The following is a 144,179-nucleotide window of genomic DNA, read 5'->3' on the forward strand; positions in this document are numbered from 1 at the left end:
CTCTTCCTCAAGCTTCTCTAAATTCCACCGATTCATCTGACACCTTTTCTTCAGGTTTTTAAACCCCAATCTACATTTCATTATCACCAAATTATGGTCGCTATCAATGTCTGCTCCAGGGTAAGTTTTGCAGTCAACGAGTTGATTTCTAAATCTTTGCTTAACCATGATATAATCTATCTGATACCTTGCAGTATCGCCTGGCTTTTTCCAAGTGTATATTCTTCTAGTGTATATTACATACATTATCTATATTGGATAGGGAAATAATAATATGTGTTTCATTTTTTTTGTCTTTTTCCTAATTCTTTCACCAGTAGGTGTTTTGGATAAATTATAAGAATTTTAGAGCAGTAAATTATTTTGAAACAATGCTATATGAAAATTATACGATCATGATATAATAATAAATAATATTCCTAAAACTTATGATGGTTATATATTATAGACGGAAAAAACAACTAATAATCACCTTCGTCGACTTTAAAAGGGCCTATGATTGTATACACCGACCATCCATGCTGAATATTCTGAGAAACCTGGGCCTTCACCCTAAACTCGTAAACATGATAAAATTAACTTTAACCGATACCCAGTCCAGAGTAAAATTCAGAGGTGAACTCTCTCGACCCTTCTACATAAAAACTGGATTGAGGCAAGGAGACGGCCTCTCACCACTCCTTTTTAACTGCGCCCTCGAATTTGTCATGAGAAAATGGTATGAAATAAATCCCAAAAATATAAAAATGGGTACTAGGAAAAACTCCATCGCACTAAATCGCCTAGGATTTGCAGATGACCTCGCTCTTTTAGCAAATAATATTCAAGAAGCCAAAACGCAAATCATGAGCCTTCAAAACCTAGCACAAAAGATAGGGCTTCATATCTCTTTCGAAAAAACTGAACTAATGGCCATAGATCCTCTGGTAATAGAGCACATTATGGTAAACAATCAGAAAATTAAAATAGTAAAACAATTTAAATATCTAGGGGAAATAATAACTTACTTATAATTTAAATGAAAAAGTGACATGCCAAAACAGGACAAATAAAATGATTAAATCCCAAAAATTAACTCGGTCAACATATAACAAAAAATGCCTTTCCGCTAAAACAAAACTTAAACGTTATAAAACTGTAGTTCAGCCAGAAGTCACCTACGGAAGCGAGACCCTTTTCAAAATCACTCAGAAAAACCGAATCGATAAAATTCTGAAAATAGAGAGGAGAATTGTCAGAACGTGTATCGATAAAAAACACCAAAAGGAAGACCGATGGTGGATTGTGCCAAATGAGGTGGTGTATCGAGAAATAGAGCCTGTTACTGATACTATGCGGAAAAAGAGAATCTCTTTCTTTGGTCATCTCATAAGGACACCGGAAACAAGACCGTCAAGAAATATAATTGAAAAGCTGTGGTTCCAAAAGCTAGAAGTAGGATGGATCAAAGAAATTAGAGAAGATATGAAAGAATTGGGAATTTCCCAGACCGACCTACAGAATAAAACTGGAAAAGTTACAAAGCTAAAAGACAAAAGCATTAGATTTAGACAAACGACAAAATACAACGAAGAGGGTGTTTACGGATGAAGAAAAGAAAGCAAGATCTGAACGGATGAAGAAATACTGGGCAGTTCGGAAGAGTAAAATAACACGCTTTTCTCAGAAAAGATCCAACTAAAATTGACTTAAATGGTCTCATGTTGGCCGTAAAAGCATAATAATAATAAATAACAAATAAAACTTGAAAAGTAATTTATAAAGAGTCGCGTTACATTATACTCCTTTTGATGTGCTTCTAGATGTGCTATAACAATCTGATAGGTTTACAAAATCCAATCAACAGCGTGATAAATATTAAGTAATATTTTCAAGGTTTCAATGATAATTTATATACTGTAATATTTTCAAAATTATTACACAGTAACGCTAGTAAAATTATTCCAGTTGATATCATGTCCAGTTATTTTATTTTCTTTGGGAGAAAATGAAAACTGGTATTTTAATGTAGTGTGACTCACTTGCAAAGATATTAACAATTAAAAAGATTACATGACCGCAATTTTGAAATGGATTGAGAGATTACATTTATTATTTTTGTAAATTTAAAATTGGAAGTACTGTAGCCGTACACAAACCATGATTTTGTTATGATTACCTATACCTGATAAATAAATTTTTATGTTAAAAATAGAAAATGGATAGCCTGTAAACTAAGCGTGTTTGGACTTATGCTGGTATAAAGTTTTTTCGTTTTTATAAACACTCTGTATACTACCTGTATTTAGTACTGAATCAAATAAGAGAAGTATGAAAACTAATATTCATCAACACACTCCATATATGAAAAATATATTAAACTTCTCGAATTCAGGAACTACATTCTCCACACATACAGTAAAGTTTAAATCTGTGTGGGGATTTTGTAAATTGGAAAACAGAATTCAGTACATTATACATTTAAAGTAAGAGTTTCAAGAGGAGACGGCATTAAATAGAGATAATAAGTTGAGAGATAAGGCAATAAATAGAGATAATAAGTTGTCTTCTACCTCCATAATCTTTTCTCCTCCTATTTTCACATTCAGCGGTGCATCTTTGTTATTTCTACTACATTTCATTACTTTTGTTTTGTTCTTGTTTATTTTCACGCGATAGTTCTTGCGTAGGACTTCATCTATGCCGTTCATTGTTTCTTGTAAATCCTTTTTACTCTCGGCTAGAATTACTATATCATCAGCAAATCGTAGCATCTTTATCTTTTCACCTTGTACTGTTACTCCGAATCTAAATTGTACTTTAACATCATTAACTGGTAGTTCCATGTAAAGATTAAAAAGTAACGGAGATAAGGAACACCCTTGTCGGACTCCCTTTCTTATTACGGCTTCTTTCTTATGTTCTTCAATTATTACTGTTGCTGTTTGGTTCTTGTACATGTTAGCAATTGTTCTTCTATCTCTGTATTTGAACCCTAATTTTTTTATACTAATGAATCTGAAAAAAATGCCGTTAAAATAAAGAAAAACTCGCTCGACTATTTTTTGTTATTCTAGGTAGATGTGTACAATCAGGAGTAGTCTGTTTTTTTTTTTTAATAATTTTTATCTTGCAGTATAAAAACCAATTACATATTTTAGGGTAATATTGTTTTAGGTATAACTATGTATGGATTATGATTTTAAATACTCATCAAGAAAGCACTGATAAAACTATAGTAAAAGTAACGGAGAAAGTGATTATGATGGATAATGAAAAATGTTATTAAAAAGATATTTGCACAAACTTAAACTTTATAACTAACAAACTGTTAAAATATATCATCAAATAAAAATATCAATATTATGTCGAATATTTTGCAGGTTTAACTGTACATCTTTTTCTTTTTCCTGTTTAGCCTCCGGTAACTACCGTTTAGATAATTCTTCAGAGGATGAATGAGGATGATATGCGTGAGTGTAAACGAAGTGTAGTCTTGTACATTCTCAGTTCGACCATTCCTGAGATGTGTGGTTAATTGAAACCCAACCACCAAAGAACACCGGTATCCACGATCTAGTATTCAAATCCATGTAAAAATATGGACCACTAGACCTAGGTGGGTTTAACTGTACATCTAATTATCATGTAACACGCAGGCGCGCAGAGAGATAGACACACACACATATACACAGTTATTTCTTAACGATAAATATTTTTTTTAAAAACAAACTTTTTATTTTATTATACGTATAAAAAAATTATTGCAATATAAATATTCTTCCAGAATTATATTATATTAGCCAATGTTAAGTGTAAATGCTAACAGTGATTTTTTAATTAAAACTGAATAAAATAACATACGTAACAAAGACTTCAACCAGGAATACATACCACTAATAATGCTTACATATGCTACATACTGAATCCTAACGTGTGTGTGTGTGTGTGTGTGTGTGCGCGCGCGCGTGTATGTAAAATTTTACATAAAAGGATATTGATAACATTTTAAAAATTACTTCTGCAGGAATATTGATAGTTATGCCCCAAAAGGGTTTGTATCTTATTTTTGATATATTTACGTACAAAAAATTTTTTAAATTGTTAAACAATGGGTTTCTTTTAAAACGAAATTGCTCTAAAAACTAGAAAATATTTGTAATTTGTAAAAATTTTCAACATTAGTAAAAATTTTGCGCTCACAAAATATTACTTAGTTTTATCATTTTAATTTACGTTCGTTCGCATTTTTACCTTTATTAATCCTCGCAGAACACCTATTCCAATTCTTCAGTAAAATTTTATGAGCCGCAATGGATTTTTTTTTTACAAATATTGAAAATTACTTTGATTATATTACAGTTACTGAAAAATTATTTCCTACTTTTTAGAGAAATTTTTTTAAAAGAATACCATTTTTTAAATTTATTTATTTTTACTTTTTGGTCTCCCGCCTTCGCTTGTTCGTTCAAATGCTATCGATTCGTTCACATCGGTTTATAATTTTTTCTCATTCTTTCTTACTCTAGTAGCGGGCGCGTAATAAATAAAATAAAAACTCAACTTTCGCCCGCTAAAAATCAACTCGTCAAATCTCGCCCGTTTTGCCTTTTCGCTTTCATTCGCTCGCTATTCATCTGAACGAATGAAAGCGAAAAGGCGAAAAGCTTTTCTCCGACCGTATTTTACGGTGTGTTGCAGTTTTTTTTTTTTGTTTTGTACTCTAGTTTCATCTTTTGTTCCGATGAGAATCTACACTACACGAAGAAAAATGATTTTGTTATAGTAACAGAATTCATTTGCTTACGACAAAAAATCGGTTTGTCGTCGTAACAAAATCAGATAACTTACAGTAAAAAATCAGTAACGACAGTTGATAGTAACAAATCCATTTTCTAATCGTAACAAAATCGTTTCGTTGCCACAACACACCCTTAGTTACCGAAACATATGATTTGTTACTCGTAAGTAAACAAATAAATATGTTTTTTACAAATGTTCGACGTGTTTGTTTTAGAACGATATTAAATATGGTATATTATATTATCATTCGTGCCAAACGTGTATGATTTTTTTTAATAGTTTTCTTATGTTCGAAATCCTGTTTAGATGACACACGTGAAATGCAAAACACGTGTTTTGCATACGCGTGAAATTTCATCTTGATTGGATAACGGGAAGTTTATCAGATTTCAGTTACTAAATTTCATCTAAATAGGATTTCGAACATAAGAAAACTATTAAAAAAAATAACTGTAATTGAGCGTTATTTCTACTCTTCTTTCGTACGGGTAAAAATGTACTTTGCACGATTCATAGCGTTATCCGACAAACACCACAAGAAAATGACCAATTTTCTTTAATCTAAACGCTGAAATTGCATACAGAATTACAGTTCTTCTCTCTGGAATATATATATATATATACGTTGTTTCTACATGAGCATAAAGCAAGCGACTTTATTTGAAAACTGAAGGTGTTTGAATCTAAAGGGCAAGTCTAAAGGAATGTACGCCGAACATTCAAAGGTATATTTACCGATAATCCAAATAGTATCGCAAAAGATAGAGAGAGACCTTTTTTTGTAGAAAATTTAATTTCAAAAACTGTAAATGGTGTCAGAATTCGATCGATCAACGGTTTGACCGTAGTAAATTTAAATATAGGAAAGGAACATAATCCGGTTGTTACCGCAAGCAATTTAAACGATTACCGTCATGAAACGATGGAATATTTCGTTACGGTAATAGTCGTAAATTCTTTTCGGTTATAAAACCTATGTTAGTACAAAATTTCACCTCAATCGGTCGTGTAGATTTTGCGTGAAAGAATAACAGCCTCATAAAAATTATTATATATTTACACAGATTGTATCACAAAGTTTTCCCGGGCCCTTTCATAACCTTTTCTACATCCCTTTTAAAATTTTCTAGCCTACCAACCTTTTTTAAGCTTCTAACATTCCACGCTACGACTCGTAGAATGTTATTTTTTAATTTTCTGGTGACCCCTTCCTTAGTAGTCCCCACCCGGAGATCCGAACGGGGGAAAAAGCCAGGCGATACTGCAAGGTATCAGATAGATTATATCATGGTTAAGCAAAGATTTAGAAATCAACTCGTTGACTGCAAAACTTACCCTGGAGCAGACATTGATAGCGACCATAATTTGGTGATAATGAAATGTAGATTGGGGTTTAAAAACCTGAAGAAAAGGTGTCAGATGAATCGGTCGAATTTAGAGAAGCTTGAGGAAGAGGAGGTAAAGAAGATTTTTGAGGAGGACATCGCAAGAGGTCTGAGTAAAAAAGATAAGGTAGAAAATGTAGAAGAAGAATGGGAGAATGTTAAAAAGGAAATTCTTAAATCAGCAGAAGCAAACTTAGGCGGAATAAAGAGAACCGGTAGAAAACCTTGGGTTTCAGACGATATATTGCAGCTGATGGATGAACGTAGAAAATATAAGAATGCTAGTGATGAAGAAAGTAAAAAGGAACTATCGGCAATTAAGAAATGCTATAAACAGGAAGTGCAAACTGGCAAAAGATGAGTGGATTAAAGAAAAGTGTTCAGAAGTGGAAAGAGAAATGAACATTGGTAAAATAAACGGAGCATACAGGAAAGTTAAGGAAAATTTTGGGGTACATAAATTAAAATCTAATAATGTGTTAAACAAAGATGGTACACCGATATATAATATGAAAGGTAAAGTCGATAGATGGGTGGAATATATTGAAGAGTTATACGGAGGAAATGAATTAGAAAATGGTGTTATAGAGGAAGAAGAGGAAGTTGAGGAGGATGAAATGGGAGAAACAATACTGAGATCTGAATTTAAGAGAGCATTAAAAGATTTAAATGGCAGAAAGGCTCCTGGAATAGACGGAGTACCTGTAGAATTACTGCGGAGTGCAGGTGAGTTAGCGATTGATAGATTATACAAACTGGTGTGTAATATTTATGAAAAAGGGGAATTTCCGTCAGACTTCAAAAAAAGTGTTATAGTCATAATACCAAAGAAAGCAGGGGCAGATAAATGTGAAGAATACAGAACAATTAGTTTAACTAGTCATGCATCAAAAATCTTAACTAGAATTCTATACAGAAGAATTGAGAGGAGAGTGGAAGAAGGGTTAATGGAAGACCAATTTGGTTTCAGGAAAAGTATAGGGACAAGGGAAGCAATTTTAGGCCTCAGATTAATAGTAGAAGGAAGATTAAAGGAAAACAAACCAACATACTTGGCATTTATAGACCTAGAAAAGGCATTCAATAACATAGACTGGAATAAAATGTTCAACATTTTAAAAAAATTAGGGTTCAAATACAGAGATAGAAGAACAATTGCTAACATGTACGGGAACCAAACAGCAACAGTAATAATTGAAGAACATAAGAAAGAAGCCTTAATAAGAAAGGAAGTCCAACAAGGATGTTCCCTATCTCTGTTACTTTTTAATCTTTACATGCATCTAGCAGTTAATGATGTTAAAGAACAATTTAGATTCGGAGTAACAGTACAAGGTGAAAAGATAAAGATGCTACGATTTGCTGATGATATAGTAATTCTAGCCGAGAATAAAAAGGATTTAGAAGAAACAATGAACGACATAGATGAAGTCCTACTCAAGAACTATCGCATGAAAATAAACAAGAAGAAAACAAAAGTAATGAAATGTAGTAGAAATAACAAAGATGGACCGCTGAATGTGAAAATAGGAGGAGAAAAGATTATGGAGGTAGAAGAATTTTGTTATTTGGGAAGTAGAATTACTAAAGATGGACGAAGCAGGAGCGATATAAAATGCTGAATAGCACAAGTGAAACGAGCCTTCAGTAAGAAATATAATTTGTTTACATCAAAAATTAATTTAAATGTCAGGAAAAAATTTTTGGGAGCATATGTTTGGAGTGTCGCTTTATATGGAAGTGAAACTTGGACGATCGGAGTATCTGAGAAGAAAAGATTAGAAGCTTTTGAAATGTGGTGCTATAGGAGAATGTTAAAAATCAGATGGGTGGATAAAGTGACAAATGAAGAGGTATTGCGACAAATAGATGAAGAAAGAAGCATTTGGAAAAATATAGTTAAAAGAAGAGACAGACTTATAGGCCACATACTAAGGCATCCTGGAATAGTCGCTTTAATATTGGAAGGACAGGTAGAAGGAAAAAATTGTGTAGGCAGGCCACGTTTGGAATATGTAAAACAAATTGTTAGGGATGTAGGATGTAGAGGGTATACTGAAATGAAACGACTAGCACTAGATAGGGAATCTTGAAGAGCTGCATCAAACCAGTCAAATGACTGAAGACAAAAAAAAAAAAAATTCTCCAGCCGGCTTTTACGTTGCGTTGCAGTTTTTTGTTTTGTACTCTTTAGTTTCATCTTTTTATTCCCGCGAGAATCTTTACTATCTTCACACGAAGAAAAATGATTATGTTAAAATAACGAATGACGGGATGACGTATGATTTTGTGATATTAACAGAATTAATTTACTTACGATAATAACAAATCGGTTTTTCCTCGTAACAAAATCAGATATTTCCAGTAACGATATCATCACGTTCTCCTGCACCTTTCATAACCTTTTCTAGTCGTGAAAATAATGGAAAAATTTCATAGAAAAATATGTCCTAAAACGCTTCGTTTGCGATTTACGACTAGTGAAAGAGCCGTGAAAAGGTGGTTTTCCTTTGTTCGATTCGACTTGCTATACAGTTTTGTTCAGAATTAAATTCTCTACAAGTTTTGTTTAAAAGTTTTACATGATTATTACTCGTTTAACAAAGTTATTGTACGTCTAACATAAAAAAAAAAAAACAGGGTTTTTACCCCAATTTATTGAATTTCACACCAGATTTCTTTATAACTACTGCAGATACGTTTCTGGGACCTATTTTATTTTATTTTTTAAGTCGAAAACCAAACAAAACAATTTTGTCCCGTAATTAACGTTTTACAAATTTCAGTACGGCATAATTTCACCGGCGTTCATAATAATGTGACATTATTTTAATTTTTTTTTTTTTTTTTGTCTTCAGTCATTTGACTGGTTTGATGCAGCTCTCCAAGATTCCCTATCTAGTGCTAGTCGTTTCATTTCAGTATACCCTCTACATCCTACATCCCCAACAATTTGTTTTACATACTCCAAACGTGGCCTGCCTACACAATTTTTCCCTTCTACCTGTCCTTCCAATATTAAAGCGACTATTCCAGGATGCCTTAGTATGTGGCCTATAAGTCTGTCTCTTCTTTTAACTATATTTTTCCAAACGCTTCTTTCTTCATCTATTTGCCGCAATACCTCTTCATTTGTCACTTTATCCACCCATCTGATTTTTAACATTCTCCTATAGCACCGCATTTCAAAAGCTTCTAATCTTTTCTTCTCAGATACTCCGATCGTCCAAGTTTCACTTCCATATAAAGCGACACTCCAAACATACACTTCCAAAAATCTTTTCCTGAGATTTAAATTAATTTTTGATGTAAACAAATTATATTTCTTACTGAAGGCTCGTTTAGCTTGTGCTATTCGGCATTTTATATCGCTCCTGCTTCGTCCATCTTTAGTAATTTTACTTCCCAAATAACAAAATTCTTCTACCTCCATAATCTTTTCTCCTCCTATTTTCACATTCAGCGGTCCATCTTTGTTATTTCTACTACATTTCATTACTTTTGTTTTGTTCTTATTTATTTTCATGCGATAGTTCTTGCGTAGGACTTCATCTATGCCGTTCATTGTTTCTTCTAAATCCTTTTTACTCTCGGCTAGAATTACTATATCATCAGCAAATCGTAGCATCTTTATCTTTTCACCTTGTACTGTTACTCCGAATCTAAATTGTTCTTTAACATCATTAACTGCTAGTTCCATGTAAAGATTAAAAAGTAACGGAGATAGGGAACATCCTTGTCGGACTCCCTTTCTTATTAGGGCTTCTTTCTTATGTTCTTCAATTGTTATTGTTGCTGTTTGGTTCCTGTACATGTTAGCAATTGTTCTTCTATCTCTGTATTTGAACCCTAATTTTTTTTAAATGCTGAACATTTTATTCCAATCTACGTTATCGAAAGCCTTTTCTAGGTCTATAAACGCCAAGTATGTTGGTTTGTTTTTCTTTAATCTTCCTTCTACTATTAATCTGAGGCCTAAAATGCTTCCCTTGTCCCTATACTTTTCCTGAAACCAAATCTGTCTTCTCCTAACACTTCTTCCACTCTCCTCTCAATTCTTCTGTATAAAATTCTAGTTAAGATTTTTGATGCATGACTAGTTAAACTAATTGTTCTGTATCCTTCACATTTATCTGCCCCTGCTTTCTTTGGTATCATAACTATAACACTTTTTTTGAAGTCTGACGGAAATTCCCCTTTTTCATAAATATTACACACCAGTTTGTATAATCTATCAATCGCTTCCTCACCTGCACTGTGCAGTAATTCTACAGGTATTCCGTCTATTCCAGGAGCCTTTCTGCCATTTAAATCTTTTAATGCTCTCTTAAATTCATTATTTTAATATAAAATATATTTTTATTTTAATGAAATAATTCATTTTATGTCCTAAAATGAAGCGTTTTAAGACATATGTTTATGACGGATTTTTTTTCATTATCTTCGCGAGTAGAATAGGTTGTGAAAGTCCTGGGAGAAATTCGTGATACACTTTGCGTATGTAATAAATAATTGTATATGTATTACGTAATATATTACCAGGAAGATAAAAATTTAATCGAAATTCAGTGAGATTCAATCGTATCGATTCTTTTTTCTATAACCGATGAACGATTCACCGTAGAAGCTCACAAAGAATTTATTACAAAGGAATGTGAAAATGGAAATTTTAAGCGTACGCTAAATGTTACGCCTGACCGGTATTCGAATCCCGGGAGCTCTAGATGAAATTCCGAGACGCTACCCCTCCGCTACGGTGATCAGAGGAGTGGTAGCTTAATTTATTATATCAGTTGGTTTTCTAAAAACTGGGTTCAAATTTTTAACGGTTTTTTAATTTAATTTTTTTTTAATATTAGTATATTTTTTTAAAATAAAAATTTCTTTAGCTACGTAACTTTTGATAATAAATAAAAATATTTATATATAAAATGAATTTTAAATTACGTTTAACAGTTTATTTTAATAATTTATTTTATTATTTTACACGTTTAAATAGATGTTGAGTGTATATGTGAGGGTGCGCGCACGCGTTGTATATTGATAAAATAAAACTTCAACACCGTTACGTTAATCTATATTTCACAAGTTAAGCGGTCGAGTTTCATACGCCGAAGATCGCCGATTGTACGCGGAGATTTACGAACGCGTACACAATAACTCAGTCCATCAGTCGCTTATAGTTGATGGACAATAAACGAGTTTTAAACTTACGTATAATTAATGCGTGTTGCTTTATTTATGCAAACTTATCGTTTTTATTTTAACATTTTGGTATGTATTTTTTACATATTTTATTTGTTTTATCTAACACATATTTATTAAAACATAAGATGTTAATTAAAAAAATTCAATACGTATATATTTAATTTTTAAACGGTCACACTTATGTTTCGCTTTTTAATTATATAGTTAATATTAGTGTATTAACCTTTATGTATTATATTATAAAAAAATCTCTCTCTCTCTCTCTCTCTCTCTCTCTCTCTCTCTCTCTCTCTCTCTCTCTCTCTCTCTCTCACTCTCACTCGCTCTATCTCTCTCTCTCTCTCTCTCTCTCTCAATCTCTCTCTCTCTCTCTCTCTCTCTCTCTCTCTCTCTCTCTCTCTCTCTCTATCTATAAATATATATATATATATATTTATTTATTTATTTGGTTATCTTATAACAGAATATGGATATTGTCGTTTTCGTTATCTTCAACTAATCATCCACGTTATCTACGAACGTTCCTTCAAATTTTTTCTCTCGTTTTGTCTTCATAATATAACAAACATATTATAATACGGGAAAAATTGAGGTCGGGGAAATAATTGCTCACAATTACCAAATTATATATTATTAAACTAAAGTAATTTCACAACTTACATAGAAAAAATTCGCCTGTAGGGTCGGCATACTGGTGTATCCATGTGGCTTAACGCACCAGGTACGGAGTCGACCGGGCGATCGATTTATTAAATATTATTCATTTATCTAATTCTACCACTCACCTGTGACGTCAGAACATAGCAGTAAATTAGATAAATTTTTGCGGTAAGGATGGGATTTTAAAAAAGTTTTTTTTTGTAAATATTGTTACAATTTTTTAATCGTTAAAAAAATTTGCCTAAGTAAAATATGACGTTAGGCGAAATCTCGAGATTGAGGGTAACCTAGCTATACAGTCTCTCATCTTCTTGACCTTTTAAGTTGAAAATTTAACGGCGCGTGCTGCCTCATATGAAGAAGTAATCAGACCAAGTTTGGTCTACATCGTTTCAGTAGTTCTGGAGATATAAGGTGATTTATATGCCGACACCGAACGCATGTTTATACGAACATTAACATCCGGTAAATTTCCATTCGATTTTTCGGGTTCCTTAGGCGTCAAAATGTCAAGATCCGGTGAAAACCGCATATGCCGAAATAGGACCGATTTAAATACATTCCCTTCTAGAGCTGTAAAGCTATTTAGACGGGAAAGTTAAAGCTAATTTAGTAACTCTCCTTTGCGTTTGTACTGTTAAATATCGTGTGACGTATAATAAATTAACTATTCTAATTAAAAAGTTGCGCTTATAGATTTATTTATAGGAAAATTTCTCTATTTATGAAAAAGATACAAAATTTAAATTTAACTATATCTGTTCCTGTATATTTTACGTTCAGATTTAATAATAACTTTGGTAATTATATAAGTTATGAACTCCCCTCTGTTTTTGATGAAATTTGGATTATACTTTTCGTAAAACAAAGTTATTCGTTACTATTAAAATTACTCGTCGGAACGCTTTCCATCGAGTTAGTTGCGTAACTCTTCCAAGTTACGCAGCACCCTTACCGAAATTTTGAAATATTACAAGTGTAATATACTTTATTTTGGAACTAAATAAATCGGTTTCGATGAAATTAAATTCACTTAAGGTTAAATTAATTTAGGTTTAGCTTAAGATGTAGGTTTTGATAAACGTACGATATGCATTATTTGCGGAGTAAAATGCTTGGTTTAAATGAAATTTAATCGAGTTTAGTTAGGTTAATCAAGGTTAATGTTAGGTTTACGAGTAAGTCGATTGAATTTCCCGTAGTTTAACGGATTAATTCACACTTCTGGTTAAATCGACTAAGTAAATCTAATCGTATTCTTAACTAAATTTATACGAAACAAAATTTTAGTCGGCAATTAATGTAGTTACCGTGAAAGATCGATATCTGACAAATATGAATTTTCTCCGGTGAATAACGTCACGTACCAAATACGTCGGTGAAAGATTGAAATATTTGCTTATTCGGACGTTCCCTGAATTCGGGACAACATAGATAATCCCTGGGGATGGGGGTCGAAACATTAACTAGAAATTAAAAATAAAATCGGTCCATACCAGTGTCTAGAGTAAACAGATTACGAGAAATCCTCGTAAAACAAGTAAATTTAAATTTTCTCCAGACATAACCTACATTTGATAATCTCGTCTAATTAACGTTAAATTTACAAATTAAGAATGTTATTCTCCAACATCGGAGGCGATTAATCAATTCACCGCATTTATAAATAAATCAAATCAAATTTTCAACATTTTATATACCGGGAGGACCTATCAGGATATACAGATTATTTTACACGAATGGATGAATAACGGATGTAAATGATCGTCAGATGGTTTGCTCTTCGTTCACTCTTTTTATAAAAATGTTTTTATTCAACATTCACCATCAGAGTGCGCCCTGATAGCGGTGAATCTGTTTAATCGGCTCCAATGTTAGAGAATAACATTTATAATTTGTATATTCAATTTAAAATTCAAATCTATTCCGATAATACTTTTACAAATATATTCACGATGTTCCATTATCTGGAATAAACTAAAGCAACAAAAAGCTGCATTTTTTTTATTCTTCGGAACAACCTTTAGGTATTTCTTCAGAGGATGAGATGAATGACAAATTTTGTAGCGCGTGAAAATTCCACGTTTGACCGGGATTCGAACCCGGGTCCTCCGGATGAAAGACCGAGACGCTATCACTCGCACCACAGAGGACCGCAAAAAAGCTCCGTTGCCAAAGGTAATTCTATCCTATTTAAACGGCATATAGTTTCGGGGAAATTTATACCTTTTTAACCGGATCCGAACTTTGGTATAAAAATCGTAAATATCTCGACAACGGCTCGTCCTACAGCTCTCGAACCCCCCAGGTATAATTTTTTTTTTGTTTAACCTCCGGGTCCGCAGTCAAGTAATTCATACCGCAAGGATGAGATGAATGTTTTGTAGCGTGTGTGAAAAATGCCTGACCGGGATTCGAACCCAGTAACTCCAGGTGAAAGGGCGAGACGTTACCACTCGCGCCACGGAGGCCGCTCAGGTATAGGTCTATCCGCTCCCGTTGGTATCCGACGATCGATAATATTTTCAATTCACCCCGGGGTGCCGTTCGGAAATCGGTGAGGGGTTGCGATGGGGTGCCACCGTAATATTTCGGCAACGTATCGGGGACACCGTTGTTCGACCGGATCTTAGTTATCCGGAAATTAAATCGTTTAGCCCTACGTTTTGATCGCACTCACCCCCGCCGTAAAACGTACCGATACGATCTTTTGCTAAATACGCTCAAACCTGTGCGCAAGCGCAGCTATAAAGTATAAACTTATGAAGATGAAATATAGAAAATAAGATATATATTAAAAAAAAATCTTTTTAAAATACCGCTATTAAATTAAATACACTAAACGTTATTTTTTTTTTTTTGTCTTCAGTCATTTGACTGGTTTGATGCAGCTCTCCAAGATTCCCTATCTAGTGCTAGTCGTTTCATTTCAGTATACCCTCTACATCCTACATCCCCAACAATTTGTTTTACATACTCCAACGTGGCCTGCCTACACAATTTTTTCCTTCTACCTGTCCTTCCAATATTAAAGCGACTATTCCAGGATGCCTTAGTATGTGGCCTATAAGTCTGTCTCTTCTTTTAACTATATTTTTCCAAATGCTTCTTTCTTTCTACATCTATTTGCCGCAATACCTCTTCATTTGTCACTTTATCCACCCATCTGATTTTTAACATTCTCCTATAGCACCGCATTTCAAAAGCTTCTAACCTTTTCTTCTCAGATACTCCGATTGTCCAAGTTTCACTTCCATATAAAGCGACTCCAAACATACACTTTCAAAAATCTTTTCCTGACATTTAAATTAATTTTTGATGTAAACAAATTATATTTCTTACTGAAGGCTCGTTTCGCTTGTGCTATTCGGCATTTTATATCGCTCCTGCTTCGTCCATCTTTAGTAATTCTACTTCCCAAATAACAAAATTCTTCTACCTCCATAATATTTTCTCCTCCTATTTTCACATTCAGCTGTCCATCTTTGTTATTTCTACTACATTTCATTACTTTTGTTTTGTTTTTGTTTATTTTCATGCGATAGTTCTTGCGTAGGACTTCATCCATGCCGTTCATTGTTTCTTCTAAATCCTTTTTACTCTCGGCTAGAATTACTATATCATCAGCAAATCGTAGCATCTTTATCTTTTCACCTTGTACTGTTACTCCGAATCTAAATTGTTCTTTAACATCATTAACTGCTAGTTCCATGTAAAGATTAAAAACTAACGGAGATAGGGAACATCCTTGTCGGACTCCCTTTCTTATTATGGCTTCTTTCTTATGTTCTTCAATTATTACTGTTGCTGTTTGGTTCCCGTACATGTTAGCAATTGTTCTTCTATCTCTGTATTTGAACCCTAATTTTTTTAAAATGTTGAACATTTTATTCCAGTCTATGTTATTGAATGCCTTTTCTAGGTCTATAAATGCCAAGTATGTTGGTTTGTTTTCCTTTAATCTTCCTTCTACTATTAATCTGAGGCCTAAAATTGCTTCCCTTGTCCCTATACTTTTCCTGAAACCAAATTGGTCTTCTCCTAACACTTCTTCCACTCTCCTCTCAATTCTTCTGTATAGAATTCTAGTTAAGATTTTTGATGCATGACTAGTTAAACTAATTGTTCTGTATCCTTCACATTTATCTGCCCCTGCTTTCTTTGGTATCATAACTATAACACTTTTTTTGAAGTCTGACGGAAATTCCCCTTTTTCGTAAATGTTACACACCGGTTTTTATAATATATCTATCGCTTCCTCACCTGCACTGTGCAGTTATTCTACAGGTATTTCGTCTATCCCAGGAGCCTTTCTACCATTCAAATCTTTTAATGCTCTCTTAAATTCAGATCTCAGTATTTTTTCTCCCCTTTCATCCTCTTCGATTTCCTCTTCTTCCTCTATAACACCAGTTTCTAATTCATTTCCTCCATATACATGTTCAATATATTCCACCCACCTATCGACCTTTCCTTTCGTATTATAAATCTTTTTTCCCTCTCTTTAGACAATCAGTGTATCGCTCAGAATAAATACTTTTCTATTTACAACCTATTAAATTGAATTGCTTTTCTTTATTTGTACGAATATAATTTCAAAAAATGTTATTACAAACATTTTTCTGGGAATTTTTTTTCGGAACTTCTTTTATACAGTAAATAATTGGAAAATAAATTTGAAAAAAATTTCATAAGACATACGCAGTAAATTTAACGTAAAACAAGGGTTTTACGTTAAATTTACATCAATTTTCTTATGTAAAAAAAGAAAACGTTCTTACACCTCGAACGGCATTCTCCGCCTTTAAACAAAGTATTTGTTTAATAATTAACTCGGATAAATACGGGTCATCAAAAAAGGTTGCGGCAATAAAGAGAATCACTTCTCCCTACGTAACTGAGATAAACTATCGATCGGAATTGCAAAACAAGCGGAATGTCAAGTTTTTTTTTTTTTATACGTGATCGGTCGTGACCTTGAGCGATGCGCACAATCACTGATCTCGTTGAATAGAAAATCCATGTATTGGAATTAGTAAAATTTGAAGCTATACTTTCAAAAATCTTTTCCTGAAGTTGAAATTAATTTTTGATGTAAACAAATTATATTTCTGATTGAAGGATTGTTTCGCTTTTGCTATTCGGCATTTTATATCGCTCCTGCTTCGTCCATCTTTAGTAATTTTACTTCCCAAATAACAAAATTCTTCTACCTCCATAATCTTTTCTCCTCCTATTTTCACTTCAGCGGTCCATCTTTGTTATTTCTACCACATACTGTCACTGCATTGAATGTGAACATTGCCTGATGAATTTGAGATGGTTCAATGTCAAATTCAAATAGCTTGATTTGTGCTTTGCCTTTTTGCACTGTTAAAACCCCCTCAAGAGTATCAAAGATAATTCTTTTAGAACAACCACCATTTTTTTCTAGTCCAGATTACCATTTATAGCTGCAATATACGCAAAAACTAAAGAAATTATGTAAGTATCCAAAAATGTTAAATATTAAATGGAACTGAAAAACTTGTTCAAAGGCTGTTAGATGAAAACATGCACCTGGCCTGACAGATCTCATTGGTCTTTAATACTTGTCATTAGTAATGTATCTGTAATCTAACTTGAGCTGCTGTTCTAAAACTGACCTTAGAACGTGTATTGTATGTAAGTAAATAGGTTACCTCCTTCCACCCGCTTCTGTTAAACAATAACAAAAACACATTTCCCTTAATGGTCTGTCAGTTAACGTTGTACAGTGGAACTTTATAATTGTTTACTTTTCACCCAAAACAGTCTGTCTACTACCTGTAACATCTAAGTTTTGTTTAACTGAATTTTTGAAAAAATTGTGTTCTTTTTCTGGAGTAAATGATTCAATTATATTTTTTTAATTAACTTGCAAAACATGAATGATGAACTGATCATGTATCGTTTATTGGTGTTTTGCTAGACAAATTATACCTTTTCTTTCAGTTTTCACTTTAAAAAAAAATCATTAAAGGTTTTGAGATTGTTTATTTTTTTCAACTATTACACAGACAATATATATATGACTTTATATCACTTTTCCAATTATATATATATATATATATATATATAGGGGATAAAACTAATCCGGAAAACTACAGAGGCATATCTCTCCTGGATTACACATACAAAATCCTGTCGAGAATCATATACAACCGATGCAAAGACCAACTTGAACTGGAACTTGGGGAATACCAAGGGGGATTTAGGCCATGGAGAGGTTGCCCGGAGCAAATAATATCCCTAAAACTTATGATGGACTTATATAAAAGACGGAAAAAACAACTAATAATCACCTTCGTCGACTTTAAAAGGGCCTATGATTGTATACACCGACCATCCATGCTGAATATTCTGAGAAACCTGGGCCTTCACCCTAAACTCGTAAACATGATAAAATTAACTTTAACCGATACCCAGTCCAGAGTGAAATTCAGAGGTGAACTCTCTCAACCCTTCTACATAAAAACTGGATCGAGGCAAGGAGACGGCCTCTCACCACTCCTTTTTAACTGCGCCCTTGAATTTGTCATGAGAAAATGGTATGAAATAAATCCCAAAAATATAAAAACGGGCACTAAGAAAAACTCCATCGCACTAAATCGCCTAGGATTTCCAGATGACCTCGCTCTTTTAGCAAATAATATTCAAGAAGCCAAAACACAAATCATGAGCCTTCAAAACCTAGCACAAAAGATAGGGCTTCATATCTCTTTCGAAAAAACTGAACTGATGGCCATAGATCATCTGGTAATAGAGCGCATTACGGTAAACAATCAGAAAATTAAAATAGTAAAACAATTTAAATATCTAGGGGAAATAATAACTTATAATTTAAATGAAAAAGTGACATGGTAAAACAGGACAAATAAAATGATTAAATCCCAAAAATTAACTTTGTCAACATATAACAAAAAATGCCTTTCTGCTAAAACAAAACTTAAACATTATAAAACCGTAGTACAGCCAGAAGTCACCTACGGAAGCGAGACCCTTTTCAAAATCACTCAGAAAAACCGAATCGATAAAATTCTGAAAATAGAGAGGAGAATTGTCAGAACGTGTATCAATAAAAAACACCAAAAAGAAGGCCGATGGTGGATTGTGCCAAATGAGGTGGTGTATCGAGAAATAGAGCCTGTTACTGATACTATGCGGAAAAAAAGAATCTCTTTCTTCGGTCATCTCATAAGGACACCGGAAACAAGACCGTCAAGAAATATCATTGAAAAGCTCTGGTTCCAGAAGCTAGAAGTAGGATGGATCAAAGAAATTAGAGAAGATATGAAAGAATTGGGAATTTCCCTGACCGACCTACAGAATAAAACTGGAAAAATTACAAAGCTAAAAGATAAAAGCATTAGATTTAAACAAAAGACAGACAAACGACAAAATACAACGAAGAGGGTGTTTACGGATGAAGAAAAGAAAGCAAGATCTGAACGGATGAAGAAATACTGGGCAGCTCGAAAGAGTAAAATAACACGCTTTTCTCAGAAAAGATCCAACTAAAATTGACTTAAGTGGTCCCATGTTGGCCGTAAAAGCATAATAATAATAATATATATATATATATATATATAATTGGAAAAGTGAAATATATATTCAAGATTTAAAGAATCAGTAGAAATCCTTATATAGGAGTTAAAAAACCGCAACTGTTTTATTTTGTTTGTTAGAAGTGGAATCTGTTTAATTTAAATATATTTGTTTAAATGAAATATTGGTAAAAAATCTGTTAATAACAGTATCAGTATCACTCACTTATCTTATACTTACTCTATTTAATATTTATGTGCTTGTATTTGATGGCAAACATTAATTTAAATGTCAGGAAAAGATTTTTGAAAGTGTATGTTTGGAGTGTCGCTTTATATGGAAGTGAAACTTGGACGATCGGAGTATCTGAGAAGAAAAGGTTAGAAGCTTTTGAAATGCGGTGCTATAGGAGAATGTTAAAAATCAGATGGGTGGATAAAGTGACAAATGAAGAGGTATTGCGGCAAATAGATGAAGAAAGAAGCATTTGGAAAAATATAGTTAAAAGAAGAGACAGACTTATAGGCCACATACTAAGGCATCCTGGAATAGTCGCTTTAATTTTGGAAGGACAGGTAGAAGGGAAAAATTGTGTAGGCAGGCCACGTTTGGAATATGTAAAACAAATTGTTAGGGGGGGTATACCGAAATGGAACGAATAGCACTAGATAGGGAATCTTGGAGAGCTGCATCAAACCAGTCAAATGACTGAAGACAAAAAAAAAAAAATTTATATTACCAAGCAATATGATCTTTGTCCTCTTACAATGGTGCTGTTTATGTGAAACTACCCAGACTATTTTGGGGTTGACGCACATATTACATCCTGCACAGCTATAGTTTTGTACATACAGCCCACAATTCAAATGCTTTATTGTCAATTATAGTTTTTCTTTTGTGTTTTTTCCTTCATGTATTTATTTCAGATAGAAAGTTTTATAATGTATTTAAAATGTATGATTAATATGTAGTACAGTAATAGTATTTTGAATTTCAAAGATATATATGGAACGTAAATAAAACTTGTAAACACAGTTGCTGAACTATTATTTTTATAATTATAGGTTTTTTCACATCTCTATCATTTGGAAAATAATTTATTTAATAACTACAACAAATATAGTTTTTCCTGTAAAAATAATTAAAAGTAATTGTAAAACAGAGAATTTAGTTATATACTGGAATTACAGTATAGCTACCTTGCTTAGCTAACTTATTAAATTGAGTTACAATATTACAAGAACCTTATCTTAAAAAAATGTATAAACTTTATATCAAAATACAAAACATACCGGTGAAGAGCAAAAATAAAAAACAGTGAATTCTTGCTCATAATTCATTTTCAGTAAATCAGTATATCAATAATATATTCGATATATTAATAGTTGAAACTCTATTGCTGAAAAATTTAGTTGACTACAATGTTCAGCATTTTAAGATGTACTGCTTTGCAGTTTTTTAAAATTTGTAATTGTAAATCCTGCATCTATGTCTTCCAGTCCCATGTGTGTTTCATTAACAAGTGGAAGAGTGATGCACTCATAAAGTGACTGACCCAGATTTCCTTTTCCCTTCTACTTGATGCATAAAGCTAAAAGTGTGAGGTCGATTACACGTAAATGTAGCAAATACTTATTGCTAGTTCAAAGAATACATGTATGATGTATCTTTGAACAATATACAACAGTACATTTCCAATATTGACAATCTCGAATTTAAAATCTAAAAACATTAAAAATGGGTATTATAACAATTAAACATATTGCTTATTTTATTATGTGTAAGCGGCTAATGAAGGCTGGGACCAAGCATCTCCCAAGATAAGGAGATCCCCTTTCACAAATGCCAACAGCTTTATGGAAGGTGGAGGAGCGATAGAAGGCAGGGCACCCTCTTGCCTTTGGAGTGTGAAACCATTCCTAAAGGTGGATGAAATCAAAAGTTTAACAGCATAGGGTGCGGAAGGCAGGGGGAAACCAGTTCATTAAAGACTTTTGTGGTATCCAGTTCCATTGGATTGCGCTTTAAGTATGGGAGTTCCTGAGAAGAAATTGTCCAGAATGGAGGATGATGCTCAGGACTGAGAGAAGTGGAAAGCATCTAATTGAAACCTGTCATAAGACAGATCCACAAGAGAAAGAGAGAGATTATAACATTAATTTCATTGAAGAGAATACAGAATTAACATGGCTCTTAGCTGGTAGTTTATATTTTTAATTTAGAATGAAAATTACTGTAATAAGAGTACTTTCAGGATGCATTGACTTTGTATTAGCTTATGTCTGTAGTTGTTGTAATTGATGTTTCCCGCATGTTTATCTGACCAAGAAGGGTTTATTATAACATAAGTAATCTTTATAGACAATATTTTAAAAGAATAATTAATAACGAATCAGTTTTCAGTCCTAGACTCTGTGTCTAGTGTTTGCCAAAGGTTTACAGACAGTATAATGTTTTTAATAATACATTCATCTTTCTCTTCAGTACACACTATCCACTAAAGGTTTCCAAAGACTCAAAAGTTAAGAAAAATAATTGGGATGAAAAATGTACGCTGAGTATGTTATATCTTAAATTTATCATGAACTTAAACTGTCTAAAAATACTATGATATTCATACAAAATAATAAAATATTCTGTTTGTTGGTAACGATTCTAAGAGTGTTTGAATTGTAATTAGTGAGATTAAGAAACCAAGGGTGCAAACAATATCTACATTCATAATCATATATTATTCAATTATTTCCAATTGAATATTAATATTTTGTCAATGTAGCTGCTAACAGCATTGAAATCGTAATACCTGAATAAAAAGTCTACATGTAAATTTTAATAATATTCCATTAGTGTAAAAGATAAAGTCATGGCAGCAAGATCTTATGTTCATAGTGAAATAATATTTTTATTTTATTTAAAGCATTATATTGATTTGATTGTTCTTTTGTATAAGGATATAATGAATTCCTAATTTTTAAGCAGTTTAGTTCTATCAGCTCTTAAGATATTGTATATATAAAAAAAAATTATCAACCAATATTTGTTTTGCAAGTTTTTTCAAGATACTAGAAAAAATAGGGTACTTAAGTATCGCCACTGCAGTTACAGCTTTATTTAAAAACAAAGTAGTCAATCGGATTTCAGTGGAAAATGGGCTGATATAGAGTTTAACATAGATTCAAAACAGTCTCTTTATTAATTTATAAATATAATTTAACACTCGCTAACCTTGACTTTTGTTTTTCTTTTCCCTGTTTAGCCTCCAGTAACTACCGTTTAAATAATTCTTATGAGGATGATATGTATGAGTGTGAATGAAGTGTAGTCTTGTACATTCTCAGTTCGACCATACCTGAGATGTGTGGTTAATTGAAACCCAACCACCAAAGAACACCGGTATCCACGATCTAGTATTCAAATCCATGTAAAACTAACTGGCTTTACTAAAAAAAGCGTTCAAATACTTGAACGCTGTAACTCTCGATTTCCAAATCAGCTGATTTGGGAAGACGCGTTAACCACTAGACCAACCCGGTGGGCTCGCTAACCTTGACTAATTAACAGGAGTGTTTTGATTATTTAAATAAAAAATAATTGCAATAATTACTGAATTTATTAAATAAAAACTCAAAAAATTATGGTGTTAATTAGTCAAGGTTAGCGAGCGTAGGTTAAGTTTGGTTAAATTATATTTATAAAATAAATAAATATAAATAACCATTTATTAACATTAATAGAGACTGGTCATTTTCCACCGAAATCCAATTGACTACTTTGTTTTTAAATAATTCAGTGGCGTTAATATGTTTTTTTTTGTCTTCAGTCATTTGACTGGTTTGATGCAGCTCTCCAAGATTCCCTATCTAGTGCTAGTCGTTTCATTTCAGTATACCCCCCTCCTCCGTTAATACGTAAGTACCAAAAATAGTTTGTAATCTAATTAGCTTTTGGGAGGATGTGGGAGAATTGTAAATCCAGCCCTACATAGTTTGGTTTTACACCCAAAAAATCTTCAGATTTTTAGATAAACTAATTGTTCAACTTAAAAGATAACAGCCAGTGATGGTTTGTTTCTTGGATTACATTAAAGTATATGATTTGATGCACAAACATACATTTATTAAAAAATGAAAAAAATTGTTACACATGTAGCTGGCATGCTGTGTTTGGTCAAATGTCAGATATTTGTAGATATTCATCATAAACCTCTAAATAGTGCAGTTCAGAGTGTTTGAATGATAGTAAGAAATAAATTTTAACAGGGACTTTAGAATTAGAATAGACATTAGGAGTTTCATTAGAAGAAATACTAGAATTCAATTTTATTTAAGGTAAAAGTTATAAAAATTTCTACTTAGTCTGACTCAGCTTTTACTTTAAATTGCACTCCATAAGTTGACAATGGTAGTGCTGTGTATTTTTGATGATTGAAGATTAGTAAAGAGTACAGAAAGTACTAGAGATTGGAAGATGTATCAGTAGAGGTGCGTAAAACTATACAAACTATATTGCGTATACCAATCACTCTTTAAATAACACAAAAGATGCTAAAGAGAGTTGAGGAAGGAAGTTATTACAGAAAATGTTAGATAGGGGATACATTGTAAAGGGATTACATTTAAAGAAGAATCATAGAAGTAAGTAAAAACGGACGATATGTTGACATAATAAGAGGAAGAAGTTACATTCAGTTGAAGAAAGATGCACTCAGCGATTGAGATAAATGGTATCTATCAACTGGAGAGCCAGTTGGTGCCTACAAACTGCCCTCCATTATAATATATTAATGATATAAATTTCACCCCTAAAATCTCAGTTTCCAAGACTATGAATTCAGGAAATATTATTATTATCTTTTATGACCGCATAGGATCACTTTAGTCACTCCATTACCCAAGTCTCTTTGATAGGTTTGGGCCTTGCGGTCCTCCCAGTACTTTTCCATATCTTCCAATCTTTGTGCCCTTTCTAGAGTTGAAAGCAAACATTTGTTGTAAGTTTTTCTTGTGAGTGTGATGCAAGTATTTTTGTTCTTAAGTTTCTTTTTTAATTTTATAATATCTGTGGTGTCTTCTGGTGTAAGACCAATTTCTTTCAGATCCTTTCTTATTTCTCTATTCATCTGCATCCTGTCTTGGTGTTTTTCAAGTTGAGATTGTACTGTACTAGCTGTTTCAGAAGTATTTAATTTTGTATCCTCATGATATCTTCAAAGAATGTTAATCATGTTGGTTTTTGGGACATAAATTCTGTCTTTTCAAATGATATCTTGAGACCAATTTTATTTACAATGTTTTGAAGTTCTAATATCTTGGCAAAACCAAGACAATTTGTTTTGATTTTTACTTTTGCAGGCATTTTTTAAGTCATTTCCTCATCATTTCTATCATTTCTAGAGCACAGTTGAATAACAGTGGTGAGAACGTATTGCCTTGGCGCAGTCCTGTTTTCATCTCAAATGGTTCCAAAAGCGCGCCTCTGAATTTTATCTTTGACTTAGTGTTTGTGAGGGTCAGTTTTACATGTTTACTAATTTTGTATGTAGTGCGATGTGTCTTAGAATTTTTAGTAGGGATTCTCTGTGAATGCAGTCATAAGCTTTCTTGAAATCTACAAATGTTATCACCATGTCTCTGTTTCTAGTTTTACAAAACATATATTATTTTTATACAGAGTGTTTGAAAAGTTGCTCTGCAGTATGCTTTAGAATTATGTGGTGAATTATGCTCTTTTGACTTTAGGTTGGTTGCCCCATGGGTTTGTTGGGTATTGCTCAGTAATAGAAAAAGACATCAGTTGTTGAGTTGTGATTGAACGTGCTTCGTTTGTTGGAATCATTTATTGCAAGAAATGTAATGGTTCTTTTGGTAGAGGTCATATTTTTCTTGTCGAATACACCTTTCATAAAGGCACAAGTTTTCTGAAAAATTTCAGGCGACAGGCTCTGTTAAGATGCTGATCAAAGTTGAAGATCACTTAAATTAAACAAACAGAAGATGCTTGATATATCGGATGCTATGGTTGAAATTCTACCAAAGTCAATGTGTAAGTTATCACAGCAGCAAGATATCAGACTTGCTACCGCACATAAAACTGTAAGAAAAGAACTGAAACTTTCCCCTTACAAAGTAATGTTTGTTCAAGAACTGAAACCTACAGATCGAGCAAAAGAATAAATTGTTTCAATGGTTTAAACGTTTTATCAACCAAACTTCCATAGGTATCCTCAACATTAGATTACAACATTACATCTGGGAAGGTATATATTAATTCACAAATTACATGATTTTAGGTGACAACTGACTCCATCAATTAGATGGATCAGTGTGAGTAGAACACGCATTGTGGATCCAATATTCTTTGAAAATTCAGTTAATAATGATCGTTAGATGAGTTGCAGGATTTATCGAGTAAGGTGGTGTCTCACTGAGTTCTGGTTTGGGTATATCAATTTTTTCTATTGGTTTGTACAATGGACAATTGTGATTTGGTTTCTGATATGATTTTCTTACGTCTTCTGAGATTTGGTGATTGGACAGTTTTTTAATCTTGAGTTTTTATTATTTAATATTAGTAATAAGGGCTGTATTTGCTTCTTGCCATCCCTTTGGGAGGCCTCCTGTTTACAAGTAGAATATATTTAATCTGTTCTTATAATTGGTGCATTGTTTTTGTTATTAATAGGTATGGTGTATGTTATCTTTAGTTGATAGCATTGTGATGGCTATTGTTTATATTAATTTTGATAGCACTGACTATTATAACTTTACATGGTGTTAAGGTTGCCCTGACACAAAGTGTATGAAGGCTGAGAATCTTTATTAGAGATCTTGGATCTTGATTCCCATACGACTAAGGAGGATGTAGTGAGGGAGACTGCAGAGATGGAAGGGAAAGTGGTGCAGACCCTTAAGTTGAGACCTGCCTACTCGGGAACGCAGATGGCTACATTGAAAATTAACAAGAGGGTGGTGGAGAGGGTGGGGCACCTGTGAGTTGGATGGTGATGTGCAGGGTAGCACTAGATAAGGAGCTAGAAAGGTGCTTCTGTTGTTGGGACCGGGGCCGTAAGGCCTCTAAGTGCCAGGGTCCTGATAGAACCAAATGTTGTTTTAACTGTGGAAAAGATGGACATTTCTGCAACCTGCAAAAAGTGTGATGTGGAAAGCCATAGGTATGAAAGCCCACTATGTAGACAATAAAAATCTTGCAATTAAATACTAACAGGTCTGGGCAAGCCCATGACTTGTTATGGGCTATGGGAAAGGAAATTGGTGGAGACTTGCTGATGGTCTCGGAACCCAATAGAAGAAGAGTGCCAAATGCTAGATGGTTTACAAATCTCGTAGGAGTGGTTGCCATGGTTGAAAGTAGGAGTCATACAACCAGCAGTAGTGGTGGCAGATGATTTTTTTGGGCTGCAGTGGCTGGATGGTACCTGTTCAGCTGTTATGTTCTTCAAACATACCGTTAGAGGAATTCTCTTTGTTTTTGGAGGAGCTGGCTCCTGAGGTTAGAAGGATAAGAAGCCCAATAATAATAGATGATTTTAATACCACGAGTCAGGTGCTGGAGTTGCTAACGAACGGGGAAGGCAGCCTGCTGAATCGATGGCCTCCCTGAGAATGGTGTGTATGAATTTGGGGTAAATACATTCCACAGGAGAGGAATGGGGTCAGTTCTGGACCTGACATTTGTTAGTGAGTCGCAGGTTGGTCTTACTCAATCGCGACTTTTGGAGAGTGAGACGCTCAGTGACCACAGCTGTATTGAAGTGATTGCTGGGCATCCTCGACGTGAATTATTAGAGAATATACGGTCCACAAGGGACAAGATGAATCAGGAAGGGTCCTGGATAATGAGGAGCTATCAAATACCTGTCCTGAGGAAGGTGGAGAATTAGGATAAGACCAAATTAGAAGAGGTGCATCAGACTATAGTGGAAGCCTGTAGAGAGGTCCTTGAAAACAGTCGGAACCGGTCAAGGCCATTGATAGATCCAAGAAGGAGAAGTGGCAGCGATAAGTTGAACGAGAACGTGTATCGTATAGTCATGGGCAGGTTTGGGAGGGCTTTGCCTAGATTGCCCAGGGCTCAATTGGGGGAAACCCTTCTAGAATTGTTTCTCCAGGATGGTAGTTGGAGGCGCCGGGAGATTGTTGCTGAGGAGATTCCTCGGTTTACGGCAGAAGAGTTAGAATATGCGTTCACTAAGCTCAGGCCGCATGAAAGTATGGGCCCTGATGGATTCACGGCCAAAGCCATGAAAGTGATTGTGGAGGCATCCCCTATGTCACTATTGGAACCATTTAATCAGGCCATATGTAGGGAGAGTATCCCAATGACGTGGAATGCGGCCTGATTGGTTCTGGTTTCGAAGGAGGGAGGGCTTCAGGCCAATTTACCTAATTAATACGTTGAGGAAGTTGTTTGAGTCCCTCCTTACCAGGAGACTGGAAATGGAGTTGGTGCAGCGGGTTGTGCTGTTCTGAAGACAGTATGGCTTCAGGAAGGGACAGTCCACTATTGGCAGAATTAAGTGTTATAGAAATGGTCAATTATGCTGCAAAGGAGCCGAGACACACTAGGAAGATACCTTTAGTAATCTTAGTCGACACTAGGAATGCATTCAATAGCATTAAGTGGAATGCTATTTTAGATAGTCTGATCTGACCGACAAGAAGATTCCTCCCTATCTGGTCAGGATGTTCCAGGTATACCTGAGAGGTAGGGAGATGAGAATTACTACAGAAGAAGGAGAAGAGGTCGTCACGGCCATGGAAAGAGGGGTGCCCCATGAGTCAGTTTTGGGCCTCTTGTTATGCAATATGCCTTACGACGGCCTTTTAGGGGTTAATTGCCTCCTGGGTTGAGTTAACGGCTTATGCTGATGACCTTGCGGTGGTGGTGACAGGAAGAAATGTCCAAGAGGTTCGGACTCGTGCGAATGAAACACTGCAATGTGTCGTACAATGGATGAAGGACAGGAGATTGGAAGTCTCGGCTCGCAAGACAATTATGATTCCAATTGCAGGAAGGAGAAAGACCCCTCAATTTTCATTTGAGCTTAAAGGTACGGAGGTGGCCTTATCGAGGAAAGCCAAATACCTTGGTGTCTGGTTGAGCTCTTGGAGAGGTTTCTCGACCCATGTGAAGGAATTAGTAAGAAAGGCCGAACGGGTGACCTTGGCGGTTTGCAGGCTGATGGCAAATGTCGGGGGAGCCCAAAATCTCCAAGCAGCAGGTTATTGCTGCCACAGTCATTTCTCGATGTTGTATGCAGCCCCGGTATCATCAAAGACCCTTGGGGTCACAAGAAACCGAATGAGATGGACACGACTTATAGATGGCTAATGATACGAGTGGCGCAGGTGTACCGCAATATTTCGCTTGAGGCAGTGCTGGGGATAGCCGGGATGCCTCCACTGAATTTGTTTGCAGAGGAAAGGCGAAATTGGTATCAGGGAACGGAGAGAGCTGTGGCTAGGACTGCCCTGTTAGCATACTAGGTGGAACGATGCGTCAACTAGTCACTGGAAGTATAAGTTAATCCCATGTATTAGAACCTGTTGTGAAGGAAGCACGGGGAGACGAACTTTTGGATGGTCCAATGGTTATCGGGCCATGGATCATTCAATAAGTTCCTGTACGCCAGGAAGGGAAGCACGACCCGGGATGTCAATATTATGGTCTCCCAGAAGACATCGAACACACTTTCTTGGAGTGCTCAAGGTGGGCGGCGATGCAGCCTGTTAGTGGACAAACCTCCCTAGAGGAAGTGATGGAAAGGATGCCTAATTCTGATGATGAATGAAACAGGTGTTGTACATGGTTCCTACCAAGATAAATGAGGAAGAGCATTAGAGGATAGTATATTGCTGGTGAGTGATGATGTGGGCCAGCTCCTGTGGTTGGGCAGCAGGGGTTCAACTGAATAGTCACTGCTGGGTGTCCTCAGGGGATGCCTGAAGCTGTGGCTCGCAGGCTACACAGGTGTGACCATTGATATGCATGATGGTGATGTAAATTTTATTACGTGGTTCTATCATCACAGCGTTGGGAGGGAGTGGCGTTTTAGTGGGTCCACCATGCATTGTGTTTTAGTGAACCCCACACGCCCAGTATGTACAGGCTACTGGTATTTGGTTGAGGCAAATCTTACGACGTAAAACCTACGACGTAATCTTCAGACGTAAAACAAAAAAAAAAAATGGTGATCCTTATTGTGCTGTTATAACAAACACTATTAGTCAGTTAGGAAAGTGGAAATCATTCACGGTTGGTTCCAATAAGATGGTGCCACAGCACTGACTTTTTCAAAATACCTTTGGTGAATGATTCATTTTGAGAGGTTTGTGACTTGCACAGTTGCCCAATCTGACTCCCTTAGTTTACTTTCTATGGGGGGAGTCAATGAAATAAGCAGAGTATCGCAACAGGCCCTGCACGATTGATGAGATAATAACGGCATATGTACGAGACATTCTAGTACATCAGCTGGTTAAAGTGTTTGAAAACAAATTGAAACCTGTGCAGTGTTGTATTGATGAGGTCATTTTCAATACCTTTTATAAACTACTTCAGTTATTGTAATATCTGTTTCTATAAAATAATGAAATTAAAAAAAATTTAAAGTAATAATTAAGAAAGTTTTGTCGTTGCACTGTCATAATTCCAGTGTACAACAACTTTCCGAACGTTCTATATTCAATTTATATGTAAAGAATAGCATACAGGAAAGTTAAGCAGAATTTTGTGGTACATAAGTTAAAATCTAATGTGTTAAATAAAGATGGTTCACTGATTTATGAAAGAAAAGGTTGATAGGTGGGTAGAATATATTGTGGAGATTTATACGGAGGAAATAAATTATAAACTGGTGTTATAGAGGAAGAAGAGGATGAAAAGGGAGTTACAATATTAAGGTCTGAATTTAATAGAGCATTAAAGAATTTGAATGGGAGAAAGGCTTCTGGGATAGACAGGATACCTGCAGAATTACTGTGCAGTGCAGGGGTGGAAGTGATAGGTATATATACAAGCTGGTGTGTAATATTTAAGAAAAAGGGGAAATTCAGTCAGACTTCAGAGAGACATTATTGTCATGATACCAAAGAAAGCAGGAGCAGATAAATGTGAAGAATACAGAGCAGTTAGCTTAACTACTCGTGCATCAAAAATTTTAACTAGAATTCTGTATAGAAGAATTGAGTGGAAAGTGGAAGAAATGTTAGGAAAACACCAATTTGGTTTCAGGAAAAGTATAGGGACTAGAGAAGCAATTTTTGCACTCAGATTAATATTAGAAGGAAGATTAACGAGAAACAAACCAACGTACATGGCATTTATAGACTTAAAAAAGGCATTTGATAGTATAAACTGAAATAAAATGTTCAGCATTTTAACAAAATCAGGATTCAAGTATAGAGATAGAAAAACAATTGCTAACATTTACAAGAATAAACTGCATCAGTAATAATCGAAGAGCATATGAAAGAAGGAGTAATAAAAAAGGGAGTCCGACAAGAATGTTCCCTATCCCTGTTACTTTTTAATCTTTACATAGAACTAGCAAGCAGTTAATGATGTTAAAGAACAGTTTAGATCTGGAATAACAGTGAAAGGTGAAAAGAAAAAGATGTTATGATTTGCTGATGGTGTAGTAATTCTAGCTGAGAGTAAAACAGATTTAGAAGAGACAATGAATGGCATTGTCCTACAAGAACTACCACATGAAAATAAACAAGAGTGAAACGAAAGTAATGAAATGTAGTAGAAATAAAGTAGATGGACCACTGAATATAAAATCAGGATGAGAAAAGACTATGGAAGTAGTCGAATTTTGTTATTTGGAATGTAGAATTACTAAAGATGGACAAAAAAAAAGCAGGAGCAATAATATATAATGCCGAATAGCACATGTGAGAAATATGCACATATTTCTCAGTCAGAAATATAATTTATTTACATCAAAAATTAATTTATACATCAGAAAAACATTTTTGGAAGTATATGTTTGCTCCAAACATATACTATGAAGCTATGCTCCATAGCTTTATATGGAATTGAAACTTGAGCATTTGGAGTATATGAGAAAAAAAGATTAGAAGCTTTTGAAATGTGGTGCTATAGGAGAATGTTAAAAAAATCAGAAGGGTGGATAAAGTGACAAATGAAGAGGTGTTGCAGGAAATTGATGAAAGAAGCATTTGGAAAAATATAGCTACAAGAAGAGACAGACTTATAGAACACATCTTAAGACATCCTGGAATAGTCACTTCGATATAGGAGGTACAGGTAGATGGGAAAAATTGTGCAGGTAGGCAACATTTGAAATATGTAAAACAAATTGTTAGGGCTGTAGGGGGTATACTGAAATGAAATTACTGGTACTAGATAGATAGGGAATCTTGGAGAACTGCAACAAACCAGTCAAATACTGAAGAGAAAAAAATGTAGTCTTTTCAAACCCTTTCAAGAATTAGGAGATGGTCCTCCACATCAAAATAAAGAAAAAAACTATATCAGATATTATTTAATAAAAAATATCTTTAGAAAAAAATCATACCTGTACAATTAGTGAATATAGAGTATGGCCTCCTTTATTCTTAATTACTTAATGTACACAATTTGGCATCGATTCAACAAGTGTACTATTTTTTATTTATGCACATTTTGTTATTTCCTCATCATGAAACCATAGTGATATTATTGCTTTAATGAGGTCAATTTTTTTAAGTACAATTCATTTTTGACAGTTGTTTTTTGACTATTGCCCAAAAATGTTCAATTGGTTTTAAGGCCTGGCCACAGAAACACTTTATTGTTTTTTTGTTTTGGAAAAAATTTTATTTTTCTGGCAGCCTAGCATGGCACCAAATTGCCTTGTGGGAATTTGTTTAGAAGTTGTGACACAATCCTTTCCTTCAGAATCTTGATGTAGCCATCAGTCTTCAACATAAGATCTGCTGGAAGTAATGAACTAGGGGGCTTCAAATGTGAAACAACCCCAAAACATTTTTTCCAGAGATGTGTAACTAACTGTTGGATATAGGCCAATGATATATTTTAATCTGATACTTTTCTAACAGATGGAAACCTTTGCCTCTGAACATAAAACCTTGACTTGTTGGAAAACATAACATTTTTCCAGTCTTCTTTGGTTTAGTTGGCATCTACTTTGACCCACAAGTCTTTTTTTGCACATTGCTGGTGTTAAAAGCTGCTTTTTAGCTGGTTTCACAAGTAGCATGTAAAAATACCATGCTTGACCAGGATTCGAACTTGGGACTTCCAGATGAAAGCCCGAGCATATATATATATATATATGACATACATACACACACACACACACACACACACACACACACACACACACACACACACACACATTATATATGGTAGGCATTTGGTATATATGTGGTAAATTGTAGTTAATAACTTTTTAAACCCAAAAAAGTCATTAAAAGAAAATTGAATAGAAAGTACAATACATCAAAATCAAAAATTTTGTATTATACCTGTCTAAAAGTGAGCTATATCATTATATGGTCAGTCAGTCTGGTCAGCTCCTTTTTTTTCTAAATATATCTTGGAGGGGACTTAATCTTGTAGATTCTCAGTTAGGGAAGTATTATGATAAATATGGAAATAGAATAGATAATGCAAGGTTAGTATTTCACTTCTACAGATAACTGCAATTAAATGTCTGGGAAAAATTAATTTTAGTCATTTTGTATTACTACATATTACTGAGTATATTGTATTCATTTATAACTTTAAGGCGTAACATAACTTTATGTAGCATGTCGAAATTAATCTCATTTTATTAATTCTAGCTGTAATAATTATACTAACAGGACATTATTAAAGTATGCTAGTATGTTAAATACATACTAGTATGTAGCTAGTAACTAGTAGTAGCTAGTATGTTAAATAAATACCAAAGAACAGTTTTCCCTCACATAATTATTATAAGAATAAAAAACTGGAATTTTCAGGAAAAAGCAAAGATCTTTGTTTAAAATACCTGACTTGCCATTAAATTATTTAACTTTTCATATGAGTAAGTAAAATTCAGCTTATATAATGTTCTTTTGATTTCTTTAATATTTTTTTTTTTTAATTGTAACTGAATTACTTAGTTGTTTTACAATATGTAAAAGGGTTTTAGAACTTTTGACATTGCCTTCACTTAACAAATTTGAAAAATTACATCTTTTAATTTAAAATATGTAATTTTTTAAATTAAGTTTCAATTAAAGCTTTTTAATGAGTTAGCATGCAATAAAAATTTACTTTAATTATTAGAAAATTAGAAGCATTTATAAAAAGTATAATTATAAAGACCCGAGATACATATGTATATCTCTCATGATATAACATGTGTTATATCACGTTTTATAATGGCCAGTTTTTTTTTTTTTTTTTTTTTTTTTTAATTAAACACGATCATATAGGAAGGAAACTAAGCACAGTAAATTTTTAATTAAATTCAAAGATCTGGTTTTACGTGATCGTACAATGTCATGTACAAAATTCCTCACACGGATATGTTTAAATTTAGCGGTTCAAGCGAGGAAAATTTTGGGAAAAAGTAGGTTTTTAATACTGCAGCAGGGCAAAGTAAAGCAGCTTTTTTAAGCTCAAAAAAATGACTATAATTTATTTAAAGTATTGATTGTTTTGTGTATTATTAGAAGTATAAAATTTACTTTTTTTAATTTACAAAAGGCTAAAAGAAATATTGTGTAATAAGACTACAATATCATGTAGGCTGACAACCGCGTGATATCAGTTGTTGAAATTTCTGTAGATGAGTGAAGTGCGAGGTTAGTATTCCACTATTTAAGTGATGTTTATTTTTTAATGTCAATATTTTTTCGTTTTGTGTTACTTTTTTCCCAGTGTTAAAAATGCATAGGTATTGATGTAATTGTATTTTATTTCTATTTATATGAAATTGAATGTGTAATTGTGTAACTTGTAGGCTAGGTTTTAATGGATTTAATAAAAAATAATCCGTGTTAATTTCTTTTGATATAAGGAAAATTTTTTTTACTTTAAAATCTACTCTTTGAGGTTGGTGAAGGTATACTTTTTATACTTCATTCTGGCTACTTACGTGTTTATTTCTTTTCTGTAGACATTAGGCTACCCATTTTGACATTTGGTGTCACAGTATCAAAAATACATCCGTTAATATAACCAGATAGTATGGTATAATTGTTTAACATATATTATTATCATTTTTCTTAGTAATTGTTTATTTCTATAACGAGCAATTTTCAGCAGTTGCATGCTGTGTTTTGTTATATCAAATAACAACGTATTAAACTCAATTTAACGATTTTATAGTTAAGTTCAGTTGAAACTTTTATGTTGTAATTGTGTTTTGTTTTTTTAGAACGCCCTAAAAATTTTTATCCATTAATTTTTTTTTTACTTGTTTAATTTTATCTACTCCAAGAAAAACTATTATCATGTTACACTATTATATATTGCTAAACCATGCATGTATATTACTCATTGTAAATTATTAATAATTATTTGTAGATGCATTTACTTTTATAATACTTAAATTCAGTAATTGAATAATATGTGTTGTAAGCAGATTATTTTATTATCTTTGTTAGGCATTTTCAGACTACTTATAAATAAATCCTTGCACAGTTGTAATTGTTAGCTAAGTACATGTTAAGTTGCTATGAAGTCGTATATTGTGTACAGAATGTAAAGATATTTATTATGATTTTAGGTTATGTGTATTTTGGTTTGATGTAGATAGTGTTCTAAAAATGATGTATGATTCTAAAAATGCTTGTGAATTAGCAGCTACTGATTTTGCTAGTAAAAGAGAGTACAACCAAATTCTCAATCATTGGCTTGTTTGTTATATTCCCAATCATTTGCTTGTCTTATGATACTGACTTAAAATGTAGACTTATACAAAGTACTTTGTTGTTTTGTTATTTCTAGAACCTTTGCTGCATTGGTGGTGTGTGTATATATGTAAAAAAATAAATTTTAGTTTACGTACTGAATTTTTATTTTTTAAAAGTATTTTATGAATTTGTTTTCTTTGCTGTAAAGAGTCAGTGTGAGAAAAAGTAGTTTGTTAGTTGGATAGCTTCTGTTCAAAATTTTTATAGTTTCCACTTGATCAATTTTACTGTAGAAAGTTAAGTAATTTATCTTGATACTAACGTTGCTAAATGTGCTGTATATTTTCTTCCCCATTTATATGTTTGAATATACTGAACATTTATTTATTCATTCAGAACATTTACTCTATTGCATTAATTTTGTAACAAGAATTTCTCATTTTTTATAATGCAAATAGCTATACAATTATTTAATAATGCATATTATATGGCGATGGTTGTAGATCTTAATATGGCAACAGTATATCTAAATGAATGAAAAAGACAATGGAAATATATATTTTTTTCATTATTATATACATATTCTTGAAAATGGCTATGCAAATTTTAAGAGTGATTTGTTGCTTGTTTGACCACCTACCAAAACGTAAGGAATGCATGTACATAATACACAAAATTTCATATAAATATTGGTTCAGTTTTTTTCCAGTAATAGCTGCTAAAAGATTTAGTTGTCAGTTACAGATACAATTTGTGTATTTATGTGTAATTTCACTAGTTGTGGTAATAGAACTTGGTATTAAAATTGTTTATATTAAATTAAAAATTAGATTCCAAAGTTATATTATCAACAATTTTTACTTTTATTTTATAAAACTAAAAGTTCAGTTTTTTAAGGAAAAAAGTATTTATCAGCCAAGTGTACAAGTTATTTTCCTGGTATTATTTTAATAATTTGAAATGTATTAATAATTTTAAAAAATCTAGAGAGTATTTTATAGTGGAATGTTAATTTTATACATTTTAGATATCTTTAATTTTTTTTATCAATATAATTTATAGTAATTTGTGGTTAAATACTCATTTATTCATTCATTTGAAAATTTCAATGACAATTTGAAGATTCAAACCAAAGAACACTTGTTTAACAGTTAATTTCATTCATATTACAACAGCATATTCATTTTTTGAAAATTTATGTATTCCAAAGATTGTTTATATTAATTATGTAATAATTTTAGCATGTTATTTCAATTTTCAAATGAAGAGTTCGCAGATATTGATTCAGTTTTTTTTTTTTTTAAATTAAAATTCCCAGACTGCAGCAAGTGAATATGAGCAAACATTTTTAAATAAAATAGTTCCTAATCATATAACATTTTATTAGCCTGAGCAAAAGAGTATTATTCTATTAATACAGCACGTTTATCAACTCAGCACTAGGAAAATTTCACTTAAAACAAGTATATATTGAGAGAGTACAAGTACACTGCAATGAGAGAAGTAATCATGGGGGATTACTTTCATGAAAGCAGTACTTTACAAAGCATATTTTAATTAAAGACTTGTAACATAATTTTTTTTCCTAAACAACTAACATTATTAATACAGTTTCATTTGATATTTTATGCATTTGTATGTTTTAAACCATTTTTGCATTTAACGAATTTTATTTATTCAAAATATAAAAAAAAAGAAGTTTTACGATAGATGTTTATTCAATTTCATAAAGTTTGCTTCATAATTATGGAGATATAGCTTTGAGGGTTAAATTTCAACATTTTTTAGTCAAATTACTGAGCTCCTACATTTTTATCATAATTAGATGTGCAGAATTAGTTTACATATAGTAGAAATTTGGAAAATAAATTTTGGCAGCTGAAACTGAAAAACAAAATGTTTTCAGAGCTATTTGTTTTAACTTGTATGAATGATTTTTGAATTTTGTTATTTACATGTGGGGCAGTGTTTTTCTTGTTTACAAGGTGTAATTAAAGTTTTTTTCAATTTTGATTTTGTATGGTAATTTTCTGTCTTAGAGTTTTATACATGCTACTGCTCACTTTGCTTGCTCCAAAAAGTAATTTTAAAAAATCTGTCGCAATAGTATCCAGTTAGTATATTAATATACTAATATATTAAGTGTATTAATCCATATTTGTGCATGTATGTTTGGTGTCGATGCTTTACATTAAATATATTATCTGAATTTGAAGCTATCATTCTTTTAAAAAATCATTTTTAATCTTCATCGATATACTTTTACACAAAGCTATTAAAAATTTTCATAGATAATAATAATATAATATGATTCATTTAAATTCAGAAGTATGATTTTAGGTGTAAGTTGGTTTATTGACTTAAAATAAAAAAAAGTCAAGTGGTGGTATTAAAATGAATAAGTACCACAAATGTTAATATTTGAATGAAGCTAAGCGTGTAATAATATTTAGATATTCATTTCAGGAATACTAATGATATACGTTTATCATCTTTGAAGTTTAGTTTGTTGAATTACTAATTGCAATAATAGTAGAGTTTTATTCCCAATGCAGGTTTTTTTATTTACTTTACCCATAATTTATTCATATTTCCACATATAGGATCCTTACCTAAAATTAATAATAGTAAATAATGGAATTTAATAAAAAAATACAAAAATTAAAAACAGATTTAGTATCAGTTTTTAAAAATGTCAAATTTCACGGAGCTATTGATCTGTTCTTTTGTCATTAGTTAATGGTTGTGTTACTGATTTCATCATACTGATTAGCTAATTGAATGGACAAAAATAATTATGAACTGTTTATTCACTAATTTTGTTATAGGATTGGTCATTTATTATTGATAAAATTAATATAACATTTGATTATTGTGAACCGATTCAGTCTAATAAATACTGTAATTATTTAAGATTTATATATATGGAAGTATGAAATAATATTTAATTAATTAATTCAAAAAAGTAAATACTTAAAACATTTTATTGACTGAAGATGCAAAGTACATAAGAAACTACTTTTGTTGTTGCTTAGGTGATTTCTAGTAGGCTCCTTCTTGTGGTTTACATTAATGTAATATAATGATTCATTATAATATTAGGGTCAAATTCTTTGAAGTTTAGTTTGCTGAAGTATTGCTCTCTTACAGCATTTTTCCTCAGCTTCCTTAAAGTCCATCTCCCTCACAGTAGAAGTTAGTTGTCTGAGGGATACGGTCTTATCTCATTCTTTCAAGTTTCAAGTTCTTCTGTAGATGTTATTTTATCACGGGTACCTAGTCATTGCTTCATCTGCCTTAATATCGTCGGACTTCTCAAGTCCTGCATCTTAAGCAGTATTTAACCCTTTTTCGACTGAATCAGGAAACCTCTACGCTGAATTAGGAAACTAAGCTTCTGACTAAAGATTACAACAAAAAATAACCGACTGTATAAATAAATGTGAAAATAATATATTAATAATATTAGTTTTATTCAGTATGAAACAATATAGAAAAGTAGTACTTATGCCTCGGTGCTTTATCAACATTTAATGTAATCATTATGTTATAAAGCTTAATTTGAGTTTCATGTCTAGTTTTATTGCCAAAACATTTTTTGCTTCATGCATGTTGTGATAACTGCTTATCTTTTCTAATAACACCGACCATGTTCCTCTGTATCCTGTCAAATATATATTACTTATGCACTGTCTCTTTGTATAATTTAAGCTAGTTTAACATTTATATTTGTTTTTATATTAATCTGAACATCTTGTCAGCAAACTCAAAATCCTCATTCACGATAGAGTAAACAATGAATTAAATATCTGACAGTCATTAAATAATAACAGACAATGTTTGAATGAGAAACCTGTTTGACTATTTGAGCTGTATGTGTGGAGATCAGCAACATTGTATGATCTGTGTTCTGCATCGAGTGGTTGATGGGGTCTGCATGTATTCTGTTCATTTTCAATACTTGTTTATTATTTGAAAGCATAAAATCAGCTGTTGTTTTTTGATGAATGATTGATTTGTACAGAATGAATTGTAAGAATAATTTGAGTTTTTAACATGAATAGACAAAATTTACAAATTTTTGAAACGAAGCGCATTCTAAATGCACATTAATGTTATCAAAAGAGATTAGAAATACAGTATGTAGAAAATAATTTTAAATGTGTATGGCGCCACTATGAAAGAAAATAGGACAGAAATACACTAGTATTGGTGAAATGGTAAGATTGTACATTATGTATTGCTATTTAAGAGATGTGCTTGTTTGGGTAGTATGAAAAGTGCTTAACGAAGCGTACAAAGTTTCAAAATTACTTATGTATTTTGAATAGATTGTTCATTTTGATTGTAAGCATGAGAGATTTCAAGCCTGTTTGCTATTGTTATTAATCTTAGACTTATTTTACTGGTTTATCCCGTTTTGTATACATACATTTTTAGTATGTGTGGTTTAGCTATTATTTAAATGTAGGTTAGGTATGTTGTAGTTTTATTAAGATAGTTTTTTAAAATAGTAGTTGTTGCAGTAAAACCATAATATTTATAAGTTACCAGTACTGTTACAATTTTTGGTAAAAATTGCATAGAAATTCAACACTGTGGAACGTAGGGAATGAAATAAAGTTTTCCCATTGCTTCTTTATTCAACTAAGTTTAATGTAGCATATCTACATAATAAGCTCCACAAAATGAATAACATTCAGCCCTAAAAATAACAGAACAATGACATTTCGATTTAAAACAAAATGGTATTCCAATTAAACTGTGCCTGAATAGATCATAATATATTTGGTTGTACTTTTATTGTAAGAAATATATATTAATTATTGATATGTGTTTAGTTTAATTGGTTATACGTGCTTTCTTTCAGTATACTTTCCTTGTTAAGCAGTTGACTGGATATGAGAAATAGTTTATTAGGAGTATATATTCCTCTACTTGAATAATGTCTTCTGAGCCACATCCTGCGTCAGGATTTTATCAGCTTAGTATTACTAGTAAGTGTTATAATTCTTATTAGTCCATTTCTTAAACTGTTTTTGGTGAGATACTGTATCATTATCTTACCACAAATTAAATTGTTTTTGATGATTTAAAAAATTGTTTTTCAGTTTCAAATTAGATTAAATCTAATCTGAATTTTTAATGCTTTTATGTTTGGTGATTATTGTTTGTTAATTTATGTTTAAACTTTAATTACTAATGGTGAATGTAACTTACTAATATCCACCCTCTTCCAGATCTAAAATATATATTCTTTTTTATTAACTTCTTACATTATTTGTGCTTAAAAAAATTAAATTATTTCCCTTTTTTAATTTTTTTTTTTTATCAGCTAGTTTGTGATATATGAAAACGTTCTAATGTGTGGAACTTGCTCATCAATGAAAAGGCTTCAGTAGTTATTTCTACAAGGCAGAAAAAGTTTTTTTTTGTTTAGTAGTGTTTTGTGATAGCTAATAGTTTTACAGATTTGTATTTATTGTGAAAGCCGTGACATTTTATGATTCAGTAGCATTGATTGTAACTGTTGCCTCAACATATTGCAAGTCCAAGTACAGTTCAGCAGTTGGTCACATTCAGTCTCAGGCTGAACATATCTGTCCACCATTAATGTTGCCTGCATTGTGATGAAAGCATGAAAAAGAGACTTGTAAAGTTTACAATGATTTGGTGCTTTGTTTGCAGATGTGCTACTTTGTAAATTATGCAACAGTATAGTAATAAATTTGAAACAATAGAAAGTCTTGAAGCCACGTTGAAATCTAGACAGCCATGAGTGGCTGGTAATGAAGATTTGTACTTTAGAATTAATTGCTTACTTTCTTAAGTCCTTTTAAATTGATATGGAAGCACCTTTTTAACTAATGTATCCCAAAGTAGCATGCAGTGAATGTTGTAGGATCTAAAATCCATGGCTTATTCAAAATTTCCTAACTTATTGATGTTGATCAACACATTATGTTTTGTGATCTTGCAATCTGTAAAAAATAGATACAAATTTCTGATAGACTGCTCAGTGGATAGATGTAGTATGATAAATGTAATAAATGTGATAATCATAGTAACTGCCAACAGGAATCCATTGCTTGTAAAAAAAAGTAGTATGGGGTAAGGTTCTGGAGAGCCCCAACCACCATGCATACAGGAATCTGAACCCTCTGGAAACCCTTCATTAAAGATCAGATCCTAGCAAAAAAATATGCCCATAAACATAAACTCATTACTGAAAACTGGGAAACTAAAAAATCTAATTGATTTTAATAACACAAAACATTTTAACAACAGCGCTTAAAGAAACGAAGTATTTGAATAATGACAATTTCGAATCTGAGAATTTAGGATCTATATAAAGGTAAACGGTAAGTTGATGAAGAACATACCTTACTTAGAAATGGCTTCTCTGGTAAACTGTACAATCAAATTCAGTCGTAGACTTTAAATTGCCATCAGAAAGACTCTCTGTTCTGACTCTAAAGTGTGCTAACGAGACATACACAATTCATCAATGCACACAGTCCTATAAATGAGAACAATTGGAGCAATGTACCAGAAGTGGAAGAATTTTGGAACTTGTTAGAAGCGGAAATGGAACAGGTCCCCCGAACAGTATTAAGATTCTCGTAAGTGATTTCAATGCACTAATTGTAACAGATAGACGAAAAGAGAAAGAAATATGCAGTTATACGCACATAAAAGAACCAATAAAAATAGTAAAAGACTAATCTCTTTATGCCAGTGTGAAGATCTCAAAATTATGACAACATATTTTAAATGATTTCCTAGGAAGATGAAAATGTGGTGGTCTCTGTGTGAAAGGCTTTCTGAATTCCAAATAGATCATTTAGCCATCATGAAAAGGAGCATCATTATCTCATCACAATCAAAACAAGGTTTTTACTCCCAACATAAGAGAAAGGTGACGTGAGGCAGAATCCAAAGAATAAATTGTTACCACATATATGCCTAATTATAATCGGCGGGTGAACACTGTAGCAATGATGTGAGCCCACAGTAAACGTACGTGCTGATACAAGCATCACTCCTACCTGCAGTTCTCCCACCATAGCGGCACTGCAGCCCTAGTGAGTCATCGTCGACCACCACCTGGAGAAGACCAAGTAGAAGATGGAAGAAGACAGAAGTTCCCTGGCCGCTTCAACGTGGGACCTGCCGGCAGACGCAAACATCCGTGCTGGAGCAGCAGGCCTGGCCAGCCCACCAAGGGAGCCGCTGGACGTGGACTCTGCCTTCCCACTCCAGCTCCAGCTCGCCGGGCTTCAATCGCCCTGGCTGGCAGAATAAGCAGCAGGAGCTGATCTGGCATGGAATCAATCGGGAAGAACCGCCTTGGCCATGCCAGCAAAGGACGACCGACACCGACCCAACACTGCATGGCTCTGGGGGCCCACATTGTAGTGGGACCCAACTGCCACTGAGGGAAAGCCCGGTCGGACTTCAATGAATGAGCTACAACCCCTTGACTTCACCGGAGACCAGCTTCTAGACCCAACAGCTCTCTCAGAGCTAACCCAAAAAACGGCCCTTTTCAGAGCCACCACAAGGTGGATTTATGAGCCGTTGAAGCCATTTGACGATAACAGCCCTTTTCAGGACTACCATAAGGTTAGCAACTACAACAAGCTATCGAAGTCAATAAATGACAAAAATGGCCACCATAAGGTTAGTAAGTACCACGTGCCATTGAAGCCGTGACAAGATAATCAGAAATTATATGATAACAGAGAGGAATTCCATGAACAATTTGAGAACCTTAAAACACAAATCTGGCAAGAAATTATGTTAAAATGTGTTGAAGCAGCACAAGCTGTAGCATATTCATTGAAGAAGAAGAAGAAACATATTTGGTGGAATAAGCTTTGTGATGATGCTGTAGCAGAAAGATTATGTCTGAGGAAATATTGGTGTGCAAATAAAACTGAAGTAAACCTTGAGAACCTCCAGCAGCAAAGGAAAGCAACTTGCAAAATGTTAAGAACAGTGTTAAAGGATTTTGAGATGGTACTTTTAGACAAGATAAACAAAGAGTTTCAAAAGAATAACATAAAAAATATTACAAATTATTTAAGCAATAGTTGACAAAATACACACCTCCAAGTCTTTGCTTTTGCAGGGAGAATGGGGAACTTATGACCAACCAACAATAGGAAAAATTATGAAATTTGGCAAAATATTTTGAGGGCTTGCTCAGTTGTAAGGAAACAAAGGAGTGATTCGCAGAAATATTATTAGAACATCAACACCTGAACTCTGTGTCACTGATTCTAGGAGAAATTAAGCAGAGTATTAAACATCTGAAAAATAAATAAAATAAAGCTTGTGGAGAAGATTCTCATGGCTGAAATGGAAGAATGTAGATAAAAATACTGATCGCACATTTAAAAAGATTATCATGGGAATATGGGAGGAGGAATTACCAGAGGAATAGAAGGTTGCTTTAATTCATGTTGGTAACTATCATGGAATTTCACTGTTACCTTTTACATACAAGATCCTCTCAAAAGCTCAAAAGCCTTACTCACTAGACTTGAAAAACAAATGGACCTTTGCTTAGGAAATTTCAATGGGGTTTAGGAAAAGTAGGTATCTTCTACCAAACAAATTTTTAACCTGAAATCTGTAATTAGAAGATATAATGTTACAGGAAAAAATATAGTGATGGTCTTTATGGATTTTATGAAGGCGTATGATCACATTGGCAAAAAATAATTGTTACAACATATTCAGAGAATCTGATGCAGATGAGTAATCATTGAACCGTGTAAGGCTAACACTGACGGGAACAATATCAAAAATTAAGTTCAAAGGAGAAATCTTGCGGTCATTTAGCATTCAGACAGATATAAGGCAAGGAGATGACCTACCCCTACTTCTTTTCAGTGTGGTTTTGGAAAGGGCCATTAGGGAATGGAGGAAAATCTGCAAGAAAAGAAAATTAGAAAAGTTGAGATCAGGATATGCTAAAGAAAATCTGAACATAGATTGTATCACATTTGCCTTCCAGTTGTAAAGAAAAAACAGCGGAGGAACTATTGAACACATCATGATGAAGATAGCTGAAAAGGTCTAAGGATATCAATCGTACATGACAGAGTACATGACCAACAATAGGCATTCACCAAATTGAATTACCAAGGTTTGGAAGAATTAGGAAGACTGAGAAATTCAACTAATTTGGAGAAATAATACAATCAAATGGGTTAGATAGAGAGGCAATTAAGGCTAGAGTAAATAAACTGCAGAAGGCTTACGCCTTTAAAAAAAATTTATACAATAAAAAAGAGGATATTGAGGATGGGAAAGATTTGACTTTACGCTATAGTAGTAGTTAGGTTTGAAGTACTGTATACTACAGAGTGTGTAACTCTAAACTGAGGAGAGATTAATAAATTGGAAGTACTTAGACAGGTAATTGGACCGTAGAAAACTGATGAGTGTTGGAGGTTATGGAAGAATAAACAACTACCTCCATGTATACAGACTCACAGATGCCATTTGAAAAAGAAGATTGGCCTTCTATGTGCACTTGGCTAGAATGGATGAAAACAGGTTGACAAAGAGGATTTTTGAGAAGAGTGATAGAGCCAAAACAAACAGTAAGTGCCTTCACACAGGTGAAAGAAGATCTCATGATTACAGGGATAACCAATGTAAGGGACAGAGATACATTTACGAAGAAAATCCAAATTGGTGAATGTTCTCAGAAAGGAACCAGAGAGTGCAGCAGTAAAGAGATGGTTGCAAGAAAGGAAGGAACAATATAGTTTGAAAATGAAGAATACTTGGAAGAAAAGGAAATCATCCTGACATTAACTATTAAACATGGTCCTACAGTGGCAGGTGACAAGAAAAAAAAACTAAAAAAATGAATCTCTGTCATTTATTTGTCAAGCTAAATCATTCATTATATGGAATTATTATTTATTTTTTTTAAATATTGCTTAAGTCAGTGTTTCTCAACCTGTGCTGCCCCCCCCCCCCCTGGGTATGATGACACTAAATCAGGGGTGCAGCATATCGAAAAGGAAATATTAAAAAATTTATTAATTTACTGAAATAAAAGCAAGCAAAACAAAATACATTCTGACATAATAAATAATAAGTACACATTTACACTATTAATAGGATAAATCAAATAAATTTACACTATAATACATATGTACACTATAAATAGGATTGTATCAGCACTCCACAATGTATTAATAACTAACTTATCAATACTTAATTAAAAACAAGTTTAATAATTATTAGTGACTCCCGTGGGCCTGTCTTGCAGAGCAAAGTTTTTCGAAGGAAGGTTTAATATTAGAAATAGACATTCCTGAGTTCTTTTTCTATATTTAGCCGAGCACTATATTTTTTCTTCAAAGCAGCCACTGCAGAAAATCCATCCCTCATCATCCACCCTTGCCTAAAATCCCAAGAGTGATTTATTACTAAATTGTGTTTTGATTTTCCCACTTGCTGTGAAGTCTATGAAGATTTCTTCTTTGGCAGTTGAGAGCCCTACAGGAGTATTTTAAAATGGATCCCTAGCCCGCTCATAACTTGCTACCAAGTTGTGTCAGCAAGAAAATACTTTTTAAAATTCTTTGCCAGCATGGCTAAATGATTTTAAAAGGTTATAAAAACTATTTTCACCTGTTATTCTTCAGCCTTGTAAGTTTTAACACATTGATCCACATTTGCAAACATTTCTAGGTTTTTTGCTCTAAATTTCTGTTCCACAATTCCAATTTTTTTACAAAAAAAACATTCTTAATCACTCTTATCCAACATGTGTGTATTTGGTCCCTTGAATATGTCGACCAAGTAGCTCAATTCCATCACAACTAAACCATCTCGAAACCTTCTGGTCGGTTTTCCTCTTCTAGAAAAATGACAATTTCATCTCTTTAATTCAGAAACACATAGCAAAAATTTCCCAATTGATAATCATCTTACCTCACAACAAAATAGTAATGCTGAATGTACTGCACTCATGAAAAGATTTTTGATTTTAGGGGTCTTAATTTTTAACTGCCATTACAACACAATATAACTGTCATTAACACAATATTCATACCAGGACTCATTTCTTTGGAAGCCAGAGCTTCTTAATGTGTCCAGAAACACTGTGGAGATTCTTCTTTCACAACTGCTTGTATACTTTGTAATCTTCCAGACATTGAACAAGCATTATCGGTGCTATTATATTTCGACACAATTTTTCCACTCTGTGTTTGCCTCATTTACAAAATCATTTAAGATAGCAAATGTTGCTTTGAGTACTGATGGTTTGCAGAAAAGTAGTTCTTCTACTGCTGACATACCATCACAAAAATCAAACACAGACAATGAAATAATTATCTTTACTGATATCTGTTGCCTCAATAAGCTGAATTGAAAACAATTTGTCATGAAACTTCAAGAAAAGCTGATGCTGTACATATTTAGTTATATCACCAATTTGATAGAGGCATGGACTGCAATTTTTTGGCAAAATTATTGCCAAAAATACTTTGCAGCCGGCAAAATAAGCTCTTCACCAGTGATGTGAGGTTTTTTACATCTGGCTACTTTATATGAAACTTTGTAAGAGGCAAGTAAAGCTTTTTCATTCTCAAAGTTTTTTTTCTAAAAATGATGTTTTTTTTCATATGATATTAATTTTAATTTGAAGAATTCTCAGGTTTTCTTAACGTACTCATTATGAAGCGTTTTCAAATGTTGTTTAAGTTTATTAGGATTCATGCTGTCTGCTGCCATAATTTTTGAGCAAAGAACACACAGGGGCGTTTCTTCTTCATTTACTTTAGTACTGGTAAACCCAAAATTTAAGTATTCTTGATTTTATTTTTGGAACTACACTCGTCTGTACCCTTGATGCTTCATTATTGTCTATTGTTATTACTTAAAAATTTATCCATTATTATTACTTAAAAATTTAACCATGAGTCTGTATAAATCACTACCATGAATATTTAATACTGTGAATTGCAATTAACATGCAAATTACAACATACGTATTCACAACAGATTTGACAACAAGAGAAGGATCGACTCACCTGAGGCTGGCTGGAATTGAATAAGGTGCAGCATTTATACAAGTTTGTGCAGACGTTCCGGAATGTTCAAGATAAATCAGAACTTCTCAGAGAGCAACAGAAAGGTCTTCGATTCTGATTTTGTCAGTGCAGCAAATCTGTATTGCCAAATATCAATAAACTTACTTTTTTTGATAATTCGTAAGGTTTATAGTCATAGTAATTTGCAGTCATAGTGTAGCTTTACTGTCAATATTCAAAATAGATTATTACTGTATACATTGTTATTGTATGAGAGAGGGGACACAATGAAAATTATGATTGAAAATTGAGTTGCAAATACTGAAAGGTTGAGAAACGCTGGAAGTTGTGTAATCTAGTCTTCACTTCCTATCTATGAAGTTTATTATTGTACATGTTTTATATGTTAATATAGTTTAATATGTTAATGCAATTAATGTGTTAATTTCTTAAAATACAGTTTAAATATGTTAAAATGTAAAGCAGTGTTTTATTTGTTAATACAGTATAATTACTGGAATTAGGTAGTGCCTGAATGTTATGAGGTAGTTTTCAATGATTATGTTATTGTGTATTAAACTTTAGTGCAAGAATTGGAAAAGAGTTTACCTAACTAACTTGCAGATGGGTTGCAAGTTAGTAATTATTATTTTGTTAGTGGTATATTTTATAAAAAAAAAATATTTTCTTAAATTAATTTTTTGTTTTAAATATTTTTGATTGTAATCTTTAAATTTTAATAAATAGTTTTTTAATAATTATTAATTGTATTATCATACCATCGGGCCATGTTTGATAAAATTATAGTTATTTTTAAATGTATTTCTGTAATGTATTTAAACTGCTATAATAACATTTTCTGGACGAAATGATTCCGGAACCGATTTAAACTTTCTCCATACTTAAAATCTCAATTAAAAAAATCGGTTTGCGCCTCCACGTTGGTTCGTCTGAATAACCAGTTAGAAACGTGGAGATTTCTACTGGTGAACTAAATCGGAATCACCTCTCTGGATCACATCCAGAGTTGTAACTCGGGAATTTATTCCCACCCAAGGCTGACTTGCCTTTGGAAGTCAAATATGGAGGGTCTTTTAAGAAAAAATCCACCGTCTGGTAAATACCAGAGAAGGCTGCACTCGGATCCAGTGGGCAGCTGCTTAAAAGATAACAATGAATCGGAGCGTTTGGAAACACCCAAAAACAACACAACTTCAAAATTGAGGATAAGACACAAGCAAATAAACTACATTGCCACTCACAACATTAATTCTCTAACTCAACCCGGCAAACTAAAAACTCTTAACAGACATAATGGACAAACAAAATATCCTAATCGCAGGACTTCAAGAAATGAGAAACACCGATCGAGAGCCGTTTGAATCTCAGGGTTACAGAATTTACAAAGGAATCCCCGGGAAACGTGTGATGAAGAATTGCCCACAGTTCGGAACAGGATTTGCAGTCAATCTTAAAATAATTGACTCGGTCGTAGAATTTAAGTCTTACTCCCCCAGGATTTCAACCTTAACCCTAAAATCAGCCGATAAATTCTACACCATAATAAATGTCCATGCTCCCACCAATGACAAAAACAATCTTAAAAAAGATAGAGAAGAGATGGACAAATTCTGGGAACTTCTTGACCAAACTGCAAACAACATAAATAAGACCCACACGAAGATTTTAATAGGGGACTTTAATGCCCAACTTGGTAAAGAACGAAGATATCGTGATATTATCGGAAAATGGCCTGCCCAAAAGAAAACTAACAAGAACGGCCAAAGACTTGTCGAATTTTGCAGAAACCATAATATGATCTCAAAATCCACCTATTTTATGAGAAAACCAAACAAATTGAAGACTTGGAAACACCCAGATTGGAAAAAAGGAGAATGGCAACTGGATCATGTTTGCATGGACCGGAATTATCACAAGGAGATTTATAATGTAAAAGTCTTGAGAGGAACAGATACTGGATCGGACCGTTACTTAATTAAAGTTAAAATAAAATTCACCCCGCATAAAAAGAAAAAATCCCAACCTAAAAACAAAAGAGCTTATGATCCACATAAATTAATAAACAATGCCATCTTTGAAGAAACAACAAAAAAAATCAAATTAACTAATAATTTAAAAGAACTGACATCCCGACTGAAAGAAATAGCTGAAGAACTAGCCCCTATAAACCCAAGAAAAAAACACCAATGGTGGAATGAAGAATGTGACAAAGCAGTCAAAGACCGACACCGGGCTTGGATCAACCACCAAACCCAGAAAACTGAAGAATCTAACCATGAATTCACCAAACAAAGGAAAATAACTCAGAAAATTATAAGAGGAACCAAACGACAAGCCCAAAAAAACTTGATTCAGCAAATAGAAGATAGTTCCAAGAAAACTAATTTCCGAGACTATTATAAAATTTTTGGTTGACTCTTCAAAGATATGAACCACCCACCCTTATGCTGAGAGGAAAAAAAGGAAATATGGCCCACACCAATAAAGAAAATGCTGAAATTTTGGCAGAAACCTTCAATAGACTCCTCAACTGTGACGACCCCCCAGAGCTTTTTGAGATTGACACTGAAACTCCAGTTAAAACTTCACCAGTAAATATCAACCCGCCAACAATTCAAGAAGTTCTCGCAGCCTTAAATGAAATAAAAAACTACAAAGCAAGCGGAGAAGACCAGCTTTTCGCAGAACTCTGGAAACACTCATCAGTTTATTCAGTCAAAACTTCCCTACATCTATGCCTCGTGAAAATATGGAACGAAGAAAAACTTCCAGAACACTGGACCACAGCCTTCATCCATCCATTACATAAAAAAGGGGATAAAACTAATCCTGAAAACTACAGAGGCATATCTCTCCTGGATTGCACATACAAAATCCTGTCGAGAATCATATACAACCGATGCAAAGACCAACTTGAACTGGAACTTGGGGAATACCAAGGGGGATTTAGGCCATGGAGAGGTTGCCCGGAGCAAATAATATCCCTAAAACTTATTTATGATGGACTTATATAAAAGACGGAAAAAACAACTAATAATCACCTTCGTCGACTTTAAAAGGGCCTATGATTGTATACACCGACCATCCATGCTGAATATTCTGAGAAACCTGGGCCTTCACCCTAAACTCGTAAACATGATAAAATTAACTTTAACCGATACCCAGTCCAGAGTGAAATTCAGAGGTGAACTCTCTCAACCCTTCTACATAAAAACTGGATTGAGGCAAGGAGACGGCCTCTCACCACTCCTTTTTAACTGCGCCCTCGAATTTGTCATGAGAAAATGGTATGAAATAAATCCCAAAAATATAAAAATGGGTACTAAGAAAAATTCCATCGCACTAAATTGCCTAGGATTTGCAGATGAACTCGCTCTTTTAGCAAATAATATTCAAGAAGCCAAAACACAAATCATGAGCCTTCAAAACGTAGCACAAAAGATAGGGCTTCATATCTCTTTCGAAAAAACTGAACTGATGGCCATAGATCCTCTGGTAATAGAGCGCATTACGGTAAACGATCAGAAATTTAAAATAGTAAAACAATTTAAATATCTAGGGGAAATAATAACTTATAATTTAAATGAAAAAGTGACATGGCAAAACAGGACAAATAAAATGATTAAATCCCAAAAATTAACTCGGTCAACATATAACAAAAAATGCCTTTCTGCTAAAACAAAACTTAAACATTATAAAACTGTAGTACAGCCAGAAGTCACCTACGGAAGCGAGACCCTTTTCAAAATCACTCGGAAAAACCGAATTGAAAAAATTCTGAAAATAGAGAGGAGAATTGTCAGAACGTGTATCGATAAAAAACACCAAAAAGACGGCCGATGGTGGATTGTGCCAAATGAGGTGGTGTATCGAGAAATAGAGCCTGTTACTGATACTATGCAGAAAAAAAGAATCTCTTTCTTCGGTCATCTCATAAGGACACCGGAAACAAGACCGTCAAGAAATATCATTGAAAAGCTCTGGTTCCAAAAGCTAGAAGTAGAATGGATCAAAGAAATTAGAGAAGATATGAAAGAATTGGGAATTTCCCTGACCGACCTACAGAATAAAACTGGAAAAATTACAAAGCTAAAAGATAAAAGCATTAGATTTAAACAAAAGACAGACAAACGACAAAATACAACGAAGAGGGTGTTTACGGATGAAGAAAAGAAAGCAAGATCTGAACGGATGAAGAAATACTGGGCAGCTCGAAAGAGTAAAATAACACGCTTTTCTCAGAAAAGATCCAACTAAAATTGACTAAGTGGTCCCATGTTGGCCGTAAAAGCATAATAGTAATAATAATAATAAATTAATCATTTGCAATACGTAGTGTGCATAATATTTTGTTTTTATTTATTTATTTTTTAGTTAATTATTTTTCATGCACTTTTATTTCCTTTTCTGTTTTTCCTTTCCTTTATCATTATTTTTCCAAATTTCATATTTTTCACGATAGAGCAAGTCACCTATGATAGAGAGAGAAGAATGTGTGTCAAAATGAGGCTCAGTGTTCTCCTATTTACTCTTCTGTTTATATTCTTATGTAAGAAATTTTGAGGATATCATTGTAAAAGAATTATATCTAGCATGCTGATTGTACTGTTAACTTCCTTTTTTTAAGTAAGCTTTATTTTATTTTTTCCAGTGTTAACTTTTTTTGTGTTTATTTATATTTAGAAAAATTATAAAACTATTGTAGAGAAAATGTAACTTTTTTTTATTTGTTAAAAACAATCATTAGAGTTGCCAAGTCATTCCTCAGTAGACATTATTCAAATATATTAATACAAACACTTGATCAGATAGTGTTGATATTGAAATATTTCTGTTTAATTTGGACTTTTTAACGTCTCCATTGTTTTCCTTTCAAGATTTAGAATAATTTAAAATTAACCAATAACTTTAGGGTTTATTTAGATTTGCACATTATTTAAATAACCCCTAAGGATTTATTTAAGTTCTTAAAATTCTGGAGTATTAAAAGATTGACATTGTATGTGTTCTTTAATGTAGTTACATAGCTTCAATTTGAATATTCTAAAAATATAAAAAATTTAACTTCTTCTTAATCTGTTTTGATTCAGTTATAATTATTTTATATTCTTATGATACAGTTTTAAATGTTTAAACTAGATAAAAATATTTTTATTAAATAACCTGATTTTATAACAAATATAATGTAAAATACTAGGAGCGTTCAGGTCGATCTGGGATTATTAATTTGTAATAAATGTGTAGTAACTATCACTTATGATAGTAAAAAATTTTTTTATTTCTCATTGTAATTTGCTGCTACATTTATCCCAGCGTTTCACTAGTGCATGGATACCCGCAGTGTAGAAAGATTTGTTGTTACTTCAAAAACCAAAATAGGACTGACTGTTTCACCTCATAATTGCTGTTGAAATGTTGGCCTCCCAGGAACGATTTCAAGGGCTCGAACAGGTGAAATTGTTAGAGAAAGATCGTTAGAGATGCATCTTTGTGCATCTCATACAAGGAGAAAAAAACAGTCTGTCATAATTTAACTCATTAAAAATACTGATAAAAGAATTAGTTGTTGTCTAATAATTTCTGAACTTCAAAAAAATTTTGAAAAGAACTGTCAGATCATGACAGACAAGTTGGGTTTCTGTAGGTCTGTGCAAGGTGGATGTCAAAACAATTGAGTAAGTTCATAAAACTCAAAGCATAGTCGGTATTTTCACATTCCCTAACTACTAACAGGGTGATGAACATCTCAAGAAACTTGTGACTGAGGATTGGAGATGGCTCAAATTCATTTAATACATTGACAAAGGAAAAATACAAAAAGTGAATGCATATTTCATCTATCTCGCAATCAAAACAAAGAACCTCAAGGAGGCACTATCGAACCGATTAGTGTAGTGACTGCAATTTTGCTGTCAATACATGGAACCTGTAATTACACAAGATAAGAAGGTTATTGTGAAATATTGAAGGAGCTTTGGAAATCATTCCAAAACTAACAGCATAATGAAAGATGTTATTCTGCATGAAATTTGCAGTTCTGTGCTGCATGTAACTCAGACTTTATTCAGCGGTTCACAAAGGAGATAGGAGGAAACGTATATTTGGCACCTAGTGACATTATTTGACCATTTAAAACTTGTTACGACCTCATGATTGAGGTTTGACAGATATAACAGATCTCAAATGTCAAGGTAGCCTGAGAGTAGAGATCTTCAACAAGGGTTTGTAAAAGCTGGTGCAACGGTACATTAAGTTTTAATGCGAGTAATAACCACATGGAAAAGTATTGTAGGTTATCTATGTGTATAGTAAAATGTTTTTCTTTTTTTAAGTACTGAAGCATTATCCCATCATACCTTAGATACACTGAATCTGTCTGATCACTTAGGTTGCTCCCTACTTATAGCTAACAGTTATACTAATAGCCTTTCTCCTTCTGGGGATGTACCATATTGTATGAATCTACAGGGAAAGGAATTTCAAATTGTGGTTTTAAAATTTATAAAAGCATTCCAACAGTGCAGGTAAATATATCAAACAAAACACTCTTTATAACCGGCCTTGTTCTTGAAGTTTATAGTGTTTGAAAGGTAGGTAAATTTTTTGTTGAGTAGTAATGTAGGTAGTTTTATAAATGTTTTTGATTAAATACTTAACTGGTGTAAAAGTTTCTCCTTTCAGGAAAAGTCATTAACTTTTTCAAGTGAATTTTGTCTCACTTTGATATCATGTAATATAAACTACTGAATTGTGAAACTTTTGAAAATTGGTGGTTTTAAAGAATGTCCTTTGGAAATTTATAAAATCAATCTTTTTTATGCCAGTAATTTTTTGATTTTAAATCATAGTATTGTTAGTTTATTAAATAGATTGATAACAAATATTATTGCGGAAAATTTGTTGTTCTTCATTTTCATGATTCAGAACAAACACTGTTTATGATAACTGTAGGTATGACAATAAATTTGAAATTCATGAGATGGGATATTTCCTATAGCGTTATATCATTGTTTAGTAGAAAACCATTTTTTTCTGATTCTTGAGTCTTAATATTAATGACCATTAGGTTGCTAGTCGGTAACTAAAAACCAATATGTTTCAAATTATCCTAATAAACACATTTTGTTATTTTTATTACATAATTAGGAAAATCCATATTTAAATAAAAAGAAACCAAGTTAAATTTTAAGTGCAAAAAGATGGGTTGGATACTAGGAATTCAGAAATTTTATTAAATAATAATAATGTAAATAGAATAATTTTAAAACTCTTTTGGATTAAAGGATTTAGATACAGTTGTAAGAACTGCCAGCAACATTAATCTTGACAATAAACATTGTTTTAAAACAAAGTTGAGAGATACATTGCTGATTCAAATAACAAAGAGGTTTGCTACATTATTGTTTTGCAACAAGCACAGATATTCACCAAAATTTTCTTGTACACCTATTGTACTAGATAAGACAGGTTAACACAGTTTAGATTGACAAACCATTTGGCCCTAAATCTGTTACATAATAATAAACAAAAAGACTGAAGTATAATCATGTTTGTCAGAAACATGATGCTTGTATTTTTTTAACTTATATTTAATTATCTTTTTTATGTTGAATGAAGTTATAGTTTTTTTGATTTAGGTTTGTAGCGGCGGGGGCTGCCTCATTCATGTTATTTTATTTTATTCCACTTTACTGAAAACTTGTCTTTACTGGTTGTAAAATATGCTTTAAAAAAATTAAATAGGAGTACTGGGGTTAGCATCCATTTGCAGACTGCAGGTGAAGAACTTTTAATGTGCTGGTGAGAGTTGGTAGACAGTTAGGATGGTGCATCATCATGACAGTAGACAGATAATTTATAGCATTGACTAATTTAGATATGAATATAAATAAATTATAGAGAATATTTCAGTCCTTTCATTGTACTTTTGTAAGCCAGTACTTGAAAGTTTCCCTTGGCCTACCTATTGAATCTTTTTGTGTATATATATATATATATAATTGATTTCTTGAGACTTTGGTTGCACACAGTTCAAGTTACAGGTTCATATTGCAATTGTAAGCAAGCAAGTTCATATGGTCATGCTTGGTGATTCAGAAATTTCCAAAAAGTTTACATAAACAAGCCTAGCTTTGTTCATTTATAGCCAATACAATGTCAGAATCCTAAAATTGCACCTGGTACTCTTTTTATCATAACTAGTAGTCACGATTTTAAAGTATTTTTGATCATAATTATTTGTAGTATTTTGCATTTTTTTTGTAACATATTCAATATTCATTTTCTATAACTATACATTTGCATAAATTTACTTGAATTATATGACATTTTTTAGCTGGGTATGTAAAATAATTTGTTGTTTTTTCCATGGTAATGTAGGAGAAACATCAGCATGGTCATCACAGCAATGTCTTTTCCCAGAGAAATTGTATCCAAAAGTCACAAGAGATCTTAATACTCCAGTTGCTTTAGAAATATTGATGACTACTTGCTGAAAATGTCATAACTGTTCTTCAGCTTTATACGATGAAGAAATTATGGCTGGCTGGGTCCCAGAGAATTCAAATTTAAATACAAAGTTAGTTTTTTAATGAATTTGTTTTTTATATTTTTATTTTTAGTTGTAATTGTAGTATTTATATTATTTGAATTTTACTACAGTCATGTTAATTTTTTTATACAATTATATATGCTACCTTTCCTGCAGAACTGTTTAACTTTTAAAGTCCATAAATGTAGAAAACTAGTTGACTTCCATTTTGATATTAATGGTAAAAATTCAAGCGTCAAATGTACATTTGATGGTTGGATTTTTTATAACCTAACCACTGAGGAATTCTGCATAACTTCAGTTACTGAATATGCAAACATATTCATTTTAATGTTTATAATTTTCCTAGTACTTGTCAGTTACCTGGAAGTCACGCTGTTTCTTGTTATATATTGTGGTTTTATCTGCATTATTATTTATTATTATTGATAATATAATCTTGGAAAATTAATATTTCATTAGAAATAATTGTTTTCCATTTAATTGCAATAACGTGATTTTGAATTGTTACCTGAAAACTTGTATTTTCTTGCTTTTGGTATTATTTGGTTTTGCTATATGTTGTCAGTAAGACGTGAAAGTTTGGGATTTACCAGCCACTGAGGAAGATACTATTCATTTTTGTATAATGCTGATTAGAAAGGAGTCAAAAGTATTTTATTATTTTGTGATTCAGAAAAGAGTTACAACTCTCATTATCGAGAGCTTTACCTACTACCATTAAGAAAAAAAAAAAAGAAGTGCAACACTAGTCTGCAAGTAAAGAATTATGTAAAAAATTATTTTACTCAGAGTAAAATTTTAAGATACTAAACCCATGTTGATAATATTGTCACACACCCTTGATCATTTCTAACAAACGAAAATGAGGAACTCCTGAATGAAATTACTCAAACACATAGTCAAAGTAAATTGCTAATGTAATGGAACCATAGAATTAGTATAAAAATGTGACTGTGACCAGAAAAAACAAAAAAGAAAAAGATTTTTTATGCCTCCTATTTATGGAGGGGTTTGAATTATTATCAGAAAATATCGTACTTACTTAAAGAGACATTAAATTATATGAAAGCGTTTATCTATTCTGAGTAAAATTTTCAGATACACGATTCATAAGGTCCATATCTCCCTGTTTAAACGATTGCGTCCAAAATAAATTGGTATCAGTGTCTCATATAAAGAAAAAATAATTTAAATTTTTATCTAAATCAGTTAATCCAGTCTGGAGATAAGGAAAAAACAGATTATGTAATTATCCTTATTAACCTTAATGATTTTGGAATGCTTTAGTACTAAAACTGTATATTTAAGTTAGAGAAGGTCCATGAAATCTTTGTAGCTGCAAAAACCCTGACATGCAAAATTAGACCTGCTTAACATACTTTTTTTTAATATATATTGTGTAGCTGTACAGTATAACTACATCCTGTAAATAAGTATATATATATATATATATATATATATGTAATTATTTATTTTAGGTATATAGTTATATTATACAGTTAAAAGAAATTTAAACCAACAAAACACAGTAAATAGATAAGTTAATATGGTAAGTTTAACTTAACTATCATTAAATATATATACAAGTTAAACTTACCATATTAACTTATCTATTTACTGTGTTTTGTTGGTTTAAATTTCTTTTCATATTAAATTTAATTAGCACAGTTAGTCAGTATGTTAATGAATTATTTGAACTTTCAAAAAATTATGAGTATATATATATAAAATTATTTAATTGAAAAACAATTACAGTTTTTTGGCAAGGCTTACAAGTAATTATCTCCTAAACCTGCCATCAACATTGCAGGAGAGTCAAATGATGAAATTATCACATTTGAACCTCCGAGACTCTATTTAATATTTATTTATATTGATGGCATAATTAGATGGGAAATTGACCCTAGTATTAAAATGACCAGTTGACATCCTATGAACACTTTTCTTTAATTGCACCATAGAACTAGAATATATATATATATATACAGCATTATGTAAGATGAAACAAATATAATAGGCATAATTTAGTAAATTAATTTCAGTTTTGTTTTTGTAATTAAGTTAAAATGCAGTTGGCTTTTATCATAAAACATTTGGATCGTTTCACGTTTTAGAAAACATAAGCTTTTGTTAGAAAAGTTACTAATTGATTATCTCCTTCGTACTGCTTATGAAATGTGTGTTCAGGTTAACCCAATATTAAAAAATCTGATAAATACAGAAAAAATTATTTCTTTTTTCACACCACACCTTAGTCTACTTTTTTTTGAAAAGTTTGAAATGATTGCCTGTCAAATATGGTAATAACAGTATTATGTAGTCAATGTTGGCAATATTGAAATGAAAAATTATTCAAATCTTTCATTTCAGTATAGTAATTTTTTGTTTAAAAAAATTTCACTTATTCAAAAAAATTCAAGTAATTCATAAAAAAACATGCAAATGTGTTATCAGAAGAATCTCTTCTACAAAGTAAAATAAAATGTTATAAGTAGTATATTTGGTAAAATAAGCAAATAAAAAATTAATAAGTCTTTATTACGATTGGAGTATAAAAAAACACTATAGATCATGTCACTATAAGATAAATTATAAATATAAACAAATTATGAAATAAAAAATAGATATATATTAAGTTCATTTTAATTATTTAAATATAATTACATAAAATAATGTTAAGATAAATATATTAAGTATTAAAAAACATTACTACAAAATCATTCAGAAGCCGCTATTGAAAATTATTTTGATCATATATTAATTACATATGTACACGTTGGACGAGCTACAAATAAATCTTTTTTTTTCAATTAGTATTATTTAAATAAACTCTGTGTAAAAATATTCAGGAATTGTGTGAGATAATGATTAAGTAGGAACTGAGATTGCTTGGTATGTACTTTGATAATTAGTGTCTGAAACCTAACACAACAGAGAAAAGCTGCTTCCATTTAAGTTATAAAAATGCCAGAGAGTTGCTAAAAGTCTTATTTGTGGGGAAAGAACTGCGACACAAAACAAATCGAAATTACCTCAGCATGAAGCATGACAAAATCCTGACCTACAAGCAGCATACTTCCTTGCCGCGCTGTCTCAATATTTTTACACCCTAAAAATTTCATAATTAGAAAAAAAATAACTAGATAATAATATGTTCAATTCAAATTAATACATTATTTAAGATAAGTAGATATGAATATTTGTTTTAGTAATGCGTGATGATAAAAGTTCCTAGCCGCGCTGTCTGGCCGGCGCCTGGTAACTTGCTAACGAAACGTTTTCGGACCTATGTTTATATGAACTTTTTATTTTTAGCCTCTAGAATGAGTTGTCAAAGTATTGCCTTATCCTCCTGAATCACGCTGTATATTGAGTTTGATTACGAATATAAACTTAAAAATTAGATGATATAAATAAATAAGTGAAAATCTCGTTATAAGCTCCTTTGTGTATGGTTGGCTGTTATAGTAACACGTACATTCATAGCTTAAGTGAAAAGTTATTCTCTTTAATATTTTATGTAATTATAAGTTTGTCAAGACATAATAAATTATAAAAATAAAAAAAATAAAACAGTTTAATATTAGACAACATGTAACGGATGGTCTGTTGTTAAAAAAAAAAAACTGATCGTGAATGAAACAGTTTGCGGACCAAATTTTACATGGAGTAATTTTTGATGACGCTTTGTTGTTTATAAGTAGAGGTTGTTGATGTATGTCGATGACGTCATTGCCGTGGCAATGACGTCAGAAAAACATGACTGTACAAAAAAACGTTACAAATCTAACCAGTCTTGCACTTATTGGCGGGAAATTGTCGGTAGAGTATTACTCAATACTACAGTGCCTCCACTTGTTAATGTATCCAGTTTACTTTTTAATGAGATATTATGATTAAAGAAAGTTTTATTTTTTCGTTAATATTATTACAATTTCTGAAATAAAAATTTGCAATTGCCTTATTCTTTGTTTGTACTACTCAAATTATTTATCAGGTTAAAAATGTTAGACTCGAGATTAAATTCATTTATTTTTACAAAATAAATTAATAAATTTAATAATAATAAATTAATTAATTTACAGTAATTATCTCTTAATAATGTATCCAAATAGTTCTAAATAGTAGCAGCAAAACAATATAAAAAAAATCAAATAAAACGAAACAAGTTAAATATTTGGTTATACTTTGGGTTATTTGACCATTAATTAACCAGAGAAGTAAAATACGTCCATCGTATATCAAATTTAACAGTACGTGATAAAAAGCAAATTGTATTTCTGTGTAAAAAGAAAGTTTTTAAACATGTAATTTTACATGTTTTAAGTCTGGTAACGAGAGTGAAGCATACTAGCAAGAAAAAAATTCGTATCGGTATCGTTATTAAAAATATACTGATTACTGAGGCTGCTGGGTTCAACTCCCAGATAATTTACCATTTGTTCACCGATATCAGTTCGTGTCGTTAATTATTTATAAATCAATATATACTTAGGAATAACACAAAAAAGCAACTAATTTTTGCTTGGAAAGGAAGCAAGATATAACATTTTAATAAATTTGTATGACTATATTTTTCAAATTTATCGCCTTTGGTAGTAGTTTTTATTTAAATTATATATATATAAAGGAGCGGAGCTACCAATAAAATTTTAACGAAGTTTATACAAAAAAATTTAGAACATTCTATCAGTTTTTATTTTTGTAATTGAAAAGGTTTTGCTATAACAAATTTGAATGAGAAAAAAATAAATTTATACAGAGTAATACATTTCAATATATATAATTAAAATTGTGCGCGCGTGTGTGATTATACAAATAAATAAATAATTTAATTAATATATTATTTATAAAGAGATAATAACGTTTACTTAAACTGAAAATTACTTCAAAATTATGTAAGACACCCGTTCGCTTCAGTTAACGTACAGACATTCTTATAGGGAGTTGTATTCATACAACAGTTCTAACATTTACTGATTAGCATCAGTAAATGGCAACATAGCGTCTGTCATAGCTGACAGACGCTATGTTGCCATTTAAACTTGATTTTTTCCCGCCTTGCCAGTGTACTCGCAACAGTTGGGTATCAGATAAATCGCTGCGTTGCATTTGTCTTATATCTTATTCAATTCATTTTCATAGAATAAATATTCCAACAAGCTAACCCCAGTAAGGAAATGAATAAAAAAAATTTTTTATTACTTATGGTAAAATTTTTATAATTTTTTTTCTTAATTTAATAACGAATCATTATATTATCATTTTACTGTTTTTTATAAAAAAATAAATATAAAAAAAATAAATAAATTTCCAACAATATTCAAAGTTGATGTTATATTTTCCATTTGCAATACGGTTGTACTACTTATTTGATATTTGTCGTTTATGTAGTATAGTATTAAAAACTTAAAAAATCATACTTAACTTTATAAGTTTTTACTTCCTTGTACGAAGTAAAGGAAGTATTGTGATCGCGAAAAATTTCGCTTTTCAGATTTCAACCAAAATATTCATTTTGACCATCCCTGAATCCATTTGACAGTTTCGGCGTGACCTCTGTACTTATGTATGTATCTCGCATTACTTAAAAACTATTAACCGTAGTATGTTGAAATTTTGGATTTAGGACTGTTGTAACATCTAGTTGTGCACTCCTCCTTTTTATTGCAATCGACTGAACCAAAAGTGTCCAAAAAAAGCCCACTATTTCTTAACTGCAGTAATAAGCCCTGATTGAGAGCTTTTCAACGATATATCATAAATGGTACTTATTTTCATTGGTTCCAGAGTTATAGCCAAGTAAAAGTTTAATGAAATATTTGGATTTTACAAGGAGAAGGCACATCGGTTTGAATCAGACTTCATCTCCTTTTTTTAACTTCTTTTATTTAAATATCTTGATTTATTAATTTATTAAACTCTCATTGTAAAAAAAACTTTTACTATGAATAATAATTCAGTAATAACCAAAAAGAAAAAAAATATCATGAATTTTTATGAAATAAAATTACATACTTTTTCATTTAAAAAAAAAACGTGTAAATATAATTTAATTTATTAACCTGTAATTGTAAAAAAATTACAATAAATAATAATTCAATAATATGATGAAAAAAAAATCAAAAAATTATTTATTAAAGAATTAGAAGATCGTATTTCACTTTCAAATGAAATAAGTTTATACCAAATGAAGCAAAAAATGTGTATATGTAATTTAATAGGCATACAAGGAAGTCATGTGGTGTCCCACATCAATTTTTTTTTTTTAATTATGACAGTGAGGTAGATAAATATTTTCGTACGTAAAAAATTAACGGGATTCGGATCCAGAACCTTTTGGATATAAATCAATTTTGTGATACATTTAATCTGTAAAGTAAAATGAAGTGTACATTGTTTTGTCAACCAGAACGGTAGTAATAAAAAAAAAAAAAAAAAAAAAAAAAAAACAAGAAAATTGTATCCTGTTACCATTCTAATACGTATTATGTGTTGACTGTTAATTGATTTAATTTCTAATGCAGTAAATTTTTTGTAAAAAAATACTCTTCCCGTACATTTTTTGGTTCAATGAAATCAAAAGAATGAATTCGTGATGTACAAAAAATTTCAAGTTTTAAGTCTGTTGCGTAATTAAAGAATAATGGAGGGCGCGCGCGCTCACACACACACACACACACAATGTTTTATTAACTTACTCGTATGTATTGTTAAACCAGTCAGAGTGACGTTGCATCTGAATTAACGTTCTTTTTGTATAGTAAAGAATTCTGGGTTCGATTTCCGGTTACGTTATCTTACATTATTATCAAAATTCATAACATGAAAAATTAAAAATCATAACCTAAATAAAATTGGGTGAATAGTAACTGACGTTTGTCGGCCTCCGTGGCGCGAGTGATAGTGTCTTAGCCTTTTGTCCGGAGGTCCCGGGTTCGAATCCCGGTTAGGCATGGCATTTTTTACACGCTACAAAATTATCATTTCATCTCATCTTGTGAAGCAAATACATAACGGATGGCCCGAGGAAAGGAACAAATATATATATACTTTGTATGTTGTTAATACGATTAAAATAAATTAAAAAAAAAAAAAGAAATGGTTATAAATATTCGTTTTATTTATTGAGAGATAGTTTTACAAATTATACTGCGCTATCGTAGACAAAACTGCTCGCCGACGCGCTGTCTACTACTCCAGTTGCTATGAGACGTACAACTGTTTCAAGGTTAAACTACACAACTGCCGTCTCGAACGCGCGGCTGCATAAAGCACGTTTAACAATAATAATAATTTACAAATGTTTAATACTGTCTAAAGTAAAGCCATTCGGTTTATTTCTTTTTCACACCCTCCGAGATTTTTATTCTACTTTTTATTTTTTTATCATTTTTATTTATTTATTTTATATTTTAAATACACGTATTGGTGTCGAAGCCGATAATATCAAACCTCATATCTCCAGTATATAAGTTTTTTTTTGTTTTTTTAATGGTTTTATAAATAAATTTAAATGTATGGAGACCAAATTGATTCTAAACTAAGTATTTTATAAATATTAAAAATGCGATTGTGTTTTGAAATGTGATTATGTTATGAGAGTCCAACCCAGGATCTTCAACTTAAGCTTTTTTTAATAATGATATCGGATATATATTACTAACTGAACTCAACCGGAAATCAAACACAAGACCGTTCAGCATATCTCACGATTTTTTTTAAATATTGTTTTTTAACATTAATGCGTAGTATTTTTAATAAAACTGTTCTGAAGGAAGATCAAGTCTATTCTTTAACGTTACTTAATATTTATTTTTACATTTAGTATGTGATTTTGTGCTGAAACCTAGAATCGAAATCGCGACTTTCAACTTGTCAGTCTTTTTTTAATAGGTAATATCAAAATAAGTATTTTTAAAACCAAGAATCGAACCCGCTTACTTCCAATTACACCAATCATTTTTCTTTCCTTTTTTAGGTTTTTTAATTAACTTAATTATAGACAAAACCTACATTAGAAAAATTGAACTCTGTGAGAATCAAATTGAGTCTAAATTTACGTACTTATTTTTTTTTTTTATAAGGATTATGCGTGCAATTTATAATAGAATCTTCAATTTATGGTTATTTTTTTAATGCGTAAAACTGATACAGATATTACACATATGGAGTGTTGTCCAAGCTGTAACCGAAGCCTAAAGATTAAATATAAAATTAATACAAAAAATTTAATCTTCTTTAAAAATAATTCCTAAATTCTTTTTTGAACAGAGGAAAGTTAAGAAGTTTAACGATAATAACTGAAAAATATATAACACTTCAACTCGACGAGTACAAAACCTGGCTTACTCGCAGAAATGAATTTACTATTTTAATTCAATAATTTATTATATTAGGTTGGAGGTTGTGTGTGGAAGTATGGTATTGACATTTTCAAGTGAATTAAAATTTCAAGCCTGACCGGTATACGAAACCGGGATCTTTCGGATTAAAGGGAAGATATTACTACTCCACCTCGGCGATTGGCGAGGTGATTAGTTGATACGTGCTGAAGTATTAATTACATTAACTTATAAACTTAAAAGAATTGTAATAAAAAGAACAAAGATAGAAGATAAAAAGTATAAACTTCTATAGGATGTGATTTTTAGTGAAGATCTAACAAAATAATTAAATAATTTTTTTTTTAATAAACAGTAACAGTACAAGGTGAAAAGATAAAGATGCTACGATTTGCTGACAATATAGTAATTCTAGCCGAGAGTAAAAAGGATTTAGAAGAAACAATGAACGGCATAGATGAAGTCCTACGCAAGAACTATCGCATGAAAATAAACAAGAACAAAACAAAAGTAATGAAATGTTGTACAAATAACAAAGATGGACCGCTGAATGTGAAAATAGGAGGAGAAAAGATTATGGAGGTAGAAGAATTTTGTTATTTGGGAAGTAGAATTACTAAAGATGGACGAAGCAGGCGCGATATAAAATGCCGAATAGCACAAGCTAAACGAGCCTTCAGTAAGAAATATAATTTGTTTTTATCAAAAATTAATTTAAATGTCAGTAAAAGATTTTTGAAAGTATATGCTTGGAGCGTCGCTTTATATGGAAGTGAAACTTGGACGATCAGAGTATTTGAGAAGAAAAGATTAGAAGCTTTTGAAAATGCGGTGCTATAGGAGAATGTTAAAAATCAGACGGGTGGATAAAGTGACATATGAAGAGGTATTGCGGCAAATAGATGAAGAAAGAAGCGTTTGGAAAAATATAGTTCAAAGAAGAGACAAATTTATAGGCCACATACTAAGGCATCCTGGAATAGTCGCTTTAATATTGGAAGGACAGGTAGAAGGGAAAAATTGTGTAGGCAGGCCACGTTTGGAATATGTAAAACAAATTGTTAGGGATGTAGGATGTAGAGGGTATACCGAAATGAAATGACTAGCACTAGATAGGGAATCTTGGAGAGCTGCATCAAACCAGTCAAATGATGAAGACAAAAAAAAATTCAAAAGAAAATATAGATTTCTCTTTTAATACAGTTTCTAAAATACATTTCCTGTTTCAGTAATAATAATTATTAAAGTATTCAATACATAAAACAGTAAAATTAAGATAGTTCCTGTGAGATGTTCATTGTACTAAGAAATTTGTACTTATTTTCAGTAGGCCACTAATGGTAGCGAAGCGCAACAAAGAACAAATACATATAAATTATATTTACTATTTATACAAATAATGTATATAGATTTAATATAAAAATTAGGCATTCCTATAAAATTATTTAAAACATTAGTCATTTTATAAATTTTACCTTTATAAAATTATTTTAGTTCATTTATAAAACTGATGAATTAATTTTATAAAAAATTTCGCGATATTGATGTATCAACATCAAAGAAAAAAAAAATTAAAACACCCTTCTTATTTTGAATAAAAAAAATTTGTAAACTGGAAGATTATTAAATAACTAGAATAGATTTTAAATTTAAAAATATCAATAAAACACGAGATTTCATCTAAAAAAAGTGCATCATATAAATTGTAGCAAGGTACTTTTAAAAATCATGTTGAAATTTTAATTTAGTTTTCATTAAACTATAAATGAAAAAAAAAGAAATGATTAATTTTAAACCGATATATTAAAAAAAAAAAGTTGTATACAATAAATTAAATCAAATGTTCATAAATTTAAAATAATGTCCTAAACTGTGTGGATTTCCTTTCTAGAAAATTCTTCAGTTACCATACAAACGATATGCATAATAGTAACCGATTTTGATGAGACTGAGAAATGTCTCTTAATTGGCACGACATTAGAAGTTTTACAAACAACTTTATTACTTTTCTTTGTTTTTGACTGATCGACGATATTAAGAGTTTACTCGCTGTATTTTATGTTCTCTAAGACGGAAAAGATATTATTATTTCATCAATTAATATAATGAAAATTGGTAAATATAAAATTAATTTGGTTATAAATTATTTTATTTTTTTTTTAATTTAAATTAAATACCTTAGAATAAATAATTCATAAAATCATTTTATTAAAACATTTGAAGTGAAGAAATTCGAAAAATTCAAATTAGCTTAGTATGTGGTTTTAGCAGTCAACTACTGATTTCCGTTGAAACAGGAAGTTAAATCCGTGCGTAAATATTTACTTGATTTACTGATAATCTATTTTTATTGTAATCGTACAGTTTTTAGGTAAGATAATATTTAAGTTTATTATTTTATTTATTAATATTATTTAACTACGTATGTTTCGTAAAAATCATGTTTGTAACTTTCACGTAGGTTAACAATAAATTTTAATCTATTGTAAGTTTAATATTGGATAAATTTATATTCTCTGAGAAAATAAAAATATAAATTACAACTGTAAGTAAAAGAAATACTAAAGTTTATAAATATTTTTTAAGGTGGATTATCTACGTATTACAGTTTAATTATCATATAATTAAAACACTCAGGCAATTTAATAACCTAATAAAACGATTACGAAAGTTCTTGTTATAACAGACACCTTTTTATTTTAAGATAATTAAATCATTACGTTAGTTAGAAGTTTGTGTGTGGGAATATGGGTTGGAAATTTGTAGTTTGTAAAATAAATACTATGCCTAAATGATTTTCGATCCTGGATCTTCTAGGTGAAAGGCTGAGTTTTTACTACTCTACCATAAATATCAGCGAAGCGATAATCCTACTTAAAAAAAAAAAAAACGATTAGAAGTGTAGATTATGTTTGTTTAAAATAATTATCAGTTAAAAATACGTAAAAGTAAACAATTTAATTAAACGCTTACCGTATTGTAAATGTGATGAGTTTTACCAAACATTAGTATGATTATTTAAAAATAATATTATTTCTGAATTGCTCTTGATTAAACTGAACTAAAATAGAAACACAATTATGTTATTTTTAAATACAACTATTTAGTAGAAAATAATATTTTCCCTTACAATAAAACCACAATTGTTATTTGTGCTTGAAATATAAAAAATAATTTATATGTATACGTGTACTAGGGGTAAACTAACTTTTAAAATAATATAAAACAAGTGTTGATTTATTTCTTCATCGCAAAGCTGAACAATTGCTACTGTAAAACAGTTAAAAAGATTAAACGTGTGTCCAGTTTAGTCACGTCTTTCTATACCCCGCTTATTTTTTTCTCATTTTACTCCCTCGCTCCTTTCAGTATGTTTTTTTTTTTTTTATTATAAGCTATAGTGTGTGTATCTTATTTCATGTAGCACGTACTCATTTTTGTCCTTGAAAATTGACTAAACAGCATTTTTTGTTTTAAATATTACCATCAAAACAACACAGAGTTTAACTTTATTCTTGACCATATCATCAGACATGTTTTTTATGTACTTATAAAAATAGAATTACCAACTATACTACCAGCCTTTCTTTTTTTGTTTTTATCCCTCACACACACACACACACACACACACACACACACACACACACACACACACACACACACACACACACACACACACATATATATATATATATATATATATATATGTGTGAGGGATAAAAAAATATATATATATACACACACAGAGAGAGAGAGAGAGAGAGAGCGCAAAAGATCAAAAGACTTTGCTTTAAAGGAGACACAGAAGCGACTAATGGTTATAAATAACTGGTAATCTATTCGATAGTTTACAATAGTAAATGAATATAATTTTATGCTACAGTTTTTTTTTGTCTTCAGTCATTTGACTGGTTTGATGCAGCTCTCCAAGATTCCCTATCTAGTGCTAGTCGTTTCATTTCGGTATACCCCCTACATCCTACATCCCTAACAATTTGTTTTACATATTCCAAACGTGGCCTTCAATCGACAAAACCATTTGTCGATCAACGCTCTCGCCTTTTAATTATGAGCAATGAAATTTTGAAAAACGGAAAAATCGCGATAGAAATAAAACGAGTTAAAATTCCCCCGTAGTAACTTTTTTATTACGTTTTACCTTCAGAATTACATCCAGTGACAAACATTATTCGCTAACTAATTAATTAGATTCGCCTAATTAAGGTCATATTTTATTTAGGCACATTTGTTAACGATTAAAAAATAACATTTGAATAACATTAAAATCTGGAGTTAAGCTTCCCTCATCGCCCCTAACATATGGAAAAAACATCAATCGGTAGGTAAAGATTTTCAAATAAAAATACAAATTCGTTTAACTATCAGAAGAATAAAATACATATGCATACACAAACATGCGCGGGCGCACGCAAACTCACACAAAAATACAAACAAAAATCAACAATAATTTGATGTTTATAAAGGATTAGGACACACACACAGAGAGAGAAAGAAAGAAAGAATGAAGAAGAGAGAGTGTGAGAGAGAGTGACCGAGCGAGAGAGGGGTTTTAAACAAATTATTCAATACTACTTTTTAAAATATAATACAAAAACGTAATATTTTACATTCTATATTAACTATATAATTAAAAAACGAAACATAGGTGACCACTTAAAAATTAAATATATACGTATTTTAATTAAAATCCTTATGTTTTAATAATTATGTATTAGGTAGAACAAATAAAATATGTAAAAAAAATAGGATGTAGAGGGCATACTGAAATGAAACGACTAGCACTAGATAGGGAATCTTGGAGAGCTGCATCAAACCAGTCAAATGACTGAAGACAAAAAAAAAAAACTTTTTGTTAGATTAATAAAAAATAAATCTCTCTTTGTGTGTGTGTGTGCGCGCGCGCGCGCGCGTAAAGTAGTAATCGGATACGATAGATAAATTTAGAAATAATGAAATCATATCATTACATCCTTATGTACCACTCGTTAATCTTTTCTATAATCTATAATAATTTGTAGTTTTCTTTAAAATAATTAGCTATTGAAGAAGTTACAATCTAATTGTGGAAAATTCTTCACATACTAATCTGGAATCGAACCTTTGGTATGTTATGTAGCAAGGAAGTACGCTTTCTGTGACACGGTCGCGGCGACATTACATTTTTATTGTTAATTATAATATTCGATTTTTTAAATTTCTGCTTTAAATTAAAATAAAACAATGTTTAGTAAAAAAGAAAAATTATAAAAGCACGCACGCGAATGTACTTTTATATATGTGTGCAATAATCTCGTTTACGTGCGTGGTTATAATTAATCGAATATTAGGTAAAATTAAATAATTGAAAGCCTCCAAATCATTACTCGTTTATGTACCGTTAGCCATGTTCTTTAGCTAACAGATACAAGTGAATTTAAAAAATTGCTTTCATTTATTCATTAGTCTAGTCTTTTTTTAATAAAAAAAAAGTAAAAAAAATGAAAAAGAAATTAGAACAAACATTTTGGCTAAATTTTTGTCGAAAAAAAATTAATAATAAATCTGACCATGTAACATAAAAACTGACCGTTTTGATCTACAGAACATATCAATGTAAATTTCAAGAAAAGTGAGAAAATATTTGTAAAGTATTTCATTTGAATAACAAAGGCAATTTATTAATTACCAAAGTAGACACTAGATGTAGACACAGGCAAACGGTTTTGTTGTTAAACAGAAATCTAAATTTTTAAAACAAAAAACAGAACTTCAATAATTAACTTCCACCATAATTAATTTAGTCTACAAAAGATTCAGCAAAACCCCTCTTATAGTGTATCGGTACTTACTTGAAAGCAAATTATTTTAGTTACATATTTTTATAAAGTAATCTGTACTTAATTTTAATTAAAATAACAAGAATAAAAATATATTTGGCTAACCTAAAAATAATCTTTTTTGCCAAAATAAAATGTTTAGTTCATTAAACTCCCAAATTCCTCCAATATTTTAACCAATATAATCACATTATTTAATTGTGTACTAATTTCTTATTACAAAATATTATAATTTGAAAGAACTTACCTCATTTACACGTAGAATTATTTTCTATACGGTTGTCAGATTCACGTAAAATATATTTAAATATACTGAATTCTCTAAATACAAATAATCAAATAAACAAAATTTGATAGCGGTTTTAAAAACACAACTACAAATCGTGAAGAAATAAACTTTATTTACTGTATGACAACGTTAATCTTTAATAACACTTTTAATATATTAATCACTTTTAATAGGTTAATATCAGAAAGAAAATGTTAGATAATATTATTATGTAAGATTTTTTGATTTTTTTACATCGCTGAATATAATGGAAACAGCTAATAATATTATAATCAATTATAATTTTTCATCAACGTAACACACATTTTGATCTACGTAGTTGTTTTGATGAATTTCGAGCGAACCAAGGAGAGAACGTGAGAGTCAAATGCATTCACATTTTCTCTGCTCTCTCTCTCCCCCCTCTCACAGTCAACATACGTACAAACTAACCGCAGTAGTAATATTTTTCCTTCCTTCTATTGTTCAGAAGCCATCTTTTTTTTATATTGTTAGGTTATTTTTACTTTTAATAAATTGAATCTCGTGTATTAAAAGTGATTAAATACGATGACTGAAGTTTCGAATTTTTTTTAAAAATATTTTTTGTCCAGATAAATTTTTTTTTGTGTCTAGTGACAGAGCTTGGGTTATTAATCCTAGGATATCATATTCGAATCCTAATCAGACTCGTTAAAACTGTACGAACCACTGTTTTACAGTGTAAAATTTATTATGATGTTTGGTCATCATTACTTTCAACGACAGTGTAATATATGTCTATAATGTCAGTTTAAACTTCAAAATCATCAGTTAAAAGTTCTGATCACTTTTAAATTGATAACGATGTTTTGAAGAAAAAAAATCGGGCATCATTACTTTCAGCGAAATCGTTATGATAGGTGATAAAGGTTGTAAATTGATTTTTTTTTATGATAGCTAATGACGTTATCTTATATATATTATACATAAGAAAGGGTATATCTTATATTAAATAATGATTTCTAAAAAAAGGGCGTATCTCAAAAATGGTCCACACAGACGATTTTTAACGAAATTTTGAAAGGCTTACTCGAAAGTGTGTTTTCCAACTTCCTGGAACGATAGCCGGCAGTTTGATGTGTCTAGGTCCAACCGTTCTCTACATACTAGCATTAGAAATTAATAAAAATGACATAAAATTAATTATATTAGAAAAATATTACTTATATAAATAACAAACAAAATTTCAATTTGATAAACCATCTGACAGTATTTAAAGAATACGGTCTTATAAAAACCAATGAAGCAGCACTCATGTAATACATTAATATGCAATTTTCATTATAACATTATAGTAATGTAACAGACATTTCACCATTTTTAATATCTTTATTTAATATGCAGTTCAATTAAATGGATTCATCATGACTGAGGATATGGAATCCTGTAATAGTACTTTGATGATAGAATTATGGTAAAATGTTTACGTGATTTTTATATTAATAGAATTTAATTTATATTTAATTTAATATACAGAGTTTGTAAAACAAAATTCTGTAACTTTCTTTGAAATTTTTCACATTTGATTAACAAATGAGAAAAATTTATCGGTTAAAAAAAAGTTTTAGAAAATTCATTATCTAGGAATTTCCACAACGGTTTTATGTTATCTTTTACATCTCCATCTGGTATCAGGTTACCTTATTCTGGATACCTTAATTATATTCAATTAGCTGCACCTTTACATAATATTCTACAAAGTAAAAACAAAATAAAAATTAGTAATAGGGATTATTAGTAATAATAATCTCTCTCTCTCTCTCTCTCTCTCTCCCTCTCCCTCTCCCTCTCCCTCTCGCTCTCGCTCTCGCTCTCTCTCCCTCTCGCTCTCTCTCTCTCTCTCTCTCTCTCTCTCCCTCTCTCTCTCACTCCCTCTCTCTCTCTCTCTCCCCCTCTCCCTCTCCCTCCCTCTCCATCTCCCTCTCGCTCTCCCTCTCGCTCTCTCTCTCTCTCCCTCTCTCTCTCACTCTCTCTCTCTCTCTCTCTCTCACTCTCTCTCTCTCTCTCCCCCCCCTCTCTCTCTCTCTCTCTCTCTCTCTCTCTCTCTCTCTCTCTCTCTCTCTCTCTCTCTCTCTCTCTCTCTCTCTCTCTCTCTCTCTCTCTCTCTCTTTGTCATGAGTTTACAACATATGAGTAATGTTTAGCATAATTTCTTAACCCCGATAGTTATTTTCAACCCCTGACGTAGGAGTTGAAATGGTAAAAATGTGATTTGCTTGAGAATTCATAACGTCATTGGTATTGAACCTATAACAGCAAAAATAGTGTCATTAAAAGGCCTAACTTAGTTTTATGAATTCTAGGAATAGATTAAAATTATACAGTTTTCTCTCTCAAAAACGTTATTTGGTTCTATCATATCGTAGATGAATAAATTTTCAACATTTGGAAAAAATTATTATGTTTGTACATACTGTAGAACAACAGATCATAAAAGCATGGAAAAAATAAATATGTGGAAAACAACAAAATAAAATTAACTGAACAGTATTTAAACACTAAAGTTCTCTCTGGATCAGAACTGCCCTACTCCATTTGTTACATCTTCCTGCTCTCGTTATGATGTTTCACATCAAAACTTTTTTTTTTTTTAATGTGTTCCACTTTATGTTTCAGAGGTATATATACTTACACCAGAAAACATAAAATGTGTTTACATAAAGCCATAATTATGTATAACAGCCGTACATAACAAATGCGTACGAATAAATAAAAAATAAGATGCTAACAGTATTACTATTTTCCAGTGATTCCTGTACTTCTTTGCTGTGAGTCTAACTTCTGCTCAGCACCATTACTGGTAATGGCTGTCCAGGGACAGCAGCAGGTCGGTTGAGGGTCAGCCATTGTAGGGATCCTAAGTAATATCCTGATTGCAGTAGCTTAGCTTTCTATCTTGTCAACAGGGCATCTGGGGATTTTGATCCAGGTTAGGAGGTTGGATGGCTGTGTAAATTGCCAGCCCACACTGCTTTAATGGTACTGGCCCCAAGAATTATGGAATTAAAAATTAATTAATTAACTAATTTTATTTAATTATTTAATTAAAAATCGTAGGCAGTTATGATTTTTTAATATAATACACATATTACTATTTTTATTCACTTAATTTATTGTATAATATTTAGAAAATTGTTTTTAATTCTCATTTTGCAAGGTTTACATTAATACAAAACATGAGAATTTTTATTAACGAATTTCAATAAATATTAGTTGCACATACAAGTTGGAAATTGAAGATGATAGGCCTACTGTATCATTAGTTCAAAGTTACATTTTTAGGAATGTTCTTTATATTTCTTATTTACTGGTGCTACAGCGAAAAGATGGAATGGAATGCAAAGTTGGCAGGAGTCTATTACTCCCTACTTTATCGCAGAACCTGGACAGAGTCCCTTGCTGCTGGATGTTTCTAATCGGGCTTGTTTTTTTTTAAAGGGTTAATTTTTAATCTCGGATCTAATTTTTCAATTTTTGTCTATTATTATTTTAGTGAGTTTAAGACGGATTTAATTGCATTCCAATCCGTTGTTGAACCAGCGTTATCCAACCCATTTTATGGGCCGACCGCGGAAGGCTAGGCTTATAAAGCCTGTACTCCCGACGTAATTCCCCTTCAGACCGTCCACTGAAGTCCTTTCGGTGCTAACTCTTTAATAGGCTAGCAGGAATACGCCACAACGGGGCACTAGCTATAAGGAGGGAGCAATGCGTCCCCTTTTCCGGAGGAGTCGCAATTGCTGGGTTATTTTGTCTGATTGTAAGTTTTGAAATAGGAGAGGTTGTGTAGAAGCTCTTCATCCGCTTCTGGTATGGCTGCCCTTCAGGACGCATCTCTGCTGGGCTCTGTTCCGGACTCCAGTCCGTGATGTTGAGGCGAGTGGTTGGTCTTCCTTCTTCTTCATCTTCTCCCGAAGACCTCTTCGTTCTTCTTTGGCCTGCACTTTCCAGAATTGGTAGTAACCGAAGTTACATACCATTAACCTTGTAATTCCCGAAGGGCTGAACGGGGGAAAGTGCAGGTTTCTTCGTTCTTCTGTGCTGTCAGTGGCTGCTGGGCAGGTCGCTGCTGGGCAGGTGGCTGCTGGGCTTGTGACTGCTGGGCTGATGGCTGCTGGGCTCGTTCCCTCTTTCTTCTTTCTTGAAAGGAAAGGAAGGTAATAGGGAACTTACAAATGGTGATACCTATTCGCGATCGCGGTTTTGGGGCGGCGATTTTTGTGGAAGAAGTAAACAGTAATTATTCACTCCACGTAATTATTAACCTTCAGACACACGTGTGTCTGAGAAGGGGTTGGGGGGACCGCGTGGCCGCAGTGAAGAAACCATTTGTTTTTTTGTGGTGGCTGTTGTATCTGCAACAAAAGAAGCAGAACACACACGAGAAAAAAAAAAAAAAAAAAATTAAATTTAGACCGCGTTTTTGTTGTATGCGCGACTTACCGTATTTGAAGTCTTCAAATTATATAACTCGCGAAAAACTATTTACTCGCGACCCCGGAAACGCGTCTGACGCACTATTCCGTTTATGGCTCATGCGATATGGAGGCCCCTAAGCCTGGTTTGTCGATTTTCGGCTACCGCACCGCACCATCACGGTGGTTCGTCCAGTACGGCGTGAGGCCGCTTCCTTACAACTGTCGGAGTTGGGTCCTCTCTGCAGATGTCCCGAAGATGACTGTGTTCGGACACAGCCGCTCTCCCGAACAGTCTGCGCGCCTGCGCCACCCCCACCTCGGACACGGATTGAAATCTCGCATCAGATCGGAGAGTGGCGTTCCTGACGAACCACGGAGCTCCAAAGATCGTCCGCAACGCGATGTTTTGGACGGCCTCGATCTTCTTTTGAAGCGAGGAGCTCAACACTGCCCCCCATGCCGGGTAAGCATATGTTAGAATCGGCAGTACGTACAGCCGAAAAATGAGGAGCTTAGTTGCCAGTGGGTACGGGCTGGCACTGTTCAGCACTGGGTATAGCGAGGCTCTGGCGGTCTTAGCCCTCCGGGTCGCATAATTGACATGTTCGTCGAAGGTAAGCCGCCTGTCCAACACCACCCCCAGGTACTTAACTGTTTTCTCAAAAGGGATTTTCTCCCCTGAGATTTCCAGCTCTCTGGTCGGTTTTCGTGTCTTGCATGTGAACATCACGGCCACCGATTTTTCACCGTTGACCCTGATTCTCCACATGTCGAGCCACGGTTCCACTAAGTCCAGCTACCTTTGGAGCCTCCGGACCGCGTAATCCACATTTGCGGATTCGTAGAAATATGCCGTGTCGTCTGCGTAAAGGGCCGTTTTGACCCCTTCCGACAGCGGCATATCGTTCACGTACAAAGTGTACAAGAACGGGGAAAGTACTGCTCCTTGGGGAACCCCAGCGGCTATTTCTCTGGTAGAGGAAATCGTTTCCCCTACGCGCACGACAAAATGTCGGTCTAGCAGATATGACCGCATCAGTCTGACATAGCGGTAGGGGATCGCCGATCGCGCTAGCTTATAAAGCAGCCCGCTATGCCAAACTTTGTCAAAGGCCTTGGCCACATCCAGAAAAACGGCTGCAGTCACCCGTTTCCTGTTCAGGCCTCCGACAAGGTCGTCTGTTATTTTTACCAGTTGGAGGGTGGTTGAGTGACCCTCCCTGAACCCAAATTGCTCGGGCCGCACTTCTCCCTCCATGTATCGCCTCAGTTTTTCGAGAAAAATCCTCTCGAACAACTTAGACAATACCGGTAACAGGGAGATTGGCCTATAATTCCGTGGGAAAAGTAAACTTTTCCCCGGTTTGGGTAAACATACGACTTTGGCCGTTTTCCAACAATTCGGGAAATATCCAACGTACAAAATGGACGTGAATATCACCGAAATTGCTGTAATCACGGAGGCCGGTATGTTCCGGAATGCACGGGCGCTGATCCCGTCGACACCCGGGGCCTTGTCGGGGCTTGTGGCCTTAATGGCTGCGGAAACTTCCGCTTCAGTGACTTGGTCAATCTCTAGAGGGGCGTCCTCCACCTGTGAGAAATAATCTACAAGAAAGGATTCCACCTCGGTTGTGTGCACGTCGTTCAGGGAGGGAGGGGGGTTTGGAGTGAACTGCTCCTCCAAGGTATCGGCGAATACCTCGGCCCTCTCCGCCTCCGAGTATGCAAGAAAACCTCGCTGCCCCACAACCGGATGGCGAGGCTTCTTCCCTTCTCGCAGTCTCCTGTTCAACCTGAACACCGAGGAGATGTCGTCAGAGACCGAGGCGAGGTATTCGTTCCACGAATCCTCTCGATGGCTTGTCAGCAGTTGTTTTACCCTGTCCGTTTGATTATAAAAGGCCCGCTTATCAGCGGGGGACAGGGTGATTCGATATCTCCTCCTCAGTCGTCGTTTCTCCGTTATGGCTTCGGAGATATGAGGAGGGAGGTCGTTTCGAACAACTGCTCGAGTTTTGGCCGATGAGCTGCCTGCCAGGGCCTCGGTCATTGACGACGTGACGCGCCCGACAGTGTCGTCGATTTCCTCCGGGGTGTTCAGGAGCTCAGGATTTACCGGCCTGTAGTCCCGCTGGAGGGTCTCGTAGAACCTTTTCCAGTTGACTGACCTTCGGGGTATAGGCGGGGGATCTCGGCCACCCCCTGCCTGACCTAGTTCCAACAGGACAGGGGAATGGTCCGAGCTGAGCTCTTCTATCGTTTCAATCATGAATGGGAGGGTACCCCCCCTTCATGACTGCGATATCCAGCACGTCAGGCCTAGATCTGCCTGAGCGATGCACGAACGTGGGCACCTCAGGGCCTACGACGACCAAGCGGCGGGCTCTCGCCCTTTCGTACAGCAATCTGCCATTCGGATTTGTCAGAATGCTGTTCCATGACACGTGTTTGGCATTGAGGTCGCCCATGAGTATCACGGGCCCATCCCAATTTTCCAGCACGGCATCCAGATCTGCGCCGGTTACCGCGTCGTTCGGCTTGCTATAAGCCGAAACCAGCCGATACACCGTGCCCAGATGCTCCACATGCACACACGTTTGCTCCATCACGTTTGTATGAAGAACAACGCGCGTATGCATGTGGCGTCTGTGGACTAAAACCGCAGTTCCACCAGAGGTGCGAGATCCGGGTCGAACTGGCCTATCCGTCCTATATGTAAAATAGTTCCGAAGGGTCAGTTGCTTGTTTGGGTTCAAGCACGTCTCAGACAACAGTATCACGTCTATCAGTAGATCCTCGGCCAGACGGCATAGTTCCTCCGTCCGGCCTACTACTGAGTTGGCGTTCCACTGCAAGAGTCTGAGGGTGGGCCTAACCATACCTGGACAGTACAGCCATGAGGCACTCTATTAAGGACTGAATACAGTCCTTGAGAGATTTTGCCTGGAGCAGGCGTGGCAAAACCATCATGATATGTGGCAGGATATCCTTCACTGTCATCTGCGACAGGAACTCCATGCCAGTGGTCTCCAACGGGGTAGCCGGTTTCGGATTGCCGCTGGAGGTGCCTTTTGGCGCGGCCGCCCTTTTGGTGGGGCGCGGGGCCACAGGGGCCGCGGTGTTTTTAACAGCCTGCTTGGCCTTCCCAGCCGGAGCAGGCTTTGCCTTTCCCGTCGAGGAAGGCTTGGCCTTCTTCGCCGGGGCCGGCTTTGTCGCCGCCTTTTGTTTCACCACCTTCTTGGTGGTCGCCGCCGGTTTTGGCTTGGCGGGTGTTGGGGAGGGTACCTCCCCTTTTTTCACTACCGCCTTGGCCACAGGTGCCGGCACCTCCGGTTTGGGGGCTGATTTTCCCCCACCGGCAACACGGGCCCAGCTGCGGCCGTCAACAGTCGCGGGCTTTTTAATGCCCTTGACCTTATTGACTTGCTCCTTATAATAGGGGCAACCCCGGTAATTAGCCGGATGAGGCCCCTTGCAGTTAACGCATGAGGCTGGTTCCTCACGCGGCTTAACGCATGTGGCAGTGTCGTGGTCCCCACCACACTTGACACATTGCTGGGCCCTCTGGCAGTAATTGGACGAGTGTCCAAATTTTTGGCATCTGTGGCACTGGGGTGGCCCCCCTCGTGACACAAACGCAGTCACTGCGACCTTGCAGTAAAAAATACTGCCAAGGTCATAAATGGTCCGGGCCGAAGGGGTCCTCTTAAGGGCCACTAGGCAGGTCGGGGTTTCCCGACCGTCCCTTGTGAGGAGCTTCTTAACCGAAACCACCTCATAGCCAAGGGAGGTCAGTTCCTCCGGGGCAGCCCCATAGGGGATTCCCCGTATAACCACCTTCAGCTCCCTGTCCTTCGGGAGCTGAAAGGAGTGAAAGGCGATTCCCTTCGAGTGCAGAAAACTCTGCACCGCCCGGTAATCCGCCTCGCTGCCCAGCTGCAGCCTTATCGAGAGCCCGGTGCTTTTAGCCACCAGGCGCCCCCCGATCCGCGACTTAATGTCGCGCGCTAATGCTGGCCACTCCTTCGGGCAGTCCAGCATTATTGGCGGGATTTTCTCCCGCCTGACGGTAGCAGGCTGTGATGGGGCCCCATCATCAGCCTGCGGGTTGGCGGCTGCTGCAGCCCGCTACGGGCTCCGTCTCCATAGGAGGCGCGGAGTCCCGGCGTTTCTGGCGCTTCCTAGCGCCAGACCCGCTTTCCTCTCCACCGACGGACAGTTCCGGGGTGGGAGAACGGGGTGGGGCAGGCCTTACTTTTCCTTCCATTGAGGAAAAATAAAGAATAAAATTTAAAAATTAAAATTAAACTTAATTAAACACTTCTTAATGTACACTTGCTGCAAAATAAAATCACTGACAAGAAAAATCAAAACAAGATATAACCTGTAGACCTAAATAGGTACAGATTATATCAAACAATTTAAAATAAAATTATTTTAAAATCAGCACAATAGTCCTATAATAATAGGCTATTAACTTAATGTGTTCGTAATGACTACAAGAGTTCACTTTTTGCGTAAAATAGAATGTCGATTAACCAATAAAACTTCATAACAAATTCTGTAGAGAATTTTATTCTGAGAAAATTTATGTAAGCAATCGATAAAATTCAAATACTAGTTTGAGAAATTTATCAGTTAAAAGCAAAACAAAAAGATTCAGCTAATACAGAAAAATCAGAATGCCTATTTAATACAGGTGTTTTATGTATAAATCAACTGATGTGGAAGGAAAAAATCGATTGATTTCAAAAGGGAAATGTTAGTTGATTTCAACTAGTTGGCGTTAATGACTAAATGAATTTGAAGTTTAATTTTAATATGATCATGTTTTTTCATACAGTATATATGTCTTGTAGAACATTAGGGCTGTTTAAATTGTGATTATTTTTATCTGAATTCAATTTGTGTTGTAAAAAACTAAAATTTAGTTGTGTTTCATTTAATGACTTAGATCGATAATACAAATACAATTTACAAATATGGATTCTTCTATGGAAATGCGCTATAGCTTCAGTCGCATAATATTGACATAAGTATCCTAAAAGCAGTGTTTACGTGAGGCGTTGAAGTATTTACTTAACACAGTTGAAGTATTTAAAAATTTATACAAGATTGTATTTCTTCTAATGATAATATTTCATCTCCTCATATACTTGAACATGAATGAAATTGGAATTGTTCTTCCAAATACTGTAACAAGTCTGTGAGGAATGTGTAGGCAGTTTCATATTCTTAATTGATTTTCAGTACTAGAATATTTCACAAATGATTTTCAGAAAATGGGTATGCTGTGTTTAATAGATATTCGTGTAATTAGTTCATTCATATTAAAATCTTCTTACAGAACAAATTACATAGAATTTTTATAGATGCATTTTTCTTTACTAGAAAATGTTCCTCCTGTCAAACAAACGGACATGTATTTTCAACGTAACAAACCCACATTCTACTCATCTTGTACCACAATTTTTAAATGAGTATTTTGTTGGAAAATGGATCGGCCTTGGAGGACCTATTGATCAGAACAGTGATAGAAAAAAAAACTTTTTTAATGTTTCTCTAAGTGTGATACCATTTCTTGAATTGCTTACTTGCGTATATTACAGATCTGAAAATACAATTTTTCTATCGCCCTTAGTTTTTTAAATAAATTACGCTTCAAAAAAAAATTAAGGGAAAATATAGTTAAAATCTGTAAAATTTATAATTTTGCATGGCCATAGGATGATTTTGCTGATGCTTTTCTTTTGTAAATAGCCTTAGGCACATCCCAAATTAATGTCCAACAGTAATCGGCTAGCATGATGGTATTTCATTTCCCTTTATAGCGGCTTTCCATCATTGAAATGTCTTTTTGGAAATGTTCAACGTGTTTGTCACTTATGTCTTCGAGGTTGCCCGCGAAAAAATCTGGATGTGAGTGGAGGAAATGTATTTTCAAAGACATATTACATCTTTATGAAATAGGAAGTTGGTTAACAATATCGTGTTAATTGCCAAATTTTTGTTTGCCGAGAAAAGTTTTGCAAACGTCTTTAAATGAAGCCCAAGCTGCACTTTCGACATTATTTAACATTGAGTTAAACACATCATCTTTGACCAACTTTCTTAGTTGAGCACCATCAAATATATTCCCTCTTTAATTTTTCCTTCACGTACATTCAGAAATTTCTGCCTGATGTACAAAATTCCAGGACCATCCTTCTTCACTGCTGTTATAAAATTTTTCATTAGTTCTAGCTTAATATGGAGAGGGGGTAAAAATATTTTTTTGGGTTCTACTAAGGGCTAATGAATAATATTTTTCCCATTTGGAGTTAAGTTGTCTCGTTTCTTCCACTCTTTGGTAACATAATGTTTATCCCTAGCTCGGCTGTCCCATTTGCAAAGAAAACACATGTACTTAGTATAGTCTAACTTAGCACACTTAAAAAAATAGCTATAACTTTCAAATCACCACATATGTTTCAGCTTTGTTTTATTAATTTATTTTTTCAAGAACGTCTTTCATCACATCATATGTCTCTTTTAAATTAATACCATAAGTGATTGGTATCGAAGGATATTTGTTACAGTTATGTACTAGAACCACTTTTAAACTATACTTGGTCGAATCTATGAAAAGGCATCAGTCCTCAGGTTTATGAACTTGTCCTAAGTGCAACATAAGCTCATCAATATTTGTGCAATAAACCAAATTATTTTCATCAATAAAGTTCTGAGAAAATTCTTTTTGTCGGCTTTGAAAGCCCAAAATTTTTGTATTTTTTAAAGTAAATTCCAACCTTGCAGTCTTGATCCTAACAGTTCAGTTTGAATTTTTAATAAATTGAAATCCCTAACCAAGCCATTTAATTTTATTATATAAGATTTGGCTAATTGGAAGGTAATTCAAAATTAAAATGATTGTTGCCTAATTCCTCATAATTACCAGTTTTACACTGAAAGTAAAAATTATATACTTTTTTATTTAATGCTCTAATGTTTTTACTATTTGATTTTACAGTAAACTCACCATATACATAATAAAAGGCATCTACATCATTTACATAATTTTGAGGCATTACGACACTGGACTGTTAACAAATTTAAGACAGCAATAAGACTGAACAAAATTAATTCATTCTTAAATCCAGTGCTTAATACAAACAACACATCCGTGTTTTCAGGTACATGTTTTGATCTGCATAAACACGATTAATCTTGTCCATGAAAGCTCACTTTTCATCATTAGATATGATGTCATATGTGACTACGAAAGTGTATTTGGAGTGTCGCTTTATATGGAAGTGAAACTTGGACAATCGGAATATCTGAGAAGAAAAGATTAGAAGCTTTTGAAATGTGGTGCTATAGGAGAATGTTAAAAATCAGATGGGTGGATAAAGTGGCAAATGAAGAGGTATTGCGGCAAATAGATGAAGAAAGAAGCATTTGGAAAAATATAGTTAAAAGAAGAGACAGACTTATAGGCCACATACTAAGGCATCCTGGAATAGTCGCTTTAATATTGGAAGGACAGGTAGAAGGGAAAAATTGTGTAGGCAGGCCATGTTTGGAATATGTAAAATAAATTGTAAGGGATGTAGGATGTAGAGGGTATACTGAAATGAAACGACTAGCACTAGATAGAGAATCTTGGAGAGCTGTATCAAACCAGTCAAATGACTGAAGACAAAAAAAATTTGTGACTATGATCTGATTTAATTTCTTGTTTAGTATTGTTTATTTATAGCTTACAAATTATGTTAACAAAGTTAAACAATAAAAAATGAGCTAACAAAATACAATATAGGAATGTAAAATGCTAACAATACGTTGAAAAATGAAAAAAAAAAATACTTTAATTAAACTTTTCAAAAATAGGTGGGTGGTGGAAAGATTTTGAGTTCATAATTGTTTTCAGCATCAAAAAACAAATTAAAATCATGTATTGCATGTTAGGAAACAAAAATTATGTTCATCAGTGAATTGGAATTGAAGTTTATGAATTTGATAGATGTTTTGAAATGAGATTTTCAGAAACTAGTTACGAAGCAAAAAGATTTTAATGATGGAATTTGTTATTATTCATTAAAAAATAAAGTAAAGTATTAGTTTGTTTTATTTTTAACTTCATCCTCATCATAAATCAATTAAATTTTTACAAGCATTGTTATTAATAATTTTTATTTTTGTTTATTATTTAGAATAATTAAAAAATTTCTGCCACATTTTTCTTTGATTAAAGTCAAATTTTTTAAACTAATGTATGCATCTTATTGACCTGATCTTATTTAAATTTTCTCAAAATTAAATTCTTTACAATCTTTGTTCCAAAATTTTATTTGTTAATCAACAATTTAGGAAAATTATTTTATACCAAACCTAAAAATGTGTTTTTTTATATGAACTATTTTACAAAACCTTTCTCAAAATATATTAACAGACCGATAATACAAATATGGTTTGCAAATATGGAATTTGTTATTGGAAATGCTATAGCTAGGAAAATACATTTCGGAGAACATTTTTAAAAAAAGTCAATTAACATCGACAAACAAACTAATTTTTTTCTGTAAGTTATGTGCAGAAAATTTAGTACAGAGCAAACATCAGGTTTAAGTCTTAAGGCAGCTATCTAAAAATAAAGCATTTTCATATGTATAAATATGCATTTTTTTTAAAGGAATTATATTGCCCATATTATAATATTACCTCTGGAATGTTTCTTTTCAGTCTCCAGCAGAAATCTGCAACCATACTTGGGCTTTGATTTCCCTGAAAGCATGTTTCTATCATTAATGGAACATCATCTAACTTGGTGGAAGTGTCACTGAGCTCATCGCTTCCATCACTGTGGCTAGATGGAAAAAATCCAAATGTGAATGCATTATGTGTATTTTTGGAGATATATTGCATTCCAGTTTTTTATTTTATTTTATTTTTTCAAGGAATTCACTCGCCAATTCTACAGTTATCAGTCTTCTTTTTTCTCAGGAATGATTTAACAATATTTTGAAATATCTGTGTTGCTTTCTCAGATTCATTCAAATTCCAAAGTGTTCATTAGCTTATGTGTAAGTCTGTTATGTTAGATCTAAGAAATAATCCCTTTATTTTTGTCCCATTGATCCTGGGAAACATGCTTATGAGATATGAGAGACCTTGGCCTTACCACCCATTTCTTTAATAAAATTTTTCTTTAGACCAAGTTTTCTTTGTAACTGGGAAAGAAAAACATTTTTCAGATTCACAAGAGATTGACATTTTTGTGCCCGGCTGTGAGTGCTTCTTTCTCTCCAGCAAGTTTAATGTAGTAGTTTTCCTCTCTGCTGTCCCACTGATAAGAAATAACACTTATTTAGAAAAACCAAGCTGCATTCTTAATAAAATGGCTGTAATTTTTAGATTTCCCCAAATGTGCCAAGAATATTTTTTCGTACTGTAGCATTGTCAGTAAAAATTTCATGTTATACATCTCCTTCCTTGGGAAATCTTAATCTTCTTCTTCATTACTAAATCACTATTACTTTTTTCATCAATATTTTCTTCTAAACTCCATGTTTCTGGCAGAATTCAAACTGTCAATTCTTCACTGTGTGGACTAGTTCTTGTTATGCAAAAGATTTCTTGAATTTACTTGTGATATCTTTGATTTTTGTGATATAAAAATAGTAGTCCTCTCTCCGTATAATAAGAAGAGCAGAATAGGTATATGTTGCAGTTTCCCATTTAGCAAGGTGCTTAATACACAAGAATTACAGTAGATATGAAGGGTCCAAACATTGTCCTCATAAACTATTTTACACCCAAAATAGAGATAATATATGATTATTTTAACTGAAGGATTTCTTTGAGAAGTTAATTTATCACATACACAGCGAAAATGTTAAGGATGATTTATACTAGGAGGCATATTTATAAAGATTACTAAGAATACACAAAAACCAATATGCATGAAATCTAACAAAAACCTTATTTTCTGTATCAGAAAATAAGAATAAAACAAAAGACCAAGCTTTTGCTGGTGTTCATGTAAACCAAAACTCATTCTTTGGTTTGGGTTATTCCACAGGATTGAAATGACTATATTGATTATGATGTCGTTTACAAAAATATTAACTAAAACATTACTATAATAAAGTTATTTTTTTCTAGAAGGAATGAATCATAGTAAACAGTTAGTATTGATGTCATTTTATGATGTAATACCATATTAGTCATACTGGTCACTCCAAATTATACCACTCTTAGTGATTTATAAGTATGGTTTATAAAAAATATCTTCAGATATTCATATTTCATTATTTATAAACATTGATTCAATAAATCTTTACAAGTACTTAATTTTAGTAGAGAAAATATATTGTTTAAAAAGTTTTTCACTTTTTACACGAGATAACAGTACTTACGATAATCTGTAGTAGTCACTTATGGGTTTTGGTTTGTGTTTCTCAATGTTTCATGACCCTGGGACCCCAAAAAACAAAAAAAAAGTAGAGGGGTTTAATGTTTGTACATATGTACAAACATTAAGTGTGTTTGAAATTTAATAACTTTTGACTGAATAAACCAATTTTATTTTGTACAGACTCTTGTATGTGGGGAAGTTCTTTGGTAAAATTTCAGGGTCAGTATCTCGAGAGACAGGATAGATATTTTTTTTGGAGTGAGTTTTCTCAAAATTTTGCTAACATTCCCACTTTATTAAACTCAGTATATGCAAGCATGCTTATCTTACCATTAAAAAAAAAAAAATTGCCCAAATTTGCCCCTTTCCTAATAATTTAAAAAGCTATAAATTTATTGCATATTTTTTATATCTTTCTTGGCATAGTAGTAGTGCAAATGACCAAAAAAAAATTCTTCAGGACAATATTGTGGGGGGGATCAGAGGTTTAATTAAAAACATGGATTTTTTAATACTTTTTTTTTTGGTGTATCTAAATTTTTAATATTACTAAAATTTAAACTTTACTTTGTTAAAAGAGTAAATTTATATCCTTTTCATTATAATATTACAACAAAATTCATCCCTCATCCCCAAAAAATAAATTTTAGGTAAAGTTTTTCATTTATCATCATTTTTCAACTCTACAAGAATAAATTACTAATGTCAGTAAGGTATTACAACTTTGTTGTCAGCTTTTTTATTTACTGTTTTCTTTTCATAAAGCATAGCAAAATTATAAAGTACAAAATATGACATCATTATGTCGATAAGGCGAAATTAAATTTTACATCTTAAAGGGAAAAGTTCAGTTGTGATGAAATGAAAACAGAAAAAAAATTAGGATTTAGTTATTTAAACTTTATGCACTCACACCACCTAAATCAACAGCTGTTCAATGTGTGTGCATTGCTACATCATTACCTATGATGATTTCAGTTAAGGTAGTGAGTTATGTGCTGATTCAAAGTTAGTGACAATATTTTGGAGCCGTAACCAATTTTGGACATTATTGTTAGCAAATAAGTTCTTATAAACAAAGTCGAGAAACAGTTTGTTTTTAAGTTGTAGCTAGCAAAATAGTTAATTTTCTCTTAACTTCTTCTTAAAGATGAAATTGGAGATAAAAAAAAATAGCTTTAGGTATGTTGTAAGTTAACTATAAAATTGCCAATAAACAAATTCAAATATGTGAAGAATTAATTCTGAGAAAATTGTTGTAAATAAAGTCAGAAATAAATACAAGTTTTATGAACTGGACTTATTTCAAAATGAAGGAAATTAAAATCTGGCAGATAAAATTACCATTTTAAACCGAACAAAAATCTTTGCTAAGGATAAATTGTCAAAACAAATTTAACTACTGTTCTCAAAATACATAAGGTCTGTAAATATAGTAATGAGACTGGTTCAAAAATACTTTTTGTTTACAATTCAATTATACATGGACTCTCACCTTTGTTTCCTTGGGAAGTTACGCAACGCTTCAAATGGTTTTCCCTTTCTTCATAGCAGTGTTGGAACTCAGAAATCAGAATATCCTTCAGATGGTCAGTTTCTTTTTTTTAAAGTGTTCTTTGAGGGGTTTTTTTAAAGTTAGGAACAAGAATAAGTTGCAGGGACTCAAGTCAGGCGAATAAGGTGGTTGAGGAACTGCAGGAATGTATTTCTTTGCCAAAAACTCATTAATTGAGAGTGCCGTTTGACAAGGTGCATTGTCATGATGCAGCATCCAGTTGTCTTTGATGGCTGGTCTCATGCGGGCACCTCTTTTCTGCAGTCTTTTAAAAATTTCTCTAAACATTGATTTTGCAGTTGGTCCTGTAGGCAAAAACTCCTAATAGACAATGCCACTATTATCGAAGAAACAAATTAGCATGGTTTTTATTTTTGATTTGCTCATTTTCACTTTTTGGGACATGTTAAGTTTGAATTGTGCAACTCACTCCTTGCTCTGGTGTTTCTGGGTCGTACTCATATATCCAAGATTCATCACCAGTAATAACACTTTTTTTAGAAAATTAGGATCAGTTTCAATTCGCCCAAGAATGCACACACTTCTACCCTGTTTTTCTGTTCAACAGTGAAGTTTTTGGGATCAATTTTGCACAAACATTTTTGGAGCAAAATGTTTGCTCCAAAACAAAACTGTGGTGGTATGATTCAAATTCAATTGTTATGCAATCATTCTGACAGTTAATCGCTGGTTGTACCATATCAAGTCTATGATTTGCTCAAATTGTCATCACTTTTTGACGTTAACAGTCTTCCAGAGCATGGATTGTCCGTAACTGATTCCTTAGTATCTGAAAATGCTTTAAACCACCTAAAAACTTGTGCTTGTGATAGAGCATCATCTCCACATGCCCTTTTCAGTTTGAAAAACGTTTGGTAGCATTCTCGCAGAGTTTAACACAAAACTTGATTGCACAATGTTCCTCATAATTAGTATCATTCATTTTTGTAACGCACAACAAAAACTTGTTTCATGAAAAGTTGGTTTTCATCTCGCATGGCAACAGTAAACTAAAAATATTAACACAATATAAATCAGCTGTTCATATAACCATATGTTTACTAGTAACTTTACAGTGTTGTCACTTTGGCCGCTGTCTCATTACTTTATTTACAGACCTTGTATAAGAGAATAAAGAGTAAAAGTTAAAAAACGAGAAATTATATTAACAATAACTTTATACTTAAAATTATTTATTCCTAAAATATTTATGATTAAAGGATTTACAGTAAAAGTAGTTGTTTGATGTGGTTGGTTTTTTTTTAATGAATTCAGCATTTGGCATGGGAAATGCAAGCTACTTGAGAACATCCTGTGGCATCAGAACTGTTTAATAGTTGCTGCAGTTTATGTGATGCAACATCTTGTGTTCCAATTCATATAGAATTAACATGAATGTGAAGTTGAATTCATTCAACCTCAAAGGAAATAGTCAGTTGCTAGAAATCAGGAGATTATGGGGCCCATTTCAGTGTTCCATTTTGACTGATCTATCATCTAAAATATTTATTTAAATATTGCCTCACATTGTAAGAGCAGCGAGTCAAGGCACTATCGTGGATAAAGTGGAAAAAGTTTCTTTATACTTGCAATTAATTGGATTTGGATTACCTTATAAAAATTTTAAGCAAGTAGATTGTTGTAAGAAATATAAATATAAAAAAAAGCTTTTAGCTTTTCAAAGCTTTATCAGTAACAAAAAGGACTGATAAGATTGTCACTAAGAAAAACAAAATGTTGGCAGAAATATGTTCTGGTCAATCTTGTGAGTTTTTCCGAATAGGAAATGTATGAAAAATTCAGTGACTCATAACCACTTGTGAAAATATTTGTGCCCAGTGCACAAAACTAAATTGTGGGTCATATGTTACTGCAAACCTACTAAAGAAATTAATTTAGTTTGGTTTTATAATTCATTATTTTTATTTTATTTTAGCATTACAAAGTATTTCTTTTCTACTGATGTATTTACATCAGTTTTCTCAAAATAAAATTGCTATCAATTTTCTTTGAAGTTTGGCAATTCAAAAAGTTAATGTACACAGAGTAAACTTAAAATGGTACTTTTTTCAGCTTTGCAACAGTATTTTCAGAAACAACTAGAGGAACATTTCTGATACTGGTTATTCAATTTCTTAGGTCAAAGAACATTAAAGACCAAGAAATTTGGGTCCTAAAAATTTTATTATGGCTTCACTTAACCCTTAGAGCAGAAATTAAGGCAAAATTTTTTATTGGTAAATCGAAAACAAATCATTTGTGAACATATGTTTATAGCAACTTTTTGCTAACATTAATGTCCCAAATCCCCTTGTTAAGCATTGCCATGCATTTTTGACTCTTATAATAGATTAATCTTGGATAATTAAAATTAATACCATTAAGCATTAAGAATTAATTTTGATCATAGATAACTTGAAGTGTCATGGATTAGAGTACAGGAGTATTAATTTTTTTGTAACTTCATTTGTGATCTTTTTGTATTGTGGTATAGCATTTTTAAGGATGCATTTAAAGAAAAAAGGCTGTCTTTTTTTCAGTCCCATAAAACAAAAGGTTTATGGTCTTATGACACATAGTGTAGTTTCAATTTCAGAATTTAAGGTATTCATCAAATATTCGAACAAAAAAAAAAAACAAATTCAATAAAAATTTCACATTAATAAAATAATTTATAAAAAAAAAGTATTAATTTTCCAAATTTAAAAACTTATTTTCTTATCAGTTTTTTCTTCTAAAAAGAGAATAATTGTTCACCAAAAAAAAACAGATCAGAATCCCTAATTTGTGTAGACAATTAAACCACGTATGTGTAAACAATTTAGGCATCAGAATGCTTAAATTGTGTAGCTATTTCTTCCACTTTTATTTGAACAAAAATTGTTTAATAAAAATAGATCTACTTTTTAGTGGAGGAATTTCGTATCCTTATATTTTAATTTACTGATTAAAAATGTAAGGTAATAAATAATATGAGAAAATAGACAAATTTAATTTTGTTGTAATTTTTGCACTGACTGTAGCTGTAGAAAAAAGGGTTTTGTAATAATTTTGTAACTTGATTATATCCTTTTTTACTACCTTGTATGAAGTAAAGGGAAGTATTGTGTTTGCGAAAAATTTTGGTTTTCAGATTTCAACAGACATATCCATTTTGACCATCCCTGAATCCATTTTGACTAGTTTTGGTGTGACTTTGTATGTATGTATGTATCTTGCATAACTCAAAAATGATTAGCTGTAGGATGTTGAAAATTCGAATTTAGGAGTGTTGTAACATCTAGTTGTACACCTCCCATTTTGATTGCAATCGACTGAACCAAAAATGTCCAAAAAAAATCCAAAATCCAAAAAAATTTGGATTTTGGAGTTTTTCTTAACTAGTAATAAACTCTCATTGAGAGCTTTTCAACAATATATCTTAAATTGCAATTATTTTCATTGTTCCAGAGTCACAGCCGAATGAAATTGTAATTAATGAAATATTTGTGGATCTTTGAATGGGAAGTAACATCGTTCGAATCAGTCTTCCATCTCCTCTTTTTTAATTTAAATATATTGTTAACCCGTGATTGTAAAAAAAATATCACAAGTTATTAATGAAATAAAATTTTAAGTACTTTTCATTTTAAAAAAGATGTGCATATGTAATTTAATAGGCATACAAGGAAGTCATGTGATCCCCACATCAGATTTTTTAATATTAAATAAACATTTATGCAATATATATATATATATATATATATATATATATATAGGAAAAATAAAGTATTTTTTATCATTGATACCCAGGTACATCCCGAGGTATAACAAAGAGCTTGATGCTGTTCAATCAGTAGTTCGGAAGGCGATCGGCCGAATCGGGCCTCCTGGTGGAGGATCTGCAGAAGGGCCTCCTTCATATTACAACACTGACTCCTATACAGCAAACAGGCATTTTCTTATTGGTTTTATACCATCAATATTATTATTCTTATTATCACTGTCATCATCATCATCATCACAAACACCACAAATATGGTGTGAAACGTCAATTGTATCATTAGTATTACTATTATTATTAATATGCAGTATTAATACTTTAAAAAGCTACAATTGCTATGCTTTTATTGTCATACATGATTCTAATTTCCTGGAAAATAAAATTTATTTTTCTATACCAATATATTTTTAATTTCATCATTTATGAGATAATTTTGTTTTAAAATAAAAAATTAGGACTTGCAGAAATTTATTTTACTTTCTTATAACAATCTTTTCCATTAATGACAATTTATTTTCCTGCATTGTTTATTCTACTTTTTATTGTAGCCAATTAAAAGCATAACAGTTGTAGTTGTCATTTTTACTTGTGTTATACTGAAATATGATGCTTACCATACACTTAAATGAGCTCATGTACTACTCATGTTAAATAATGTTATTACTGATGTGTTTATTTTTGTATTTATTCTAGCCCAGGAATAAAAGAAAAATTAAATGTTTTTTTATTAATTACAATAGTTCCTTTTTAGTCTGTTCTTTATGTAATCATTAAAACTTATGAACATTTATGTAGAAAAAAAGAGAAAACAAACTTAAAACTAAAATGCATAATTATACATTTCTATTTTATGTATAAAATTTCCTTTCATATGTAATTATGTGTAAATGTATAATAATTAAAATTTTTATTACATATAATTTTAAAAAGTAGTATTATATATTGTATATAAAAACGTTTTAAAAGTTAATTTTTTATGTTAATAATTAATTACTTGAATTTAATCTTAAGTTATTTTATTTGTACTTTTTTTTGTTTGTATAAATATACATTGTTTGTATATAAATACATTTTGTGGTTTAATCTTTTTCTTCTTCGTCAGATTGAGAAGTTAAAGATGTAGTATTTGAATCCATGAAGAAACTAATTCCATAATTTTAGATGACAATTATGAACTGACTTTTGCTGGACTCGACAAATTTGTTTTGAATCAGTTGACGTATTTAATTGGAAGTTGATTTTGCTATACGTCTCAAAACTTTACAGTTATTACACCATCAGTTTGTATTGGCATTATTTCTTATATGGTTTTGTTTTGAAATTAAAAATGGTTAATTTTGTAAAATCTTACATAATTAGGCTTGTTCCATTAATGCAACATAATATAAAAATTACTTGATTAAATATGTTAATGCTGTTACTTTCTTCTTTTAAACAAATATCTGTTGTTGATGCTTTATATTCAGCATTTGATAATAGTTATATCTACTGAAATTTGATAATGAAAGTATATAGCTTATATTTTTCTCATTGTTAAAAATTGTTTGTCATTTAATCCTTGTAGTAAAATATGTTTCTTTGTATATTTCTTGTTCATGTATGGAGACAAGATATTTCTTTGCTACTGCAGTCTCTGTATAATACACATAACCCAAAGATATGCTTTTCTTTTGGATTTTCGTAATAAACTGATTATTTCAGCTCATGACAAATTCAGTTCAGTCCAGAACTAGCAGTGCAGCATATTGACTCAAGTCAGACCAGAATGCTACAATGTCACTCCATTAACTGTATAAGGAGATAACAATTGGTAATTTTATGAACTAGTCGAGACAGATCATAGAGTAAATCAGAACAGTGACAAGATAATGGATTTGATTAAACAAAACCTTAATATCATTTATAAGGTCAGCTTTGTATTTATATTCTGAAAACTAGGTTGCCGTACTTTAACGATCATAAGAAAAAAGCAGTAGACACAAACATACATACACACACATGGCATGTTAAGTTTCAAAACCATAAGGATTGTAGTTAGAAACTATGATTGTTGTTAGTTTTGTAGTTAGCAACTATGAATATTTTTCCTTACTCACATAAAGAAAGATACAGACCCTTTTTTCTTAATGATATTGCCACATTAAGTTGAAACTTATACATGGGATATTGAAACGGTATTTTGTAGCATATGAAAAATGCCATATACCTAACCAGGATTTGAACCCAGAACCTCTGTATGAAAGGCTGAAACACTACCACTTTGCCATGGAGATCGGCAGAGACACTTTAGATAGATGTTTGATTCCTTAAATTCTTTAATTGTAGTTTTAGACAGGAGTTTCTGCTATTTCAATTTTTTTGTTACATTATTACCTTTTTATGTGAATTGTTTCATTTCTTTCTATGTAAAAGATCAGTTAATGAAGGTTTTAGACACATCTCTCTAATTTTATTGTCATCACAGTCTGTTCTGTTCCTGGTCATTAGATTAACACAGTGCATTCGGAAAGTCACTGCTTTAGAATTGGGTGATGCATTCTTTTTTTCTTTTTCTTTATTTAGTATTAGGTTGTTTGCTCTGAGTTCATTAGGTGTTGCTCAGTAATAAACCAAGACATCAGTTGTTGAGTTGTGATTGAACATGCTTCATTTTATGTTTTATTTATCGGAATCAATAGTTATCAGAAATGTCATGGTTCTTTCGGTGGAGGAATGCATTTTTCTCATTGAACACATCTTTTGTGAAGGAGACAAGTATACTGATTTAATGAAGCACAAGTTTTCTGAAAAGTTTCCAAATACTTCTGTTCTTCACCACAATGCAGTTCAAACTCTTATCAAAAAATTTCAGGCAACAGGCTCTGTTGAAGACACTGGTCAAAGTGGAAGTCCACCTGAACTAAACAAAAAGAAGCTGCTTGGTATTTCGGGTGCTGTGGCGGAAAGTTCATCAAACTCTGTGCATAAGTTAGCACAGGAGCAAGATATCGGACTTGCTACTCCACATGAAGCTGTAAGAAAAAGAACTGAAACTTTTCCCCTATAAAGTAATATGTGTTCAAGAACCGAAACCTACATATCATGCCAAAAGACTAAATTATTGTCAATGGTTTAAATGTTTTATTGACCAAAATTCTGTAGGTATCCTCAAGATTACGTTTTTTTACAGAGAAGTGTGGTTTCATCTGGGAGGGATATTAATTCACAAAATACATGACTGTGGTTGACAACTAACCTCTGTGAATATCATGAACAATCTTTACATGTAGCAAAGATTGAAGTCTGGGTCAGTGCGAGTTAATTGTTCATTGTGAGTCCAATTTATTTTGTAAATACAGTTAGTAGTAATCATTAGTGTGCTGTTTAACAAACTTCATTAGTCGGTTAACAGAAGTGAAAATCAATCACTTGGCAGTTCCAACAAGATGGCGCCACAGCTCACATGCTAAGAGGTCAATGAAATTTTTACAAAATTTCTGGTGAATGAATTATTTTGATGGGTTTTGTGGCCTGCATAATCGTCTGATCTGACTCCTCCAGATTATTTTCTGTGGGGAGTCAGCGAACAAGCTTGTATCACAATAGACCATGCATGAATGACAAACTAAAAACCGTAATAACAGCATACGTATGAGACATTCCAGTTCATCAGCTGATTGGTTAGACTGTTTAAAAGCAAATTGAAACATAAGCAGTATTGTTGTATTGATGTTGGAGGAGGTTATTTTCAACACATTTTGTAAACTATCCAGTTATAATAATATCTGTTTCTATAAAATAACAAATTAAAAATACAAAGTAATTAAGTTTCATACTTAATTAATGTACATTATTATACTTCCTTAATTTCTGTACTCAGCAACTTTCCGAACGCACTGTATATTATTATAAGACTTATGCTCCAGCTGAAAGTTGTTTTAGGATTAAAGTATATTGTCATTTCCAGTGATCAAAGTCAAACATTTTATTAACAGAAGAGCTGAGTTTTCCTGTTTTTGTACTTTTCAGGTTTTGTGTACCCTTACCCTTTGTTTCCATATTTATCTATCGGTTTGCCAAGGAAGTTTTCTTTTTCTTTCTGATCATACTGTTTAAAAGATTGTATAAAAAGAACTGGTTAACGGTTCTCTCTTCTATGCTTTGCATTAAAAGAAAAAAGTAAATTTAAAAACTGCTTGTGCTGTTACCATCCAGGAATGTTAAAACATTCAGTGATGATTTCTTTTATATTTAAAAGAGTTCAGCGCCCTTAATTTTTTTTTTTTTTTTTACAGAAATTTTCTGTACTATGTAATCATCCAAAAATATTGCATATATAATTTCTCCAGGTCATATTGTTGAGTATTTTGCTATTAATTATTGTCCTTTTCTTGATGTGCAATTAGACTGATAAAGTTTGATCGTTTCACTACCGGGTCTAAAGCTGTTCTTTCTGAGCTCATTTCTCATGTCCATATCTGTTCTATTGTGGCTACCTCACTCTTGTCAATTAAATGGTGCTTTAGTTTTTTCTGGACTTCATTAAAATATATAGAGCTGTGTGAAAGTGCTGGTCATATATTTTTTTTTCTGTTATATATACATGTCGAACAGAACTAGAACAAATCTAGTAGCATAAATTATCGATGTAATGAAAGGTAAGTTAAAGCAGTATTTTTTCTCACTAAGATTTTAATATTTTTAATAACGTTTCTCTTTGTTGATGTCATATTTATGACTGCTAAGATCTTGATTTGTTAATACTTTGGATTTTGATCCTATTTGTAAAAGCAGTTTTTTCCTTTATTTAATTCTTCATTTGGCCATTTGCCAAAATTAATGTATTTAAATTTTCCTGTCCTGTCAGTTTAATTTACTTAATTTTGGGAGTATTGGCTGAAGTGTAACGTTACTTGTTTTTAGCATTGTTTCAGTATAACAAAAAAAGAATAACATTATAGTACTTTTCATTATAGTTTGTATTTGTTTATGTAAAATATTTAAAAGAATGTATATTTTAGTAGATAATAAAGTAAACTTCAGAAAGAAGTGAATCTGCATAAATGTAAATTAAGATGTGGAAATAGAATTTTTTTGTGCTAAAAGTTTTAGTGGAAATATCTAGGAACTGTTTGCTTGTGTGTTATGTTTTTATTTGGTCAATTTTATTATTTTTTAAATTATTTTAAATTTATTTTTATATTGATCATTATTTTTCTGGAATTCAGTAGCATGTGTTTTTCTAACTAAATGTATTTTTTACTTATCCTTTGTGGCTCAGGGAATATTTTATTCATTCATAAATATTATTTTAAACATTATTGACTTGCTAATTAAATTATTATTTTTTTATTTAATAATTATTATACTGTTGTATTTTAACAGCAGTATTTATTTTGTTTACATTTCGATTTCTTATTGTGTATGTGTTAAGATGTTGTATCAAGATGCTTGATGGAGTATGTGATATCAATACATTAATTAATATTTATCCTGAAAACTTAATAATTTTTGTTGAACATAATATTATTCTTTCTTGATTTCTTTTGTGATTGGGACTGGCAGAAAATTTTATGTAGATTATATAACTTTTAAATTTTGGTTTTTATCTACATATCTAATTGTTTTTTTTTTCTTTTTAAGATATAAAAATGTACACTGCAAAGTTTTACTTGATTTGTATGTTAAATATTATGTACTTATTTATTTGATACTTCTGTTTTTTCAACAACAAAATTGGTGACAAAAAAAAATTTTAATTAAATGAGATTTATTTCTAATTAACTTTTTTTTTCCAAAGTACTGTAATGTTTTAGTTAATATTAGTTTACTACTATTCTTTTATTTCCTATTTTGTGGTGGTTCAGAGTATTTTTATGAAAATGTCAATAAATAATGCATGTATTATTTTGTATAAACTAGAGATATAAAGGTGTTGATTTTTTTATATCTCAAAATTAGTGAATAGTTGTATATGTGATTTATGTTTGTGATATTCTAGCTGTGATATAACATTATGATATTATTTACTTGTATTTGTTTTGTCTATTTCAAAACTTATTTAAATTAAGTACATACTTCTATAAATCTGTGAAAAATTATATTTATTATTTTAGTTAATGAAAGTAAAAAAGTAACAAGAGTTTTTTTTTACATTAATTTGTCTAAGTATTGATGTTAATTTGCAAACTACCCACAGGATTTAGCAGTAGACCATACTTAAAGGAAGCACATTTTGAATGAACATTATTCCTATTAAATATACTTAATTCATTTGGATGTACTTACTGCAAATATTAAATTTGTTAACATAATTAAGATATCACATCACATTTTATACTGTAAATGCAGTTAAGTTTTCAAAGAAGAATTTTAATTGGTATTTACTTCATCAAAAGTTTAAGTAATGACTGGATTTCATCACTTGTTAGAATAAATACAGATCGTGTAATTGGAAAACAAATTAATGATTTAACATTATGTTTCATGGACTATTCAGATACTTTTTTTCTAATGAAATGGATTTTCTTAATTGAAAATTAATTTTTCTCTTACTTTTTATAGAACGTCAAATTTATTGATTTATATTTGAAAACTCTGATAAGTACAGTGTTGTATAATATTCATTAGTATTTTGTTTTCCAGTTGGTGTCCTGTGTTTTGCTTTTGATCTTGTATCTGTGAGCATCAGTAAATGGGTTTTATTTAATTAATAATTAGGATTATAATCCTATGAAATAATTCAATGAATTCACTTTATCATTATAAAAACATAAGAATTATGTGCGTATGTGCTCCTAAATGACATTTTTTATTTAAAGAATATATAATAGTGCATATTGGTATATGAATGAATAATATAAATCTAAAAATGTGACAAAATAGGAATAGTTAGCAGGCCACAAATAAGCTCTGATGTGTGTGCACGTGCGCGCATATTGTGTGATTATTTAAATTTTAAGTTTTTATGGAAATTCCAAATTATTACTGGTTTTTAACTAGCACAGACTATTTAAATATAAACCAGTCATTTTAAAATTCTTAACAAAGCAAAAATTACAATAAAATTAATAATTAAAAGAATTGTGTTTAAAATTTAAACTGAAACATAGTTTACTAATTTAAATATCAGTAATTTTGTGAATAGGACAGTTTAAATTTTTATAATATTGAGAGATTCATACTATTACGTCTGTTATCCTTATTTTATATTTTAAAACTTCTATATAAAAACATAATACACCACACGGTCATCGATTGTTTAAATACTAGGATTTTTTTATTTCCCTATTATTTATTTATTTCTTCCTTCTACACAAAAGACATAATTTTATTAATAATAAAAAATTGAAAATCAAAACTGAAGATGGATCTAAGGACCAAAATATTCTCTCCAAGGATGTGTTACATAACTGTGTGTAGGTAATAATATATATGTATTAATTAATATGTTATAATGTTATATAACTTATAAGTACTAAAAGTGCTTAGCATTAATTCAGCATTGCTTTTATATTATTTCAACTTAGGCAGGTAATTATCGATATTATAAACATAATTAAATTAAAACTGCATTTTTGTATTTTTAAAATGTCCACGTCAGTCTTGATTGAACAGAAATGAGTTAATGTTAAAAACTAAAACTGTCTGTTTTGTCCGTTTTAATTAGTTCAATTTTGTTAACGTAATCAAATTATTACCAATTTTTTCCTATTTGTTCACAATTTATTGTGTGCGTGCATTTTCATCTTTGTGTGTTGATACACATAAAGCCAAGCCATAAATCTTTCAACTAGTATTACAGATTGTAAAAAGCAACATAGTAATTAATTAATCATGCTACACGGCATGTACTTAAAAAACATATTTGATTCCTTATATATGTTTGAAGTCTGCAGCTTTACGTAGAAAACAAATGTAGATAATCTCAATGAACCAAAAAATTGATACTGTTTATTACTAAAATTCTTAGTGAACATTATTAAAGATAGCTGATTGTGGAGGCAAAAGTCATATTGGGGTTTGGTTTTTCTGATTCTTCCTCACTTTATTTCCAGTTAATTTATTTAATAAGTTAAAAAAAAAATTATTCCATTATTTGTTGTATAAAATTTTCTCTGTTATCAGTATATTACTCATAAATATATAAACATTAGTTAATCTAACTAACGTTTATATATTATTTAAATAAGCATTACAATATTTACATACATTTTATTTTAAATAGTTATCTTCATTAATATGTTTAATATGAATAGTAGAATTACTTAATACTTTTTCAGTATGAATAAAATTTTATTTAGCAGATCACAAACTTTTAATACTCACAAACTTCTTAAATTGTATATTTTATATTTCTGATTGCTTTCTTTATATTAAAATGGTAATCTGTACTTTTCATATTTATCTGCTACTTCCAATATATATTATATATATATATACACTATTCTGTATAATATTGTTGCATTGTGTGTATGTTTAAAAATCATTTATTTCAAGGATGTTAATAAAGATTTTGCTGTATAAATATTGTAGGATGTTGTTTGATTTAACATTAGAAATATCTGTACAGTAAGTCCCCGCTATAACAGGACTAATTGAGGGAGGTCGTCATCCATTGTTGGGAAAGTCCGTTATATAAAATTTCAAGTACAATATTACAATGTGACTATGTTCAACGGTCTACACAATACATATATTCACAGTTCATACCTTATTTTAATGCTGTACGTAACTAATAAATTTGAATTAATTTTTTTTTTTATTGTACTTATATTACATAGTCAAAATCAAGATTAGAAGTTAAGACAAAAAATGTGTAATTTAAGAGAAGAAAATGAAAATACGTAAACGCAGAGAAAAACTAATTGTATTTTATCACACTTACAACTATACACTACAGTACACAATAATAATTTTAAAATATTGATTATGGTAAATTGAAAAAGAAATTTGATATGTACAATGTTGTGATTTAACCTACTGATGTGAAGTTGACTGAAATGGGGAGTAAAAATTTTCAATTCTTAATTGTTTACATGACTGGGTTTTCTTCTTTAAAATAATAATTTCTTTAAACCGTCCAAAATTTTTATAATATGACTGCACATCTTGTTCCTGCGATAAATTGATTCTGTTGTTGTGATCACGAACACTAGAAAGGCTGGGTTTTTTTTTAAATCACCTCTTCTTTTTTTGGCCTCATCATCTTCCGAATCATTTTCAATCTGTGAAAGGACTTTCATAAATTATTTGTTCATCATTCATAATTCTGTACCAAGGATCGGTATCACCATCCAGTCATTCTTGCATGTCATTTTCAGTAATTTTTTCCTCCTTGTAAAACCCCTCAGAAATTACTTGCTTCACAAAAATATTTTTTAACATTTTCATTATTTAAGCCAATTTTTTTCTAAGCAAATTGAGATTCGTCTTTTTCAATGACAGCCTTACATCATAAAATTAAATATTGATGACTTCATAAAATACCCTTTTATAATGTTTATAGTTTTTTCCCCACGTTTATCTTCAATAAATAATCTTTCTCTTCAAGTACGAGAAGTACTTCATCAATACCTTGCATGGTATAACTTTTTGGTGTACCATAATCACATTCTGAACCTAAGGCTTTATTAAAGAGGTTGTGTCGGGTGGTAAAAATAAACATTCAATTTTGCCGTCATAACTAACCAATTTTTCTGGTACAGGATGTGCTGGAACATTATCTAAAGTGAAAACAGTCTTTACTTTATCAGCAGGTATTTTGAGAATGTGTTCTTGATGCTGTCTTACTACAGGAATGAATTTTTTTAAAAATCAAGTTTTCTAAAAGGGTAAGTCCACATCAAATCAACCAATGCATAAAACCTTAATGACATGAATTTGGTTGACTTTATGTGTATTTACACCTTCACACAAGATATTTTTAAATATTTATTTTCAGAATTTTTAGACCATCCTTTTTGACTTATTGACTTTACAAAATGTAAAAATTCTCAAAATTTACTGACCACCATATATTGAAATCTAAATTTACTTCAGAACCATGATAGCTGCAGTAATGAGGATTGTGTCATTTTAAAGTCTATGAATAGCACTTTCATGATACCGTTGTGGATGTTATCAAAATTTACTGTCTCAAAATTTTCTTAAAAAAATTATAGATTAAGATAGATGTTGTAGCTCCTCACTCCAAATTTCAAGGTGGTGTTATAATTGTATCTTAGAAAACTTAAATTGAAATATTTTCTTACCTATTGGTAAATAATGACTTTCTTCTTAACTAGCATACTGGATGATTTTATCATCTCCTCTGTTATTAGCTGGTATGTTCTTGTAGGTGTAATTGGATCCAGTTTGCAAAGAATGAATTTTCCTTGCGTGGTGAGAACATCTGGTTCCCGAGGATAAAAGAAACATTAGCTTGGTAATTTTGCATTAGCTTTTGGTAATTTTTGAATTACTGCGCAGTGCAGGTGAGGAAGCAATTGATAGATTATACAAACTGGTGTGTAATATTTATGAAAATGGGGAATTTCCATCAGACTTCAAAAAAAGTGTTATAGTTATGATACCAAAGAAAGCAGGGGCAGATAAATGTGAAGAATACAGAACAATTAGTTTAACTAGTCATGCATCAAAAATCTTAACTAGAATTTTATACAGAAGAATTGAGAGGAGAGTGGAAGAAGTGTTAGGAGAAGACCGATTTGGTTTCAGGAAAAGTATAGGGACAAGGAAAGCAATTTTAGGCCTCAGATTAATAGTAGAAGGAAGATTAAAGAAAAACAAACCGACATACTTGGCGTTTATAGACCTAGAAAAGGCTTTCGATAACGTAGACTGGAATAAAATATTCAGCACTTTAAAAAAATTAGGGTTCAAATACACAGATAGAAGAACAATTGCTAACATGTACAGGAAGCAAACAGCAACAATAACAATTGAAGAACATAAGAAAGAAGCCCTAATAAGAAAGGGAGTCCGACAAGGATGTTCCCTACCTACGTTACTTTTTAATCTTTACATGGAACTAGCAGTTAATGATGTTAAAGAACAATTTAGATTCGGAGTAACAGTACAAGGTGAAAAGATAAAGATGCTACGATTTGCTGATGATATAGTAATTCTAGCCGAGAGTAAAAAGGATTTAGAAGAAACAATGAACGGCATACATGAAGTCCTACGCAAGAACTATCGCATGAAAATAAACAAGAACAAAACAAAAGTAATGAAATGTAGTAGAAATAACAAAGATGGACCGCTGAATGTGAAAATAGGAGGAGAAAAGATTATGGAGGTAGAAGAATTTTGTTATTTGGGAAGTAGAATTACTAAAGATGGACGAAGCAGGAGCGATATAAAATGCCGAATAGCACAAGCTAAACGAGCCTTCAGTAAGAAATATAATTTGTTTACATCAAAAATTAATTTAAATGTCAGGAAAAGATTTTTGAAAGTGTATGTTTGGAGTGTCGCTTTATATGGAAGTGAAACTTGGACGATCGGAGTATCTGAGAAGAAAAGATTAGAAGCTTTTGAAATGTGGTGCTATAGGAGAATGTTAAAAATCAGATGGGTGGATAAAGTGACAAATGAGTAGGTATTGCGGCAAATAGATGAAGAAAGAAGCATTTGGAAAAATATAGTTAAAAGAAGAGACAGACTTATAGGCCACATACTAAGGCATCCTGGAATAGTCGCTTTAATATTGGAAGGACAGGTAGAAGGGAAAAATTGTGTAGGCAGGCCACGTTTGGAGTATGTAAAACAAATTGTTGGGGATGTAGGATGTAGAGGGTATACTGAAATGAAATGACTAGCACTAGATAGGGAATCTTGGAGAGCTGCATCAAACCAGTCAAATGACTTAAGACAAAAATAGCTTGGTAATAATTTTTATTATGGAAATTATAGAAAAATGAATTTGTAGTATTTAATTTTTTAAATGAAGTAATTAAATATTTAATTACTTGGAATGATGGACTCATCCCAAATTGCAAAAACTCAAAATTTCTTCCATTTCTTTGCAAAACTCAAAATTGGAAATTTTGAGGCGCAGTAAATTTTGGTAACATCCACAATGACAATGGTATCATGTTATACAAGGGATTTCTAAAGTAAAGACCGCTGGGAAATTCCTCTCTGCAAGATTGGTGAACCTCTGTCGTTCATGGCCATGTTAGTAATGTATACACTGCATTGTTGTCTGTAAGTTGTCGTGTTGTAGTATCTTTGATTATGTGTGAGTTATTACATTATAAAATGAATAGGAAAATCAATGTTGCTGCCAACTGTAAAATACGTGGTCATATGTTTTTTAAACTCTCAAAACTTTAAACCGCTGAAATTCATAGCCAGTTGGTTGTTCTGTACGGTGATAATGTAATGAATGAAAGAAACGTCCGAAAATGGTGGGAAAGGTTCACAAATAACAATAAGTTAATGTGCGTGACAAAGAACGTTCGGGGAGGCCCTCGATAATCACTAAGGACTTGTTTAAACACATTGATGATGAAATTAGAAAAGATCGTTGTTCAGCGATTTCGGACCTGGCCCTTTTTTCCCTGATGTTTCAAGAGCTGTTATTGATCGCATTGTTCATGGCCATTTAGGCTTCAGAAAGGTTTGTGGACGTTGGGTGCTGCACATTTTAACAGAACATTACAAAAAATCCAAACGGGATCTGCTTTGGAATGAGTTCCTTAATTTAATTGTTACCAGCGATGAATCATAGATTTTGTATTACACGCCAGAGAGAAAACGGCAGTCAAGTGAATGGTGTCATCCTCAATCATCAACCAGACCAACTAAGGTCAAGCCATTTGTATGCAAACTAATGGCCACAGTGTTTTGGGATCGGTTTGACATATTACTGATTGATTTCATGCCACGTGGAGTGACTATAAATGCAGAAATGTATTGCGAAATTCTACGTAAGTTACAGCACACCATTCAAAATCAGCGACGAGGGTGGCTGACCAGCTGTTGTCATGCTGCACAATAATGCATGTCCACATGTTGCGGGTCCAACATGTGATTTACTGAGAACCTTTTGATGGGAAATTTACGATCACCCGTAGTATGGACTTAGTTCCTTCTCATTACCATTTGTTTAGGAAATTGAAATAATTTTTGAGTGGTAAGTAATTTGCAGGTGATTTTGCACTTAAAAATGCTGTTAATCAGTGGCTAAATGGAGTGGTGGGAGAAGAGGATATATTGAAGATGGTATATCGCTACTATAAATGTCCTAATTCATGTGGCAATTATATAGAAAAGTAGTATAAGGTATGTGGTTTAAGAAAAATAAAAAGTATTTATAAAGTTTTCAGAATAAATTTTTTTACAATGAAACTGTCTTTACTTTAGAGATAACCTCTGTATATCAAATGAAAGCCCTATTCTTAAGCTTTAAAATGACAAACGTCTCAGGCATGTACCTTTTAAAATTTTCAAATTACTAACGTTTAAGTATGTGGTGGCGGCAAGCAAATTATGAAGTTTTTTTGGCACTTGAAAAAATTTATATCATAAAAAGGGATGGCTGAAATTAAACAATGTATGTATAAGTATCTCAGTTTTTTTTAACTAAAGAACATTTCCATTTGTGGGTTACACATTCATTTTCTTGCTTTTGATGGTGACAATTTAGCTGGATTTTCTTCCATTTTAATAACTTTTTTAACTTATTTTAAGCAGGTTTACAAAATCACTAACGCAAGCTACACAATCACTGAATTTATCCAATTAAGATTATAACCTAAAGAGTGCTCATTTGATTACTAGTTTCATTTCTATTGGTTGAAGAAGCGATTGTTGGTTTTGTAATCATATAAAGAAGTGGAGATTACTTATTTTGCAATGAACACCAATTTTTAGAAGCAAATTATTAGGATTTTAATGGTTCTGACGCAAACGCTATTAACTATCTAGCAGATATAGTCCTAAGCTCTGTGTAGATCAAAAAACATTCTAATTCACAAAAGATGGAGATTGCTGATTTTGCAATGATAATACCCCCTCATGTATAAGTACAGCTGGAGTTATGCTTGTAATGGTGTTTGTGATAGTTCTTTGAGGTGATTAATGTTTTGGTTTTTCTTGATACACCATGGGCTCCAAATGCTCTCAAAGATAAAAATAAAGTGGGGTGCTGGGAACCTGGAGGCCACTCAGCAGGACCATGCCGAACTATACAAGCATCCAGAAATAACTGAAATAACCATTAAAATATGTGAATACCAAAATGAGATGGAGCTCCATCTTGCTGAAAGTAAACATTTAGCAGGGATGGAAAAGTATGGTCCAATGATTCTGTCATCCCGTATCGCAGCACTTTGAATCCTCAATAGACTCATCTGGTGAAGGTTACCATTAATCCAATTTAACGTAGGTTTTGCTGATTAACCTCTCAGTTAATGTAAACAATGTTTCATCAGTAAATAACATCTTGGTTGAAATGTTGGCTTCCTTGTTAAATTTGCTTAATACCCATTTACAGAATTCTATTATAATCTTTACATGGAACTAGCAGTTAATGATATTAAAGAACAATTTAGATTCGGAGTAACAGTACAAGGTGAAAAGATAAAGATGCTACGATTTGATGATGATATAGTAATTCTAGCCGAGAGTAAAAAGGATTTAGAAGAAACAATGAACGGCATAGATGAAGTCCTACGCAAGAACTATCGCATGAAAATAAAGAAGAACAAAACAAAAGTAATGAAATGTAGTAGAAATAACAAAGATGGACCGCTGAATGTGAAAATAGGAGGAGAAAAGATTATGGAGGTAGAAGAATTTTGTTATTTGGGAAGTAAAATTACTAAAGATGGACGAAGCAGGAGCGATATAAAATGCCGAATAGCACAAGCGAAACGAGCCTTCAGTAAGAAATATAAGTTGTTTACATCAAAAATTAATTTAAATATCAGGAAAAGATTTTTGAAAGTGTATGTTTGGAGTGTCGCTTTATATGGAAGTGAAACTTGGACGATCGGAGTATCTGAGAAGAAAAGATTGGAAGCTTTTGAAATGCGGTGCTATAGGAGAATGTTAAAAATCAGATGGGTGGATAAAGTGACAAATGAAGAGGTATTGCGGCAAATAGATGAAGAAAGAAGCATTTGGAAAAATATAGTTAAAAGAAGAGACAGACTTATAGGCCACATACTAAGGCATCCTGGAATAGTCGCTTTAATATTGGAAGGACAGGTAGAAGGGAAAAATTGTGTAGGCAGGCCACGTTTGGAGTATGTAAAACAAATTTTTGGGGATGTAGGATGTAGAGGGTATACTCAAATGAAATGACTAGCACTAGATAGGGAATCTTGGAGAGCTGCATCAAACCAGTCAAATGACTGAAGACAAAAAAAAAATTATCTATCTGGGTCGTCTTCACTCATATACTGTACCTTATGCAATTTGTATGAATTCCATTTGTTTGTTATCAAAATGCAGCTTATACTCAATCTGCTAACACCTTTTTTTGCAAACAATTTTTATTTTTGTAGTTCTTTTTGTAAGCGTGAGAGTAACTGTTGTGCCGTCATTGCTGGCTATACATCTTTGACCACATCTCAGTTGATCTGTAACACTTCCAGCTTTTAGAACCTTCTAAAAAGTTTTGCCATAGTGTCTTCTGTGATGTATGTTCCATGTTTTTTTTAAATTTGATTGCAATCTTGCAGCTGCTTCCTGAATTGGTCCTTGCTGTGGTTTCAGTTTATTGCTCTTTATTCAAATGATCTTTATCCAATTTTTAAGATATCTGAAGTATAAGAAAGTAAAATGTTAAATAAAAATGGTTTTCATAAAAAAATGTTTATATTTCCTATGTATAGTAACTTATGGGACACTTGAATATGTATTTTAAACATTTTTTATTATCCATATACATAAATGTGTATAAGATAACATTTTAATTGCTCCACTTATTTGAATTATTTACTCTTCTTCAAGTCTGTTTTTATGGGTTGTAGTGATACAATATTTTATAAAATCTTGGAATAATTTTATACTTTTTAACCCTGTGAGTGGCTACAGTATTTATTCAAATGCCAAGCCTTTTTTGGCATTTTAGGCCCTTTTTGAAAATTCTATAAAAAATCTCTTGATTTTTTATATACTAGATTTCATTACGTACTGTTTTGTTCAGAAAACTTGGAACTTTTTAGCTGTATTGTTGACATGTTCATTTGAGAAAATAATCTAATGAATAAATAAATTTTCTTACCTTATTTTTTTTTATTTGGAAATTACACATTTAGATCAGTGTTTCTCAACCTAAAAAAAGGTTGAAAAAGGTATAAAAAAATATAGTAGACTGGTAAAATTTATAGAAAAATATATAGACCCGGCAGATCCACAGCTTAGATTTTTTGACGAGCAAAAAAAAAATACTATCATTTGTATTTTATTAGTAATTAAATTTACATATTCATAATATTAATTAATATCATCTCTATTTATAAACAACAAAGTGATATGTAAATGAAATCAGAGAATAAATAAAAAATTATTTTAGGTTTTATTTAAAAATAGGAACTACAAACTATTTGTAAATAATGAAAGTGAAAAATTTATTGTTGCTCATTTTGCACAATTGTTTCAATTTTGGGTTGTAAATTACTTAACCTAATCTATTTATAAATAATTTCTTGTTTTGGTTTTAATAAGTGTCATAGCTCTGAGAATCCAGCTTCACACAAATATGTTGTTGCAAAGCGAAGTAACATTTTTTCATGGCTCTGTGTAAATTTGGATATTCATTTTTTATTGCAATCCAAATTTAATTAAATTCATAGTAGAAACTGTGTTTTTTAATATTATGTTTGCACTCAGTTTCCAGAGACATTCTTGGTCTTCGTTTCTTAAATTTATATTGCAGTTATTCTCAATGAAAAGATTAGTTATCCGTAAATTCATCTCCTGCAAGTTTATGTTTACAGGAAAATATTTTTCAAATCTATCATATAATGACTGTAAATGTTGACTTGCTACACTCAGATATTAATTCCTTTTTTTTAGTAATAAAATCGTAATAAGAAATACATCAGTATTATTTTCTTTAAAATTTAATTTTTTTAAATGCATCAATTTTTTTAAATAAATTAAATTAGTTGTCATACTTCCCTGCAAACTTAAATTTAAGTCGTTTAAAATATGTCACTTAAATATGCCAGTTTTGCAATCCAATACATATTGGAAAAACATTTTGATAATGGTGATTGTTTTTTTACCAAAAATATCTCCACTTCAGTCCTTAATTCTTAAAGTTTTGTAAGCACTTTTGCTTGCGGGAGCCATCTTACTTATGCATGAAGTAAAAGATGTTGGTGTTTTGCTCCAAACTCTTGATAAAGAATGGCAAATAATCAAGAGTTAAAATCGCTTTTCTTTACAAAATTAACAATTTTTGTCGATTCCAGGAGAACACTTGTTTCATTCAGGTGACATATTTCTGCCTGTTAAGTGCTGGCGATGTATTGTGCAATGTGTTAGTAATATGTCAAGAGAAATGATTTCTTGAATCCTGGGGTATTCCATTTTAATTCAGCAAATAATCAGTGCATCACTATTTATGATTTTGATATTTTGTTATAACTACCCACCTTGTAGTGGCCAAAAAATACTTTTTTTTTTATTTAAAAAAAAATTTTTCTTGAGTAATAGATTATTTTCTAACTTCCCAACAAGTAAAAACACCCATTTCCATCACTTTTTCCATGACCTGTTGCATTCTTATTTTACATCTTACAGACTGTAAAAAAGGGCTTTTTGGAAAGAGTAAAGATAGAACTTCATCTTAGCATACTCAAAATTCACTTTTACATTACCAAATCTTGTAATGTTAATTGAAGTTATGTTTACAAATTATTTTTTTCAAATTTTGGGCCCAAAATTAATAATGAAGAGTGTAAGGTAACAGGACTGTTTTTTACCTTTTAACTCTTAGGTACTAGTAGTACTTACAAAAAAATTGGATTGTTACTGAATGTCCTTCATTAAAAAAAATGGCCCCAAATCATAAGATTTTGAAAAGTCTCATTTTTGGGGCCCAAAACCACATATGGGACAGGTGGCAAAAAAATGAAATCTTTACAGCAGTACGTAATTTTTACGTACTTTAAAACCTTATAATTATTATATAATAATTATTTGATACAATGGTTGTGATGGTGAGATAAGACATATGATTGAGATAAGACATATCTTACTTTAATTTTATGATGAAAGTACTTTTCCAGGATCCTGCATCCTCAGTTATGATTGAATTCATTTAATTAAACCATATTAAAATTAAAAATGTTAAAAATTAGTAGTACTAAAATAAACCATGCACATGGTAATATTTTTACATTACTTTACTTCCATGTTAGAATTAAGGTAAGATTTATCTTTATCTCAATATTCTGTACTTGGTGGTTTTTAATTAATAGAATTAAAATATTATTACCAAAGGAATAATATGAATATTAAAAAGATAAGTTCAATAAAAAATATAGGCATGCGTGTACACACACACACAAATACAAAATATTTAATTTCATTTAGTTTAAATGATCTTAATATAATAATAAATGGAATTGTGCTTTCCCCCACCCCCCACCTAAACGTGCATGTAAAAATGTGCGATAACCCTTAACTAATAACACTTCAAGTTATACATAAAAAAAATGAAATTAGCAAATGCTCTTACCTCAATTTTTTAATTTTTTGATATGATACTACAGCCCCAAGCTTTCATGGAGAAGAAACTAAAACAATTTAAATGGAAAGGATAGGGATATGATTATGATAATAATTTTAATATTTATTCACTGCTTATTACTCGGATCTGGGTCTTGAAGAACATTACCTTTAGTGAAGCCACAGTCGAAGCAATCACAAAACCCAAAGGTCATATTTTGTCCAGCTGCCAAGCAGAGACCAAGCAGCCTCAAAGTTGATCATTAAGAAAGTTATAGTTACTCCTGCAATCTTTTTCCCTACTTCCACAGAATCTATATCTTCCTAAATTCTCTACAAACAACAGCAGCCCATGTATGGTTTCTTGGACGCCATGAAAAAAAATCCTTATCTTTTCCACTTTGTTACATAAAGAGAATGTTCTCCTTAACCACAAGAACTGGCCATGTCTTCTCCCAGTTAGTTCCTGGTATATGTTGTAAAATAGTATCACTCTTCAAGGAGTGTTTTGTATATATTTCACTATAAGTCCATTGGTTTATCTTAACTTTAATTAAGTAGGATGTAGAGTCAAGAAGGAGATAAACCTTTCAAAATAAATGAGACTCCTTTCACATAAGTCTCTGCTGTCCACATTTAGCATACTGAGCTGTTGTAGGTACCTCACTTCAGCTTTTTCACTTACTATAAAAAAAAAAACTCTTGTCGGCCTACCTGTCTCAGCTCTATCTAGTACACTACCAGAAATGTTAATATTATTCAATACTCCCAGTTGACTGTCAGCCAGAGTATCTGGTCTATCTCTCAAAGCTGAAGACATGATTTCATGATGATAGTGTTTAGATATTCTGAGCCTTCTACTCCTAACAATACCTGAAGGATCAAAGGACATTACAGCTGCTTTGTTCTTGTTTCCATGATCTTAAAGATGGTTTAGATGGGACATGGTTTTACTAATACACTTGCACATTTCCTCACCCTGTTCTCATTCACTGCACTGCCCTCATCCTGAATGCATCGGTGAGTTGCCATAACTCGTGACAACACTTCACATTTATTTACGTTGCTACAGCATTATAAACACCAAACTCCAGTGTACTGAGTTAACAACATTATATTTAGGAACTCTTGTCCATATAACACTTGCTGTAACTCTTGTTCTTTGCTCTGTCCCTCAGCATTATTTTCTACCACAGCTTCTTCCATAGTTATTTAGTATTTTTCATAGTTATTTTAGTAACGTGTATCATCTACGTGTCTCAAAAATTTGACATACACACTAAATTTTGCAAGGGCTGAGTTCTTAAAAATGCCACATAGCATCTGACTTCCATCTAGGTCTTTACCTATTGTCCTAAACCCATATATTAATCTTAGATTAATATCAAAGAGTTTATCTCTTTGAAACTGATTTTTTATCAGTTGCACTACAAACAAGATTTACTTCTTTAAAAGTATAGAATTTCTCTATAAAACTACAATAATTAAAAAATATTTCTAATCATGAAACTAAACCTACATAGAAATCACCAGTCTTATACCTAAGCAACTGGTTTCACAGTTTTTGCAAAGAGAATACTGTAATAATCCACTTGAAAATAATTTGATGTCAATTATTTCATTACGGTTATTAGTAAGTGACAAATACTTATCAAACTGTTAGACCGATAATTTTTTTGAAGAATTAAATGGCTGTTTTGCTTCTGATTAGTAATATTGGTAAAGTTTATGTTGCTGTTATGTTTCTTCTTCCTATAGTTTACTTTTTTCTTATAAACTTTTGCTAAATTTAGGCATTTTTATAATAAAACTTAAAACAGAGGACTTCAAAACAAAATGTAGGGTAAACAAATAGCATGACTTCAAACTAAATTATAACCTCCAGCTAGTAAATACGAAACATACATAAACAAAGCACAATGTGTTTAGTAATCAATTTAACAATGGTACCAATAGAATTAGCACAAAGTATTGTACTATACGATATCAATAACATGAAATTCTGATCAGTACTTCAAAAGTTATGGCTATGAGTTTGGGGGAAAAGAAGCAAAATCAGATGCAATACAGTAAATAATTTTTTTTTTTTAATAGCCTAGAATTGTTGTGATTCCATAAATGATCTTTCAAAATGCTCTCAAAATTACACTGTTTCATGTGGCACAAAAAACAAACAATTTTATACTTTCTGGGTCTCCTTAAAAACCCGATTGCAGTCATCATCGCTGGGAATTGGTACATTGTCTTCGACTAGAAACAGTTGGGATAAGTTTCTCAATAACATTGTACCAAGGGGTGTTGGCTGCAGTGAGTCTGCAATTTTGAAGATCTCAAACAGCAATTGATTGGCGTCGTGCCCTAGACTCTTCATTTGAGCTGTGAGAAGAACTTTATTATGTTAATTGGTTTACCATTATTTTTGGCATGAAAGTTAGAAAATTTATTATACTCACTCAAGTTGTCATGGATGATGCCAGATTGTTCTTTTTTTGATGTTTGATGTTGGCTGTAAATTTTGGCAAGCTTCTTTTGGTCTTGTTACATGACTGTAGTGGCATAGGTTTATTCACCGGTTGTACTTTGGCGAGCTGGGTCTCTTCCAAATGGTAATTGGATGAAGGCTGACTAGTGCATATGAACTCAACCTCATCCTCCCCTGATGAATCACAGTCAGCCTCAACACAAGTCAGTGGTTGTGTATCAACCTCGAGTTTGGCTTGCATATCTTGTGGGATGATGTCTTGTTTGTTTTCTATTTTACGTATGTCAGTGACAGCTTGTTTCGTATATGGATACTTGTTTGTCATATGTACTGAATTATACCGTGTAATCATGATGCCCATTAATATTTTTCAGAGCTAGTTTCAAAAGTTGCCTACAGTACATCCCAAATAGTGGTCTCATACAGAAAAAACATAGTTTTGAGATAGGAGCATTGCTAAATTAAATTTTACCATGTGTTTATACATTTTGCAAAACATGTGTACTTGGCTACCATGGCTGTTACTCTTGACATTCAGCTTGATCAATAAAGGAAATTTATTGATCATTTGATAACATTTCTTAGAACAGATTCTTATGTAGTTCCCAACATGTCCTTTATTTAATTTATTTACTATGTGGTTAATTTAAGTTTAATACATTTTATTTTTTGTGTTTTGTTAAGAAGTGACCATACTGATGTAATTTTGATGATATTATTTTATAAAAAATTGTTTAATCTTATCTTTTTATTGACTTCTTTTATTTATTACAAAAGCAATTCTATATTTATCATTAACACCACTTCTACATTGTACTTCTGTTATATTAATATAAATAATTAAAACTTTAAGTTTAGATAGTTGAGAAAATATGGTTTATCTGTTGTATTCAAATTAAATTATTATATATCTGGGTTTTCTGCTACTAGTGTGTGTGTAAATCCAATATTTAATGTAAAAACTATTTGTGTTAATTAAATGAGTCTAGTTTTTATGATAAAATAAGTATAATTGATTTTTCTTGAAGAGAGTTTCATTTTCAATTTTAAATTGTTAATTAAGCTATTGCTGGTGTATATTTTATTTTATGAGTATTTTTTGAGAGTAGAATGTAAGTTCGTTATTAATTTCCATTGTAGACTTGTATAACAAGTTTATCATATTTGTAAGTTAAATGTTTTACTGTTATTTTTTATAATATTTTTGCTGTGATTTGTGTGTTAAAGTTTGGAAATATTTCAACATTCTGTTTTATACGCACTTTTAATACTTATATATATTATACTGTGTTATTGTTAAATATAATGGCCGAATTCATTCATGGAGCAAATGGTTTTATATTGCTGTTGTTTATCACATAAAGTTATACAATTTAATGTATGTAATTAATTTTAACTAGTGCAAAAAAGAGATGTTTTACAGTGTTTTGTGATTATTTTCATTTAATCATTAACAAACATTTGGTATTAATCATGTTTTCTGTTTACTTTGATTTTATCAGAATAGTTGAGTTTTTGTCTGCTAGGTGTAATATATTTCTTTGACAGAATCACTAGCCTATGCTTGTAAGCATATGACTGTTTATAGCTTATTTAGAACACATTTTTAAACTGTTACTTTTAAAATTAAATAAATAAGAAATATAAGTAAACCAAGCCACTTGCAGTACATGCAAATGACAGTAATATATTCATTTAATTGAAATACAGAGATCATGACATGAATTATGTGATTTTCAATAATGAATGAATAAAAATAAAAATGACAACATTTTCTGAGTAACTAAATTTTATCCTTGATTCAAATATAGCTTAAAGAATCCATAATACCTAGTGAGTAAACTGATATTTCTACCACGAGTTAAACAAATTAGTGTAAATATAATATCATATAAGTTTTAATTCCTGTAGCACTGTGTCCTGGAAGTACTTAAGCAGTCTGCAGATTGATACTGTCAAGCTATTTTCATCAAATTCTTATGTGATTAATGTCCAGCATGATAATTATTTCAGTCAGTACTCAGAAGCCAACTGAAATATGAAGAATGTCATTAGAGGAAGTTCCATTTAGAATTTTTGTTCATAAGCTTTTAACTTACTTTGTAAATTAATAATCCAAAAAGTAAAAGTTTCTAAATCTAACTTATGGTTTTAAATTCATATATAGTATATCTATTCTGATGCCAGAATTGGATGATATAATAATAATCAAAAAATAATTGAAATTTAGCTCTATCTTTCATATTAAATCTATCTTGAAACTATACGCTTAATATCTTGATTTTAATCTTTGTCTACAACGCATAGGAACCTGCTGATTTCACAAGACTGTTTTGTTACTGCGGTTGTTCTGTAAAATTTCATGTAATTTGAATATAGATAAAACCAGATAATTTGTAATGATTAATTTTCATCAAATATACTAATGTAGAAATCATGAAAAGTTCTATAGAACTTTTGCTCGTGAACAATGTTTATTTTCTTTACATATTGTGTATTTGCAGTAAAATTTTAAAAAGTTTATCATAAAACTTACTTGTATGTAACTTTGTTTGTTATCTGAGTTTATGATTTTAAAACTTTCTACACAATCTAAGAGAAAATTAAGAATATCATTTAGCTTCTTGTACTGTTATGTTCTTATTAATATTAACATTATAAATCAAGGTGGATGGCAGTGTCCATTATTTTACACCATTGCTTATTCTTCCATTATCTAATGTATTTAGATGTTTTTTCATCATATTTATTAACATGCACATTCTTTTTATATTCTTTGCTCAATTTTTTTTTATCTCATTTATATTGCATCAAAAAAATGTGTAGTATAATATATTAACTATATATTAAAGAATATATTACTGCTGCTCTGTCTGTGATAGTTTGTCATGGACTTAATTTAGTATAAGATTTATTTTCTTAGATTTAAGGTAATATTATTTTAAAGATGACATTAGTCTAATGTCTGTTTAATATCTCATGTCTAATTTTAGTCTAAAATTATATTGTGAGAAATTAAAATTTTATTTTTGTGAGTGATTTCGATGATGTTTTAGTTGTAGTGGACATTTATTAAATTACTTAACTGATAATTATTCACTAGTCATGCTGTTATATTTCGTATTCAGATATTTCTGTATTTTGTTTACATGTTTTTTTTTTTTTTTTTAAATAAATCTCTAATGAATTGTTTCTGTTATTTTGTTTTGTTTTACTATATTTATGTAATTTTTAAATTTTATTTTATCTATCCACAATTGTTTTTTTTTATTACTCTTCATATATGTAGATGTATGTGAAGAGTGTAATTGATGAAATGTTTACAAGGTGCGTGTCAAAGGTAAGGGTCATTCGGTCATAAAGGAGAAAAAATATTAACACAGTTCAATGTTTATACATATCTTTTTAATTATTCTACATAATCATCTTTGCTTTCTAAACACATTTTATATTGATGTCTAGGTTTTTTTTTATACAGCGTTCATCAAAATTTTTTTCCTGAGTTTTTGGCCGAAATAGCACAATTTTTTTCACTCTTCTTTTTCCTGAAATGTTGGGAAACAAGCAACTGTCTTACATAAAAGAAGACATGGAATTCATTATAAGAGAATCTTGCTTTAAAGGGAGTGATTAAAATGTTCTTTTAATTTTTCTATCCTCGTAAGTGCATGTTGTAAATCGAACAATTTCTGATGCCAGCATTCTATATTGCTTGTCTCAATAATGAACTCTCTCATAGTACACCTCTGCTTTGATAAAAGTTAATGGACCTAGTTGACTCGCATACTGAATCTTATTGTTCCCAGAAAACTAGCTGTGATTTTTCATCCGGTCAATTTCCTTGAAAAGTCATCCTTGGTTTTTTATGCTTGACTGTTAATTTCTTTAAAACATATTTTTCATGGAATTTACACAAAAAAGTATATATTTTTAAATATTCATATAATATATATTTATATATTCTTTCTACCTTGAAATGTCTGTGAATTGGCATCGCTGATCATAAAGCTTCAGGTTTCTCCCCCCCCCCCCCCCAGTCACTTAATTCAACAAGATGATTTATCTGAATGCCACTTCTTTACTCCTTTATTAATTTATGAACATTTGAACTACTGAATTAATGATGCTGGAAAACTGTAAATTATATAGAATTCAATGATAAATTTTACCAACATAAGACCTTTTGCACTGAGAAATCGTATCGTAGTCTGAATTCACAATTGACACAATGATAGCTTTCTAGCTATCACAAGAAAGATCAAGAAAGCAAACAAGATCACTGACAAAGCGGCTTGTAGTTACAACCTGTCTTTACTTGAGTGAGGGCATTCATTACCTTGGTTTATATGATTTTTAGAAGAAAAAAACATGAAGTTAAAACTAATATTATTGCTAAATTAAATTTATTTAAATTATTTTTGTCAAAAATAAACTCATTTCCATTAAGAAAATTGAAATAATATAGCAGCATTGTTTTTTAAGAATGATGTTTATATTAACCCTTCGTGGGCGGAAACCCATATATGGGCTACCTGTACTTACACTGGAGGGCGGAAAACCATATACGGGTCTCTGAATGTAACTGGCTATTTGTCTTGCCGTAGTTACATATAAATTCCAAGAGATGACAGGAGATGTTCTTTCAATCATTTCAAGAAGGTAATTCCTGATACAACATAATTGGGTACCATTTTACTTTAGTTATCAGATGGGTTCAATGACCGTGCGTTGTTGTTACATATGCATCTTGCATCTTGTCTACGCATGCACGCATCTTGTTGCGTGCATTATTTTTTGTGTTTTTCACTCATTTTTAAGTAATTTGTTTACAAACTGTTTTTTCCAAAACTTCATTTTCAGCTTGCTTCATTTGAATTCAAACAAAATTTTTGAGACAAAAATTCAGAAGGAAATGAATAAAAATATTTATATTATTATTATGATGATAAAACCACATTATATTATTCCCTGCCAAGGTGCACTACTTCTTAAAAATTATCGTTTTTATACTACCATCAACGTTACTACTGTTACTATTATTATTCAGCGTCTTTTACATGAAAAGAACTCGATGTAAAACATAACCAAAATCTTCACCTATAGTTTGCAAATTCTAGTGTGCTCAGTGAGACTTGTGCCATTTTTGCGTAAGCTTTTTCTCGTGAGATAATTAAACATTGCTCCTCAATCAGATTGGTGCTAGAATTCAGCAAAAACACAATGTATATGCTGTTTTTATGCATGTTTTAAGTTACTTTAAATAGTTTTTGCATGAACGTTTTTTTTTTTTGAAAATGTCTTTTGCCTATAGCCATAAAACATTTCCACCTGCAAAGGGTTAAACCTTGACATTTGATTGAAATTTAACTTTTTTTTATTTTTGTATAACAAAAATAAATTTTCCTACATTTTGCAAAGACGAAACTTTAACCATTTTGGTACTGTAATTTTGAACTCTTTGTTTTATTAATTCTTGTGGGGTATTGTTTAAAACTTTTTATAGTCATTGGCACAATTTAATGGTTACTTACAAACTGCAACACAATGATTTTTTGCTATTGTGATATTAATCTGTGCACAAATTCTCTGTAATTCTATGCAGCTCTAACCTTTTGAATAGAATAGCCATGAGGCAATTAATTTGCACTGGTCATGCTAGTTCCTATCTAGTTAAACAGCCATTGTAGGAATGTACAAGTTATTTAAAATTTATAACTGTGAGAGGCATCAGTAATTTTTAAGTCTTGTAAATTACTCATTGAAAATGGCTCAAACAATCATCACTATAAGTTTGCAGTAACAATTCATATGTTTCTGTTAACAGTTTTCTAAATTTCACTTATAATTTCATGATATTCATTGCTCATATATATTGTTCATTTTAAAATTTTAAATGAACATGAACAATGTCTTTTATTAAAAATGGTGACTGCGTACAATCTGTATAACATATAAAGATGCTCTTATGGTATCCGTTTGTTAGGTTTCATTCTACATATTGTTACAGGCTACAAATCAGTAAAACTTCATCTAACCACACAATTAAAAAATTTGGTTATTTTTTTGAAAAGACTTCATACTTTAAAATACATGATTTTTCACATTCTACGGACTACTTTTTTTTGCCAAGTTGTCATTGTCTTAGTGTACAAATGGTTTAGTGTATTTTATTTCAGAATTGTTGCCGATGTTTTGAGATAGCATATCAAAGATGTTTTTTTAAGTCAAGAATTATTTTTTATTACATTTATCTTTTGAGTAAAAAATGGATGTCAATTTGTACTTATGGACTGTAAAAAGTCTGATGTCTATCCAAGGTTTTTGCAGTTGTTGATAGGACAAAAAACATGTTTTAATATGACTGCTTCAATATTATCATGTAAACTATTATTTTATTTTTGTTTATTTATTTGAACAAATATTTTATGACCAACATAACTTTTTGATATCAATATGGTGTAAACAGTTTTTATTGATTGTAAAATATTATATGCAAATTTTGAAAGTTAGTGTAATATTATCATTTGAGGGCCTTAACTGATGTGATATGTAATGAAAGGAATTTAAGAAATGATTGGAAGAACCCATACAAGTTAGTTGATGTATTTATTTTGCATCCCATCAACCAGGCTGCTGTGACATAGATAACAATTTAATGATTATTAAAGATTAATAACAGTTTATTTTATTTTTTAATAAACATTTTATCAAACTGAAAATCAGCAGAGTGAATCTTACTTCAATGCTTTGATATTAAGAAGCTATTGTCAAAACTTCTGAAGTTATATATTGAAATTTATGAAATAAATAATAATATCGCTTTAATATTGGAAGGACAGGTAGAAGGAAGAAATTGTGTAGGCAGGCCACGTTTGGAATATGTAAAACAAATTGTTAGGGATGTAGGATGTAGGGGGTTTACCAAAATGAAACAACTAGCACTAGATAGGGAATCTTGGAGAGCTGCATCAAACCAGTCAAATGACTTAAGACAAAAAAAAAATGAAATAAGGATAAGTATTCATTATTCAAATCATTACTTAATATGAGACATAGTAATAAATCGGGTGAGCTCTCTGAAGGATGTTTCTTCTTCAAAAACTATAGAAAAATTGTTATCGTCAACACTTACATTTATATTAAGTTTCACAAATAGACTATCATGTATAAACTGATATGATATTAAAATCCATTAACTTAAAAAATATATAATTATCTTCAACAGGTAGATTATTATAAACTCATAGTCCATCACCGATAGGATTTTTTATTAGTTCAGTTTGATATACTTGATAACAGTCAAGCAGATTTAATTTATATGGCAAAATTGTTTTGAAATATAACATTAAAAGATTTTCTCATCACAATAACTTTTTTTATTACGAGTCAAAAAATGAACTCAAATCTTTTATTCTTGCTGGCGTCCTGCTAAATAGTATTTCTATTCAGTATGTATATTTTGTATGTATTAAAAGTTTGAAACATATTTTAAAAAATGTTAAAAGTTTTTAAAATTCACTGTAACAAGGTTAAAAACTTTACTGTATACTGCTAATAGTGCTGAGTATTGTGGTACCATCAGTAAAACATTGGATGCATTAGAGATTTTATATATTCCACTTTTGTCACATGAAAATTAATTATATTGTAAAGTTAAAATTTTAATGACTTAAATTTCAAACTATCCTTATAGAAATACATTTTTTGAAATGAAAATTTTCTTTTTTAGATACAAGTTCTGTTCAGAAAATAACCGAACATTTTTAATTACTTGCCAATGGAGATATTTAGTGACGGGTGGTTGGCAGCTTTGTGTTTCACATAACCTCCTTTGTAACCAAATGTTCTTGGATTGTTGATGTCTCATTTAGGTTTTGTGTTACTGTTATTTGTTTACAACATATTTAAGTGTTAGTAACTAATTTTACAATGTGCAGTTTTTTATGATTGAACTTTTATCTCAATGTTGTAGCCATTAGCCCAGCTTTCATTTCCCGTTATGATCCTTGCATGAATGTTTCATCATCATTGGATTTTTCAAGAAGTTGCCTACAAACAGCCATTCGATGTTCTTTCTGCTGTTAAGTCATCAAACTAGGAACAAACTTTGCTGCAACTTGATGCATGTTCAATTTTTCACTCAGAATGTCATGGCATGATCCAGTTGAGATGCTAATCTCTTTTGTAAGTTCTCTGACCATCAATCAGCGATTTGCACGCACCAGATCATTGACTGAACATGGGTGTCATCAGTTGAAGTTGAAGTCGAAGGTTTTCCTGATCGAGTGTCATCTTCAATTGACTGACGACCACTTTTAAATGGTGAAAACCATTCATAATATTGCATATGACCCAGAGCATCATCTCCACAAGATTGTTTCAAAAGTTGAAACGTTTGTGTGAAAGTTTTCCCAATTTCACACAAAATTTTACGTTGTATTATTGCTCCCAAAAATTGCTACTATCACTTGAACCCATTGCACTCAAATAACAATAACAAAAAACTACAAGATATCAACGATCCAAAAACATGTGATTACAAAAGTGGTTATGTGAAACACATTGTTGCCAACCACACATCACTAATTATCATATCTCCATTGGCACATAATTAAAAATGTTTAATTATTTTTTTAATAGACCTTGTATATGATTTGTTTTCCCCTGAAACTTTCAAATTTTTATGATGCATGGGAAAGAGATACTGCAAAATTTCTTAAAAAGCTCAAACTTAGTTGTGTGGAAAAAATACTAAAATGTACAATTGTTATTTCTGATCTCTATGGCAGTGCATTTGTACCCTGCCTTCATCCAGAGGTTCCGGGAACAAGTACCAATAAAATGTATTTTTCTCATGCAACAAAAACTCATTACTCATCCATCTGTAGCTGTTATCTGGTTGCAACATGTTAGTATATATATTAATTAATTCCAGGGTACTGAATTAATTACATTCCATCAATTGCTATTAAAAGATATGTTTTCATTATTAATAAAATTAATTTGTTTTAAAGAATTAGAAGTGATATTATTTTATACTATTATAAAAATTACCCATTTCATGTTTTAATTTTCTGAATCAGCATTATTGGTTGTTATTCTGTTATTTACATACTTTCAATTTAGTTATCTATTATCTATTATGTAGTACCACTTTAATATTCTTCGGGTGCACTTTTTTATAATAAGCGTTAATCCAGTGATGCTTGCTGTTAAAATATATTTAAGAATCATTTAAATTTTCTGTAATTTTTAATTCTTGTTTTGGATTTTTAGTCTCAAATATACATCATCATAAGTGAAGGCAGTTTTATCCATCTTACACTTAGTTTCATTTTCATCTTGTCAGAAAAATCCTCCATTGTTTCATATTGGAGTATTTTATGTTTCTCCTTTGTTGTTATCTAATTTATTAATCTATGAGTTAAACAAAGATGGTCCACCGATTTATAATACGAAAGGCAAAGTCGGTAGGTGGGTGGAATATATTGAAGAGTTAGACTGAGGAAATGAATTAGAAAATGGTGTTATAGGGGGAGAAGAGTAAGTTGAAGAGGATGAAAGGGGGACAAACAATACTAAGATGTGAATTTAAGAGAGCATTAAAAGATTTGAATGGCAGAAAGGCTCCTGGTATAGACAGAATACCTGTAGAATTACTGCGCAGTACAGGTGAAGAAGAAATTGATAGATTATACACAGTTTGTATGTGTATAATATTTATGAAATAATATTTTAATATTATAATATTATAATATTTTCATAATATTTATGAAAAGGGGGAAGCTTCGTCAGACTACAAAAAGAGTGTTATAGTCATGACACCAAAGAAAGCAGAAGCAGATAAATGTGAAGAATATAAAACAGTTAACTTAATTAGCCATGCATCAAAAATCTTAAATGGAATTCTGTAGAGGAGAGTGGAAGAAGTGTTAGGAGAAGAACAATTTGGTTTCAGGAAAAGTGTAGGGACAAGGTAAGCAATTTTAGCGCTCAGATTAATAGTAGAAGGAAGATTAAAGAAAAACAAACCAACATACTTGGCATTTATAGACCTAGAAAAGGCATTCGATAACATAGACTGGAATAAAATGTTCAGCATTTTTAAAAAGTTAGGGTTTAAATACAGATAGAAAAACAATTGCTAATATTTACAGGAACCAAACAGCAACAATAATAATTGAAGAACATAAGAAAGAAGCCATAATAAGAAAGTAAGTCTGACAAGGATGTTCCATCCCTATTACTTTTTAATGTTTACATAGAACTAGCAGTTAATGATGTTAAAGAACAATTTTGATTTGGAGTAACAGTACAAGGTGAAAAGATAAAGATGCTACGATTTGCTGATGATATAGTAAAAAGCTGAGAGTAAAAAGGATTTAGAAGGGACAATGAACGGCGTGGATGAAGTCCTTTGCAAGAACTACCGCATGAAATAAACAAGAACAAAACGAAAGTAATGAAATGTAGGAGAAATAACAAAGATGGACCACTGAATATAAAAATAGGAAGAGAAAAGATTATGGAGGCAGAAGAATTTTGTTATTTGGGAAGTAGAATTACTAAAGATGGAAATATAATTTGTTTACATCAAAAATTAATTTAAACGTCAGGAAAAGATTTTTGAAAGTATATGTTTGGAATGTAGTCTCATGGAAGTGAAACTTAGACGATTGACGATTGGAGTACCTGAGAAGAAAAGATTAGATTGGTTGTTTTTGAAATGTGGTGCTATAGGAGAATGTTAAAAATCAGATAGGTGGATAAAGAGACAAATGAAGAAGTGTTGTGGCAAATCGATGAAGAAAGAAGCATTTGGAAAAATACAGTTAAAAGAAGAGACAGACTTATAGGCCACATATTAAGGCATCCTGGAATAGTCATTTTAATATTGGAGGGACAGGTAGAAGGAAAAAATTGTGCAGGCAGGCAATGTTTGGAATATGTAAAACAGATTGTTAGGGACATAGGATGTAGGGGATATACCGAAATGAAACGATTAGCACTAGATAGGGAATCTTTGAGAGATGCATCAAACCAGTCAAATGACTGAAGACAAAAAAAACCTATTTTATTATCATAAAAAATTATGTTGTTAACTTACTGACACATCATCTACTAGGTTTTTGTGAGAGAGGTGTTAAAAAATACATTTTTTTTTGGGCAGTGCACTAAAGGGATAGTATAAATCAGTCTTATGCTCAAGTTGTATCCTATTGATTAAAAAGAAAATAAGCAAATTTTTTTTTCTCGTAATTTTGATCCGGCCATGGTGTTTAACACAAAAAGTGCCATCCAACAACAACAGATTTCCAGAAACTATTATTAATTTAGATGAGATGGTTAAAAATGCCTCTCCTACAGTTTTCATCCAACATAAAAAATGACGACTTTAGCATTCTGTGAATAAAACAATGTGAGGTTAAAAATTATTTAATGCCTGAAACAGAGTAACTGAAATTTCAGAAATTATTTCATACAAAAATTTGTATTGTATACACACATGTTTGCTGCATGTCTTTTTTAATACAAACTTTTTTCCATGAATTATATTTAAAGACTAAAGATAATATTTCTTTAAGCTGTTTAATTAATTTAAATGAACATTTTTACATATATTTCCTGCAAAATAAGAATATTTACATCATGAAGAAACTCGTAGCCCCAATATGTTGATAATCTGCCGTACCTGTTGAGAAATTGAATTTTACTTAGAATAATTGATGGAGCGAATGTACCTAAAAACTTGAATGTTTAGATTATAACGCTCTTTGTCTTCATCTTTATATTTTGAGATTTAGCATATTTTATATACTCTGGAGGTTTTCTAACCTTACCAAATTCTATATATATTTTGTAATATACATTTTTTTTTTATGCCGTTACTAATGCATATCATCAAATTGTTAAATATTTTAAGAGTAAGAAGATGTTTTTTTTATTCTTTATGAGTTCATTTAGAATATTTATATAGTCATATTTTATAAGAAATATTTTAATTAAATGTGTAATTATTACTATGAAGGTGTTATAGTATCGGATTAATAGTAATAATTTTTATTTAAAAGGTTTTGTTTTATAAATTAAGTTCCATGAATTACTCATTTCCATTTAAGTACCTACCGGCATGCTTGTAGTTGGGGTTACTGTCAGTCAACTTAATAAGAATTGGAATTTTACCAATCCTATTAAAATTGAAAAAAAATACTGAATTCTCGCTGTCTAAAACATAGGTACTTATATTTTTACAAAAACCCATATTGTACACATATTTTACACAATTAGATTGTGTTAATGCTAATTTTTTATTTACATGTTCTTATGATCATAAAATTTTACAATTTCTGTTTAAATTTTTTTGTAATTATGTTATAAAAATATTCACAAAGTAATTGTTTCATAAAAATTAAAAACTATAATGTTTTTCTTGTACTAGCATTTGTTTTGTATATGTAATTAACCATTATTAAATCTAAAATATAAAAAATTATATTTTTAGATTCTTGTTAGTAACAGGAACAATAATTTAGATTAAAAATTACTGTAATGATATGAAAAATGAAAATTATTTTTTGTCAAAATTATGTATTATTGTTAATGTGTGTATATCATATTATAATTAAGAAGTGAATAAAACAATTTTGAAGTATTGAGACTTATTAAAATTGTTTAGTATGCAATAACATTATTTAGAAGTTTCTATTTTAATTATTTATGCTATTGGAATTGTTCACGCAGTTATTTTACAGCTGTAAAATATCATAGAAAGTGATTAACAGTGATAAACATTAAATTTTTCAAGATGAATTCTTTGAGACATTTATTCTATGAATTAATTTTATTGTGCTGTTGTTATTAATTATATTTAATTTTGTTAATTGTAATTATGTTTTTGTTTTACATTGTTTCTAATGTTACAAGTTAGTTATTTTTTGAAATATTATTGTAAATCTAGGTATTTTTGTCGAGGTATACTGAACATTAAATCGTCTGTTGTTACCTTCACCAAGAAGTTTCTAAATTGTTGACTGTTCTCATTCTTATAATAAATTATATTTCTTCTTTGTCATGAGTTTTTATTGTTAAAATTCATTACTTCTGGTAGAGGTTTTTTAATTGTATTTCAGTACTGTATTTTTATATGTATTGTATTTCGGTGGCCTTTCTTTATTTTTTTACCTTAATCAAAATCACCACATTAATTATGTATGCCTAAAAAATTAACACTAAAACAACCCTTAATTAATTACACATAACCTTCTAATTTAATAAACATTATTGCTCTGTGAAAAACATTTATCTGAAAGCTTTGTAAATTGATGAATAGTTAATTGAAAATGGTTAATTAGAACTACTTATAATAAATTTTATTTTTTCCAATTACAAAATGTTACTTTCCTTTTTAATTACAAAAATTGCATATTACGTTAATTGAAATTAACATGGATAGGTTATAGGTTATTAACATAGTATTTATAGGTTATGTATTTATATCTGGAAGTATGTAACCTTGGTTTTCATATGAATATGTAGAGAAATGTTTAGTTAAAATTGTTATTGTTGTTGTTAAGTTAATAATTATTACTTTTTCTGTTAAGATCACTGTAGTTTCTACAATGATAAGTAAAACTTACTGTACTCCTAAACAGAAATACGATATTCTAGAATTATCATTACCATATTCTAGAATTTTAATTACTTATGGGTGAATATTTGGGCACTTGTAAGTGTATCGTGTTCACTGAATATTGAAGCAAAGTATACAATTGTTCCTTTTTATTGTTTTTTCAACAACAAAAAAGTTTGCAAAACAAAATATATTTTACAATTAATCTCCTTTCTAGTATTAAAAACTCATAAATAAAAACTTTCTTAAACAGCGATGGATGGAGTAATTATGTATATATTATATAGTTTCATAAAAATAATTTATACTACACTTTAAAAACAAATGTATTTCTGTTTTTTTAGTGGTACTGAGAATCAAAAAAATGAAACCATTTTTGTTTTATTTTTTAAATTGTCTGTGGTTGATTCTTATGTAAACCTATTTCAGTTATTTTAACTGAAATAGGTTTACATAAGAATAAATAAATAGATAATAAATAATAAACTTATTATTTATTCAGAATTGTTTACTTTTCATCTATTTTACAAAGCATTAAGATGTCTGTCATATTAAAATATAAAAATATTATGAGAATGTAAAAATAATATATTTATTGTTTTTTTAATGCTTGCAGTATTTTTGTTTAACCCTAAATGAATGAACACATTTATATATCCAACTTTCATATCATTATTATGTAGAAAGAGGATTATATTTTAATCTTCATTTATTAAAAATGAAACTTAAAGTTAAACTCATGAAACTTAAAATCTGTTTTCTTGGTATTCAATTTAATAATATTACACAACATTGCTACAACTCTTATGTCCTTAACTAATAATAAAAGTTTTTTTTCAAATTATTTGTTGTATTAGCTTTTTTGCTGATCAATTTCCTAAACAAAATAATCTAAACGCTAAGTATTATGGTGTAACATATCTTGCAGAGTGTATTTTGTGGAATTCATGAAGTATAAGTTCATGAGAGATGTAGATTTGTTGACAGAATTTTTGAAGAAATTATTTGATTTTCACCCTCCTACTTTTAAAATCTGATATTTATGAATTTAAATCTGAAATCATAAATAAATTCATTTGTTTTTGTTAATATTAGTAGAAAATAATTTCAAGTAACTGTTTATTAATAAGTAAATGTCAAATATTTTTTACTATATATTGTAATTTTAAAGAGTTTAACTTATTGTTTATTAAAAAGTTTTTTTTAGGTTAAATGTGGTAGCTTACTGAAATTTTGTTTAATACTTTTCTTTTTATTTTATTGTATTTATAACTTTGATTCTGTATTTGTGTGACCCTGTTTTAAGGAAGGTTTGTTTGTTATATTTTTACAAATTGATAAAAATATTGTACCTATAAGTTGTTAAAATCTTTCCTTTTTTTCATAAAGCATGTCTAAAATAAGTTTTCTAACTTTCAAATCATTGTTTCATTTATTATAATATTATTTTAGGTAATTTTAAATCATTTGTACTTATATAACACATTTAGTGTTTTGTTCATGAATTTGATTGTGATTATATTTTTATTTAATCTGATAGTACTTTTATTGTTTAAAATAAATTATATCTTTTATTATTAGTTGCTATTTTTGTGTACTTTTATTTAATAAATCTTAAAACTTTATAATTTTAATTATATGTAACTTTTGTGAACTATTTCCAATTTTATAAAATGGATTTTAGTTTGATATAAAATGTAAAAAATCTTTTTTTTTTATTGTCAGTGTAGTGTTATTTTTAAATAAAATAAATAAATGCATCGTTTTGGACTTACAAAGAAGAAAGAAGAGAGCACATATCTTCATTTAGAGAGTGAGCTGTGAAGTGGAGCGTTTATGATGGAGCTTCAGCTGATATATTTGTCATGTTATTTGTATTATAAGTTTTTTTTCTCAGATAATGAAAAAGGATATGCATATATATTATATGTTATTTATTAATTTCATTTTAATTAAGTAATGCAAATCCATTGTTTATATTATTAAGGTTGTTTTCCTCAAACAGACAACTGTATAAAATTATGCTTTTTTCAGGAAAAAACCTTGTAAGTTGTTTTCATTATTATAATAAAGGGTTCCTCAAAATAGATGCTGGAATTAAAAAAACCTATTTATTTATTAGTTTATTAATTTCTACATTAAGTGGATCATATTTTGTGCCGTACGGCTGATCCATGCTGGAACCACATGTTATCCAAAATCATACAGTCTAAAAGAAGCCACAAAAATCTAATATCTCACAATAATGTTCACCATTGACAGTCTTTACATTTTCTGCCTCATTTCCAAAAACTTATCATTCTGCTGGTATGAAATCCTTATCAAATTGTCACTTATAGGGTATGCATAGGCTGTTCTTGACAGACCAAGGATTTTATGTGCTCCAAGTACTACTGTTTTGCTTGTTGGCATATCCATTAAGATGGAAAAGAGCCTTGTCGCTAAAGATGATTCTTTTTACAAAATCATCCACTGTTGATTCTTCAGCACCTGATCATTTAATGCTCAGTGTTACAAGCAGTTGTTTTCTTCAGTTTCTTGGTTAGCCAAAACCTTGAATGAGTGCAGATCTATCATTAAAATCTGCTGATTTGTGCTTTGTTTTTTGATTCCCCAGTGGCAGTAACTGATAATGCCCTGAAGTTTTGTAACATCCCACATAATTACTTCCAACAGCAATGTTTGATTGAATGGTCAGCATGAGGTTAGTCTGTTGTTTTTTGTCCCAAATCATACATGCTACTTTAAATTTTTCAAGTATTCTTCATGGTTGTTTCATTTGGAGTGTTTGCCTATCAAAAATGCCATGTAATTGCACACTCTCAGCGAAAACTTTTTATACTTTAATGAATTTTAACAATTGTTTCTTTCTTTTTCATCCAGATCGGAGACCAGTAGTACTCCACATCGACTAATGCAGCGTTTTTCTACGTGTGAACCTTGCAGAATGCTGCTGCCTCTGCAGGAAAGACTGGCACAATTTAAATTTAATGCTAATTTTGGGACTTCCAATATTTGTCTATCATAGTAACATTCCACCAAATGAATTAATTTTATCCCCCTATACTAAATTTAATGTTGTATTTTAATTGATTAACAGATTCCTTAAAAATATCTTTTTAGTTTTATTTTTTCTTTTAAATTATGTAATTTTTTATTACTTAAAAAAATCAAATTTTTAATAAAAATCAATTGAGCTGATTATTTGTAATGTGAAAGCTTGTTTGCAGCAGAACTTTCTAATATTTTTATGTTGATGCCCAAAATTTTTCCCTTTGTACATAAAAGTTATTAATAATGAATAACTACATTTAATATTAGTAAGTTCTGCCTTTAAGATTTAATACTGTAATCAGCTAAAATCGTCCATGAGGTAGAAGACTGAAAAGAAATATTAGTGATGTCAGTTTTAACTTTGTTTTAAATTTTTTAGATTAGTATTTAGATTTTAGTATCATTTCTTAGATTGGTATTTAAAAAATTAAAAAAAAAGAAAAGAAATTTAACATAGAAATATTAATACTCCCATATTTTATACAAAGGTTAATGTAGGTATTACTTACAAGGTTAATGTAGGTTAATGCCTTTTGATAATGAATATTTGATTTTTTATATTTAAAAGGTCTTTTTTAGTGAGGTGTGTTGTGCTTTGATTTTGATGAAAAGAATAAATTGTGAAGGTACAGTGATTATTAAAATTATTTTGATTTCGCTTTATGGTATTTTTTTCATCAGTTATATCTGTTTGGTAGAATTCTGCCTTTATAGTAAACTGATGCCTTTTGCCATTTTGCTATTATTGTATTATTGAATTAATTACTATTAAGTATTGCAGTCAAATAATTGTAATTGTAAGAGAATATTAATTTGATAAATAATTGTTTAAAGTACTGTTGTAGGTAACATTTTGTATTCTTTTTTTTTAAATTTATTACTGGTTATAAATAACCTGTAAAGATTAATACCCGCTTATTCTTTACGCACTGATTTTTGTGTTTCATTAATATCTTGAGATTAAGTCTGTAGCTGTATTAGATGAAGTAGATTGTTTTTTTTTTTACACTTTTAATGTGGTAATTTCAAAGAAGAGTGAGATAAATTGTCTGTATGAGAACAGAGTTGATGAATTTACATTGCTAGTTATGGGTGTTGAAGAACTCCTATGAGAGTTCTTTGAAATAACCGAAAATCTAGCATTTTTCATGATCTTGTAATATTCTCTGTAGAATTTGTTAGAATTATTTTTATGCCTTTTACTGAACTTGAATATTTCTTCTTTACTTTTGACTAAAGTCGTGATTGTTGAATTCCAGATGATTGATAACTTACATCCTTACATTATCTTATTTATCTTTAAATTCCTGGAAAGTCTCAGGAAGTTTCTGGATAATGTAAAGATTTGAATGAGGATAGTGTTAATGGTGAAAGCCACAAACTGTTTCTTTTAGTTCGCTGAAGTCAGTAAGATAACTCCAAATGCGGTTTTATTTCATGCTGTTGAGTTTATTTCTGGGATGACCATAGTAATTGCTTCTTTCAAAAGCTTGCATTCTTTTTAAGTAGTACATTATCCAGTTTTCACTTTTATTTAGCCAATTAAAGTTCTGAATTTACTTTTTAATTTAAAAATTTCTCTAAATTGTTTGACTCAATCAAGGAATTTGCTTCAATATATTTTCTATATAATGTTTTCAGATTTTGAAGTATTTTTTTAAAGAGCTATTTAAATCTTTTGATTTACATTTTTGAAAATGTAAACTTTCTGAATAAGAAAAAATTCTTATCTGCACTAATTTATACCTCACTTTTTTTTCTTGGAAATATTCTTTCTTTAATTAATAAAACATCCAAATATTACAACTTGCTTATTTCAGGGTCCTTAGTTTCAAATTACCTAGTTAGAGATTTTCCTCAATAGATAATCTTACAACTTTTAGTGAACTAATACAAACTATGTTGTGGAAAGAGAAAAAGAAGAAGTTGTAAAATTTGTACATATATGAAAATTAATTTTCATGAAATTTGTATTCTGAAAGAGAAAATTATGTTGTATTAATGATTCTTGTGTTGTCATAACCTCAAATATTTTTTATGCATATTTTCATGAAGAAGTTATAATAGTGGATTAAATGATAAGTGAAAAAATCCGACACTCTTCATGGGAATTGAAATTAAGATAGTTTTGTTTTACATTGTTGTTCAGTGCAACAGAAACGGTGTTAAACATTTTTTTACAATATTCAGTATTACATCTCTTGTATAAATTTGTAAAGAAATTTCAGAAAAAGGATTTCACTTCCACTATTTTCCATTGTTAATATTTCATTCTGAAGTGGGATACAGTTAACATTTTTCTGACCGACTGCCTGTTGATCACGTTAAAGTACTGTTACAAAGTAACAGTTTAAATTCCTGGATTATTTCTTTGTTATAAAATATTAAAAAAGCAGTTTAATTAGACAGCCTGTTGTCTAATTTCTACTTTGTCTTCTACTTTTTATTACCTTCCTGATTTTTGTATTGGTTACTTTGACATTAATAACAAACAGAATGTATATATTGTTTGTAATGTGTATCACTTTTCTACAGTGATTATTTCAGAAATACCTTAGGATTATATATTTTTTTTATTTGTAGATTTCATTCACAAGTCGTAAGTTTCTTCTTTTTTTTTGTGTACTTAAAGCTTTTAAAAAATAAAAATCATAGCTGGCAGTGCATTGTAATACCACATTTATTTTTATTAGGATTGTTTGATGTAAGAAGGAAATGATTTCAATTCATTCCTCAGATATAAGCTTTATTATGGTTTATATGAATATATTATGGCTTATTATGGTTTATAAATTGTATTAATGTTATTATATTATCTGTGTAGAAAATAAGAGCTGAGGTTGTTAATGGCCATCTGAAATTCAATACCTTTTAAAAGTTATACTATTGAGTAAATTTATAAAACGTGTAAAAGCATTAAAAATATAAATTATTTTATTTTTTTCTGAATTGTATTTGAATAAACATTGTGAAATTTAACTATCCATTTTGCGCAAGCCAGATGTTAATTAACTGGGTTTATCATGAAGTATTGAATTATTTTAGTATTGCCTACAGTTTTAGTAAAGAAAGATTCATATAACCAAAGTGCCAGAAATACTTTCATTTTGTTTCTTTTGAAATATTAACCTGAATTATAGTATATCAGATGATCACTGATATTGATTTTATATTTATTTACATTTATTGTTTGTTTAATTATAGGAAAACTTTGTTGATGCTATGTAAAATTTGTTTAAATTTATCATAAACATATATGTATATATGTTTCTGAAAAATTTGTGATGTGTGTGTGTATGCTTCTTTACTTACATTGTTCATCAGTTAAAATGATATTTGTGTTAATGAAGAGTTTAAAAAGGCTAACTTTCATCTAACCCTTAGAATAATTATAGAAATTAAATTATATATGTTTTTTATATTATATATCTTAGAAGAATAAGCAGTTAAAAGCACAGAATTTGTATGGTTTATACATTTTTAACTTTGAGAATATTCAAAATATTATTGTTCATATAATGTTATTGCTTAATTTCTTCAGCATATTTAATTTGTTTGTACTGTCGTTTTTTTTTTTATAATTACTATTCAGTTTATCTTGTGGCTTTAATTGAAATATGACTATTCCAAAAACATTGTGTTTATAACACTAAAATTTACTTGCTGTCAAAACATTGTAATACATACAAAATTTCATTACGTCTGATTTTTAATACTCATTTTACCTCATCATAAAAAATCTTGGTTTTACATTTTTCACATTTATTATCTTAATTATCATCTTCAGTGCCAGTAAAGTGTGAATTCTTCTTTCTTTTCCTGTTTAGCCTTCGGTAACTACCGTTTAGATAATACTTCAGAGGATGAATGAGGATGATATGTATGAGTGTGAATGAAGTGTAGTAGACTTGTACATTCTCAGTTCGACTATTCCTGAGATGTGTGGTTAATTGAAACCCAACCACCAAAGAACACCGGTATCCACGATCTAGTATTCAAGTCCGTGTAAAAATATCTGGCTTTACTAGGACTTGAACGCTGGAACTCTCGACTTCCAAATCAGCTGATTTGGGAAGACGCGTTCACCACTAGACCAACCCGGTGGGTAGTAAAGTGTGAATTGGAAAATCTTTAATTTACTCAGAATTTGACCTTAAAATTAAAAGAATATTCATTAATATTTTATTTTATTTACAAAACATTCTAGAATATAGACCTTTGTAAAAATAAATACTGTAAATATGTAGGTTCAACTGAGGAAAGTAAGCCACTTACATTTGCACTTAAATTTTGCTTTTACTTAAATGAAAAACTTGTCCCGTACAGAGTTGCCATTAAAAAATTTTTTTTTTGCTTTTATAAGAGGTAGGTACTATTAATTTCTTTCAAAAGAAAATGTAAATAATTTTATGTCTACTAATACTACTTTATCTAGTGTTATTAAACAAAAATAAATAAATAATCTGCTTTATAATATTTCGGTTAAAAAAATGGCTCTACTGCTGTTAAGTGGGGTTGATATTCAAACTAACCATTTGTATCAGGCATTGCGAGACTCGGTAGAGAAAAATTTGAAGAATGTAGGTCTTTAATGGGTGCACCCAGGTCTATGATTCTTGTTTATTTCATCATGACTCGAGCTTCAAAAATCAATTAGGTTTGTTGATTTTTGATTCATTCTCTACAAGATATTTTAAGGTCAATACAGAATATTTAAATTATAGATTCTATTCTAAGTATGCATATCCTGATCTATTATCTTTTGAAGGTGCAATAAATGAGAATTATTTGGATGTACTTAAAAAGTGTGTGGTTTCAGGACTCACATGCACATGAAAAACATTCACGAAATTTATTATCAATATGATGCTTCATGAATCCCATTTTGATGCTGGTGTTTTCTGTGGTGTTTGAAATCTCCTAGTAGTTATTCAAACAAAAATGGCTGAAATATAACAAGTTAGAAGGGTACAAAGGAGGGGATGATCAACTTACTGAGGTATTATCGGTGAACTGTTTGTTCATTGCTAGGAGAAAAGACGGGGGAAATTTAATGACATTTATACTGTATATGCAAATTTATGGTAATTTAATGTTAGTAAATCTCAACTGATGAGGTAAAAGTATATTAGTATTATAAATAAAATTTGGTAACTTGTTCTTTACTCGAATTTCTGGATTACCCACTGTTTTGTTTATATAGCCATCATGGAAATACTCTTGAATGAATTTATTATAAGTGAGACTGTAATTGGTGTTATGTTTTAGTGCCATATGCTAAATAAATATAAGTGAGAATTTCCTTTTCTATTATCTTGCTAAGCGACTGCAAAATTAATGTTTACAAAACGTTAAAAATGTTTAGGGTAACTTATAAGTAATATTCTATTTGAAAGAAAATCCTGTATTGAAATTGTCTGTAGGTATTTACTAACGTACTTGATTATTATATGAGCTAATACAAGTATTCCTTTTTTTTTATTAAAAGGTTCATTGTACAAAAATTTTTGAGTAGATTTTATCAAATATTTACTTTCCAAAATAAGATAGTAGTATTACATCGAAGAGAAAAAATGTTGTTGACAATAAGCAATTTTTAATGTGTGTATGTTTGTGACTGCCTTTTTGGTACAATTGGCACTAAATGTTAAAAATTTATTTCCAAGCTTTTAAAGTTTAGGTTTTAATTGTTGTCAGAATAACTTCAGTGTCATTGTCTGTAGTTAACTGATAAGAAAAACACATTGTAAATCAGGAACGAATATAATTTAAGGTAATCATAAATAAAATGAACAAAACACTACAGAGAAGGATCTTTTTTATTTTTTAAATCTTTTTTATTTTTATAATTTTGTATATAACTGGCAAAAAATGTGTAGCAGTTATCAAGAAGATCTATTCTAATAAAAATTTATTTGGAATGTTAATAAATGAAATTTATTTTTATATTAAAATAAAATAACTACTGTTATTTGGTGTATTATTAGTGATGTAATGTGGTAATAAAATCTAAAAGACTTGCTTTCCTTGTTCTTATAGAGTAGTATTTTAAGAGCCACAAAATATTACTATGGATTCTTAGCAAAACTTAATACACAAGCTGAATCAGATAAATATTGTTTACAAAATTTTTATGTAAAAGTGCTGGTAAATATTTTAAAAATATGTTCAAAAAAAATTTATAACATGTATTAATTAATTTAATTTTGTTTCATTTTATAAGATATAAATAATAACAATAATAATAAAATAAATGCAAATACAAGTTCATGTTTTTATTTTATTTTGTTTTATTTTAAACCAAAGTTACCTTATCCTTTTATATTAATTAAATTATAGACATTCAGTTATAATTTAAGTCCCTTGTACCTTTAACTCTTAATTACATCTGTACTTCGCTTTAGTATAACCCACTTTTTAAAAATATGTAACTGTTTATATTTATTATTAAAGAATTAAAATTTATTGTAGTATTTTTTTTATTTTTTATTTTAGTTGTGTTTTTTCCTCAAATAGTCACCCTGCTTTTATAAGAGTACTTAATTTATTCAATATTTTTTTTTTATTTTGCTGTAAAGTATTTAATGTTACTTTTAGAAAAAGTAAAATTAAATGTTTTACACGTTAAACATTACTTTTAGAAAAAGTAACATTAAATATTTTACAGCAAAATAAAAAAAAATTGCTTTTAGAACAAGCAGCTGTTAATATGGTTTCTGGGAACTTAATTTTATTTGTTATTTTATATTTACTTTTGCTTTTAAAATTATGTTATTTATCCTTTTATTGGTATTTAAATGGTTTTGGGGTATTATTTTTTATTACAAAAGTTTCTGTGTTGCTGTTTCTTTTTTTTGTCTTCAGTCATTTGACTGGTTTGATGCAGCTCTCCAAGATTCCCTATCTAGTGCTAGACGTTTCATTTCAGTATACCCTCTACATCCTACATCCCCAACAATTTGTTTTACATACTCCAAACGTGGCCTGCCTACACAATTTTTTTCCTTCCAATATTAAAGCGACTATTCCAGGATGTGGCCTATAAGTCTGTCTCTTCTTTTAACTATATTTTTCCAAATGCTACTTTCTTCATCTATTTGCCGCAATACCTCTTCATTTGTCACTTTATCCACCCATCTGATTTTTAACATTCTCCTATAGCACCACATTTCAAAAGCTTCTAATCTTTTCTTCTCAGATACTCCGATTGTCCAAGTTTCACTTCCATATAAAGCGACACTCCAAACATACACTTTCAAAAATCTTTTCCTCACATTTAAATTCATTTTTGATGTAAACAAATTATATTTCTTACTGAAGGCTCGTTTAGCTTGTGCTATTCGGCAGTGTTGCTGTAGCAGTGTCGAACAAATATACGTGAGTGCGTGCATATATATCAGTCTTAAAATTCATTTTAAAACAGTCAGTGTGAAAATACAAATAAGTATTTGGCTTGAACTGTTACTTTAGCAAGCAAGTCTTAGTCGTTTCCAAGGGAAATTTAGTGACTGTTTTCAGTCCACCCGGTACTATTTCTAATAAATTCAAATTACTAGTAGTTAGGCTTCTGCAATTGTACCTACTGTCCGCAATTACTTCTAAGGATTTCTTGTATTGATTTTAAGTTTAATTGGTGGTATGTTTAAATTTTGTATATTGTAGAAAATTATTTTCTGTTTTACTAGTACTAGCAATAGACTAATATATGCTTATAGTATACATCATAAAAAATAGTCTTTCTTTGAAGAATAATAATTTATGAACCATTTGTTAGAAAAAATTGAATTCTGTGTTGTTCTAAAACTTAATATTTTTAGCATTATTTGTGTTTTAATTTATTTAAAGAGACCGTATATGTGAATTAGTATAAAAGGTGTCACATTTTTCACTTGTGTATCTATCTGTTAGTATAATTTCATAATTTAAAAATTACATTTTATCTATATTTAATAGTGGCTTTTTCTGTTACGGTTTTTTAAATTTTTCCAATGGTCAGTTAATTTTAATGACTGTTTTGTTTTTCTTTTAAACTGCTACTATATATCAATAAAAGTAAAACAAAATTCTAATTAAACCATTTATTTTAACACTTACTTTTACAGTGTATATTTGGTATTCCAATTGGCAGTGGGGTAGAAGAGAAAAAGTTATGAATGAATTTCATTTAAAATAGTGAATCTTTGATAACTGTTGAAGAATGATTACAAAACAGCTCTATGGACGAATGTGATACATGTATTGTGTATCTTATGCTTAAATCAAACAATATACTCTTCTAATATTTGACTGAAATGCCAAAAATGTTTAAAACATATGAAAAATGGGGTACTTTGCATTATTTTCCATAATTTATACAGGTTTTCTTCTAATGAATTGTAACTTATAGTGATAATACAGAAAAAAGAACAAGTTTCAACACTATAAAATTCTTTTTTTCCATATAACCCTCAAATGCTAAGTTTTTATTTTGTAACAACAATATACTAGTGATGAATTGAATTATTTAAGTAACTACGTTTTGCCTTCTTTATTGTTAATATACTATGTATTAGTTTCATCATATTCACCTTAAAGCTGATCTCTACAATTTTAAAGTGAAATAGTTCTAGTTGATCGGTGTTTGATTATAAAACAAGAGAAGAAAATCAGAGATTATTAAGTATTAATTCTTTTTTGTTTGCAAGTTGGTAAATTTTTCTTTGAACAAAACTTCAGTTTTAATTGATTAATTATATTCTCAATTAACTGAGTGGCCTTTTTTTAGTGAAATACAAATGATGTCATTTGTGGCATTAATACTACATAAGCATTTGAAAATCATAGTATGAGGTTTTTTTTTATAAATAAAGAATATATTCTCTACTGTAAAATCTAATTTATGGTTTCAAGTTTAATTTTTTTTAAATTTTACTCAATAAATTAATGGTGTTTTATTCATTTTTAAGGTTTTAAAATGTTTACTTTATTACTAATAATTTTGTATATATTTATATATATATTAATCCAATCAACCCAAGTACAGAATTAATAAAATAAAATAAAATAGGATGATACCTACCTTATTCCATAATCCAAGCAAGACACTTTCACAAGTACCTCGTATCATCAGTTGCTCTATAACTTTTCAAATCTTTTGTTGCAAATTATATATTAAAATTAAAATTGTACTTGCAAATTGCACATTAAAATTAAAACTGAGTTGTAAAATTATTAAAGATCCTTTTCCAATTAAATCAAAACAGAAATAAAACTAATTTTAATTTTCAATTTAAAATTTTGAATATAAAAAAAATTAGTTTTATTTCTGTTTTGATTTTTAATTGAAAAAGGATTTTTTAACAATTTTCAATTTTAATTTTAATATGCAATTTACAATGTACAATTTTCATTTTAATCTGTTATTTGCAACAATGTGAAAATAATGTGAAAATAGGAGGAGAAAAGATTATGGAGGTAGAAGAATTTTGTTATTTGGGAAGTAGAATTACTAAAGATGGACGAAGCAGGAGCGATATAAAATGCCGAATAGCACAAGCTAAACGAGCCTTCAGTAAGAAATATAAGTTGTTTACATCAAAAATTAATTTAAATGTCAGGAAAAGATTTTTGAAAGTGTATGTTTGGAGTGTCGCTTTATATGGAAGTGAAACTTGGACAATCGGAGTATCTGAGAAGAAAAGGTTAGAAGCTTTTGAAATGCGGTGCTATAGGAGAATGTTAAAAATCAGATGGGTGGATAAAGTGACAAATGAGGAGGTATTGCGGCAAATAGATGAAGAAAGAAGCATTTGGAAAAATATAGTTAAAAGAAGAGACAGACTTATAGGCCACATACTAAGGCATCCTGGAATAGTCGCTTTAATTTTGGAAGGACAGGTAGAAGGGAAAAATTGTGTAGGCAGGCCACGTTTGGAATATGTAAAACAAATTGTTAGGGATGTAGGATGTAGAGGGTATACTGAAATGAAACGACTAGCACTAGATAGGGAATCTTGGAGAGCTGCATCAAACCAGTCAAATGACTGAAGACAAAAAAAAAAAATTTGCAATGAAAGATTTGAAAAATTATAGAGCAACTCATGATGCAAGGTACTCACGAAAGCGCTCTTGCTTGGATTATGAAATAAGGTAGGTGTCATCCTATTTCATTTTACTTTATTAATTCTGTACTTGGGTTGATCAGATTAATATTATTTGTATAGTGTGCAGAGGAATATGATTCCCAAAAGATCGATTAAAGAAAAATAATGTGTGTATATATATATATATATATATATAAGAAAAGTATTTATTTACTTTGTTACAGAAATTATACATACTGTAATGTTACTGATCAAAATTTATCTTTTAAAATTCAGACAATATTTGACTTAATGCAGATGACATGTTTTCATGTTTTTTTTTTTAATATCATTATGTAGAAATTCTCCCGAATCTTTATAAGCAACCTGATACAAAATTGTTCAGGTTAATATCAAATCATTACTGAAGTTAGCTGTATTTGGATTATTAAAGATATTTTATTCAAAAAAACTTATGTATTGTGATTGTCATCGATTCCATATTCTGAACTCTGCATTTCAATTTTTCTGTGTATTTTTTTTTTTTTTGGTGTGCAGTGGTGATTGGTTTGTTTAACTACTTAATTGATTATTGTTACTTTTATTACCACATAAATATTACTTGATTACATTGTTTATCACATATCTTTATGTGTGGACTGTTTAATTGTCTCTATTAATAAAAAGAGTTGCACGACAAAGGTAAATCTTGTGACCTAGAAATTACAGTGTTTCAATCATATTTTGTAAAATGAGAGAAGTCATTAGTAGAACTTATTTTATTTTTTACTTTTATACCTTTTAATGTTTACAAATACAAATTATGTAAAAGACAAGTAAATTTTGCTCAATAATGGATCCGTGGAGATAAAATACATTTTACCAAGGAATCAAAAGTAGCAGTAATTTTTTAAGTGAAATTTCAAAATGGAAATTTGTAGCGCATTGAGTCGATATTATTTTTCTATTATGAGAAATATAATGTATGTACATTTGTATTTAAGTTTGAAAAAATCCATTGAAGAAAAAGAAGATAAACAACTTATATTTGGTTCACTTCCAAAATACCATTGCAATTACAAGTTCTGCTTTTGGCAAAGCTTCATTTTACAAATTATTCAGTTTACCTGCTCAAGAAATAGAGATCACTGAGAAGTTATTCTTTACTAAATCTTAGTTTTTGTTTTATATTAAAATAGTTTGTAGTTTAATAAAATTATTTAGTTTATAATATATATTATTAATATTTCTTCAATCATCTGATGGCAATTCCTTATTTTTACAAAAAGATAAGAAATCTTTTTGGTCATGTTACAAGTTAAAATGACTTTTAAAATATTAACGATTACAGTGAAAATTTTCTTTCAGAGGATTCTACTAATAACATCTTAAAGAGTGCCTTCAATATCTACTTCGAAGAGATGCTACATAATTAGTTCTGATAAAATTGTGTAATAATAAGTTTTTTATGTTTTTAAAATGTTATCATGCTGATCAACAAGTATTAAATTAATAAAAAATGGCATAATTCTTCATCTGTTTTAATGAATCTCTGTGGATGATCTAGTCCTAATCCTGATTTAGATTGCTTATAAAACTAGAATATCTGAGTGCCACCACCTTCTTAGACAGAAAAAAATTCTATGTACATTTATTTCATGGATGTTATTTATTGCAAATTTAATAAGATTAGAATTTACTTTTAATGTTTTAAATATTTTTTTCAAAATTCATTTTGATACTACAACTTTTTTTTCAGTTATTGTTATTTTAGAGGGAGACGTCTCATAATGCTTCCTGTAAAACTTCTTACAATTTTTTTTATGTAGATGCCAATGTTTTTTTTTTTTTGTCTTCAGTCATTTGACTGGTTTGATGCAGCTCTCCAAGATTCCCTATCTAGTGCTAGTCGTTTCATTTCAGTATACCCTCTACATCCTACGTCCCTAACAATTTGTTTTACATATTCCAAACGTGGCCTGCCTACACAATTTTTCCCTTCTACCTGTCCTTCCAAAATTAAAGCGACTATTCCAGGATGCCTTAATATGTGGCCTATAAGTCTGTCTCTTCTTTTAACTATATTTTTCCAAATGCTTCTTTCTTCATCTATTTGCCGCAATACCTCCTCATTTGTCACTTTATCCACCCATCTGATTTTTAACATTCTCCTATAGCACCGCATTTCAAAAGCTTCTAACCTTTTCTTCTCAGATACTCCGATTGTCCAAGTTTCACTTCCATATAAAGCGACACTCCAAACATACACTTTCAAAAATCTTTTCCTGACATTTAAATTAATTTTTGATGTAAACAACTTATATTTCTTACTGAAGGCTCGTTTAGCTTGTGCTATTCGGCATTTTATATCGCTCCTGCTTCGTCCATCTTTAGTAATTCTACTTCCCAAATAACAAAATTCTTCTACCTCCATAATCTTTTCTCCTCCTATTTTCACATTCAGTGGTCCATCTTTGTTATTTCTACTACATTTCATTACTTTTGTTTTGTTCTTGTTTATTTTCACGCGATAATTCTTGCGTAGGACTTCATCTATGCCGTTCATTGTTTCTTCTAAATCCTTTTTATTCTCGGCTAGAATTACTATATCATCAGCAAATCGTAGCATCTTTATCTTTTCACCTTGTACTGTTACTCCGAATCTAAATTGTTCTTTAACATCATTAACTGCTAGTTCCATGTAAACATTAAAAAGTAACGGAGATAGAGAACATCCTTGTCGGACTCCCTTTCTTATTATGGCTTCTTTCTTATGTTCTTCAATTGCTACTGTTGCTGTTTGGTTCCTGTACATGTTAGCAATTGTTCTTCTATCTCTGTATTTGAACCCTAATTTTTTTAAAATGCTGAACATTTTATTCCAGTCTACGTTATCGAATGCCTTTTCTAGGTCTATAAACGCCAAGTATGTTGGTTTGTTTTTCTTTAATCTTCCTTCTACTATTAATCTGAGGCCTAAAATTGCTTCCCTTGTCCCTATACTTTTCCTGAAACCAAATTGGTCTTCTCCTAACACTTCCTCCACTCTGCCAATGCCAATGTATTACTACTGAATTGTCAGTTGTACTGTAACACTTTTTTGGTGATATTTTTTTGTCACATATTTTAATTTTGAGGCAATTGTAAATATAAAGATCTTATTTATCCCATTATTAAATTTGAATATTTATTATGTATTTCAGCATATATACGGAAGTTCGAAATGCCACTGTGTACAAAGTAAACTGATAATTTATTAATATGATAATAATGGTTGTTTATCAACCTGTTCTTTTATCAGTCAGATTTTTGGCATATCTCTTCTCTTTACAAGTATGAACAGCATGTATTACTTTAGAAAACTTACCTAGTTCGATCACTGTTTTCATAATTAAAACTTAGACAATGTTTTATTTCAAAGTTAACAAATTTTTACCCTCTTTTGGGGGTTAAAGGGTGGCTCAATTAAAATTAAGGCCAAAACCCAAACTCCAGTCTAAGAATTACGTGCATCCAGTTTGTCAGAAAGTATCAGTTTATATCTGAAATATGGAAATACTTTCTCATTACTGGCCTATTTCTCCCATCTTGGCTTACATTTATATGATTACAATTGTTTTTCATTGTTTTTTACCTACTTTGTTCACTCTATTGAGTACACAAAGAATCTCTTCCACAGCGTACCTGTATCGGCATGCAGAGTTTAGGAATTTTCAAACTTTTACTCGCACATTTATTTCATCGACACTCATTTCAAAATTAAAGAATAACTGATTTGTGCTGTTTCTTGCTCTTGACTATTCAATCAGAAATAGTTTGCACTTTGACTAGCTAGATCACAAATTTCTGTATTTGATAGCAATTAAATACAGTTAATCAACAATATAGGTCAATGGGAAGAGACTGACTGATCTGTAAATTATCCAGTTATAGTGGCTGCCTCCCGGTTAATTTATCTGCATTATTATTAAAATGTATTTTATATTGCAAAAAATATTTTATAAAAATTTATGAGTTGATTTTTAAATATTAGTTCTCTTGTATTAAATATCAGTTTTATATGCAACTTTCTAACTATAGTAATTTATTTTTTATTGTTATGATTGTTCAAACATTTTTTCAATATTAAACTGACATTAATATAAATAATGCAAAGTATTCCTTTGCATTCCTACAAAATGGAAAACTCTTGATTAAAAGCCAAAATCAGACACTATAAAAACTTGGGAGAAGAGCATCAGTACCGAAGAATAATATTTTTTCTCGTGTGTAATTTCTTAAGTAGATTCAGTTTATTTAACTGACCGTTTATATATAATACATATCTTTATCTTTACGGCATGAATTATTTATAAATTTAATCCCTGATCTTATATTAGTAATGGCTTTCTTCACATTTTTATGATTTCTCGCTACTATATTTAATTTTTTACTTACATTTACAGGTAAACATACAGTTGAATTATCAGGGGAAAAACTCAGTGGAACATTGTATGTAGAATATTGAAAACATCAATAATCATAAACCTCTGTTATTTAAAGCAATTAAATAAACAATTTTTTTTTTAAATGTTCGATAATTTTTCTAACTTCCATGATGTAGTGTGCTGTTGGTTCCTCTCATCCAAAAGGTTCTGTCTGTATTTAAATCCTGATCAGACAAAGCTTCTGGTTTGTGTGGGAACAATTTTAAACAATTATTCATTAATGTATTGTATGTGTATAAACTATTTTCCTGTAATTTTATTTTGCATTTTAATGCCATGAAATTTAATGTTATTTTTGGTTTTCCATTTTAATAAATGTCTTAGTATTTTTAAAATAATTTATATATATATATATATATATAATTTATATATTATTTAACATCTATTATTATTATTTATTGATATATTTTCTTTTTAGAAATATCATAATAACAATATTCCCTTGCACCAAATAACAAAAGCTATTATAAACTGTATCCTGTTTAAGTTTATGATTTTGAATTATCTGGAACATTTCACCAAGTTGGATCCTAGAAGCTGAAGGATGTGAAATAAAGATGTGAAATATTTTGTTTTATTATCTTCTCATTATTAATTGTTTGTTTGTAGATTCAGAAATAGTTTACTCTTTCATGATACAATTTCTTAATATCATATGTTAAAATGTCAGCAATATATGTTTTCTAAGTGTATTCTACTCTGTCTTAATCGATATCAATTAATAATGCTTCACTGTAGGGTTTACTCCTGTAATAAAATTAATATATTTAAATTTCATTCCTGGATTAGCAAAGGGGAATTTTCAATATGTTCAACAGACTAATATATTATTTTAGATAGCTTCAGTTAAGCAATTCGTATGTAACAAAAATAATTTCCTGTTGCTGTGTTTCTTTTTTTATACTTAAATTTTATTATGTTTGTATATATTTTTTCTTTATTCATTTTGTAGGCACAACTTAATTTTTTTTTCTTTATGAAAGAAGTATTAGAGTACGTTATTTTCTTATTTTCATTCTTCTGTTTGCTTTTAATAAT

General features: G+C 31.0%; 1 protein-coding gene and 1 long non-coding RNA gene across 9 annotated transcripts; one reads left to right on the forward strand and one right to left on the reverse strand.

Moving 5' to 3' along the window:
- Positions 1 to 34,367: 34,367 nt before the first annotated feature.
- On the forward strand, positions 34,368 to 91,577 carry LOC142323033 (uncharacterized). Of its 8 annotated transcripts, none has more exons than XM_075362126.1 (4): positions 34,368 to 34,429; positions 40,353 to 40,479; positions 55,951 to 56,149; positions 90,782 to 91,577. In XM_075362126.1, the coding sequence occupies exons 3-4, from the start codon at positions 56,109 to 56,111 to the stop codon at positions 91,161 to 91,163; spliced, it is 423 nt and encodes a 140-aa protein (XP_075218241.1). In that variant the 5' UTR covers positions 34,368 to 34,429; positions 40,353 to 40,479; positions 55,951 to 56,108; the 3' UTR covers positions 91,164 to 91,577. The 8 variants fall into 7 exon arrangements, 3 of the variants coding, with proteins under 3 accessions (XP_075218241.1, XP_075218243.1, XP_075218242.1); XR_012756006.1 differs by having other exon boundaries at positions 90,794 to 91,577; XR_012756003.1 differs by lacking the exon at positions 90,782 to 91,577 and adding an exon at positions 90,440 to 90,693.
- Positions 38,338 to 70,660, reverse strand: LOC142323035 (uncharacterized). Its single transcript, XR_012756008.1, has 3 exons — positions 70,555 to 70,660; positions 47,551 to 47,687; positions 38,338 to 38,883 (listed from the first exon to the last, which is right to left on the reverse strand). It is a non-coding gene; the product is annotated as an uncharacterized LOC142323035 (long non-coding RNA).
- Positions 91,578 to 144,179: the final 52,602 nt, after the last annotated feature.

This window comes from Lycorma delicatula, chromosome 4 (genome assembly GCF_047948215.1).
Source record: "Lycorma delicatula isolate Av1 chromosome 4, ASM4794821v1, whole genome shotgun sequence".
NCBI lineage: Eukaryota > Metazoa > Arthropoda > Insecta > Hemiptera > Fulgoridae > Lycorma > Lycorma delicatula.

Bases quoted from the DNA above. Each gene is read 5' to 3' on its own strand.
- LOC142323033 (XM_075362126.1), top strand. From the start codon at position 56,109: ATGGCTGGCTGGGTCCCAGAGAATTCAAATTTAAATACAAA. The intron at 56,150-90,781 runs GTTAGTTTTTTA...ATTGATACCCAG, and splicing joins AATTCAAATTTAAATACAAA to GTACATCCCGAGGTATAACA.